The sequence below is a fragment of the Hibiscus syriacus genome, unplaced genomic scaffold, assembly GCF_006381635.1.
Source record: "Hibiscus syriacus cultivar Baekdansim isolate YM2019G1 unplaced genomic scaffold, ASM638163v2 tig00110013_pilon, whole genome shotgun sequence".
NCBI lineage: Eukaryota > Viridiplantae > Streptophyta > Magnoliopsida > Malvales > Malvaceae > Hibiscus > Hibiscus syriacus.
Genome location: NW_024062563.1, coordinates 1,278,983 through 1,423,161, shown reverse-complemented (window position 1 = coordinate 1,423,161; position 144,179 = coordinate 1,278,983). Strand labels below are relative to the sequence as shown.

General features: G+C 33.8%; 3 protein-coding genes, 2 long non-coding RNA genes and 3 pseudogenes across 6 annotated transcripts in view; 5 read left to right on the top strand and 3 right to left on the bottom strand.

The window, feature by feature from the left end:
* LOC120212357 overlaps nucleotides 1–745 on the bottom strand; it is a 1,028-nt gene extending 283 nt beyond the window's left edge. Inside the window, exons 1-3 of the long non-coding RNA XR_005524695.1 lie at nucleotides 659–745; nucleotides 492–567; nucleotides 1–98 (exon numbers count right to left, since the gene is read on the bottom strand). The exon at nucleotides 1–98 is cut by the window's left edge and continues 283 nt beyond it. This is a non-coding gene — a long non-coding RNA (uncharacterized LOC120212357). The remainder of the gene's footprint in view (nucleotides 99–491; nucleotides 568–658) is intronic.
* A 28,010-nt stretch (nucleotides 746–28,755) lies between these two features.
* On the bottom strand, nucleotides 28,756–32,616 carry LOC120212486. 2 transcript variants are annotated; one of them, XM_039210770.1, is made up of 7 exons: nucleotides 32,499–32,602; nucleotides 32,311–32,378; nucleotides 30,963–31,219; nucleotides 30,711–30,801; nucleotides 30,198–30,264; nucleotides 30,021–30,115; nucleotides 28,756–28,918 (listed from the first exon to the last, which is right to left on the bottom strand). In XM_039210770.1, exons 2-6 carry the CDS (start codon nucleotides 32,313–32,315, stop codon nucleotides 30,062–30,064), a joined length of 474 nt encoding a protein of 157 aa, XP_039066701.1. In that variant the 5' UTR covers nucleotides 32,316–32,378; nucleotides 32,499–32,602; the 3' UTR covers nucleotides 28,756–28,918; nucleotides 30,021–30,061. The 2 variants fall into 2 exon arrangements, with proteins under 2 accessions (XP_039066701.1, XP_039066700.1); XM_039210769.1 differs by lacking the exon at nucleotides 28,756–28,918 and having other exon boundaries at nucleotides 29,822–30,115; nucleotides 30,198–30,306; nucleotides 32,499–32,616.
* Nucleotides 28,756–48,861, bottom strand: LOC120212488. The gene is made up of 3 exons (XR_005524702.1): nucleotides 48,848–48,861; nucleotides 46,136–46,141; nucleotides 28,756–28,909 (listed from the first exon to the last, which is right to left on the bottom strand). It is a non-coding gene; the product is annotated as an uncharacterized LOC120212488 (long non-coding RNA).
* Nucleotides 48,862–59,373: 10,512 nt separating this feature from the next.
* Nucleotides 59,374–62,951, top strand: LOC120212326 (TSET complex member tstD-like). The gene is made up of 5 exons (XM_039210677.1): nucleotides 59,374–59,523; nucleotides 60,467–60,580; nucleotides 61,742–61,821; nucleotides 62,298–62,422; nucleotides 62,653–62,951. Exons 1-5 carry the CDS (start codon nucleotides 59,471–59,473, stop codon nucleotides 62,722–62,724), a joined length of 444 nt encoding a protein of 147 aa, XP_039066608.1. The 5' UTR covers nucleotides 59,374–59,470; the 3' UTR covers nucleotides 62,725–62,951.
* A 20,610-nt stretch (nucleotides 62,952–83,561) lies between these two features.
* On the top strand, nucleotides 83,562–84,400 carry LOC120212359 (annotated as a pseudogene).
* Nucleotides 84,401–85,557: 1,157 nt separating this feature from the next.
* On the top strand, nucleotides 85,558–90,665 carry LOC120212485 (annotated as a pseudogene).
* A 381-nt stretch (nucleotides 90,666–91,046) lies between these two features.
* LOC120212484 lies at nucleotides 91,047–92,189 on the top strand (annotated as a pseudogene).
* Nucleotides 92,190–97,681: 5,492 nt separating this feature from the next.
* LOC120212304 (signal peptidase complex catalytic subunit SEC11A-like) lies at nucleotides 97,682–105,697 on the top strand. The gene is made up of 8 exons (XM_039210663.1): nucleotides 97,682–97,816; nucleotides 98,100–98,212; nucleotides 103,019–103,090; nucleotides 103,214–103,249; nucleotides 104,474–104,519; nucleotides 104,624–104,711; nucleotides 105,257–105,314; nucleotides 105,418–105,697. The coding sequence occupies exons 1-8, from the start codon at nucleotides 97,738–97,740 to the stop codon at nucleotides 105,466–105,468; spliced, it is 543 nt and encodes a 180-aa protein (XP_039066594.1). The 5' UTR covers nucleotides 97,682–97,737; the 3' UTR covers nucleotides 105,469–105,697.
* The last annotated feature ends 38,482 nt before the right edge of the window (nucleotides 105,698–144,179 follow it).

The following is a 144,179-nucleotide window of genomic DNA, read 5'->3' as shown; positions in this document are numbered from 1 at the left end:
CCGCTGCCTATCGTGATTTTCCCGGATTTCGGTTTCGGACGGCGGCGCTACCGCGAAATAGCGGACGCTATTGCATTTTCGTCCCGCTATTTTAAACCCTAATTTTAACCGAATAATAATTTTTCATCTAAATAAAAAAGAATAAATCCCTGATTATCAATTAACTTTTCCAATTTTTCATAGGTTATTCACTAGCACAGTATCACTTTTAGATTTTAAGTTTGATTTGAAATATAATAAAACTATTAAAACTTAATTAAGTTTCATTTACATTAAAAAAACACTCAATAATCGATTCTAACACTTGTTCGAACTCATGCCAAAACTAGAACCGTAACTTTCAAAGAGTAATTAATTAAGAGTTTCAGGCGAACTCAAATAACTCGCAAGTACAATCCGTTTACACAGATAAAGATAACGTGAAGGAGAGAAAGTTGCAAAAGCCATAGAGAGCAGGAGAGAATATCCAGAAATAGAGGGATTAGAAATACCTTTTCAATTTTATAAGAAGAAATTGAAGGAGAGAAAGTTGCAGAAGTCATAGAGAGCATCCACCGATGAAGTTATCTGAAATTCAACGAGATTTTACCAAAAGAAAAAGAGAAGTATCAGTAAAATAGAGGAAAATCTTATAAACCAAATCAAAAAAAATTCTTACCTGATTATTACCACATTCGAACAAGAAAATGAACGAAAGCTTAAGATTTGATAGAACAAATGAGAGTTTAGGGTTTGAGGGGGGGGGGGAGAAAGGAAAAGAAAGCATAAAAGAGATAACCGGCTGGAAAATGGTTTTTGTGTTACAATTAAGAGAAAATGATAAAATCATATAATTGGTGCTTAAATTTCTTAGAATTTATTACTTAAACTACATATTTTACCCTGTATTCAATTTAGTATATACCTTCACTAATATTTAAAATATAAAAAAATTAAACAAACTTATAAACGAGTTTGTTCATGAACATATAAACTAGCTTATAAACGAGCTCAAAAATGGGCTTGTTCGTGAACATAAACAAACCGAACGCACATCTATTCTTCTTCATTCATTTATTAAACGAACATAAACAAATGTTATACGAACTATTCACGAACAGTTCACTGAACACTCTGTTCAACACAACCAACAAGAACAAAACAATAAATGCACCAACCTAATTCAGTTGTATCATGCACTCAATAACCAACTTAGATCAAACAATCAACTACTTGTAACTGGCTAACAACAATATAAGAAGCAGCACGTCACTAAAGTATATTGAACCAGCAGATCCATATTAAACGAGAGGTCGAGATTCAAATCCAACAAATACTTTGTAAACATTTCTTCAATAGACTTCTGCTACTAAAATGGTCAATATTGGAACACAGGCCTTATCAACGAAACTCAACACAAAATGCCATTAATGCACTGTAATCAACACTCACCTATAGTACTATAGTGAAAGAATGAACAATCCAACCAGCACAAACTTTAAACATCTCCTCAATAGACTTATGCTACTAAAATGGCCTGGTCAATATTGGAAACGAAGACATGAAATTGAAAACCTAGAAAAAAATGATCCATGAGAGTGGGGACAAATTGAGAGATGTACCAAATCAGTAAATTGAACAAATCATTCCTTAGCAGCAGTGATGACGTCCAAGCAGGGATAGACTAAGGTAATCTAAAATTATCATATATTTTAGATTTTTTATATGTATTTTCTATTGAAAATTTGTTTTCCCTCTAAAATTTTATAAGTTCAAGTTTGTTCCCTTAAATTTTATAAGTTCAAATTCGCCCCCAACATAAAATCTTGCGTCCATCCTTACTTCCAAGCATCGATTGGGGCGATTGACTTTGGAACAGAAAATCAACAGTAGTGACGACTTGTAAGATATGATGGAGTGGAAGCATCTCCAAGGCTGTCGGAGACAAGCTGGAACACCAAAAAGTTTTCAGCCTTTAAGGGAAGAAGAAAGGCAACAAAAATCAGCAGCGATGAACTAGATCTAAACGAGGTAGATCAAAAAATGGAGCGGCAGACTAAACAAGGTCTCATGCAGTAGCAGTAGATGAAGCAATTGCTGGCACCAATAACGGCAACGACAACAACAAAGGAACACGGTAAAGAAAGACAGCGGCAGAAGAAATTTCGTTAACAAATAATACCATGTGAGCAAGCAACCATGAAGGCCGAAAGTGACGAACGTTTGGTGATCGGAGTTGATAAGCGTGGAAGGAAAGGAGGCAATAAAAAATACTATGAGTTTAGGGTTTAAAGAAATAAAACCGATTGAAATATAAATGATATGAAAAGACAATGTCTTTTTACACATTTCTAGAATTACATATTTATAACAAAGGGTAAACCCCAACAATCAAATTACAAACACTATAAATAACATTTTTTTTAAATTCAACCATTTCACATCACTCAATCTCCTTACAATAACGGATGCTTTATTTTATACTTAAATTCTTAATGTACCATAATATACCTTCTTTCACGTATAACTGACATTCAATCTCCCTAACAATCACAGATGCTTTATTTTATACTTAAATTCTTAATGTACCATAATATACCTTAAATTCTTAATGTACAATCACTACAGCAGAATTGATCTATAGCGGCGGTTTTAGCCTTATATCTACATTTTAAAATGCCGCTAAAAAGGCTTCCGATGAAAAAAAGCGTCGATAGAACAACCACCACAACTGTTAGTGGCGTTTATGAAAACAATATGCCATAAAAGGTTAAGATATTTAGCGGCGTTTTGGGAACAAACAAAGCAAAAGTAAGGTCATTTAGCGGTATTTTGGGAACAAACACAACTAAAGGATAGGTCTTTTAGTGGCATTTTGGGAACAAACACCACTAATTGTCATGACAAATAGCGACATTTTTTATAGTAAAACGTCGCAAAAGGTAGGTAATTTAGTGGCGTTTTTAACTGCAAACGCCACAATTGTGTAGCCCATTAGTGGTGTTTTTCATCTTAAAGCACCGCCAATGAAACATGATTTGCATTTTCTACTATTTGTTACCAAAATATAATTATATCATGTAGCATATCCAATAACAACATCCTTGAAATTTAATCGCGACTAGAATTAAGTAAAAATACTTAACATAAATAAATCAAAGTTTACAAACATTCAAGTGAAATGTAATGTACTTCAACATCATTAACTAGAATAAACAATGGCAAGAATACTTTGAGCAATGCAAATTCTAGCCATTGTTATAGTTAGCAAAGTCATCATGTCACCGCCAGGAAAATACACCATAATAGATACTTAGCATCTTGAAAACAATAATAGAGTTTCACAATGAAGTGACATGGTTTATACAAAAGCCGCAATATGAACAATCTTAGTGGTGTTTATGTTGTAGACGTTAAAAATATCGTTATAAACTCATCTCGTTGTAGTGAATAATACTTTTGTTGTAAGGCGAACCATATATTATTAGGCAACAAAGTCAATTACAAATCATTTAGGCGATAGAATGAATCATATTAGACAACAAAGTTGTTCATATATTAAAATTGAAACAAGTGCAATCAAAACTTGAAACAAACTAAGATTTGATCAAAAAATTTACAATTATAAAAGAATATGACACTTTTATGAATATAAAATATAATTACAGCATTACACAATTACCTAACTATTTTCTCTTCTATACTTTTAACCTTTTTTTTTCTTCTAACTTCCACTCATTGCACTTTTTTCCTTTATTTTTCACTTTACAAGAATGATAAATTTCACTTCTATTTATAGATTTCAGTAGTCATTAGATTGTTGACACACATCAATATCTTAGTCATTAATCTTACAAATATATAAATTCTTCCATATATAATTCTAGATATAATACTAAATATTATAAATATTTAGATTACTTTATGAATATTTTTATATTATTTTAAAATATTTTAAACATATATATATGTAATGATACTTATAAATTTTCTTAGAATTTTTTTAAAGGTGAAATTTTAGAAGGATATATATGTCATGATATTTACTTTAATATTTTTATATTATTTTAAAATATTTTTATATAAATTTTATTAGAAGTTATATTGACTTTTGACAACATCAATAAACCAGACATAAGTTATGGAATGAATGAGGATTGTCTAAGGAAAGACAAACTAATATAAGGCTAAAAACGACACAACTGAAAATTTTAAAAGAGTCTTAATAAAATTAATTTAGCGCAACTGGAAAGGTTGACTTATATGTAATATATTAGGTTTTAACTATTTTAAAATAATATAAAATGGTATAACCGAGAAACTTATCTTATTGGTAAGTATCAATAACAAAATTATTTAAAGCTGGAAATGTAATGAATATCTATAAGAAATCTGGTAATGCCCAAGAATATTATCGCTTGCTAAGAAAGTAAGTTGTGATATGAAATGTTAATTTTCTTTATAATAAAATCGGTTGCACCTAAAATATTATCAGCATTAGACATTCTCACGATAACAAAATAAGTTAAAAGCTGAAAATGTTATGAGTATCTATAAGAAATTCAGTTGCGCCCAAGAATATTAAGGTTCACCAAGAAAGTAGGTTGAGATCTGGAATGTTCATTTTCTTTTTAATAAAATTAGTTGTGCCTAAAATATTACCAGAGTTTCAGTCGACGATGTCATTCTCACAATAACAAAATAAATTAAAATGTTATAAGCATATATAAAAAAATCAGGTTGCACCCAAGAATATTATCAGCCGCTAAAAAAGTAAGTTGAAAATTGAAATGTTAATATTTTGTGTAATAAATTTGGTTGCACCTAAAATGTTACTTCAACTTTGAATAAAATATGTTAAAAGCTAAAAATATTATGAATATCTCTAATAAATTCGATTGCGCCTAAGAATGTTATCGGTGAAAAAGTATTAATATTTATTAAGAGTGAATCAAGATAAAAAAAAATTAAGAAAGCAGTTTTAAATTTTAAATATTGATACCTTAATATATGATGATTGATACATTTAAATATTAAAAAAGTTAAAGATAAAATCGAAAGTTAAAATATCGATATTTATGTGGTAATTATCGATACTTTTAAATATTGAAAAATTTGATAAAAAGATTGAAATCTAAAATATCGTTACTTATGTCTTATGTGATGATGATCGATACTTTTATGTATGGAAAAAGTTGATGAAGATGATCGATAGTTAAAATATTCATATATATATATATATATATATTATGATGTTCGATATTTTTTCATTTATATCGATACTTGTGCTTTGATATTTGCGGAAAAGTTTGATACTTTGCTACATTCTTATTTTCTATTTTTTAAAATTCGAAAGTATTGATACTTTGTAGCCTTCTAATTTAAAAAATATAGAAAATGAGAAGGTTGCAAAGTATCGATACTTTCAAATTTAATATATATATATATATATATATATATATATATATATAGAAAATGAGAAGATTTCAAAGTATCGATACTTTTCCACAAATATCAATACTTTCGAATTTAAAAAAAACATTGAAAATGAGAATGCTGTAAAGTATCAAACTTTTTCACAAATATTTGAGCATAAGTATCGATATAAATGAAAATTTTCGAACATCATTATATATGTATCGATATTTTAACTATCGATCATCTTCATCAATTTTTTTCAAAATAGAAAAGTATCAATCATCAATTTTTTTCAAAATAGAAAAGTATCAATCATCATCGCATAAGTATCAGTATTTCAAATTTCGATCTTTTTATAAACTTTTTCAATATTTAAAAGTATCAATCATTACCACATAAGTATCAATATTTTAAATTTCGATCTTATATTCAATTTTTCCAATATTTAAAAATATCGATCATCATATATTAAGTATCAATATTTAAAATTTTGAATTGTTTTCTTAATTTTTCTATCTCTATTCACTCTGAATAAATATTGATACTTCTTCACTGATAACATTTTTTGGCGCAACCGAATTTATTATAAATATTGATAAAATTTTTAGCTTTTAACATGGAAAATTCTACAGTGTACGTCGCATACCGTAATATATCACTGAAACAGTGTACCGTAACGTACCATTAGCTAAATTATCCTTATTAAGTAAATATTAAAAGGATAAGTTACACATTTTATACCTAAATTATCACATTTTAATCATTCTTGCTCCTAATATGAATCAATCTCGAGTATCTTACATGAGAAACAAAACACTCAACAATTGAATTAAACTAGTCATTTGAATAAATTTCACCACATTTCGTATTTAACTTATATAACGATATCACCACAAAATCAAGATTTTTAGCTTTTAACATCGAAAATTCTACAGTGCACATCGCATACCGTAATATATCACTAAAGCAGCGTACCGAAACATACCATTAGATAAATTATCCTTATTAAGTAAATATTAAAAGGATAAATTACACATTTTGTACCTAAATTAGCACTTTTGTTTTATTTTAGTGTTTAACTTTAATTTTTTTAAAAACATTGACAGTAATGTTTATGTTGCATAACATGTCAATTTTTTTAATCACCACATCACCTTTTTTCATTTTTCATTATTTTTAATTAATTTTATTCAACCAATTAGGTGGTGACACATGTGATAAAAAGATAGAAATCATTGTTGCTCCTAATATAAATATCTTGAGTATCTTACATGAGAAACAAATCACTCAACCATTGAGTTAAACTAGTCATTTGACTAAATTTCACCACATTTTGTATGTAACTTATATAACGATATCACCACAAAATCAATATTTTTATGATTATAAGATTTAAATATGAGACACTTTAAATTAATCACCTTAAAATACTATTATTTTTAAATTATCTATTTAATTTTAAATAATTTAAATTCAGGTTAAATTATATGTTTAGTATCCAATTATCATGTTAGTTCCATATAATATTATTTGAAATTAAATAGATAATTTTAAAGTGATATTATTTCAAATAAATAAATAATATTGTTTCAAATAAATAAATAATATAATTTTAAAAAGTAAACAATTATTTTAATTTTTTCATAATATTATAAATAAAATTTTTAGAATAATTTAATTTAAAATTTATAAATACTATTTAATTATTTTTATTTCCAAATAAAGTGAAAACTATTCTTTAATTTAATAATGATACAAGTAAGTATTAAGTTTGATACAAAGAAAATAGATTTGCTTTATAGTTGAATGACTAAACTTTCAATCATTAATTTAAAGTGTCACATATTTAAATTTTATAATCATCGAAAAATATTGATTTTGTGGTGATATTATTATATAAACTAAATATAAAATATGATAAATTTAACATAAATGACTAGTTTAATCTAATGGTTGAGTGCCTTGCATTTTATGTAAGAAGCTTAGGTTTAATTCATGCTAAGAGTAAGAATACATGGTAAGAGTAAGAATACATGCTTTTATTTTATCCTCATAGTTGGTGACACATGTTACCATTTAATTGGTATAATAAAATTGATTAAAAATATTAATAGAGAAATAAAAAAATGATGTGGAAATTAAAAAACAAAAAAAATTGACATGTCATTGCCACAACATTGTAGTTAATGGTTTTGAAAAAAAATAGGTACTTAAATGAAATAAAAATGATAGTGTAAATACTAAATGTATAATTAACCTTTTTAATATTTACTTAATAAAAACATTTTAGTGGTGTGTTTCGGCTCGTCGCTTTAGTAATACGTTGTGGTATGTGACGTGCATTGTAGACTCATCTTTTAAATTTTGTTTAAAGTTAAAGTAACATTTTAGGGTCAATCAAAATTATTACATAAAATATTAAAAGTTCATACTTCAACCTCTTTTTTAGCGACAGATAATATTCTTGGGCGCAACCTAATTTTTTTATAAATATTTATAACATTTTAACTTTTAACTTATTTTGTTACCGTGAGAATGTCTAAGACCTCATCAGCTTAAAATCTGATAACATTTTAAGCGCATTACAAAGAAAATTAACATTTGAGGTTACAACTTACTTTCTTAGTGAATCATAACACTCTTGGGCGCAACTGGATTTCTTATATATATTCATGATATTTTTAGCTTTTAACTTATTTTGTTATCGTGTGAATGTCTACGTTCTTATCAGTTTAAACTCTGAGAACATTTTAGATGCAACCTAAAATGTTAATAATATTCATAAACCGTTTATAATTTATTTTTTTAACCGTTTATAACATTTTAGGTGCAACATTTTATGTTACTACAATTGATAACTTTTCGATTTTGATCTATAACATTTTGTATTTCGTTTCTAACTTGTTACATTTTTAACCGGGCACGTAATTTATTAATCTTATTTTATCCACCTCATAACATAATTGCCCCGAAGGAATGAGACTAAAAAGTTATTCGAAACGGAATAAGAGCGATTATCTTGAATTTAAGTAACCGATAAGAATTACTGGCAACTTCTATAGTGCAGCTTTAATATCCAGCGAATGGAACTTGATGAACTGTGTACAGCAAAGGGATTGGCTTATCTCCATGAAGAATGCGAATTCAAGATCGTGCACTGTGACATAAGGGTAGATTGATGAACTGTAACCAGAACTGCACAATTCTACACTTCTAAGTTTGTTTACATTATGTTTCAAGTACAGATTGATTTACCCTTATTTTCACTGTGGCCAGAAGTCTCTGCCGTTGATAGCTCCCACGTTGAGCTGAACATCCTCTGGTTAAAAAGTACCAAGTATACAGGCATGATAAAGGAGATTGCAGGTGAAAAAGTATCCAAGATGAGGGTCACAGGTGGAATGAACTGAAGGAGGCTAACGGGACAGCCATCGCTCTAAAAAATTTTAAATATTTTCTATTGCTAATCTTTATTCATTATCATAAAATTTTATAATTTCTTCCTCTTATACAAAATCATGTGACACAAATCCGTAACAAAGATACAGAATTCTAGCATCACATATATCTGTCTAATCAAAGATGGATTGGGGTGATTAAGAACAATCGTTCTTCTAAAAAAATCAAATTATCACATATTTTAAATTTTTTAATATATTTTTTATCGATATTCTATTTTCGTTCCTTAAAAAATTTATAAATTCGCAATCTATAACACAAAATTTTGCATTCACCTCTTTATATGATGTCACCATTTTCAGCAATTCTGGCAGACATTATAATTTACTTTCTCCATTGACTATTACAATTACACTGGTCTGAAATCTCACTTTCATCTTCCTCTTCAAGGGAAAAGAAATAACCTTGAAATTGATTCATTGATTCGCTTAGATATTACAATAAAATGTTTCCCTGCAAGAACAAAAAATAAAGGCAATAACAAGTACACGTTCTTTATCTAGAGATTTGATTATTCTACATGTATATCTAGTACTAATCTATCTCTCAAATTTATATACAGAATCAAATTTATTACTAGCTCATCTTCCAAAATCGAGATCCTTCATTAGGTTTACCAGAATTCCTCCCGTCCCATGCAGAGTACCGGAAGAACAGAGACATCCAGAAAAGAACAGCAAAGAAGATCCGCGCACGATCCTGAAATCTAGTCATCTTTCCCACTAACCCTGTTCCACGGGAAAAGAACCATAAGAACACCACAAATGGTTGCCTCGACGGTAAATGAGTCAAAACAGATCATAAGGTACTCATGTTATACTCAATCAACACTCAATTGGAATAGACTCGACTCGAGTTATTAGCGAGCCGGAACAATTTACTTAATACTCGAATTTGAGTTCAAACTCCAACTGAGCTAAATCTGAAAATGTTGAGTCCAAGATTTTTCAAGCTCAATTTAATCTGAGTTGAGCATAATAATTTTAAGCTGATGAACTTGACTCTGCTTTGAACTTTTCCAATAGAATCGAACCCAATAATAGTCATATTTTGGGTTATAAATGAGACGAGACAGATTGCGAGCTACTCGAGATCGATTCGATCAAAGCTCGATAAATACTCGGATCGAATGGACTCGACTTGAGCTCGAGCTCGACTCGAGTTCTTAACAAGCCGAAACGAACTACTCAATATTTGACTCGAAAAGCTCGTGAGCAGCTTGAAAAGATGTTATATTATAATTTTAGGTTTTTTAAAATTACATTATAAAAAATTTATTAAAAATAAATTATTGATAATTATAAAATTTCAAAAATATATTAAAAATTCTATAATACAACTACCCTCAATTTTTAATTTTTTAATTAAGCAACCCAAGTCCAATTGTTACATTGTATATTACTAAAAGAAAAATAAAAGCCCATTTAATTAAGCACATGTTAGATTAAATCCTAAACTCTAAACCTTAAATCCAAACCTCTTGACTATAAACCCTAAGCCTTAAACCCTAAATCCTTAATCCGATTATACAATAGGATACTAAAAGAAAAATAAAAGCCCATTTAATTAAGCACATATTAATTACACCTTAAATTTTAAACCTAAACCCTAAACTATAAACCATAACCCCTAAATTCCAAACCCTAAACTATAAACCCTAAAACTATGCAAAAAATTAAGAAATTAACAAGGGTTATATGTAAATAAACTAATAAATCACACTTGGTCAAATCAATCAATAGGTCCATTATCAAAACAAACGGTGATCAAAACATAAAATAAAAATAAATTAACAACCCAAATCATAAAAACGTAAATCTTGATTAATGACGAAATCAAAAATTACAAATATAACAGGTCCTAAAATGCTAATACTCATTTCTAAAACACGTGCTACCCCTAGTCGGCCGAGGACTTTCTACAGGCAAGCCCTCATTGCACTCTTCCACCGTCTGGAGGTCAGAATTCTCTTTCAATGTCCTATTAGAAGGCTCCCCCACAGTAGGTGTAATATTTCCAGCAACACGCCCATCTTCCCTATATTGCATGTTTGAAACTGAATGCTTCTGCACATCTGAGGTAACACTTGCAACTGCATTTTCAGTCAAGTTCTCACCATCAAAGTGAATTTCTTGGCTCAAATCAACATTTTCCCTACTAAACTGTCAACATTTTCATCAACAGTATCATTTTTCAAATGTGTGGTATCTTGGCTCCCTAAAAAAACACTACTTGCACAAATGTTTTGCACAGAAGAAATCGTGTTTAATCTGAAAAACAGTGGAGTCGAAAGAATAAATAGCCATGGGGTGTAAGCCATGACTTCGTATTGTTACCCCCCAAGCTCGTCGTTAAGACCAGACAGACTGACATTTATGAAATTCCCTTCTTGATAGTTTGATTGAGAATACTTTCATCCTGTCTGACAGATTTTAATAGCATTTCAACAGATTCAGAAGAGACTGCCTCAGACCAGACATTGTTGCACCTAGAAATTGAACAAGGTTCAGCTGCACTCGAACTAAATGCAATCCCAGTACTACCCCGTGAAAAATCTTCAATCCACTGGTTATCTTCGCTACTTTCAATGCCAAGAAAAACAACAGTGATAAAGCATGTTTTGTTTCAGTAGACAGTTGAAGTGTGATCAAAACCAGAAGCCAAAGAAGGTTTTCACCTTCAAATTTTTATATAATAATATAGGGGCTTTTTTGATTAATTTTGAGTGGATAATAAGAGGATTTTTTTATGATCTGACGTGGGTTCTTTTTTGTAGAAATTTGGAAGTGTTTCATATTTTGCAGGGGCTGAGAAGAAAGACGAGAGGGTTCTTGTGCCTGATTTGGGTTTTTGCAGAAATTTGGAAGTGTTTCCTTTTGTGTTTCATATCCCACATAGTCATGATACTATAAGATGACAGGATAAGTTACATATAAAACAAGTGGACGGGGGACGATTGAGATACTACGTGGCGGGCGCGTGGTGGTATTGGAATGGAAGCGGAAGGGGAGGGAGTGGCGGAGGGGATGAAACTTCGGGGGAGAGATAGAAGCTTGAAGTGAATCTGAAATCAAACTTTTGGAAATGAAAAGACTAAAGAAATGATGGTGGGAGCAAATCGTGAGCATTTCCATTTCTGGTTTCTATTTCACCAAAACACACAAACTGAGAAAAATATCACTTATATAGCAGTGGGCTTCCATTATTTCTTTTTTTGGGCCTCTTTCATTTTTCACATCTAAATTTGGCCCTAGCAACTTTTGTCAAATGAATTGATTTTCTCTCACCTATTTGTCAAAAAACAAATCTTTAAATGGTTTTTTTTATCCTAGTATAAGATTTCTATGTTTTTTTTTTACTTTCATATTTGAGGGGTTTTACATTTTTTTCGATAATTCTAATGGTAAAACTCTATTTTTAGAAAACAAATAGTATACCTTAAAGTAAGTTTTATTGGACATCATAGAAGGTAATCAAAGTATTAGTACGTTGATTTTTAGATGAATTTTTATTAATTTTGAGTGGATTTTGAAGAAAACTAATCCGATGAGAAGATGGAGAAGCTAAATGTAAACATTGTGATAATGATCTTGCTATGAAGAGAGATCATGACAGGTAACGATTGACTGCCAACAACGATCGAAAATGTTTAATGTCAAAAATTGAATTGTTTAAAAAATTAGTGGCAAAATTGATAATACCTTAAAGTTCAATGCCTAAAGCTACGTCATTTTTAACATCAATACTTGTGTCAAAACGATGTTGTTTTGTCCACATCATCACAATGAAAAAAATACTTGTTAACGTCATTGTGCCATTAAAATATAACGACTCGATGGTATAATTGAAGTCAAAATCAAATTATGTTATAATTGAAACAATTGAATATTTTGTTATACAAACGATACACCGCTTAAAATTTAGAAGTATTTGATATAGTTTACCCTTTTAAATATAATAAAATTTGATATGATTATTATATATATTTTTTCATAAAGAGCATACTGCAGTTCACAAACAACAAATTTAACAGATAGATGCATTGTATATAAACCCATAATTTAAAATCCAATGAACTCCGCTGACATACAATATACCAGAGATAGCGAATAGCATTTACAAGAACTAAAAGATTATCTTAGTATATGCAGCACTAGTACTATATATGTATAGGGTTAAATATGTTATAGTAGTATATATTTAACTTGAAAGAGCTGTGTGTGGTGACCATGCATGCGATCAAGGTTGAAAGAGCTTGTCCCCACATTTGCATTTTTCACTCCAGGAGATAATAGCTACTATATTCATCGCCACGATTCGTTGCCTTTTCGAAGCTATTCTTCTTCCATTTGTGGGAAGGAATGACAGGAGTAGCCATGCAAGGCCTGCAACTCGAGCACTAGTTCACACAACCGGGAGGCTTTGACCCCAACACCATGTTACTTTGCCGCAACCCACCTGGGTTTACTGCCCCATTTGCAAAACCTAGACTACACAGTAAAATACGAATCAAAAACAAAAATAGCTCAAACATAACCCAAGTAGCTTTTGGATTGTTATTACCTGATGGAATCAGAAATACTGTAATGGACAAAATGAAAGCCACAGTGATGGCAAGTTTGAGGCCATTGGGGCAGATTCTTGATGAAGCAGTCATCACTGTTTGCTTAACGTGAACACTTTGTTGTTGTTTTGTGAGGAAAGGTACAAGTTGTGAAGAGGATGGAGGGATATATATATATATTGTAGACACTAATTTTTCAAGTTTGCTTATTATTATTATTATTATTATTAAAATTATTATTATTATTAATTATATATTATTATTATTATTAGATAAATAAATAATTACAAATTACAATAATTTCGGAGCCCAAGAGGAAGCCCAACAGTGACCCAAATACATTTACAACCTGAAGCCCAATAATGATTGGCCCAGATCCAGATGGCCTAGTAAGACACAACCTGTTTAGGGTTATTGCTAAGGTTTCTAAACCCTAGCTCCAGCCGCCTCTACCATGTCACTGCCGACGTTCCCAGTGCCAGGTGACCCAATTCGCTGCAACCACGAAGTCGCCGCCTCGATGAAACCTCCAGAAGAGCCAGCTGCCCCCCATATCGAGCTCTATGCGAGTCACCACCATAGCTATGGCGACTCACCGAGAAACCCTTCTGTGACCGATCCGAGAGCAGCATCGGTGGTGGCTATAAAAGCCACCTATCCTACCAATTAAAAAGAACGGAGAAGACAGAAGAACCCGAGGACAACACAATACACAGAGCAAGCAAAGATACGGGAATAACAACGCACAACCACGACAACAGCAACAATAAGACAGCAAACCAAAGGAAAAAGAAAAGAAAGAGAAGGAACTTACCCCAACCGTCGACTCTCCATTTTCGAGAGTTGAATCACCGAAAATACGACCTCAGATCTAGGACGATCGGAGAGTTTTTAAGGTAAACAACTCTCAGTTTTGGCTTTAGGGGAGGCTAAGCTTCGATTTAGGCTATTTTCCAATTTTCGGCCACCGTGCGGTGGCTATTGTCGGTGGCCGGCTCTCTATCCGTTTAGAGAGTTTAGAGAGAGGCGAGAGGGTTCTCCCATAATGAAAAATGAGGATAATGGCCCTTAGGGCCGGTTATAAAGGGGTTTATATACCCTCTCCCAAACAACGTCGTTTGGGAGGAGGGTGTATGTGTAATTTCGGAAAGGATAAACCCTTTCCACAAACCTTATAGTTATGTAATTTTCCAATTCAGTCACTAAAAGCAATTCCTGATTATTTCAATTCAGCCATCTAATTTTATTTAAATTATAATTTAGTCACTGCACATACTTATAAATATTTAGGATAAATAACCTATTTAGCCCCTATTAATTTTAATAAATTTTATTTATATCCCAAAATTAATTAACATAGGTCAAATTACACTGTTAATAATTAGTTTTCATAATATTTTGAACTAGAGCCTTTAATTTTACATTGTTATAATCTAATCACTCATTTTAATAATTTTCATTGTTTTACCATAAGTTTGTTATTTTTTTATTTTAATCCTATTATTTTAATTTCATTTGTTTTAGAAAATGTTTAGTTATATTTAATTTTATTTATTATTAATTTGATATGTTTAAATTATTACTTTAATATTATATATATTATTATATATATATATATATATTATATATATATATATATTTGTTTACATTTTAATATTTATTATTTTTTAATATTAAGAAATGGGATGTCTTAAAGCACCTAGAAGTCCTTTTCTGATATTCTTAAATAAATAAATATAATATTTTTATAAATTATATATATTAATTTATTTTAATTATTTTTTTATAGAAATGTTTTATTAATATTTATTTATTTTTTTATATTAAGAAATGAGCTGTCTTAAAGCACCTAGAAGTCTTTTTCTGATATTTTTAAGTAAATAAATATCTTATTTATAAAAATAAAATATATATATATATATTAATATATTTTCTTAAAACTATATTAATAAATTTGAAATAACAGGATTATGAATCAAATATATTTTTGAATTTTTAAATTTCCAATAATAGAGAAAATTTATAATTAATAAGTACCAATTGGGCGTTGTGAGGGTGCTAATTCTTCCCCAAACATAATCGACCACGAATCCCTTTTTATTATTAAAAAGAACGAATTTTTGGTTAAAACGTAGACCTGTTTATCTTTTAACTGATGTTTTCTTAAAAACTCTTTTAAAAGATAATTTTTAGGTATTCGACCTACCTAACCCAAAAAGGTCGATGGCGACTCCAAAATATTTTTTAAATCAAAATCATTTTTGATCCACATCATTTTTCCTGCCAAGTAAAAAATTCGTGCCCGGACGAAAACCGGTTACGACAGCTTGGCGACTCCGCTGGGGACTGGTCAAGCTTTAAAATCAATTATAAATTGTCTCTATTAATTAGAAATTAAAAATTCATATATTTAATTTATAATTCTTGCTTTTCAAAATTTTTATATATACTTATTATTTTCATAATATTTATATGTATATTGTTTTTAATATTTTTATTTTATTTTCAAGTATTAAATTTCATTATTATTTGTTTGTCAGAGGTTTGAACATTTCTCCTCACACATAACACATGCATTGCATAACATAAGCTTTTTAATCAAGCTTGTCCATTTTAAGTGGAAGTGAAAGCGACGTCTTCGAGAGAATTTATTCTCCGTGTCAGACCTAGCAAGTAACTTTCGGGGTTCATATGCTCTATGTCTTCGTGAGAATTTATTCTCCGTGTCAAGCATAGAGAAATGTGTCCCCTCGAATTGAACTTAATCCGCTTAAGTCTGTGATGGACTAGGATTGAGGGTTTGGCAGCCCAAGGGGGCACCAAAAAGGACAATTCGAGTACCTTTACTCCTAGAACTGAAACTCTGCATATAATAAACCCTGGAAATTCTCCTGATCTAAGACAGTACTGAACCTCTGTCCGTAGGTGTACACAAAGGAGAAATAAGCTCTAGCTTTTAATTTATTTTATTTTCTTTTCTTTTTCCTGAATAAATGCATGCGAACTAGAAATCATGCAGTTAGGTTAATTTTTCCAAACAAAGCATGGAACTAGAAAGCATGAGGTTAGGATTTATACCTTGATAGATAGGATCTTTTCTTTCCATTAATTGATACTAACCAATTTATTTTTTCCTTTCTCATTTTTATTTTTTATACATTTTTTTTGCTCTAACTTGTTTATATTGATTTCTTTTGTTTGCATTGTATGATCATGGCATAACCAAAAGGTGTTGACTTGAAAGACTGTTCATCAAATTGGAAAGAATTCATAAATGGACAAAAAGTTTTATGATCGAACAAAATATGACGCAACCATGGAATGGCATCCTAAGGGAACTCCGAGGATAGAAGAGAACTATGAACCCAAAGATCGTATGCCCATTGAAGAGCAAAAGGAGATACAATAAATAAGAGAGCAGATGTCCAAGATGATGGATATAATATCTGTTTTGGCCAAAGGAAAAGAGACTCATGCACAAAAAGAGAGAGAGAGATCAATGAACATAACCCTGCAATCTCAGATATACAAGGAACTTCTGATCTTAATCAATTTGAGAAATTACAGACAGTCATCATTCGTATTCATAAATTGTCCGGAGATACCAAAGAAATGGTAGCAACTATAAAACCTCCCAGAGATGAGAAAAAATCATGTAATATGAAATCGTCGAAGTTTATTCTAATCCCGACGTCTAAAACTCAGGTTCAATCCAAGGACAAAAGGCGGTTCTCATTTTGATGCTATCCCTATATTATATAAAGAGTTATATGAGAAGCTACTTGAAACACGAGAAGTGGCTACATAAACCGTTCCAACCTCCGTATCCGAATTGGTACGACATCAATGTTTACTGTGAATATCATGCCGGAGCTCAAGGACATACCATCGAGAATTGTCTTGTCTTCAAACGACGAGTCCAAAGTCTTTTGGATCATGGAACCTTACAATTTTTTATAAACGATCGACCTAGTTTGGTAACTGAAGGTCCTGCTAGATTAATACCAAAAGTGGTCAAAGGTAAGAACATCAGTAGGGGCACCCAGAAAGAAGAAGATTTGCTGAGGTCTGAGGCTCAAATACGTCATTTAAAGATTGAAAATGATAAATTGAGCACCAAAATGGAAACCATGCATGAAGACTTCCAGAAGGGCAGTCAAGCCTTTCAAAATACTAGCATAGGAAATACCCCAGAAGAGTGGATACCATGGGTCACCAAGCTGAAAAATAACTGCAACATATATGAAGATCTTATCCAAGAACTTCTAAAACACAAAGGTTCTCTTACAAAGGAAAAAGAGCAGCTCCGATAATTAACACAAGAAGATGAAGGAAAAAGAGAATGTCATGGAAGAAGCTGTAGTCCAGACAAGCAATATAGCCCATGAGCTGATAGCTAACTTGGCTTTAGAGAAGAAAATGGTAAAGTTATCCCCTATATGTAAAAATTTTGTTTGATGCACGGAAACTTTTGTGTTCAATGAAATCTGTTCTAAGATGATCACTCTTGAGTAACACCTTTTCATACATGCATTTGCATTTCACATCTTTGCATTTTCATTTTGTATTCATACTTTTATGTCTACATATTTGCATTGCACAATTTGCATTTTTTCATTTTCGCATTTATATTACATTTTTTATTTAAGTATTGTTATATATATTAATTATAAAAACATGTAAATAATTCATGAAATTTTTTTGTAACAGTAAGATCATTCATTCATATTACTTTACCATCATCATGAAAATAATGGAGCAATCTTATGAAGGACTACAAGATCACTGGCCAGAACAATTGACAGGGTTACCTCATGATACAAGGAAAGAAGTACCAGATTGACCAAATCAAATTATTCAGGGCATGTCATCTGATAAAGAAGAGATATCTGATAAAGAGAAACCCTGCTATCAGATTGAAGAGTCGAGAATGATAACATACCCTGGGACATCCCAATCGAACCCAAAGAATAGCCTCATTAATTATTCACAATATGAGGAGAGATTCAAGAGGATGGATGAAGAAATCAGAAATATGAAAGGTGTTAATACTTCCCACAAAGAACTAGAAGCACGAGAGCTCAGCTTGGTTCCAGACTTGGTTATTCCCCATGAATTCAAGATGCCTGATTTTGAGAAATATGATGGCAACAGTTGTCCCATAATCCACCTGAGAATATTTTGCAAAAAAATGGAAGGATATTTAAGTTTTGATGATCTGTTAATTCACTCTTTCCATGATAGCCTTGTTGGACAAGTAGTAGTATGGTACAATCATTTGACCCAAGAACATATCAAGGGATGGGTTAATCTAGCCGATGCATTTTTGGGATAATATCGATATGTTAAAGGCTTAGCTCCAACATGTATGGATCTTCAAGGAGTAAAAATAGAAGCCAATGAAGGGTTTCAGAAGTATGCCTTAAGATGGAGAGATTGGCAGCACAAGTTCAACCTCTCATGTTAGAAGAAGAGATATCACATATGTTTCGTGATTCCCTTCCCGCTCCTTTCTTTGAGTTAATATTGTTAAATCCGACAAAGGAATTCGAGAATCTTATGACAAATGGAGAATTAATTAAAAATGTAATCAGTGAAGGAAACTCAAAAGTCACATCCAAAAGACCGACAGATCAAAAAGAGAAAGCTGCTGATGTGAATGAATGTAGCATCCAGAGTCCCTGTAACTACAAAAGAAAAAGAGCAAGTAATTGTTCTGATCGACCAAAGAAAGTCACACGATCAAGAAATACTTTGGAGGTGTTCCAAACTACTATTTCAGACTTGTACCCTCATTTGATTAAAGGTCAATGCATCACACCAAGACCAACGAAAGTAATACCAAACCCTTCTGCTCATAGCTATGATCAAGGTAGTGTTTGTGATTTCCACTTCGGGGTATCTGGGCACTCTACGGGCAATTGTAGGCCATTGTTAAAAGAAATAAAGATGCTTATTGACAAAAGAGTCTTGACACAAGAAATGATCAAGAAATGGGGAGAAAATAAAGCTGAAAATCCTGGGCCAAGTACATACCCAACATTCGAGGAATGATGGAGCAAGCTAAACAAAATAAGTGGAAGTTGTTATCTACCACTGTAGTACCTTTCTATTTTCAGCATCTTGTTTGCACATGTTTTTTGTTCCTTTCTCCGCCTTTTGTGAAATAAATAAATTTATGTTGCTTGTAAGATTATGAGCATTGAATCAATTTTGCAATCTTGCAGTTCTTTGAATATCAATTGGATTAAAAAATCTTAATGATTGGAGTTATAATCTTTGACAAAATATCAGGATTAAAAACCAAAAAAACAAGGACCCTTGACCTTACCTCAGAAGAAATACACCCAAACACTACCCTTTCCACAAAAATGAGATAGCTTTCTCCTATTGAAAGGAATTACAAAAAGGCTTGGTATTTATATATAGAAGCGTACAACATGGGGCATCGTTGGGTATTACATTACAAAACCGACTAGATTATTTTTCTATTGATGACGTTCGATGATGAATATAATTTTTACAAATAGGTAAATCTAGTTTAAGTCAGTTGCTTGAGAATTGAACTCTAACAAAGAGATTTTCTGAATTCCACCAAAACACCTAGACTATAATAGGTTCTTCTTAACAAGCTTAAGAAATTGGATTTGGATACCCATGTTATATTATTATATATACACTAAAGCTTGAGTTATCCCTCTAAAGCAATTGGTTAATAGCCCCGACTTTATGGATAATATTCAGCTAATCTGTTATGCTCGAGTTATCCCCATAAAGCAATTGGTTAATCACCCCAGCTTTATGGATAATATTCAACTAACCTATTATACTATTATATGCAATAAAACTGTCCCTCTAGAGCAATTGGTTAATCGCCCCGGCTTTATGGATAAATTTCAACTAGCCTGATAAAGGTGATTATATTATTATATATATAATAAAACTGAACTCAGCTAGCCAAAATGGCAAATGTGTTAAGAAATGGACTAAGGGAGTTGCGAAACACTTGTTATAGTCAACTTCACACAAGCACTCAGAAATTTCATTTGTAGACCGATATTTTCGCACTACTTTGGTTAGATGAGTCTAAATGAAAGATTCCAGAGAATTGAAATGGAAGTATTCTAGAAAGTCTAGTAACCGTTATGCTAGATTGTGTCATTTTTTTCGCATCCGGTTAAAATACCAAGTCCTTAAATTAAGCAATGTGACAAAGTTCACAAAGAGAGATAGAGGAGTGACATCTTAAATAGATGTAACCATAGAAAATAGGAAAGCTATCCTGAAACTAAACCAAATTTTGATACTTGTCAAAGAGCTATAATTCTCAAACATTACAGAGTTGTTGATTCTTTTGATATTCATTGAATTCATGCTTATGATTTGATTTTATTGTGAACCTGTGATAGACAACATTTTACAAATTTTTTTTTCGTTCTTCGATAAAGAAAAAACATTTTCAAATAGGACAGACTCAAATGAGGAATGTCCTTGAAGCAAGTTGTTTATTCTACCTCTATTGAAGAAAAAGAATGAACAAGGCCAGAATGATGAAACATTTCACTTTCTTGAAAATAAGTGGTCCAAGAAGTCAGAAAGTTTGGAGAATTGAATTTATGACGCTCTCATGTGACATTATTAGCAACTCATCAAGAAAGATTATCACTTATCTCATGCTGAGGGCGATAAGCATCACCAGATAAATTACTTTCCCCACCATTAATCCATGGTCTTTAGAAGATTACATCACAGAGCTATAAGTCCCATTATGTGTATTATGGGAATGAACAAGTCCACCATCTGCACTCTGGTTATACCGTGATGCTAGCTCAAATCTTGATACATCATTGCTGCTTATTTCATGTCGATCACTTTCCTTGTCAGGATTATATTCATTATGTCCTTCAGAAGATTGCTGAACTTAAATTTGACATCGGAACAGATTCTACAGTTGTATGCCTTTCATATGGAGTAACAGTGGTTACAGGATTCCAAAAGAAGAAATAACCAGTTTTATTATCAACTAAACTTTTCCATGGTTCAGGAAGAATGGGATATGTAGGTGTGTATCTTGAAGCAGCAGAAGAAGTAGTCACTGTAACAGTCATTGCAAGAAAATGCACTAACAAAAATCTTCTAGTTCATCCTGATGATGTTTATTTCTTCCGGTGAGGTTGTTACACGGAATGCCACCAACAACAAGGTCGAATTCACCAAATATACTCATTAATTGTTCCAACCGATCACCATTCAGTTCTTACGCATCTGTTTTCAAAGGTATGCCAAGACAGTAGAAGGCAACCTCTGCATTACTGATCCCAGAGAAAAGAGAGAAGACATTGATACCACCGGGGAACATATCTCTAGCAAATCCTCGTGTATGGTTTTTAGGGAAACCTAGAAGCATTTCCACCTCATCAGGTTTAAATGGAACAACTTTATTCCTTCCAACCCATACCAGATTCCATTTTTGGCACTCATCAATAACATACTTATGGACACTCGAAGGTAGCTTATCGTCATAAGTTTCAAGAGCCTTATGGATATTTTCTGTCAATTTGGCACTTCCTGTACATGTTTATAAACAGTTCAAATTTGTTTTTAGATCCCAGGAAGGCCACCATTTTTTTTCAATGGAAAAGCATCATGTATGGTGCATGGAGGAAGTTGAATAAGAGGAAATCTGTTCTCAATTGGCAGATTATGAATATAGCCCCTTTTCCGTGTAGCAACACAAAAATACTTCGAATCTACAAATTCTGGATCTACATCTTATAAGTACCGTGACATTTCGGTCCAAACACCAACTGGAGCAAGTGCCACGTTCTCGTAGTAGAAATAAGGAGGCCCAATAGCATCTTATGGAAGTGTTATTTGAATTACCTGATCTGGTTCGATAAGAACCCCAAAACCAATCATTAGATTTAGAAGATGAACTACATGATCATCTTCATTAAGAAGCTTCCTCTGCTTCTTCATTTTTCAAAAATCATAGCCCGAGTTTCGCATTTTCTTGTAATTGGGGTAATTGCATAATAGCTTCCTATCTTCTACCGAAAGAAGTGCATCAACAGCCTTAGCCATTTGAGCAACACATATAATATCTGTCAACTCTGCAATTGATAAATCCGAACCACATCTCTCCATGACTATTGAAGCCTCAGCCTCTAAGTACCCAATTTTTGTCAAGTATAACAGTTTATTCTCCTCATCAGCATCAGAATTCAGGATTTTCTCAGTATCAGAAGAACTATCAATATCTGTAAAATCATCCTGAAAGATCGCTTCATAATCAGATGAGTAGTTATCAGAATCAACATGTTGCATGAGTGTGGACTTTTCAAGAGCCTGTACCACTGTATATGTAGTCTTTCTATTGCATCAAAATAAGATTACTGTTCACATAAATTTGTTTATCTCCCACAGAAAAGTATATTCCATAAATAACCTTTACTAAAAACAAGGTTCAATGTGTCGGCCTGGAATAAATTACCAAGTGATTTATACCACTCTGTCCGACTAGATCCCTCCAGATCCAAAAAATGGGTACCTCATTCATAAGAGACATATATCTCAGGCATTTCCGTTAGAATGATTTATTACTTCTTACGTTTGTGACAACATGAAGAGAATTCCTCAAGTTACTTAACAACTACTGTTTAGTGACATCAGAATGAGAGTATTCAAGATAAACAGATTTGGGGCACGAATAAAGCCATAACTACCCACAATAGTACATTGTCAAAATTGGACCTCGTGGGGATCATGATATTGAAATCAAACAAACATTGAAAGTAAACCTTACAGTTTAGAAGGTTGGGGACATTTTGAAGGCCCAATTCAGACAGATCCATGCGGGATATCTTGAAAGCCCATTTCAACCAGAAATAGAATGGTGGGGCATTTTGAGGGCTCATAGTAATATGAATATTTGGGTATTCTTAGAGGCTCATCACAGCAAGAAGTAATGTTGAGCACACTTTTAACATCTTTATCAGCAAATGTTGAGGCATTTTAAAGGTTACTTCAAACAGATCCATGTGGGGCATTTTGAAGGCTCAGATTAACAAGAAGCAAATGATGGAGCATGCAGAAAGCCCCTTTCAATCAGAATCATGAATATTGATATTTGAACGTTTGTATTAGCCAATGTTGAGGTATGCTGAAGATCCATATCATCTTATGGAAAAATCATTAACTTGAGCAAATATTTTCAATGAGACAGAAAGGTATGAAGAATAAAAAAATAGTGACAGTGGAGCTGACTATACATAATTGCTTCATTCATCAGGCAGTTACATTAGGGTCCTGTTGTTGAACAAATATCTACTCAGCAAGTATAGTTTCAAATACCCAATCTTCTTAACCATGTGTCATATGACAATGTGTTCTTTGTCAAGCTACATCACGGTTGCATGGATAAAGATGGTCCTCAGGCAGACTATTCGATCCAGGATTCAGTTCCTCAAAATCTTGGCTTTGAATTTTGTATTCTGTGTGTCGGTGGTGATTGGAAATATTTCTTTGAGATTCATGGCAATTAGTTTCAATCATGTTGTTAAGGCTACAAAATCGTTTTTCACATCAGTTTTGCTTACTTGATGACATTGAAGAGGGAGGCTTGACTTATGTATATTACCCTTATTCCCATTGTTACTAGGGGTTATCATTACCAATCAAGGTGAACTGAGTTTTCATCTATTTGGTTTGTCAGCAAGAATTCCATGAACTCCCTTCTGTACATGGCTCCTATAGCTGATGTGTTTCTACTTCCTACAACACTCATTATGGAAGAAAACGTGATCAATATCACACTTGTCCTTGCCAGAGATGGTATCAAAAGCAGTTGGTATCTCTTATTCAATTCAACACTAGCATATTTTGTGAATTTGACCAACATTTTGGTCATGAAACACACCAACATTTCACTTCTATTCCCACTGAGTTTTGTTCTCAAGTGGTCTTGTGACATCATACAAAAGCTTTGAATACTGTGCAAAGAGCTTCATTGATCAGAAATATGTGCAGAAATCATAGAGAAATGATGAATGTATTATCACATGTTTTACAAACCAGTGATTATGGTGCTGAACCAATGTTGCTATCATATGGTGTTTTCATTTATTGATATGAAATAAAGTTTGACTTCTTCAACCACAAGGTCAGAAGTGAGATATGATGAAGATTTCTTTCCACAGAAGGGAAGCAAAAATTTTAACAACAAGAAACTAGTGGAACCAACTAATGTTGAACGACAGGTTATTGTTAAACATCTCGGCATGATATGGTCCAAATTGCCTTGTTCAATATTTGATTAGATGTGGAGACATGAAAGGAATTAGGATAAAATCCTCCTTGTGATATGTTTCAAGAGTCAAATCAGAACAGACTCTACTCTCTTAATTAATCTCTGCTAAGCTTAGCATATCTACATTCTTCAAAGATGATATATTCTCTCTTCAAAGATGATAGATTCTCTTTTCAAAGATGAAAGCTTTATTAGATTTCTACACAAGTCCAGACTAAGAAAGCCGATGTTATCAAAGACAAAATGGGGCATCAAGGTCATAGTTTTGACTACGACAAGAGTTCCATAAATGAAACATTTCTTCTAAGACTTAAATGAAGAAAAGAAGACACAAAGATACCAGTTGATCAAATGGTTCTTCAGAAATATAGCATAAGTTGCTACACTGATATCTGAAGGTAACACTGGCAATAAATGATCAAGTGAAGGAAGACCGAGTTCGCCACTTTGAAGTCAAATGAAGATTGCATCAACATGCATGTATTCATAAGAACATCATTTGCACAATAGACAATGCATTACTTTGATACATTTCATTGCATTCAAACATGAAGTTTTCGTATGAAAAAGAAGATTCGTGATGAAAAATACCTTACAAAAAGAAGGTAGAATTCAAAACCTCAAATGCATGAATCACGCAAACATCTGAGGAATAGATGACCGCAATCCACAAAAGAAGTATTATTTTGGGGCATGTTACCCAATCAACAAATTATTTCAATGAGAAAACAATTTCCAAAGTTTCTCATTTAATCTTTTCTGAAAATGAAATTGTTGAATAGTAAGAAAACGATTTCCATAGTTTCTTACTTAGTAAACTATTTCCCACAACTGTAAGCCCTTCAGTGCATGATGTTTTTAAAACCTTCGGGTCATCTGTAAGCCCTTCAGTGCATGATGTTTGCAAAGCCTTTGGGTCATCTGTAAGCCCTTCAGTGTATGATGTTTTCAAAACCTTCGGGTCATCTGTAAGCCCTTCAGTGCATGATGTTTTCAAAGCCTTCGGGTCATCTGTAAGCCCTTCAATGTATGATGTTTTCAAAACCTTCGGGTCATCTGTAAGCCCTTCAGTGCATGATTTTTTCAAAACCTTCAGGTCATCTGTAAGCCCTTCAGTGCATGATGTTTTCAAAACCTTCAGGTCATCTGTAAGCCCTTCAGTGCATGATGTTTTCAAAACCTTCGGGTCATCCATAAGACCTGCAGTGCATGATGTTTTCAAAACCTTCGAGTCATCTATAAGACCTTTAGTGCATGATGTTTCGGGTCATCTGTAAGACCTACAGTACAAGATGATAGGACCTCTGAACAAAATATTTTCAACCTTTCCATCCTACTCGAAAGAAGCCAAATGAAAAATTATTGTTTCGTCTTTGCTCTATTCTTGTTAACACAAGAATGAGCAAATAGGGGCAGCTGTAGACACTACTTTTTCAAGTTTTCTTTTTATTATTATTATTATTATTATTATTATTATTAAAATTATTATTATTATATATATTATTATTATTAATTATATATTATTATTATTATTAGATAAATAAATAATTACAAATTACAATAATCCTGAAGCCCAAGAGGAAGCCCAACAGTGACCCAAATACATTTACAACCTGAAGCCCAATAATGACTGGCCCAGATCCAGATGGCCTAGTAAGACATAACTCATTTAGGGTTACTACTAAGGTTTTTAAACCCTAGCTCACAACCACCGCCTTGGACCAAAGGAGCTTCAAGCCACCGCTGTCATGTCACTGCCGACGTTCCCACTTCCAGGTGACCTAATCCGCTGCAACCACGACGTCGCCGCCTCGATGAAACCTCCAGAAGAGCCAACTGCCCCCCATGTCGAGCTCTATGGTGAGTCACCACCATAGCTATGGAGACTCACCGAGAAACCCTTCTGTGACCGGTCCGAGAGCAGCGTCGGTGGTGGCTATAAAAGCCACCGATCCTGCCAATTAAAAAGAACGGAGAAGACAGAAGAACCCGAGGACAACATCAATACACAGAGCAATCAAAGATACGGGAACAACAACGCACAACCACGACAACAGTAACAATAGGACAGCAAACCAAAGGAAAAAGAAAAGAAAGAGAAGGAACTTACCCCAACCGTCGGACTCTCCATTTTCGAGAGTTGAATCGCCGAAAATACAACCTCAAATCTAGGACGATCGAAGAGTTTTTAAGGTAAACAACTCTCGGTTTCGACTTTAGGGGAGGCTAAACTTCAATTTAGGCTATTTTCCAAGTTCCGGCCACCGCGGTGGCTATTGTCGATGGCCGGCTCTCTCTCCGTTGAGAGAGTTTAGAGAGAGGCGAGAGGGTTCTCTCTTTAAAGAGAGAACCCATAATGAAAAATGAGGATAATGGCCCTTAGGGCCAGTTATAAAGGGGTTTATATACCCTCTCCCAAACGACGCCGTTTTGGGGGAGGCGTGTATGTGTAATTTCGGAAAGGATAAACTCTTTTCGCAACCCTTATAGTTATATAATTTTCCAATTCAGTCACTAAAAGCAATTCCTAATTATTTCAATTCAGCCTTCTAATTTTATTTAAATTATAATTTAGTCACTGCATATACTTATAAATATTTAGGATAAATAACCTATTTAGCCTTTATTAATTTTAATAAATTTTATTTATATCCCGAAATTAATTAACATAGGTCAAATTACACTGTTAATAATTAGTTTTCATAATATTTTGAACTAGAGACTTTAATTTTAAATTGTTATAATTTAATCACTCATTTTTAATAATTTTCATTGTTTTACCATAAGTTTTGTTATTTTTTTATTTTAATCCTATTATTTTAATTTCATTTGTTTTAGTAAATGTTTAGTTATATTTAATTTTATTTTATTACTTTTGATATGTTTAAATTATTACTTTAATTATTTATATAAATATATATATATATATATATATATTTTTTTTTAAATTTTATTTATTTTTTAATATTAAGAAATGATTGTCTTAAAACACCTAGAAGTCTTTTTTAATATTCTTAAATAAATAAATATCCTATTTTTATAAATTATATATATTAATTTATTTTAATTATTTTTTTATAGAAATGTTTTATTAATATTTATTTATTTATTTATATTAAGAAATGAGTTGTCTTAAAGCACCTAGAAGTCATTTTCTGGTATTTCTAAGTAAATAAATATCTTATTTATAAAAATAAAATATATTAATATTAATATATTTTCTTAAAAGTATATTAATAAATTTGAAATAACAGGATTATGAATCAAATATATTTTTGAATTTTTAAATTTTCAATAATAGAGACAATTTATAATTAATGAGTACCAATTTTGGGCTTTGTGAGAGTGTTAATCCTTCCCCAAACGTAATCGACCACAAATCCCTTTTTATTATTAAAAAGAACGAATTTTTGATTAAAACGCAGGCCAGTTTATCTTTTAACTTATGTTTTCTTAAAAACTCTTTTAAAAAAATAATTTTTAGGTATTCGACCTACCTAACCTAAAAAGGTCGATGGCGACTCCCAAAATATTTTTTAAATCAAAATCATTTTTGATTCACATCATTTTTCCCGCCAAGTAAAAAATTTATTCCCGGACTAAATCTGGTTACGATATATATATATATATATATATATATATATATATATATATGTTTGAAATAAGCTCAAAGTTTTCTGCCTGCGGAAAAGGAGACATGTCGATGGGCAGATGGCTTGTTCACCAATTAAAAGCTCTTCTTCATTGAAAAAAAGCAGGAAATTGTTTGTTGTTGGTCCTTTTGGGAGACTGGTGCCCTTGACTTCAAACGCTTCAACAACTTGGATCATTGTTTTTGGTGACTTGACCCTCCATTATTTGTGTGGGGGGAAATAATATATATATATATATGTTACTGATATTACCCAGCTAAGCATTTTTTTTCTTTCAATTGAAAAAAATGCATAATTAGATTGTATTAAAACACATGGAATTGTATAATCATGCACAGACAACAACACGTTTGATACAGCCAAAACACTTTTTCCTGTTGTTTTAATTGTGACAGCAACCGGACAGGATTGAGGAAGCTGCTTTAATCTGGGAACTTGCCTTTATTTGTTTTGTTAAGGGAACTCTGAGCTTCAGAAATATCCTGTTTGTACTTGAAAACCAGCATCACCCTTGCCTTCTCTCAAACCCTTTTTTTCAGAAAAAAAGTGAAAAAGGATCACCTTAAAAATATCACTCAGTTGATGAAAATCATGTCAACAAACTAAACACTCTAAAATAGAGACTTACCCTAAAATGAAATATCGAGGGTAAAAAAAATATAAGAGTTGTAGTAATTATTTAGTTAAATGTTAAAGGTCTTTTAGTCCTAAATAAAATGTTAGGTCAAAATATCTAGAAAAATATAAAAACTAAAATAACTATTTAATCAATGTTAGGAGCATTTTTTGACATTATGTCTGTAATAATTAAATCAATGTATGCCAACAGTGTTTCCGCTCAGCTAAACAAAAACAAATGGCATAGTGGATATCAAAAATAAAGAACAATAGTATATATGAAGATATTGATGCTGCAATTTAGCTCCATACCACAACCATATATAAAATCTGAAGTACTGTACTTGTAGGAAAATCTGATCCCTTAGGAAAGATGACTCCTTTCTCTAATCTGAGATCAGTTACCTGATTATTGCAGAAAAAGTGAGCTCTACATTTACAATGTGCGTATATCTATACATGTTTTTGGGGAAACGCCAACTGCATGTGTTATTAAAACCATGCATGCAGTGTCTGTGTGGACAGTGAATTTTGAAGCTTTGCAAGCTTGGTTAACAGCAAGATAAACAAATGTGTTAGGTCTCCCTCTTTCAGTTTCAGATTTTAGTTTTGCCTTTTGGATTTTTCCTCGCTTCAGGCAAGGAAAATGCCAGATCATTTTCTCTCTGTTTTTTCTTTATGAAAAGAAAACAATATCAGTTCATTTACTCAACGCAATAATTTTGTCATTACATAATCAAATGAATGAAAGCAAACAACACATATATAAGGTAGAAGCAACCTATGCACGAAAATGTGCAAAAAATAAAGAAGATTTTGCTGCCTTGAAAACCAGAGGGTGTTAGTATTTTTCTATTCCGGATTTTCATTCCAGAGAAAATAAAATAGTATTGTCCAAAAAGCCAGTTGAATTGGGAAGGAAAATTAAAACATTAGCAGGCAAGACCATGAATTTTTACAGTTGTTATGCACGCCAGGCTATGGTCTAATGCATTTCACCTATTAAAGCAATTACAAATGTTACCACATATCATATGGATATTGCACTTGTGCTGTTGTTGCTCAGTCATACAACCCTTCCTGCTCCCACACATCCACGAGGAAATCTATCATTTCCTGTCATTTTTTTCACGAGAAACACAGAATCAAGCAAGAAAACAATTCGGGATTCCATGAGCTTGCTGGTGCTGGGACTTACAGAGAGAGGAATAGGCTGAGGGAACGGCTTGTTGCTTCCGAGTAAACTTTCGTAAGTTGCATTCAAACTGCAAAGCCAGAATTGTTTAACCATGCACAGACAATGAGTGCTGACAAGATAACGAAAAGCTTCATAAATGATCAAAGGGTCATATACTTATACACCGGAAGTTGTTTTCCCTGAGTCGACAATATGCCATTTCAAATTTAAGTACCTAAGATTGAGGTTCTATAATGTCTTGAGCCTCTGTATAGCCCCGATGAAAGAAATTAAACGTGATTATAAAATGAATGTCCCCGCTTAACTTAGTTAAGTGGGAATTTTTTCATATCTAGTAATTCCAGACAAAATGCAGTTGTAGATGACTTCTAAAATTTAAAAAATACATAGAAGAAAATAAACAAATCTGAGCGCAGATCATTTTGCAAGTGGATGAGAATTCTTAGGAAGAGCGGTACTTGAAACTAAGACATAATAAAAGCACTAAATCAATATTTTCTGACAATAACTCACTTTAGTTTAGGTTCTAGAACATCTCGCTTCCGATTTTCAGACTTCCTGTTTCCCACCCAGCGCTGCCGGATTTGATTCCACATAAGAAGGCCTGCAACCAAGTGCAGTTATGAGTTGGTGCATAGACAGACTCGTCTTATTTTAGCACCGAAAGAGATCCAAAGATAGCTATCCAGACAGGAAGATAAGTTCATAGAACTGTCGCATACAAATGTTAATCCAAACTAAGTAACAAAAGAACTAAGAACTTGCCATGATTCACAAATTCAGCAGGGGCATTAGCAGCTGCAACACTGCCATGCGGATCAAGCGTCTGGTTTCTTATACTGATCGATGAGATGCTTCCCCGTGATTGCATTGCACTGTTATCCATATCACAAGTGCTAGTGGTCCAGAAATTTTCTGATATGCTGGCTTTCTTTCCTGTCTGACCTTGAACTTTTAGTCGTTTTGATGACTCATTCACCAAGGGATTGAAAGTCGGCCTTTCATAGCATCCTAGACAACCACTGCTCTATTACAAATCACACACAATCATACCAGCTGCCAAAAACTCTAGCTGAGGCTACTACCCCGGTAATAAGTTCATCAGGAAGATATCAAATGATAATTTCATAGATACCAAAACCACATAAAGCAGAATTTACATGTTATTTACCAAGTATCATAAACAACAGCACAACCATATTTGCAACAGAAAGCATACATCAAGATACAGTACTGATGCACCTAATAGGTTCATCTATTATTAGCAAAACAAGGGGATTAGGAATCAAAGCTTATCCTCCATAAAAGCCTATTACTAAGCAGAACTATTTGCAAAAATGGAACATCATAACACTTGAATCCAAAGCTTCAACCTGTTATAACAAAGCTAACTGGTATAAATTTTACAACTTACAAGAAGGCCCCCCCCGAAAAGAAGTAAAATTCCTTCAAGGGGATGTGCAGGCAATTTTATTTGAAAAACTCAAACAATGAAATCTATGATTGAAACCATGCATTGACCTTGCATGGGTATTCGATTTTGAAACTGAAACAGTCATGAAGTATTTGAAGTCCTTATGTAGACATATCAATCTCAACAAAAAAATCATTGGTCGCCACTTAACAAAAAAAAAGTTATCTACCACACCAAACCACTAGACAACATCCAAAAATTTCGCATTTTCTAATCTAACATTAATACCAAGGCATAAACTATCCTATAGACTAAACCAGTAACTTATAATCATATGATTGTTTGGAAGGTGAGAAAACTTGTCCTTGTATAGATCTTTTCTTTTTCTTTCTCAAACACAGCCATAGCATGTGCAAGGACACCAGATGAAAAGAAAGTAACAATCAACATAATAAATCTTATACAATCATATCATTAAAGTTAAAGAACCATGCTGAGTATGTCAATCACTAAAGAATAAAAGGGTGCATGATGAAAACAGATAATAACTATAAAGTGTAATATTTTTGCCTCTTTTTCATCTATTAAACCACAAACAAAGAGAAATCCAAATACAAACACATCCAACCAAAAAATCAATCTTGTCAATAAAAATCCATAAATTAGCAAAACCATAAAACCCCCAAGAACAAAACTTACCCCATATATACAAAACAAATACTAACAGAAGCAAAAACAGATCTGCAAATGAATGGGAAGCTGATTTCCTGAAATGAAGCGTCAAGACAAATTGTTGAAGAAACACAAAAAAGTAATGAAATTTACAGGAATGAAGCAAAATTCCAATATGGACATAGCAACTAAAAAATATTAAAAAAACAATTTACCTGGTTGTTCTTGTTCTAATTTGGTTGATTATGCCTTTTAGGTGAGATTTTCGCCTTTAGGACTTTGGAGTCGAAAAAGGAAGATAAAATGCTACAGATTATTATTATTATTTATTTTGAACAGAGAAAAGTAGTGTAGATTAGAGAGGTTAGTTTAAGCTACCTGAGCTGTTCCGTTTAACCTCTAATTGTTTATCCATAGCCAAACTCTTCATTTTGTTTTGTATACTACTAACCAGTACAGAATGTACTTCTCTGCTCTATTTAATATTACAGGATCAAATATATTGTTCAGTATTATTCAAGGACTTTCACTAATTTAAACCAATCCGTGTTCTCTGTAACCTAGAGATTTTTAGGTTAAATATTCAAGTAGGGCCTAATCTATTAGAGGTTGTTCAGATACAGGTAATTTAAAATAAGAGCTCAGATATTCAAAACATGCTCAAATAAGGGTTTATAGTTTATGCTTATTTTGTAACATGTGTATAACACACATAAAAATATTAAGAATTATCTTAAATTTATCTCCAATTCTTTTAATTATCTGAAATGCTTTTAAAGTAATATTCATTCAGAATTTTATTGGTTTACTGATAATACATACTCACTGTACAAACGCAACTATTAGAACACAATCTTTTAGATAGAAAAATATTTACTTTTACTAGTGAGATCACTTAATATGTTTTTAATATCTAATATGTTATCAATTTTGTTAGTCAAACTACTTAATTATTGTGTAGCTAATTAAGCTACTTTTCGTTAACATTTAATGGTGGAGGTGACATAGTTGTTAAAATCTGATATAATTACACATTTGATTTTTAATATTTACATGTTTTATCAATTTAATTATAAAATAATGAGTAAAGCGATAGGATGTGTAAATATTAAAGATCAAATATGCAATTATAACAATTTTAATGGCTGGCAACATTTAATTATTATGAAGTATTGATAAAAAAAAATCAATAGTCAAAATAAGAGAGCATAGTTAAAAATAATTTACCCATCAAGATATTATATTTGGCATTCCCAAGGAAACTGCTTGTCAGGTCTAGCAGAGTCCAGTGGAAAAGGAATCTATTTCGTTTAAGACTAATAGGCCCGGCCCATCTTATACTGTATATTATTAGCCCTTCCAAATTAATTTTCTTTTCGCTTAGGCCGTCCTTCAAATAACATAATATTGAAGATTATTGCATAAATATTAATTATTCATTTAATATTTTGCATAAATGTAATGATTTAATATCATCGTAATCATAGAGTTTTTATATATAAAAAAATAGAAAGCATAATAGCCACCGACTTGCAATATAATACTTAACGGCAATATTGATGGGTTTATATATACAGCGTAGCCATGTTTAACCTTGAATTTCTCTTTATATAGAAAGCATCAATATTGATGGGTTTAGATTTACTACGATATTTTAATAAAGAAATAATATACTCATTATACGTTGTATCTATGAAACCGGATCAAACTTGGAGAAGGATCGGCAACAGATGAATGGGGGCAAATGCTTATTATCAGCGATGTAAATGAATAGAGTGTTTGATAGATTATTTGTGAATCGTTCGTATAATTTTATTTATGTTTGTTTATTAAGTTAAATAAATAAATATGAACAAAATTTTCATATTAATTTAATAAACGAACAAACACAAATAGAGGCGTGTTCGGTTCATTTTTATTCACGAACAACCTCATTTAGAAGCTAGTTTATTTTTTATATTTTGAATATTAGATAAGGTACATACTAAATTGAATGTATGATGAAATTTGGAGTTTAAACTATGGATCCTAAGAAGTTTAAGCACTAATTGTGTAGTTTTACCATTTCCCTTATTATAACACAAAAAGAAACTTTTCTCGTCTCTCTTTTACCTTTTATCCTAAGCTAACATGTTCATTAACAATAAACGAACACTAAACGAATATATTCACAAAAGATAAACGAACTCTAAATAAACACATTCACAAACATTTAAACGAACACGTTCGCGAACATTTTATAAAAGAATACGAGTACCTTCAAAAATTAATAAATAAATACAAACATGTTACTAAAAAATTAAACAAACACGAACCGAATAAGAACACTTTAAAAAATAAACAAACAAACACGAACACAATTTTATTCATTCAATCTTGTTACATTTACACCCCTACTTATTTCCTTAGTGAAGTTTGTTGATAATTATGAAACATAGAACTATTGGTTTACTCATTGAAAGTTCAATCTCGAATTGATTTTTTTTTTGTTTAAAAGTACGTCATATTAGATGTGCTTTTTAGAAGACGTTTTGGGCATGAAATACTTTATGCCAATGTTAATAGAAAATAGTCAAAATTTCTAAAAATTACATCAAAATAAGTAAAATCACTATGAAGAATTATACATATATATTTATGATAACAGTAATAACAAAGTATATAAGTTTGGTTTTTATCACTCAATAATATTATACTTCAAATGTTATATTTAAATACTTAAAAATTTTCATATTTAAATATGAGAGACTTGTCAACAATTTTTAAAGTAATGGCTAAAAGCTTTTTGACATCTCATTCTCTTTTAGATTATGGATTCAATACTAAATTTCATTCCTCTTCCCTTAAAATTGTTACAAAAAATGAGAGACTTTGAAATTCATGACCAAACATATTAATCTGAAACCGTCAAATACATGTTTTAAACTTGAGTACATTCATGTCAATACAAAAGTCACAAAACTTTTTTTATATTGGGATTACACGTTTCAAAAGGTAACAGTTGTCAGAGTTCAAGACTTAGGTTTGATCAAGTTTATTATTTATCTTTACCGGCTCAAAATCAACAACTTTAGTCATGAACTCAAATCTCACATTATTTAGATATAAACGTTTTCTTCATCTACGTGTGTAAATATAATACTTTAAACATGCACACATTGAGTGATCATAGACAATACTAATACATGTGTCACTTCTGTTGTTCGACTTGTACAAATTTATATATTTTATATGTATTGCACGCATTTCTTTTTTGACAAAATATATATATAATTTTTTCATATCTTTCATTTTGACTTAATCTATTACTAGACTCTTATAATCATATCGTTACATAGTTAAAAAAAACACCACTTATAGAAAACGCTTTAGAATAATAAATACATATTGACATAATATATTTTATCTCAAGTGACATAAAAATTATCAGTCTATAATTAATCTAAAATGGTTGTTAACACCAAAAAAATAATTCTCAAAGGAATGCTATTTAAATAAAAAAACTATAAAATGAACACAAAAAATTTGTTCTAATATAATGACCTCTGTAGGCACATGATTTCGTCATACCCCACTATTATAATTTTTATATTTTATACATATGATATTATTAATTTCGTTTTTTACATTTACATGCCCCAACAAACGTTACAAAACATGTGGCCCAGTAGTCCATTTGGCATACCCAAACTACAAGTGACCCGAGCAGCCCACACCACGCTGCCCCAACACGCGACCCAAATCCAGAACCCGCTCCAAGTCCTCAACCAAGAAGAGTCCCCGTACCTCACGCAACCGTTGCTGTTTTTCACGACAACACTCCAACAACCCGGATCCTCCGGCGCAAGGAAGGCTCGTCCACCACAAGAGCAACCAACAAACATCAGAATTCTAGTTCAAATAGGATGCTAAATATAGTTTTTTTTTTCACTATAAATAAAGATGTAACACAATATCAGAGGATTACACAAAGAATTTGCACACAAGATACCACGGTTGTATACGATTTTCACAGAGAATACTTACACAAAATTTACAAGAGATTATCGAGAGAAACTTCGAGGAAATCAAGAAAATCTGTAAAATTTTGGAACTTTATTCGAAATAAAGGTACCTTTTTTGTTTTCTCTCTCGTGTTATTCGACTTGCATGTGGCTATTTTTGGGTTTGGTCTCGTTGTTTTGATTCGAAAAACACCAAAGGACGGGGTTTAAGCCGATGAACAGGGGGTGTTTTCAAGATCTACTTTCGTAGATCTAGCCCCTGAGGCTTGTTTGTTTTGAAAAACTATCTGGATTTTTAAAACAGGGATGGGAAGAACTTTTAAAAAATCAATTTTTTTTAGTTTTGCCGCCGATGAACGGCGACCGGCGAGGTGGCAACGGTGGCCGGAATCTGGAATAAGTGACGGTGTTCATGTGTTCTTCAAGAACACAAGAACACCCAGAGACAAAAGATAAAAAAAGGGAGGGGTGTTTTGGCGAGAAGGAAGAGAAATGAAGAATTAAAAAAATTTAACTTTTATACTAGACCCGATTCGACCCGCTGACCCGACCCAATAAGCCTAGGATTCGCGTGTTTTTGTTTCAAAATGGGTAAACTACGTTTTGCCCCCTATTATTTCTTACATATTTTATTTTGCCCCAACATTTGATTTTTCACTAATTTTTCTTATAAATTCGACCCCTAATTCTCGTTTTTCGTATTTTTTTTCTTATTTAAATATTTTATTATATATATATTTTTATTATTTTTATTTGATTATTTTTTATTTAAGCACTATATTTTATCATTATATATATATATATATATCCTTTAATATGTTATTTACGTTTATTATTATTATTATATATATTTTAGTTATTTGATTATTTTTTTATTTGTATTATATTATATATATATATATATGTTTTTTTTTACTTTGTTTATTTATTTTTAATTTTTTTATTCTTATTATTCTCTTTATTTTTACTTTATTTTTATTCCCTTGATGTTCATGTTATTTTTTTATTGTAGTCATTGTTTTTTATTTATTTATGATTGTATATAGATTGTTACCATTTTCTTTATTTATTATTTATTCCTTTTTCTCTATTTTTATGTTTATCCTTTTTTTATTTTCTTTATCTTTTTATCTTTATGTTATTTTCTTTATTTCCTTTGTCTTTCTTTCTTTAATTTATTTTCATTTTTTTTCTTTAACATTTTTTTTTTGATTTCTTAGGGGTTCACTTTTAAATCAATCAGTGGTAAGTTTTGGATCGTTATTTTACCTTTTAATTAAATTTACAACTTTCTTAATTAAAGACAACTGGAAATTACGTAGTACCGAAAGGACAGTTCAAGGGTGCTAACCCTTCCTTGACTGTAACCGACTCCCGAATCCAACACATCTTTGGTAAGACGCAGATCAGGTAAGAAATAAGGTATCCGATCAACCCATTTGCTTTCAAATAAATGATCGGTGGCGACTCCAAATCATATTTCCTAAGTTGAAGTCCAAATCCGGGACCCACCCGAAAGACGGCCGCGACAGCTTGGTGACTCCGCTGGAGACACATGTAAATGAGTCAGGCTAAGGTAATTTCCAGTTGTCTTTTTAACAAAAATGGTAAGTTTAAATTTTAAGGAAACATTTTGATCCTTATTGCTTACTTTTGATTATATTTTTGAGTAAATAGTTGTACTAATCGATTTCTAATGATTTCAGCTTTTCAAACTTGTTTTTCATCTAAGGCTATATACCCGAGATCCGAACCCTATTTAAGTGAGGATGAAAGTGATGCCTTCGTGCGAATTTATTCACCGCACAAGCCTAGCAAGTAGCCTTCGGGATTCATATACCTTATGTCTTCATGTGAATTTATTCACCGCACAGACATAAGAGAATATGTCCTCTCGAGTTTAACTTAGTCCACCAAGCCTATGATGGGTTTAGGACTAAGGGTCAGGTAAGCCCAAGGGAGCACCGACAAGGAGAACTCGGTACTTTTTTAGAACCTAAACCGGGAGACTATGGAGAATTAGAGCCTACCCCGAAACCTCATTTCAAAACCTATTATATTTTTTTACCCTAACCATGCTGTTTGTTTGTCGTTTACCTTTCGTTCTTTCTTTCATCATTTTTTATTTTTTATTATACTTTTTTTTACTAACTTTTTACCTTTGCGTTGATTTTTAGCATTGCTCATAACAAGAGGCTATTGATCCCTAAAAAGGTGTTTGTACACACAAAATAATCTGAATTAATGGACAAAGGTGTTGTAAGCAAGAGATAAAAATGCCGAGGTACGATTATAGTCGAGAAGACTCAGAAGGAAAAGGGAGACAGTCTTCAAGGAAGCTATGTGTCAGAGCTGGTTAGCTACGCCTCTATCAGCCTCAAGCAGAATGATGTGCAAGAGCTTCGAGACATCTGGGACAGTTGGAAGAGTGACCAGAAATAGAAGTTCAGCCAGCGGTACGGTGACATTGCACTTTTGCTTTGTGTCAAGACTGATGAGCCCTTAATCAGAGCCTTGGTTTAATTCTGGAACCTAAGATACAGTTGCTTCACTTTTAACCAGGAAGACATGGTGCCCACTATTGAAGCGTATACTACATCTCTGCACTTCTGGCGGAAAACCTGGCGGAGGAAGATTCATTGGGTGTGCTCAGCTTATTCAAGTATGGATTCACAACCACTTTTGGAAGACTAACGAGGTTGCCTACCGCCGTTTCAGCACCACCTATTCACCTTTGGGAGAGTTCATCACTATGAAATGGCATGAAGGCACATCAAAGGAAAAGTGGATGAAAGTCTTCACTCATCTTCAAGACCGAGACATTTCCTGGATATCCCCCTGGTTGTTCTAAAACGATATTCTTTTTCGGTGTGGGGATTCTGACACTATAACCCTAATTAGACTATGGGGCAGAGTTAAATATTCTCCGCTATTGGCACTTCGACAGTATGGGGCACATCAGTTTGTCCCGATCACATACAGATTATCTACATCAGAGTTTGTGTACCATGGTGATAACTATAAGAAGATGATCAAAGAGTGGCCGAACATGGAAGAAAGTGTTCCACATGGATGTCGTGGCTGCCAAAACATACTTACTCTGGATTATTTGGAGTGGCTAAGATTAAAGAAAAATGATAACATCCCGGTGCCAGACGTTGAGGACACCCAGACCATGGAGAAACATCTCAGACATGTCCCTTCCGAACTTGAGATAGAAAAGACAGAGTTTGAAGCTGTGAATAATGAGCTGAAGCAGAGGATAAGGGAACTTGAAGCTGAACGCTATCAGTGGAAACTAGATGCCGACACTCAGAAAGATCGAGCAGACAAACTGGAGAAAGAACAGAAGAAAGTCCGTTTCAAGCTCGAAGACTTGAGAAAGGGGTATTAAGATAAAGTCAAGGATAACTCCAAGTTGAAAGTGACATCTGAATACTGGAGAGACGAAGCTCACAGACTGAAAAGGAAGTTCGAGGGGCCTGATGATAGAGCTTGGAAGGAACAACTGAAGACTGCTTAGAGGCATTTAGCAGACAGTCGACATCAGAACCAACGCTTCAGAATCTGGGTGGCTGATCTAGAGAAACAACAAGGTAAGAAACTAACAAATGATAATTTCAACTCCATCAAAACATTAAGCACACCAAGATAAAAAGACAATATATCAAACAACAAATTTCTTTTCGAAATGCATTTTTTCCTCTTTGTTGTTGTGTTGTTTTCCATTTTCACGTCTTTTTTCCTTTTTTTCTGAACAACTCTTTTTTTATTCTTTTTCTTTTCGAAATGTTGATGTTGTTTTCCTTTTTTTGGAGCATACATCGGATAATTGCTCACTTGCCCTGAAAAAGGTAGAAAAGAGGGATAAAACAAAAAGGCTGGGGTTTATAAATATGGTAAAAACAAAGAAATGGAAATGGCTCAAAAGTGGTTAACTAGGGAAAATAGCATGGGTAGGCAATTTAGTGGGGAAACGGAAAGGTTAATCCTAAGGTGCCCAAATCATTTTTAAGCATCATGTTCATGTGTAATCTCGACAGTATTTAACATGCAGGTTCTAGAATACCAATGTCAAATTCAACACACTCAATCCAACAAAATGAGAGCGAAAATTATATGCTCGTAAAGGCTCAAATCTCACCAAATTGATTCATGCATTGAGCTAATCACATTTCAACCAATAAAATCATGGAATATCACAAAATTACCAACTTGATCACAATTTATGCTATTCTATATCAAGAATATCCTAACCTAAACAATCATGTGTTCCTAAACAAGCATAGCATAAAATTTTTCCACAAGACAAATACAATCAATGAAATTTCCAACAAATCCAACCAACACATATAGCATCAAAACATAAAGATAAGCAAAAGGGAAATTCAATAATACAATCCACTCCCCCTCACTTAAAGCGTTTTGCCTCAAAACGGAAAATTAAAGTGCAAAAGAAGGAATAAAGTACTCCCCAATTTTAATGTCGAGCACGGACTCTGCCACGGTGAAAGACACAAGGACGGTGAAGTGGGCTGCCCAATTTGATGTCGTGAGCTGAAAACATTATCAAGCGGCGTCTTCGATGGAAAACCATCATCTAATCTCCTGTAAAACCATAAACGGGATAGTACATTAGTAATGGATTAATCAAAATAGAATCAAAATCTACTTCAGGAGTATTTTCGGATGCTGCCGAACTCATCGAACATGATGAGAAAGTTAACTGTTGTGGATGAGAGGAAGTAGTGACTATGGTTGGTGTGGACTAGAAGGATAGTGATGGGGAGCAGCGAAGAGGAACGATGAACAATGCTTAGTCCGGGGTGGAGGAGTGGCAGCGCCGTCCGATTGATTCCTTGTACGTACCATCGTGGAGCGAGCATTGGTGTTGTCGGGTCGGTTTTGCATGCGTACCATATCGGATTAGGGAAGAACGAGTGGCGTGAACACGTTGAAGCGAATAGATTTTTTTTCGTTGAAGTTGTCGGCGGTGAGAAGGATGATGAGCGACAGGAGGCGTGTGTTTCGGCTGGTGGTCGAGTTGGAGAAGATGAAGGGAAGAAGTTTGAATGGGGTTTAATTGGGTAATGCCGTGCGTGGGAGGGGAAATGAGTTTGAATAGGAGTCAAAATGGGTTTTGGGTTTAATGATAAAGTGTTTGGAAAATTGAAAAAGGTAAATGAAAGGTGATAGGGTGGGGTGCACAGCATAGTAAAATAAAAGAGGAAGAGAAGGGATTGGGGTGTTGTGCGGTAGGAAGATAACGAAAAGGGGTAAGAGAAAAAATAGGGTTTGCTAACATACGCCAACCCCTCTATGGGTTTTGCTAATGTGCGTCGTTTAGTTAAACGGTGCGCACAGCTGAAGACTTTTTTTTCTGCTTAATTTGATCGTGTACTGCTCAATGGACTCTGAAATTAACACAGTTTGAATCATAATTCCGTAATTTCTCGCCGTTTAAGTTTGAATAAAAATATTCGGTTCCTGCAAAATAAAAATAGAAATTAAATTAAACATGCTTGACGAAACAAAAACAAAAGGTAAAAATAAAATTAAATAAATAAAATAAAAATATAGCGGTGTCGAAAACAATGGGTTGCCTCCCATGAAGCGCTTTTGTTTAATGTCGTTAGCTCGACGACCTGATTCAGACTATAGGTTTCGTGACAAACACTTCCACTTCATTCGCTTTTTCCAACTAAGAAATTTCTTATGAGAAATTCGAAAATTCTCACAAAGATTTCTTCGAATATTTCCCAAATTAAAAATCATGTCGAAAAGAATGGTCGTCAAAACAACTTTTTTACCAAAAATTGATTTCTTCAAAAGATTTCTCGATGGCTTCGACTTAATTTTTGGTACCTGCAAAAGAGAAAGTAAATCTTTAGTTTTTAAAGGAGTTAAGATCAAATCTGAATCAACAACTGGAATATTTTCTAACTCCCTTATGTCGTCTTTTTTATCATCCGATTTCTGGCATAAATCATCAACAAAGTTAGATTCATCATCAACAAGTTCAATAATGCCAACAAAATTAATACTATGCACGTTATCTGGATATCTCATTGCTTTATAAACATCAAATTTTAAGATCTCACCGTCGAACTCCATAGTAAAAATACTGCTTCAAACGTCAATTTTTGTATTTGTCGTGCTCAGAAAGGGACGACCGAGGAGGATTTCAGAACCAATTTTGCTATGATCATTTTCCATATTAATCACATAAAAATCAACAGGGAAAATTAAGTCTTCTACCTCTACTAGAACATTTTCTATCAGTACTTCAGGATAAATAATTGATTTGTCGGCTAGCTGAAGTGTAACTATCATCTCTTTCAAAGGCTCGATGGAAATTAAATTATAAACGAAGAGAGGATTAAGTTGATAGAGGCACCTAGATCGCACATAGCTCGCTTGATTTTAACCTCACCAATTTTACATGGTATTGAAAACATACCTTGGTCTTTATATTTCGGTACAAGCGGTCGTTGGAAAACTGCTGAGACATGCGCACCTAAATCCACTTTCTCGACCCTGGTAAGCTTTCTTTTAGTCGTACAGAGATCCTTCAAAAACCGACAATACCTTGGAACTTTCGAGATAACCTCAAGAAGAGGTATATTAACTTCCACCTTCCGAAGTACGTCTAATATTTCCTTTTCCATGGTTTTTTTATCATTTTTAACTAACATTGATGGAAAAGGTGGTGGAACGTCATAGGGAGATGGTGTTGGATCGTCCATTTGTTCTTCATCATTCTCTTTCTGGGATCCTGCGTCAACTGCTTCTTCTTCCCTTTTGGAGTTCGAAGATTCTTCTTTGGGTATGCTTCATCATTTTCTTTTTGGGATCATGCGTCAACTTCCTTTGGGTCTGATTATTCAACAATTGTACCGCTTCAGAGGGTGATGGCGCTAACATTTTCTATTGGATTCGGCTCAGTTTTTTATGATAACCTCCTTTATGACTCTAATCTCCCTACGACTTGAGTCAGTTGGCTTATCTGTTTGTCATTCTCTTGGAAGTGGGCTTCAGTTTGAGTCTGGAATTTTTCTTGTGATAGTGCTAACTTCTCGACTATCGATTCTAATGATGACTTCTACGGTTGTTGCGGTGGTGGAGGTCTCGCTTGATAGCCTTGATTCGATCTCAGGTTCTGAGCATAACTGAAGTTCGAATGATCCCTCCATCATGGGTTGTATGTATTACCGTAAGGATTATAAGCTCTTTGGGGAAGTCCCGTAAAGTTTTCGACTGCGTTGACTTGAGCTACTGCGTCGTCTTGAATCAGTGGACAACCGGCTATTGGATGATAAGGTAATACACATATTCCACATAATCAGTTTTGTCCTGTCTTTCCTGCAACAAGAAAGTTTACGACTTCAGTTAACTTGTCTATTTTATTTTCTAAGGAATATGAACTTATCTCATGAACCCTTCGAGAAGGTTCATTGTTTGTGCGAAAGTTTTGAGAATTTGTGGCCATCGTCGATATTAGGTCTCTAGCCTCAGTAAGAGTCATATTCACCAAGGCTCCACCGTTTGGCAACATCGATCATCTTCGTTTCCAAGGAGATAATCCTTCATAAAAGTATTGAAGGAGTGTTTGTTCAGTTAACCCATGTTGTAGGCAACTATAACATATCTTCTTAAACCTCTCTCAGTAGTCGTAAAGTGACTCTCCATCAAGCTGCTTGATTCCAAGTATTCTCCTTCATAGTTTACTTACTTTCGCCGCAGGAAAAAACCTGTCAAGAAAAAGACGAGTCAATTGAGCCCATGTAGTAATAGAATTAGGAGGAAGATAAAATAACCACTCCTTAGCCGAATCAACTAAGGAAAAAGGAAAAGCTCTAAGTTTTATTTGGTCATCGGTTACTCCCTGTGGTCTCATGCTGGAGCAGACCATATGAAATTCCTTGAGATGTTTGTATGGATCCTCGTTTGGCAATCCGCGGAATATAGGGAGGAGATGAATAAGGTCAGTTTTCAACTAGTACGGAGTTTCCCCTTAGGGAAAATCAATGCACATAGGCCCTTGCTCAGTAGGAGCCGTGGCTAACTCCCGGATAGTAAGATCGGCTATCGGATTTATATTACCTGAATTTGAATATTCTTCTGGATTTGTTTGTTGTCTCATTCTTTCCCGAAGTGTTTGTGCATGGAGTCTCCTAGCTTTGGCTTCAATCTCTAGGTCGTACTCCACTAATGCTCCCGGATTAGACCTGGTCATAAATACAAAACAAACAAAAATAGTAACTTTGGCGAAGTCCCCGGTAACAGCGCCAATTTGACAACTGTCGTTTTCGATGTCAAAATAATTCATTTTTTCTCAATTAATCAATAAGGAAATACATAGTATAGAGAAATAAGGGTCGAATCCTCAGGGACTTAAAAAATCACAAATTTATGTTTGGATGGTTTTAGCCAGGCGTGAATGGAAAATGGGGGGTTTATAGTATGAGATTTAAATTGTAATAAAAAATGATTAAATAAAATAAAAGCAATTAAAGTAAAAATAAGATGATAGAGATTGTGAATAAATACTGTAAAAATAGCCTCAAGCCTTGCTTTGACTCAATTTCCTTTAGATCATTGAATAAGATTTTCCCTCCGGGATTCACGTCGGTTATTTTGTCTACAAGGGCTATCCCCGTGACTCTATCTTGTTTACCGAATACCCAAGGCAATCTTTGATTCCAGCTTCGGTAATTGATTCTAACAATATCAATTGTTGCAGATCAATTACCGTTTAAGTTTGTGGCGTCCGACTCGGATTATTGCTTAAATAATCGTCAATTCCGATCTCAATTCCCTCTTGGCGAAGCCATCTCGCCAAGTATGTTCCCAGGAAGTCGAATTGTTTTCTATAAGCCGAATCTTCCTCCCACACATTTAATCGCAATAACCTCTTGACCAAAGTTGATCTTTGATTTTGAAAACTGTTTTGATTTTGAAAAATAAGCGCAGAGATTGAGAGAGATATTCCGAAGATATTAAGGGCCTGTTTCAATTCTCCCGATGGAATTGAGTCATCACGATAGCTCTCGGCTTATGAAAAGTTTAGCTAAGCATGACAAAAGTCATACTTAGCATTTGAAAACAAAGCTTGGAAAATAAAAGAAAAATGAAAAGAACTTGAAAAGTAAAAAGAGAAAGCTTTTATAAAAACTAGAGAGAAAAGAATATTGTAATACGAATGATGAGTTTAGACTTACCCGAAGTAGGTATTTATAGCCTCTCAAAGCCCTAGGATAAACAAGAAAATAAAATAATCCTAAGATAATGTTTTTCAAATTTAAATTCAAACTTAAATTAGTCTCCTAATGCAACTCTGCTCGTCCATTTCCAGAAGGCGTGCAGAGAAAGTCTTATAGAAACCGTCGCTGAATGGACCTTCTAGAAACCACCACGTCAGCCCGCGTCGTGCCCAGAGTTGTGCCCATGTCTCTAGCCGCGACCAAATAATAAACAAAATGGAGAATGTGCCTATTTTGTCATTAATTCTGGAAAGTAAGGATCTTCACAAAATCAAGTGTAACACAACCAATTCAACAGCAACAATTCCATAAAATCGAAGAAATAATGAGCAAAGATTAACGATTTTGAACACTCATCAGCTGAAGATATGAATAGATCTGAAATCTACCCACTGCCACCTGGGTTCGTGCCTAGCAAAACTGGTCGGTGGAAGAACTACATGTGGTTTACAAGAGTCTTTCAGAATAATATTTGAATTATCCCTATTTGTCTATACCCGGGGAATAGGTGATCTTTTGTAAGGGTGAATAAACATTTTTGTTTAATTTCAATAAAAGATGCATTTTTCTCTTTTCATGACAAACAGTTTTCTTGTTTCATTTCTTTTGAATTCAGTTATTTTTCCCTTTTCTTCATTTCAATACTCCATTTCCATTTTCTTTCGACTTTAATTCTTAACTGTTCCATGTGGGATATTTTTCTCTCACGCATACACATTTTCTTTTCCTTCAGGTCCCCAGATAACGATAATCTAGGCACTGATGATCCTGATCCGGAGGTGGATTTTGAATCGACCATTTGTCTTGGGGAATTTGATGAAAGCGACAATGAAGAGGAGTGCAACTTACCTACCGAATTGCTGAGAATAGTAGAAAGAGAAGAAAAGCAAATACTGCCACATGAGGAGAAGATTGAAATCTTGAATCTAGGCACTGAAGATGACAGAAAGGAGGCTAAAATGGGCACAACTCTTTCGACTGAAGCAAGACAAAGCTTGATAACCTTGCTTCTAGACTACAGAGATGTGTTCTCCTGGTCGTACCAAGACATGTCGGGGTTAGACAAACATATGATAGTCCACAAACTGTTAATCAAACCAGAATGTAAACCTGTGCAGCAAAAGCTAAGAAGAATGCGACCAAAAATGCTCTTTAAGATCAAAGAAGAGGTCAAGAAGAAATTTGATGCCGATTTTCTTCAATTGGACAAGTATACGGAGTTAGTGCCCAACATAGTGTCGGTTCCAAACAAAAACGGGAAAGTACGCATGTGTTTTGATTACCGAGACCTTTAATAAGGTAAACCCTAAAGATAACTTTCCTCTATCTCATATTGACATATTGATGGATAACACGGCCGTAAATACTTTCTTTTCATTTATGGATGGATTCTTGGGATACATTCAGATCAAGATGTATCCCGAAGACATAGAGAAGACCACGTTCGTCACAATGTAGGGAACTTTCTGCTATAAGGTGATGCCATTCGGATTGAAAAATACTGGGGAAACATATCAGAGAGCTATGGTGACCCTATTCTATGACATGATATACAAAAAAATCGAGGTTTATGTCGACGACATGATTATCAAGGCACAAACCGAGAATGAACATGTCGAGAACTTGAGAAACTTCTTCCAGAGATTGAGGAAGTTCCAGCTGCGATTGAACCCTAGAAAGTGTACCTTCGGGGTAACACCCGGGAAGCTATTAGGCTTCATGGTCAGCAGAAAAGGCATCGAGGTCGATCCCGATAAAGTTAAGTCTATCCAGAGTCTACCTTCATCGTGAACACAAAAAAAGATCAGAGGTTTTCTAGGCAGATTGAACTACATAGCACGATTTATATCTTAGTTAACCGACAAATTTGACCCAATCTTCCGTCTTCTACGAAAGAACAACCCAGTAGCATGGGATGAAAACTGCCATATTGCATTCGAAAAAGTAAAGAAGTATTTATCTCGCACTCCTATCTTGATATCCCCTATCCCAGGCAAACCTCTGTTCTTGTATCTATCCATATTCGAGAACTCAATAGGGTGTGTCCTGGTTAACATGACGAATCTAGAAGAAAGGAAAGAGCCATCTATTATCTGCAAGAAGTTCACCGATTGAGAGGTCAGATATTCTTCTATCAAGAAGGTTTGATGTGCTTTAGTCTGGGCTACAAAAATACTTAGACAATGCATGTTGTATCACACCACTTGGCTAATTTCCAAGTTAGACCCTTTAAAGTACATGATGGGTGTACCTGTTCTATCTGGAAGGTTAGCCCGATGGCAGATGCTATTGTCTAAATTTGACATCGAGTATGTGAGCCAGAAAGCCATAAAAGGAAGCGTCATATCGGATTTCTTGGCAAGCAAAAACTGATGAAAATTACGAACCTTTGGACTTTGACTTCCCAGACGAGGACCTGATGGCTATCACCTTAGAAGAGGCAAGTACTTCCACCAACGGTTCCTGAAGAATGCATTTCGATGGTGCATCAAACGCATTAGGACATGGTATCGGGGCAATCCTGATCTCTCCAGAAATAAATCACTACCCATTTACCAGCAAACTGAACTTTGATTACACCAATAACATGGTAGATTATGAAGCCTGTGTCTTGGGAATTCGAGCTGCACTGGGGAAAAACATAAAGACCTTGCGGATATACGGAGATTCAACATTAGTAATCTATCAGCTCCGTGGAGAATGGGAAACCAAAGATGTGAAGCTGATGGAATACCGAAAACTAATATTGGATCTGCTCGAAGAGTTCGATGAAGTCACATTCCACTTTGTACCAAGAGAAGAAAATCAAATGACTGATGCTTTAACTACCTTGGCAGCCGCATTCAAGGCTGGCGGGGAGTCTGAAATAATGCCAATTGACATGCAGTCATATGAGTACCCGGCTCATTGCTACCAAATTGAGGAAGTGAAAAACACTAAGCCTTGGTACTACGAATTCTATAATACATCAAGCATCGAAGTTATCCGGAAAAAGCCACTGAAACCGATAAAAGAACTATTAGATGGATGGCAGTTGGATATATCCTTGACAGGGATGTTTTATACAAGAAAAGCCATGATCAAGTCCTGTTAAGGTGCGTCGATGTAGATGAAGCTAAGATGATAGTGGAAGAAGTACATGATACATATGATGTCGAGGCAGATCATGAGATGCAGATATTTTTTTGTCCACACTAGAAAGTGATTGCTTCAACTGCACTAGAATATGTCATAAGTGTCATATTTACGGAGATAAAATAAATGTTCCACCTCATCCACTTCATGTCATGACATCACCATGACCTTTCTCAATATAGGGCATGGATGTTATCAGGAAAATACATCCGAAGGCTTCGAACGGTCATCGATTCATCCTTGTGGCAATCGATTACTTCATGAAATAGGAAGAGGCTGCGTCATATGCCAGTATCACTCAATCCATTATTTGTAAGTTTCTGAAGAAAGAAATCATATGTCGGTATGGTCTACTTAAAAGGATCATTACCGATAATGCTACAAACTTGAACAACAAAAAGATGGATGCTGCTTGTGACCAATTCAACATAAAACATCACAATTCTACTGCTTAGATACCAAAGATGAACGGAGCAGTAGAAGCAGCAAACAAAAACATTAAGAAGATATTGGAGAAAACAACCGAGACTTACAAAGACTGGCATGAGAAGTTGTCTTTTGCTTTGTTCGCTTACCGAACCTCAGTACGAACCTCGACTGGGGCAACTCCATTTGAACTAACTTATGGAATGGAAGCAGTGCTACCCATTGAAGTAGAGATTTCGTTACTCCGGGTCTTGACAGGAGTCAAACTGGATGATGCAGAATGGGTGCAATCCAGATATGATCAGCTTTAATCTGATAGATGAAAAGAGACTGAAAGCCATTCACCATGGTCAAATCTATCAGAAATGAATGATTCGAGCACATGAAAAAAAGGTGCGCCCGAGAATATTCCGTGAAGGAGATCTAGTGCTAAAGAGAGTTTGGCCAATCCAGAAATATTTTCGAGGAAAATGAATGCCAAATTGGGAAGGACCTTATGTCGTGAAAAAGACCTTTTTCGGAGGACCATTGTCTTGGCTGAAATGGCCGGACCTGAACTGCCATATCCCATCAATTCGGATGCAGTCAAGAAATACTTCGCTTAGGATGAAAACCCGAGAGGGCATCCTAAGTCGAAAAAAGAACAAAACAGAGAAAAATGTTTAGGGTGAAAACCCGAAAGGGCGCCCTAAATTGAAAAAAGGGCATCTTACAACCAAGGATGGGCCTAAGTTGAAAACCCGAAAGGGAGATTTGGATATTGACAGTGGAAACATCCCGACATCTGAATCTTCTACAGACTCAACAAGTCGAAGAAAGGTTGTACTCTTCAGAACGTTGTCGCTTTAAAGATTCCTTGACAAAGGCTGCATTCAAGGTCACCTAACGACTTTTCAGCTCAGAAGTGCCCACATTATCGAAATCTAAGACATTAATTCACACTTCATCATGTATTCATTTTCCAAAATGTTTGTCATGTATCATTTGTCCTTTTTTCCTTATGAATAAAGACAATCTTTTTCTCTAAATCAATTTCTTTTGAGCATATTGGAATGAACTTAAACCTAATGATTTATTTACTTTTGCAAAAGATGATTACATATTACTGTACAAAGATTCATTGAAAAGTACAGGTACCCATAAATCGATCAAGGCTCATGCACATACTTGAGATGGTCGAGAAACATTTCCCAAATCAAGGAACAAAGAATACCATATTTACACATTTGAAGAATTCAAGATCGGGAATCAGAACTTCAAGATTCCATAATCAAGAGTCAACAAGACAGGAAACCGGAGATCGAGATTTCTCTCCAGAGCCCAAAAATAACATATGTTTCATATGCATTTTAGGCATACCTAAGAGCATGGCATCCATAGCATCACATATATGCATAACTTTGCAAGTTTTAACTAGAGCCAATTTCAACTTTACAGCGAAGGATATTGGACTTGAAGCGATACAATTTGCTCGAGAGTAGATTTCAACTTCACGACGAAGGATATCTAACTCGAAGCCAAACTTCACAACGAATGGGCCATCCACTGATTCAACTTCACGACGAAGAGAATCGTGTCCACCCACAACATACAATACTTGGATTTCAACTTCACGATGAAGGATATTTAAGTCAAGGCTCAACTTCGCAACAAAGGGACCATCCACGATTTCAACTCCACGACGGAGGATATCGTACCCACAAAGCCATGATTTCAACTCCACGACGGAGGATATCGTGGACACATCCACGATTTTAACTTCACGGTGAAGGATATCGTGTCAACTCTACATTGGATTTCAACTTCACGATAAAGGATATCCAATTCAAAGCTCAACTTCATGATGAAAGGGCTTCCTAGTTTCATTTAGAGCCAATTTTAACTTCACGGCGAATGATATTGGACTTGAAACAGTACAAGCTTGGATTTCAACTTCACGACGAAGGATATTCAAGTCAAGGCTCAACTTCACAACGAAGGGGCCACCCACAGTTTCAACTTCACGATGAAGGGAATCATGCACACAAGCAACATCCATCTCTAGATTGGATTTCAACTTCACGATGAAGGATATCCAACTCAAAAGAATGAGTGTTTGTCAATAAACTTTCCAGTTTCAGAGTCAATTTCAACTTCACAGCGAATGATATTGGCCTCGAAACAGCACGACTTACATTGGATTTCAACTTCACGACGAATGATATCCAATTCTCAGGCTCAACTTCATGACGAAGGGGCCATATATGATTCCAACTTCACAACGAAGGGTATCGTACTCCAACAGATTGACCCAACTTCACGATGAAGAAGTCATCTGTAACACAACAACACCGAAGCCTTCAAGAAAAGTTTCACCTTCACGACGAAGTATCTTGGGCTAGAAGACGATCCAGGAGCTACTTCCTAATACTCTGAGTTCGATTTCAACTTCACAACGAAGGATTTCGTGCTCAGAATTTTCCAGTCCAACTCAACCTCATGACGAGGAAGTCATTTCATATTTCAGTTCAAATTGACAAACCAGTCAAACATCGAATTTTAACTCTACGACAGAAGATATTAGATATGGACGAAATCTGTGCCTTTTAATCTTTGCTCTATTTTTGTTACACGATAATAAGCAAAGAGGGGAAGCTGTAGACACATGATTTCGTCATACCCCACTATTATAATATTTATATTATATACATATGATATTATTAATTTCATTTTTTACATTTATAGGCCCCAACAAACGTTACAAAACATGTGGCCCAGTAGCTCATTTGGCAGACCCAAACTACACGTGACCCGAGCAACCCACACCACGCTACTCCAACACGCAACCCAAATCCAGAACCCGCTCCAAGTCCTCAACCTGAATTAGAGCTAGGGTTTCCAGAACACCAGCATGTCCCTCCTCAGCGCCGCAAGCTTCAACCAAGAAGAGTCTATGTACCTCACGCAACCGTTGCCGTTTTTCATGACAATACTCCAATAACCCGAATCCTCCGACGCAAAAAAGGCTCGTCCACCACAAGAACAACCAACAAATATCAGAATTCTAGTTCAAATAAGATGATAAATATAGTTTTTTTCACTATAAATAAATATGTAACACAATATCAGACGATTACACAAAGAATTTGCACACAAGATACCACGGTTGTACACGATTTTCACAGAGAATACTTACACAAAATATACAAGAGATTATCGAGAGAAACTTCGAGGAAATCAAGAGCAAAATCTGTAAAATTTCGAAACTTTATTCAAAATAAGGGTACATTTTTTGTTCTCTCTCGCGTGTTATTCGACTTCAATGTGGCTATTTTTGGGTTTGGTCTCGTTGTTTTGATTCGAAAAACACCAAAGGACGGGGTTTAAGCCGATGAACAGGGGGCGTTTTCAAGATCTACTTTCGTAGATCTAGCCCCCGAGCCTTTTTTTTTGAAAAACTATTTGAATTTTTAAAACGGGAAGGGGAAGAACTTTTAAAAAAATCAATTTTTTTTAGTTTCACCGTTGATGAACGGTGACCAGCGTCGTTCAATGGAGGCTGACGAGACGGCAATGGTGGCCGGAATCTGGAATAAGCTGTGGTGTTCATGTGTTCTTCAAGAACACAAGAACACCCAAAGAGAAATGATAAAAAGGGGGAGGGATGTTTTGGCGAGAAGGAAGAGAAATGAAGAATTAAAAATAATTAACTTTTATACTAGACCCGATTCGGCCCTCTGACCCGACCCAAGAAGCCTAGGATCCGCGTGTTTTTGTTTCAAAATGGGTAAACTACGTTTTGGCCCCCTTGTTTCTTACATATTTTATTTTGCCCCAACATTTGATTTTTTCACCAATTTTTCTTATAAATTTGACCCCTAATTCTTGTTTCTTACAATTTAGTCCCTTCATATTTTTTTTCTTATTTAAATATTTTATTATATATATATTTTTATTATTTTTATTTGATTATTTTTATTTAAGCACTATATTTTATCTTTATATATATATATATCCTTTTAATATGTTATTTATACGTTTATTATTATTATTATTATTATATATTTTAGTTATTTGATTATTTTTTTATTTGCATTATATTATATATATATATGTATATGTTTTCTTTTTTCTTTTTACTTTGTGTATTTATTTTTAATTTTTTATTATTCTCTTTATTTTTACTTTATTTTTATTCCCTTGATGTTCATGTTATTTTATATTTTTATTGTAGTCATTATTTTTATTTATTTACTAATTGTATATAGATTGTTGCTATTTTCTTTATTTATTATTTTTTCTTTTTTTTCTATTTTTATCCCTTTTTTATTTTCTTTATCTTTTTATCTTTATGTTATTTTTTTATTTCTTTTGTCTTTCTTTATTTTATTTATTTTCATTTTTTTCTTTTACACATTTCTTGATTTCTTAATGGTTTACTTTTAAATCAATCGGTGGTAAGTTTTAGATCGTTATTTTACCTTTTAATTTAAATTTACAACTTTCTTAATTAAAAATAACTGGAAATTACGTAGTACCGAAAGGACAGTTTAAGGGTGCTAACCCTTCCTTGACTGTAACCGACTCTCGAATTAAATACATCTTTGGTAAGACGCAGATTAGGTAAGAAATAAGGTATCCGATCAACCCATATTCTTTCAAATAAATGATCGGTGGTGACTCCAAATCATTTTTCCTAAGTCGAAGCCCAACTCCGGGGCCTATCCGAAAGACGAACGCGACAACCTTCAAAATATATCCATCAAACAAAATTAAAAAAAATGTATTAATAGTAGATTAAAGAGGATTGATTGAAATAGTAAATAACTTGATATTTTTTAAATACAATTTAAGTTTGAGTTATTATGTATGTAAAAATGTTCCACTAAAGAATATACACACTAAAATCAAATGTACAACACAAATCAATTTAAATTTATGAAGAAAAAATTTCAAAAAATCTGAAAAACAATAAATAAATAAATATATATATATATATATATATATATATATATAATTAATAGAATGCGCGCATCATGTGAATGTCGATGAAATCTATAAAATCTTGATGGTTCAAATGTGTCGTGCATCCATAGAAAAGAAGTCGTGCAAGCAACTTGGGTACAACCATACAATACTGGTTTTTGTTATACCATATTTCTTATATGGGTAAATAGTTTACGTGATAATCATTTCTTATAAATAATTTAATTTAAAATAATTATCACTTTGTTTTGTTGAATTCTGAATTTTCATTTAATTTTAAATTGAGAATCGCCATCGATCTTTACGTTAGGAATGTCGAATACTTAAAAATGTCTTTTAAAATAATTTTAAAGAAAATCATTTCAAACAAAATTCGCTTGCATTTAACTAGAAATTCATTTTTAAGGATTCAACAATCGGTTACGCGTGGGGAAGGGTGAACACCCCCACAACACCCAAAATTGGCATCTCTCGATTATATGTTGTCTAAGTAGTTGAATTTTATATATTCTAATCTAGAATTTAAAGTACGATTCTTTTATTTCGATGAATTTTAAAATGAGTGAATTTCTTAAAATATAGTCAATTCAATGAAAAATATTTAATTCACCCGATTTTATTTTAAAAATGATGTCTCCTTTACTATGTAAATTAATAGAAATTAAAATCTAGTCATGTTGGAGCAATTACATTAACTTACGACGTAAAATAACATTGATTTTAATGAATTTAGAAAACGAGAAAACAAATGTATGATTCATGAATGTAACAATATTAAATGTCTTTCACTCCTACGTCTTAAAGAAAATAACTCCAAGTATTTGAAAGTTTTCCAACAGATCACTCTTCATTTGAGACATTTTCCACAAATATAATTTAATTCTATTAAAGTAATTTGTTTACTAGGATAAAAAGCGATATCTTATTGTGTAAGTAACCCTCAAAATGATACTCTAGGTATTTGGAGGAATTTTGTTAGTCACACAAAAAAGGTAGTGCTTTAATTTAAATTGGATAAAATAAAAAATATTTAAATATTTAAAAATATATATATACATAAATGCATCTGAACCAAAACATATTAAATAAATAAATATATATATGTATATATGTATGTATGTAAATTGGACGTCAATAAATAACAATACATATAAAATAAATATAGACATGTAAATATAGACATATATAACAAAATACAATATATGTGTTATGTATAACGTCCTGAATCCCAGGTTAGAAGTTTTAGGCTAATACGAGAGAAAATTGCATAAACCTATTTAGCTTGGGAGAAACACGTGTCCATGAATGAAGTGTTTTGGGCTTGGCTTAGAGCCCACTATGGTTTAAAAAGGAGTATTTTTGAGTTGGGGTAAATCTAAGAAGGACCAAAACAACAATTAACCCCTCCCTTATACCAAAGGCTGATTTTCACTCAATTTTGGGTGATGTCACCAGGTAAGGAAGAAGGGGAAAAGCTAGTCATTTCTCATAACTCATTTTCCTCATCAACCTTGTATTCTTTCTCTATTCAAAATTCATTCTCTCATCTTCTTCATCTTAAGTAAATTAAGGTGGAAACTTGTTAACTATCATTCCTATTTTGGTTTTTTGAAGGTAAGTTTTGAAATAACCTCCTTTAGAGCTTTAAATTAAGCTCTGAACTTTTGAGTTTGGTCATGGTAGCCATGGTTAGGTTTTAGGAGGGACTAATGTTATAGAGCTTGTAGAAGACTCTAAACCATTCCTAAGTTTTAGGAATCTCTTTATTACCTTTCTTAATCTCGGAGGTGAGTTAATAACTCAATTTCTTTTGTTGTTCTAGTGAGAGAAGTAGGTGAAGGCTCCATGAGCAAAGGCAAGGAGAAAGAACTCCTTGGGCGAGCTTGAGGTTGTTTTACAAATCCTAGCTGTAAGGTAACACACTTTTAACCTCCCTCTACTGCTTGTAAGTCAGCATGTGTTGTTTGTTGCTTGTTTTTGGTGTATGAGCTTTTGTGTGCACTTGGGGGTTTAAATGCATGAAAACGAAATTTGTTGTTATTCACGTGTAAAATAATGAACTTTCATGTTCCTTAAGTATGAAATAAGATTTAAACACAATTTGGGGGTCTTGGGGACACTTTAGGAATGAATTGGTAGAATAGTTTCGATACTGCCCATCGAGTGAAGATAAAATTCAAAGGAATCGTGAGAGTAGTATCGATATCCCATCAAGGAGCATCGATTTTGACCAAGTGGTATCAATACTTGGGGTCTGGTATCAATAGTCAGGGCCTTGATCAAAAACATCAATGTTAATTTTGGTTTATGTACTCGAATGAGTATCGATACCAACGATAGAGTATCGATACCAACGATAGAGTATCGATACTCCCTATAGGAATATAGATACTGGGGTATTTTTCAAAACATTGAAGGTAAATTTAGTATTGATACTCAGTCGAAAGATAGATACTAGGGTATTTTTCAAAACATCGAAAGATAATAAAGTCCATATAATAATATGATTATTATTAAAGATCCTTAGTCGAGTATTATTATGGATATGGACAATAATAATACGTTCAAAGCTAACATGGAGTTGATTGATGACAATGAGTTGTCATTGACAGAGATGTCAAAATTGATACATGAGTGTGTTGCTAGTGAACAACATATTAGATTGACTCGCTGTGAGCATATGTCTTGGATTATTGTATGATGGCCACAATATTTCTCATGGTAATGACTATATGTATAATCCTCAAACTTGAGATCATTACTATCTCAACATATATTGTTGTATGTTTTGATACAGTTAAACATGCTTTGTAACTGGTTGCACTATAAAGATTGATGTTGAACATATCACGATATATGTGGTGGGGTGTGAATGATCAAGAAATGATTTGTCCTTCCTACATAATAGGAACAATATCACATGTCGCTTGATTGAGTGAGACTAGAAATGTATGGTCATGCTCGAATAAGTTGATATGAGATATCACAAGTTATTCGTTCATTATAGTCCACTCTATATATCAAGAAATAATAGATGGTCTATACAAGTGTGATTATTCCAAGACTTGTGCATATTCTAGATATGAAAGACAAAAGGATATAATACATAAAAAGAGTTAATCATGAAGATTTTATGTCGAATCATGACTTCTTGTAACTTAGATAATAATGATGTATTACTAGATGTCACTCATTGTTTGTAATTTTAGAATGGTTTTATTAATTACCACTAATGTTACAGGAACATATAGGGTCACACCCTAAGGTTGAAATGAGCAAATATTAAACGAATTTTAACTGTACAATTTATTGTACATGATTGAAGAATATAATTAAAGTTAATATATATATATATAATTTTATTTATCCATATAATAAACGAATATTAAAGAATGTAATTATGATTATAATTTTTTTAATGAATAACTAAATTTGAAATTATTAATATTTGGAATAAAAACCCCCCTAAAGGTTAGGGTAACTCGTATATAAAGTAAAGAATGGTATAGTAGTCGTTTCCCCCCTTAGACGAAATTCTCAAAAATATTGTTTTTGAGAAAAGAAAACATTTGCTCTCAATCGAGTGAACTGCGTATAGACCGAGATGGTTTTGTTATTTTTTAGAAAAACAAATATTTGCTCTCAACCGAGTGAACTGCATAGAGACCGAGATGATTTCGTGGAGGCTTAAGATTCGAATCGATCGTGACTTCACTGTTGAACTACTATTTTTCCAGGAACCCAAGGTAAATCACACATCCCTTCCTCATGAATTCGAGTTTTCATACATGGATTACTAGTGAGATCGTCGGATAATTTTTTCCCTGCGTCATGGGGTGTACTGACGATCCCAACAATTATTCCTAGTATCACAGGTAAACTTACTATCATATTCATATATTTATATCCCAAATATTTTCCTTGCAGATACGAGAACTGGTGAAATTATTTTGATGACTAAATGATTTATTAAGGTATAGAGGCACTTTTTGTATATCTATCACATTTTTCAGTTTCAGTTGTGCAACTTGCTTTTATTGCAGTTGTATTTCGTTGCCTTCTCCTAGCATATTCTGGACAAGCAACCTACCTTATGAGTAACAGGGACCATGTTATCGACGCATTTTATCGCTCTATCCCAGGTTTGTTCTTATATCTATTTTATGTCATTATAATCTTGTCTTATATCTATTTGTTGTTTATAATTATTCGTTTATAATGCATATAGCATATATTGACATGTTTTTGTTATTGCTACTGCTGCTGCTATAGTTGCAAGTCAAGCTACCATAACGACGACCTTTTCAATTATCAAACAAGCCCTTGCACTTGGTTGTTTTCTACGAGTGAATGTTGTACATATGTCCAATAAATTCCTTGATCAGATATATGTTTCGGATATTAATTATATCCTTGTGATTCTTTGCAGTGTCGTTACGGCTGGATTTAAGAACCAAAGCCAAATTGGAAATGCTTATGGTAAGGTATCATCCCTTCCTACTTTTTATCGAAGTTTCTTAATGCATCTTCTGTTTTATTGGAAATTTGTCTAGTAGAAAAACTCACATCTTATAATGTCTAAATTTATACGAGATTTTTGTGTAGAAAATTTTAATGTGTTTGCTGAGAGCCTGAGTTTTTCACCATCGTCAAGGTTTTTTGTTGTGAACTCATGGTATCATTTCGATCGATACAAGTACTTAAGAATTACACTTAATTATATCGTAATCTATGTAAACGCATGAACGACTGTGGTGATCGTCATGTTGGTAACGACGTTGCTTATGACTTTAATCATGCATTTGTATGGGAAAGTGAAACAGAGAGAGAAATAGTCAAATAAACTGTTGGATCGTTTTAATTGTGGAAGATTGCGTTCTTTTTTCACTTGTTTTGTCGAAGAAGAAGAAGACACATGATTTTTTTATTATTTTTAAAGTGTCACGTAAAACTTCTGTCAAGGAGTTACGGAAGTTAACAATGAAGGGATTTAAACGAGATAGATTGATAACGTAAGAGATCATTTACCTTTAATTTTTAAATTGGTGACCAAAGTCGGTTATACCGAAAACAAATAAGATCATTCGCATAGTTTATCAAAAGTTAAAAATATCACGCTAGCGGTTTTGTTAATTTTTAATGGTGGGTATCAAATTGAAACCTAAACTAAAAGTTAAATATAATTTTAAAAAATAAATAAAGTTTTGGTATAAAAATAGACCAAACGTAATAATTTAGTTATTGAACGTGTAGTTTATCCAAACAAGAAACAAAAAGGTCGAACGTCGGACACATCAACTCACCTGACCTCCGTCTCCTTACACCCCTAATATAGAAAAGAAAAAAGAAAAAAAGAGACGGAAGTATTTGATAGACGCGGATAATCTCATCGTGATGATTCTCGCAGTGTTATTCGCTAACTCTGAAGGTAATATCCTAGTTGAACGGTACGTCTCCCCCAGGTTATTTCCTCATATCGTTTCTGCATTTAGCTCTTTTGTTGATTTTTTCTAATATGCTATTTATGTGTTGTAGTTTGATGAATTAGTTTGTAATACTTGAATCTGATTTATATATATGTGGTTCTTTAATGGATCTTTGGATTTTGTTACGAAAACCGAATATTTTTAGTTTACTTTTTGGATGGGATTTGATTTGATAGAAATTGGAAATGGGTGAGATTGGGGGAAGCTCGTGATCTGTTGTGGCTGTTCACAAGGTATAAATCCTGCTTTACAGGTAGAAGTAGAAACAAACAAGAATGATGGTAATTTGAGATGGATTCATGCATATGGTGTTTCCTTTGAGTTGATCAAATGATCATTCCACCAATTGCCGATGAAATCCTACTTTTTCTTCTCATCTCTTTTAATCTTTCCTGGGAAAGAGATTTGGGGATTTGAACCTAGATTAAGCCTCTGATATATACTTAATAAACAAGTTAAGAGAATACTATCTATTCCAAGTTCAACCAGTTCCTAAATCAAACCAACATCATATAAGGAACATATAATTTCAAAGGTCTTGAAGGACTGATCACAACTTTTCTTATCATCCATATATCAATAAGAGAGGCGCGTGCTTAAGAAGAGTAGCTAAGGCACATAACCCAAATATGTTTAACAGAAAAAGAGGCATTTGATTACACTTCCACTTTGAGTGGTTTCTCTTTGGACATTATCCACGACTTTCTGTTTCCTATTCGCAAGAATCCTACCACTAACAATGGTCTCAGTCCTGTGAGATTGAAGTAGCCTGTACTTGTATAAATATTGGTCTGTCCTTTTGAGGAATATGCAGTCGAACTTCCAAATTTGTGTTCAGCTTGATATCTTACCTCTTCTTGATAACATAGTTGAGCATTACCTCGGGGATTATGTTTTATTGCAGCTTTAATGGTGTTCCTGTTGAGGAACGGCTGCACTGGAGAACTTTTCTAGTTAAACTGGGAGCGGAAAATCTTAAAGGTGTTAAGAATGAAGAGCTTCTTGTTGCTTCTCACAAGTATGAATATCCTTAATCCTTCGTCCATTTTCTACTTTTGTATCTATCTTGTAGCTATAATGCATGTTTTCCATCTCGAAAATGCCTACAAGAATTATTCAATGGGGGAATGAATTCTGGGATGGTTGGAAGGTCTAAATCTGTAGTAAATGATGTTTGCTACAACCAGAAGGCTTTATTGAACCACGTGAAACGCTTGCATGAGTGCATCTGCCATTAGCACAGAATTGCTATGATTTTAGAAGTTTTATGGGTTTGCACCCAAACTTACCAACAAGGATGTTGCCCGCTGCGAGCATACTATTTTGTTTTAGTTCTGATGTAGAGGTGTTACACATGTAGCTAAAGTTAACTAAGTTGTAGATAGCATTATCAGCTGATCAACAGTTCTGATTTACTGGATTTCTTTCCCAAACTTCCATCTTTATTCAGGAAGCCTTGTAACTTTAACTTGAGGAAAACCTGTTCTCAGAGTAAAACAAAACATACAGTCTCTACTCTGGAGTTAGGATGTGTTATTGACGGCAAATGAGTCCTAATTCAAAATACATTTTTCAAGCAGTAGCATTAGTTTTTTGCTACTGTCTTTTTTTCTGTCCTGAAATTAAGTTAATCCCTGAAGTTAACTGACCAGGGGCACAGGGTTCTTGTCTTTGTTGGTTATCTATAGATCGGTGTCGAAAACTTAAACTTGATTATGCAATAAAAGTTACCTTATAATCATAAGTTTGACCGGGGGGAGCAGTCTACTAATGGTATTACTGTGTGAAATATATACCGTGATACATGACCTCAATTTCCCAGTTATTGCATCATCAAAAAAGCAATATAATGTTTTATCTTCAAGACCTAAAATATTGTAAGAGATTCATAATATACACATTTAAAACTATAAATGAAAATAAAAATGTTATTAATTTTTGTGGCTTAGGATAAAATTTGGGAGTTCTTGCATCATCCATTGGATAAAAATATTATCTTTTGACTAAGAGATATCAGTTTAAAGAACTTAACAATCGTGTTCTTTTATCAGGTCATGTTATTAATTTTTGTGGCTTAGGATAAAATTTGGGAGTTCTTGCATCATCATTGGATAAAAATATTATCTTTTGACTAAGAGATATCAGTTTAAAGAACTTAACAATCGTGTTCTTTTATCAGGTCTGTTTACATTGTTTACACAGTGCTCGGAGGTGTCAGTGTCTATGTAGTTGGCAAAGATGAGTATGATGAACTTGCATGTAAGTATATCTTGCGCTCTTTACACATACAACCAAAGTTTGTGAGAGGTGAAGAAGTTACAAACTTGAAACTCCTCAACTCTAAATATGTAGTTTTCGTGCTGTTTGATGTGAGAGAACTTGATTGGGTCATGGGTTCTTTACTTCTTGGATGATTTGCATTTTGAAAAGCAGTGGATTTTCTCTACATTGACTTGAATAAATCTCTATGCTCTTAGTTGGATAAGCTTCTCTTTTACGTTTAACATAGCATCCTTTTAACCCATAGTGTGGTCCATTCTTATGGTCTGTAACATAAGTGAATATTGCATTTTTATGAAATGTAATTTAGTACTTTGCAAAATTAAAGAAAGTTAACACTTCGGTACTTGTAGTGAATTGAAAAGGGTATCAAATATATCGTCTAGCATGGTGCATTAGGTTACACAATACACACTTGAACTCATTACTGATTTACCACAATTGTTTTGCTCTAGTGGCAGAGGTGATCTTTGTTATAACCTCAGCTGTAAAGGATGTATGTGGAAAGCTACCGACGGAGCGCCTTTTTTTGGATAAGTACGGGAGGATATGCTTGACTTTAGATGAAATTATTTGGCAGGTGAGGTCACAAATTGGTATTCTATCAATAAATAATTTTGGCATTCTTCCTTTGATCAGAAGATGTTGCTACTATTTGTTTATAATTGGAATACACACCTAAGCACCTGTTATATCTCTGAGTCAAGAAACTGTTCCTTTTCGTCTGATTCTTAATCATCATCCAATTGCATTTTCCTTGTTGACTGCTGCTACTGACTTTTTTCCAATTCTTTTTTAAATATTCTCAAGGGATATCTGGAGAACACAGATAAAGACAGGATCAGGAGGTTAGTACGTTTAAAACCTCCGACCGAGTTCTAGGCCAAGAACGGTCTGCGGTCACTGCCTATTCGGAGACAGTAAAATCAGGTCTTGTACCCTTTTGAAAGGCATGGTATATCATATGTCATAGTATGTATTTACCGTGTGAGTGCTGTGTAATATCATGGTTCCTATTCTGACTTACAGATATTTTCAGTTCTCTGGGTTTTGGAGCTTATGGAACTTTTCCATGGATTTTCTGATATTCTCATATTGATTGGAAACCAGCGAAATGTTTTTTTGAGTTGAAGTTTATGACTGTCTGAAAACATTATTGTTCTTTAATACTAAAGTCATTAACTTAGGTCCCGTTTGGCGTGGTTTTTTAAAAGCACTTTTAGGTAAATAGTTTATTTTGTCTGTAAAATCAATGTCAAGCGGGTAAAAAATAAAAAAAAAATTACGGTGAAAATTATGGTTTCAAAACAACAGCAAAAGTTAGGATTTTTAGTTTTTTTTAGTTTCAATTTTGCGTTTGAAAATAAATTATAATTTTACTTTTAGTAATGTATGGGTTGTATTCAATTATGTATTTACATTTTATTTTAATAATTTATACTAGCATCCTTAAAAAATAATATATTACTTAATAATTTATTTTAATTACTAATGCTTTTTTGTAAATTTTTTTTCTGTCAAAACAAGTATTTGAATTATTATTTCATAATAATTTTATATCCACATGTTAAAAAGTATTAATATATTTTTTAATGAAATATTTCATATATAAAAATATTATTAATGAATTATTGTAAAATAATTTTTATATTTGTATCATAGTTTAAGTTAATATATTTTATATATCATAATATTAATAAGTGTAAATATAATTTAAATGTTATATTTTTAATATATAATATAACGTCTATAATGAACATTTTATCTTTTCAAACTCATATTTTAACAATAATCTTAAATTTTAAAATGTACTTCTATATAAAACTTTTAAAAATTCATTTTTACAATACTTTTAAAAATTCATTTTTACAATACTTTTAAAAACATTTTTCAAAATCCACATAAAAGTAATCCTTAATTAAGATTATGAATTTGGTATATTGCGCTTTTTCTGTATCTCATGTTCATAATTGCTTTACGTGTCTCAACTGGATTGTTGGTATCATATTGTATTTGCATATATATATATATATATATATATATATATATATATATATATATATATATATATATAGGGATAGGATCTAATTATACCTAATGTAATTATACTTTTTTATGATAGCTGGATGAGAAAAATCAAATACTAAGATTAATAGTAGAAAATGTGGAGATATTCAACTGGAAAAAAAACAATAAGTTCAACTTTTGATTTCCTTTATCCAACGGTCATAAAAAGACATAAAACTAAAAGTTTTACAATAGGTGTTAGTGGATCATAACCTTAAATATAAAATTGCTTTATTAAATCAAAGAAAACCTTGGAGAAACATGCAATGAAAACCATAAATTGATACCTATTTTTCCACTTATGAGTGTTAATGAATAGAGCATTTGATGAATTATTCGTGAATCATTTATAATGTTTGTTTATTGTTGAAAACATTTTGATGTTTCGATATAATAAATTAGGGCTATTGAATTTTAAGATTTCACAATATTTTTTAAAGTATATTCGACTCAATTATTTGAATATCAAAACATTACTCCAAGTTTTTCAAAGATCAATTTCAATCCTTACTAAAGTGTAAAATTGTGTTTTAAACTTAAAATATTTTTGAAACAATTTTACAAAGTATTTCAAACCAAAATCGAGCCAAAAATCAATTCTATGAAGGGATGTACCGATGCACTCCATGATGCATCGATGCACACCCATTTCGAATGCATTTTGTGTATCGATGCACAAACCATGCATCGATGCACTCTTGAATATTTTGAAACATTGAACACATTTTGTGTACCGATGCACAGACCATGCATCGATGCACTCCTGACTCTTTTGAAACATCGAATGTAATTAGTGTACCGATGCACTAAGTCTTATAACGGTCGAAATATTTGAATTTTACACATAGTGTACCGATGCACCTTGAGTATGCATCGATGCATACACGCTCCCAAATGTTTTGTTTAATTATTTTTCACACAATAACGTCTCTATTGACTTCACCAATGATCCCCAACGTTCAGAATTGGTTCAAGGTGTATTTAAACAAGCTTAGGAGCCATTGATCAACAACAATTGTGAGAGAAACAAAGAGAAAGCTTTAAACATCAAGTTTGAGCAATTCAAGTCAATTTTCATTCAATATTCATTTTTTCTTTCAAGAACATCATTTGTACTCAATTGTATTCATTCTTGAGTGTTATTTCTTTGTTCTAGAATTGTGAAAACATATTGCCTTGTGAGGTTTTTCTGTAAGTTTGCAAATTTGTGTATTTCTCTTTGGGAGAGAGTGTTCTCAAGAATTTGAGGTATAATTCTTGAGGGAGTTGTAAGGTTACTCTTTGTCCTCAAAAGAAAGAAAATATTAGTGAATTTGTTGGAAAATCCTTAGTGTGGATAGCTAAGGTAGTGGACGTAGACTTTGGTTGAGAAAGTCGAACTACTCTAAATCGCTGTGCAAATATTTTCAATTTTCTACAAAAGCTTCCACCAAAATTTTATTGTCAATTCACCCCCTCTTGCCTATTTCGTCGATCGATTAACTCAACAATTGGTATCAGAGCCTCACTCATTTGAAGGTTTAATCACCTCTCGAGTCGATTTGGGAAGAGTTATATCGATATTCAAGTCATCAATGGCCTCCACTTCAAACTTCGACCTTGGTCTTGATTTAATGCCCGTCAACAAGCCTCATTTCTTCAATGGAGCTAATTATGCCTATTGGAAGAATAGAATGAGGTACTTCATTCAAGCAAGTGACATGGGAGCATGTAATATCATAGAAGACGTATACTTTATTCCTTCCACTCATTCAAGATTGTGGAGTTAAGCAGAGACAATAATGTTCTAGCTCAACTTAAAGGCTATCCATATTATTTTTTGTGCTCTTGGAACAGATGAATACGAGAGAGTTTCATCTTGTACAACCGCCAAGGAGATATGGGATAAACTACAAGTCACTCATGAAGACACAGATAAGGTAAAAAAATCTAAAATTAGTCTTTTAACTCATAGCTATGAAAATTTCAGGATGAAACCGGAAGAAGATATCAAAGTTATGACGGATAGATTTTCCACGATTGTCAATGGTCTCAAATCATATGGAGAAATCATTCCAAACGAAAAGCTTGTGAGGAAGCTAGTTTACTCTCTTCCAAAACCCTGGCAATCAAAGAAGATGACAATCATCGAGACTAAAAACTTAAAATATTTAACTCTCGAAGAGTTAATTGGTTCTCTTCTCACTCATGAAATGATGCTTCAATATGAGGTAGACATCGAGAAGATTGACGAGACAAAGAAGGAGAAGGAGAAAAAGAACGTGAGAGTTGCTCTCAAATCTACAAGAGATGAGAGTTATTCGGATGAAGATGACGATGACGAGAAAATGACATTATTTGCCAAACGATTCAGAAAACTAATGAAGCCCAACCGAGGAAGAAAATTCAAACGAAATGAAGGCTTCAAAACTAAATCGAAGGAAAAAGACCCAATCATTTGCTACGAATGCAAAAAATCGGGTCATGTCAAATACGATTGCCCACAGTTGAAGAAGAAGGGTAAATCGAAGAAAAAACACAAGGCTCATGTGGCTACATGGAGCGATGATGAAGGTTTCGATGAAGAGGAACAAAAAGTAGCAAACTTGTACTTGATGACCATCAGGGAAAGCTCTCAGGTAACCTCTAGCTCATTTAATTTAGAAGATTATTCTTTTGATGAGCTGTTAGAGGAATATACTAGGTTGGCTTCGGATTATGAGAAATTATTTTTAAAATACAAAAATGATATTTCAAAATTGAAAAATGAAAATATTCTCATATCCAAGACCAACAATGATCTTGAAAGTAAATTCAAAGATTTGTAAATCAAACTAGATGAGTTTGAAAAGAAAAATATTGATTTGCATAATTTACTTTCAAGAGTAAATGATGATCATCAAAAGAAAATTAATGATCTTAAAGCTTCTTTTGATAAAGTTAGAACAAAACGTTTTGAAAATGGAAAAAGTTCAAAATCCAACTTTGTTAGAAAAAGTTTTAAAAACTACAATCATAGAGGTCCCCGAAGAACCTCTAATGGAAAAATCATTAGAAGTATATGGGTTCCTAAAGAACTCATTACTACTAAAGATATGAATATCCTTCACAAAGGGTACCCAAGGGGACTAGAATTTTGGAGACTAATGAATATGAACCCAAAAGAAATTGGGTACCAAAAATAAAAAAGTAATCTATGTTTGTAGGGAAAGGAGCATTGCTACAAGGGAAACAAGTTCAAACTCATGGTACCTTGATAGTGGATGCTCAAGACACATGACCGGAGACAAGAGCCGGTTCATCGAGCTTAACGACAAAAATGGACGAGAGGTGGCTTTTGGTGATAATTCAAAAGGTCACATTGAAGGTATAACTACAATAGGAAATACCTCTTCCATACAAATTAAAAATGTTTTATATGTGAATGGGTTAAAGTATAATCTATTGAGTATTAGTCAATTTTGCGATAAAGGATACAATGTCTTATTTGAAACAAATAGTTGTAAAGTCATTGACATTGCATCTAATCGGATTATGCTTGTTGGTCATAGAATAGGAAACATTTACATGGCGCATTTAGATTCTATTAATATGACTAATTTATGCATAGTTGCTAAGGATGAGCATGATAGTTGGTTATGGCATAGGAGACTAGGGCATACTAGCATGAGTGTTTTACAAAGACTAATTCAAGGAGAATTAGTAAGAGTGTTGCCAAAGCTAAAATTTGATAATGATAAAATCTGTTATTCATATTCTAAAGGAAAACATAGAAGAACTTCCTTTAAGTTCATTAATGATGTATCAACTAGTAGAGTATTACAATTGATCCATACAGATCTTTTTGGGCCAATTAGGACTGTTAGCTTGGGTGGAAAACAATATTGCTTTGTATTGGTGGATGACTATTCTAGATATACTTGGGTTCTATTCTTAAGTACTAAAGATGAAGCATTAGAAAAGTTCATCACGTTTTCAAAAGTAATCCAAAATGAAAAAGGTTACTCCATAACTAGCGTTAGAAGTGATCATGGTATTGAATTTAAAAATCTTGGATTTACTGATTTTTGTAATCCAAATGGTATTAGCCATAATTTTTTAGCACCAAGAACCCCTCAACAAAATGGAGTTGTTGAGCGGAAAAATCAAACTTTAAAAGAAATGGTTAGAACCATGTTTTGTGAAAACAATTTGCCAAAATATTTTTGGGCGGAAGCCACAAATACCGCTTGTTATGTTATAAACCGTGTAATGATTAGGCCAATTTTGAAGAAAACTCCATATGAAATTTTCAAAAATAAAAAGCCTAACATTAGCTATTTTCATCATTTTGGATGTAAATGTTTTGTTTTAAATAACGGTAAAGAAAATCTTGGCAAATTTGATGCTAAAAGTGATGAATGAATTTTTCTGGGTTATTCCTTAAATTATAAAGCTTATCAGGTATTTAATAAAAGAACTTTAGTTGTAGAAGAGTCTATACATGTTGTTTTCGATGATAATTCCTTTCCAATGAAGGATTCTTGTGTGAATGATGATATAGGTATTGTAAACACAAATGACATTAGACATGACGTTGGATCATTAAAGGAAGAAACAAAAGATGAGGAAACTCATTATGTTCTCGAGAATCCAACCATTGAAGAAAGAGAAGTCTCTTACCCAAGAGAATACAACTATGTCAAGGATGGTGAGATAATAGGTGATCCATCCAAAGGGGTAACAACTCGATCTTCTCTTAGAAATATATGTAATTATGTTGCATTTATCTCATGCATAGAGCCTAAGAATATTAAAGAAGCATTAAATGATGAACATTGGATTATGGCTATGCAATAAGAGTTAAATCATTTTGAGAGAAGTAAAGTATGGACATTAGTTGAAAGGCCTAGTAATAAATCTACTGTAGGTACTAGATGGGTATTTAGGAATAAGCTTGATGAAAGTGGTAATATAGTAAGAAACAAGGGTAGATTTTTTGCTCAAGGCTATACTCAAGAAGAGGGCATGGACTATGATGAAACATACGCTCCCATAGCTAGGATGGAAGCAATTAGAATGTTATTAGCATTTGCATGTTTCAATGAATTTAAATTATATCAAATGGATTTAAAAGTGCATTTTTAAATGGTTTTATAAAAGAAGAAGTGTATGTGGAACAACCTCCTAGTTTTGAAGATTCAAAATTTTCAGATCATGTTTTTAAATTGACAAAAGCCCTTTATGGTTTAAAATAAAATCCTAGAGCTTGGTATGAGAGATTGTCAAAAATTTTAATCAAAAAACATTTTTCAAAAGGGAAGGTTGACACTACATTGTTTTTAAAGCGAAAAGGAAAAGATTTATTAGTAATACAAATTTATGTTGATGATATAATATTTGGTTCTACTAATGATGCTCTTTGCCAAGAATTTTCTAAGCTAATGCAGAGTGCATTCGAGATGAGCATGATGGGGAGCTCTCATTTTTCTTGGGACTCCAAATCAAGCAAATAAAAGATGTCATCTTCATCAATCAAGCAAAATACGTCAAAGATATGCTCAAGAAATTTGGATTGGAAAATGAGAAACCTCATGCCACTCCAATGAGCTCATCAACAAAGCTTGACAAAGATGAATGAGGTAAATGTGTGGATGTTAAATTATATAGATCCATGATTGGCTCATTGCTTTATCTAACCACAAGTAGACTTGGCATTATGTTTAGTGTTTGCTTATGTGCTAGATTTCAACCATGCTCTAAGGAATCACATTTACTAGCTGTTAAGAGAATCTTTAGATACCTTAAGGGCACTCCTAGTTTAGGACTTTGGTATCCTAGAGACTCTAGCTTTAGCTTGCATGCCTTCTCTGATGCGGATTATGGAGGATGCAAAATAGATAGGAAAAGCATCTCCGATACTTGTCAATTCCTAGGAAATATGTTGATTTCATGGTTTTCAAAGAAACAAAATTGTGTTGCATTATCTACCACTGAAGTGGAATACATTTCAGCCGGTAGCTGTTGTGCACAAGTTTTATGGATGAAACAACAACTTTTAGATTATGGAATTGAAGTAAGTACCATACCTATCAAGTGTGACAATACTAGTGCTATTTGTCTCCCTAAAAATCCCATCCAACACTCTAGAACTAAGAACATTGAAATTAGACATCATTTCATTAGAGATCATGTCACTAAAGAAGATGTAGTTCTAGAATTTGTTGATACTTTGCATCAATTAGCGAATAATTTTACAAAACCTTTAGATAAAGAAAGATTTTGGACACTTAGGACAGAATTAGGTTTAATTGACCTATCTTCACTTAGTGTTTAAAATGATTTTAGCACTTTTTATTATAAATGAAAAATGCTTATAAAAATAACATTTTTGATTGTATTCTTTGCTAATAGTTAGGGGGAGTTTATGATCTTTAGTGAAAATTAATTATATGTTCAAATAATGTTTAAGGATAGATTTGATTGATTGAACATTGTTAATTTTTGATATATGAGTTGCCAATACCACTAGAGCTGATTAATTTAGCATTTTGAGTGTTTAAAAATTGATTTTTTGACATTTTTGTACACTATGCATTGATACACTAGACAATGCATCGATGCATCCCTTGAATATTCATCGATACACCATGAATGTGCATCGATGCACAATGATATGCATTGATACACCCATCGGGTTTTTGGGTTTAAATGCCTAATTTCTTCTTTATTTCAAAACCCCTAACCTAAACCACTCACACCATACGCCTCTCTCTATCACCCTACTCTCAAAAATTGCTCAAATCCAACGTTTTAAGTAGGAATTCAACAAGCTTTCATCTCACAAACCTGCTAGCAATCATTAAATCGTGCAAAACATCACTACATTCCACTCAATCCAAAATTTCAAGGTAATATTTTTTCTAAAAACCTCTGTTTTATTGATTTTTGAACTTAGGACTAGTTTTTTATTAGTTCTAGGTTGAACTAAGTATCGGGCATTAATTATATAATGTTTATAAACTAGATTCTACAACTAATTTCATCAAAAACATAAGATTTTTCAAAAATGTTAAAAAATTATTATTTTAAAAAAGTATTGTTTTAATTGATGTTTTTGATTCAATTATGTTGTTTTCACGAAAACTATACAAACATTATTTTCCAAATAATTTTTAAAACTTTGCCCATTAGGATTCGGTTTAGAGAACTTTTACTATTGCGGACTCATATTGAGTTTTGGGATTGATTATATTGCATACATGTGTTTCAAATTTGCAGGTTATCTATCGTATTTTGATTTCTTAAACCATGTCTAATCCTAAACTCCTTATGTCATCATCGAGTCATTCGAGTCAAAACTGACCTCTCATTCCTCCTCTACCACAAAATCCAAATCTAAACTAACCATAAAATCCAAATCCAAACTAACCCGAATTAATCATTCTTAATTCTTTCTTCAATCAACCCGGTCGTCGTCAAGATGAATTATATCATAGGTTCGTTAATTCTTTCCAATCATACAAAATTCGGGAAGAACGTATCCCCTCCATTCAAGCAATGGTGGATATGAACTTCGAATATCTTCCTATCCTTCGTTCTTGGAAGTTTGATAAACTTTGTCAAATTCAGCCCATCGTTATCACCAATTTGTCCGCATTTTCTACTCTAATGCGGTCTGTGTCCAAAATGAGCGTCAAAGTGCAACTGTAGGAATTCGATCCTATCTCTTAGGTGAATTCATCTTTATCGACTCGGACACAATAATTAATGCCTTTGGTTTAGACAACGCGGGTCTTGATAATAAAAAAGAGATTATGCCTACACCCTATCAAGCTAAGGGTGGTGTTAGTACCTTAAGAACTTATCACGAGCGATTCCTTCACTTGATTATCTTTTGGTGGTTTAGACCATCTGGAGGTAGGTACTCCTCTCTTAGGGTTATAGATTTATGGTGGATACATTGTATCCAACATAACAAGAAAATAAATTTGCCACAGATTATTTTTGGTGAACTAGTAGATACCGTAAACGTTGTCACATCCAAAAATATAGAAACTTTAGTTTACATTTGTCTCTTCAGTAATCTATTTATCAAACTCAGGCTTAAGGTTTTAGATGATATTCCCATCCCTCTATAGAACCAAATAAATCTCACATCCTTAAAGAAATCGGGATGGAAAAAGAAAGGTGACCAATGGGTTCGAACCTCTGAGAAAACACCGGGAGTTAGCTCCTCATGAGCTTCACCTCCTCTGGCACCGGTAGTGGACGATGATCCAGTGCTTCAACAACTTATGCAATATATCAACGATATTGACGATGAAGCACCCGAGGACGAGCCGGCACAACAAGAGGATCAAATGCCTTCATATTTTCTATCATTTTTGGAGTCATTTGATCTAAGGTTTGCATCTATAGAGTCTAATCTAACTGTTTTGGGGGCTCTATAACGGGAGATGAACGAACGTTTAGATGCGCTCACACTCGAGATGTAAGCACGTTATCCTCCTCCTCCTCCCAATCCACCTTTGGATGACTAGACCTATCTTACTTTAGCTTTCTTGGATTTAGGACTTATTGTTAAAACATTTTGAATGTTTTTGGATTGATATGTTTGGATGTTTGGTTGTTTAAATGTTTGAATTTGTTTTGGATGTTAGATGTTTAACTTTAATACTTAGTTTGGTTGAAATTTTAATTTGAACTTAATGTTTATTAATTCTTGCATCATTTACATCATTTAGAATATGACCAATTTACCATTACACATTGTTCATGAATATTGAATTACTAAACTAATGACTAACTTTTTTCTTAATTGTGATCTTAGCAGCTTAAGCTATATTTTTTAAATCATGTTGAAAACATTTTGATGTTTCGATATAACAAATTAAGTATAAATGAATTTTAAGATTTTACAAATCATTTCCCAAGTATATTCGATTCAATTATTTGAATATCAAAATATTACTCCAAGTTTTTCAAATGTCAAAATCAATCCTTACTTAAAGTGTAAAATTATGTTTTAATCTCAAAATATTTTTAAAACAAATATTACAATGTATTTCGAGCCTAAATCGAGCCAAAAATAATTTTTAAATAGAAGGGCTTCAAGAAAAACCATATTGCCCAGATGGTACCGGTACCCCCCCAGATGGTATCGATACCCCATGCCAATTTTGGCTCTAAGAAAACACAGAATGCTCGGATGGTACCGATATCCCCCGATAGTACCGATACCCCTAGTCACTTAACGGTCGAAATATTTGAATTTTACACTACTGGTACAAATACCCTACAAAGGGGTATCGATACCACCCACGTTCCTCAACTGTTTCATTAATTGTTTTCACACAATAACGGCTCTATTGACTCCACTAATGATCCTAACGTTCAGAAGTGATCCAATGAGTATTTAAACACGCTTAGGAGCCATTGATCAACAATAATCAACAAGAATTAAGATAGAATCAAAGAGAAAGCATCAAACCCCAAGTTTGATCATTTTCAAGCCTATTTCATTCAATATTCATTTTTGCTTTCAAGAACACTTATTGTGCTCAATTGTATTATTCTTGAGTGTTTTTTCTTTGTTCTAGAATTTTGCAAACATCTTGCCTTGTGAGATTTTTTTCTGTAAGTTTGTGAAATTTGTATTATTCTCTTTGGAAGAGAGTATTCTCAAGAATTTGGGGTATAATTCTTGAGGGATTTATAAGGTTACTTTTTGTCCTCAAAAGAAAGACAAATTAGTGAATTTGTGAAAAATCCTTAGTGTGGATAGCTAAGGTATTAGACATAGACTTTTGTTAAGAAAGTCGAACCACTCTAAATCGTTGTGCAATTATTTTATATTTTCTACAAAAGCTTCCACCAAAATTTTTATTGCCAATTCACCCCTTCTTTACCGATTCGTCAATCGATTAACTCAACAATTGGTATCAGAGCCTCACTCATTTAAAGGTTTAATTTCCCCTTGAGTCGATTCGGGAAGAGCTATATCGATATTCAAGTCATCAATGACCTCCACTTCAAACTCCGACTTCGGTCTTGATTCAATGCCTATCAACAAGCCTCATTTCTTCAATGGAGCTAATTATGTTTATTGGAAGAATATAATGAGGTACTTCATTCAATCAGGTGACATGGGAGCATGGAATATCATAGAAGATGGATACTTCATTCCTTCCACTCATTCAAGATTGTGGAGTGAAGCAGAGACAAGAATGTTTCAGCTCAACTCAAAGACCATCCATATCATATTTTGTGCTCTTGGACTGGATGAATACGGGAGAGTTTCTTCTTGTACAACCGCTAAGGAAATATGGGATAAACTACAAGTCACTCATGAAGGCACAGACGAGGTAAAAGAATCTAAAATTAGTCTCCTAACTCATAGCTACGAAAATTTCAAGATGAAACCGGATTAAGATATCGAAGCTATGACGGATAGATTTTCAATGATTGTTAATGGTCTCAAATCATATGGAGAGATCATTCCGAATGAGAAGCTTGTGAGGAAGTTAGTTTACTCTCTTCTGAAAGCTTGGCAATCAAAGAAAACAACAATCATCGAGGCCAAGAACTTAAAGTCTTTAACTCTCGAAGAGTTAATTGGTTCACTCCTCACTCATGAAATTATGCTTCAAGATGAGGTAGACCTCGAGAAGATTAACGACCCAAAGAAGGAGACGGAGAAAAAAAAAGAACGTGGTAGTCGCTCTCAAATCCACAAGAGATGAGAGTGATTCGGATGAAGATTACGATGACGAGAATATGGTATTATTTGCCAAACGGTTCAGAAAATTGATTAAGCCCAACCGAGAAAGAAAATTCAAACGAAACGAAGGCTTTAAAAATGAACCAAATGAGAAAGACCCTATTATTTGCTACGAATGCAAAAAGTCAGGTCATGTCAAATACGATTGTCCGCAATTAAAGAAAAAGGGTCAATCCAAGAAGAAGCACAAGGCTCATGTGGCTACATGGAGCGATAATGAAGGTTCCGATGAAGAGGAACAAGAAGTGGTAAACTTGTGCTAGATAGCCATTGGGGAAAACTCTAGGTAACCTCTAACTCATCTAATTTTGAGGATTATTCTTTTGATGAGTTAGTAGAGGAATATACTGAGTTGGCTTCGGATTATGAGAAATTATTTTTAAAATACAAAAATGATATTTCAAAATTGAAAAATGAAAATAATCTCATATCCAAAACAAACAATGATTTTGAAAGTAAGATCAAAGAATTGCAAATCAAATTAGATGAATTTAAAAAGAAAAATATAAATTTGCATAACTTACTTTCAAGAGTAAATGACGATCATCAAAAGAAAATTGATGATCTTAAAACTTCTTTTGATAAAGTTGGAACAAAACGTTTTGAAAATGGAGAAAGTTCAAAATCCAACTTTGTTAGAAAAAGTTTTAAAAACTACAATCATAGAGGTCCCTGAAGAACCTCTAATGGAAAACTCGTTAGAAGTATATGGGTTCCTAAAGAACTCATTACTACTAAAGATAAGGATATCCTACACAAATGGATACCCAATGGGACTAGAATTTTGGAGACTAATGAATATAGACCCAAAAGAAATTGGGTACCAAAAATAAAAAAAAAATCTATGTTTGTAGAGAAATGAGCATTGCTACAAGGCACGAGAAACAAGTTCAAACTCATGGTACCTTGATAGGGGACAAGAGTTGGTTCATTGAGCTTAATAACAAAAATGGAGGAGAAGTGACTTTTGGTGATAATTCAAAATGTCACATTGAATGTATAGGTACTATAGGTAATACCTCTTCTATACAAATTAAAAATGTTTTATATGTGAATGGATTAAAGCATAATCTAATGAGTATTAGTCAATTATGCGATAAGGGATACAATGGATTAAAGTTTATCGGGTATTTAATAAAAGAACTTTAGTGTTAGAAGAGTCTATACATGTTGTTTTCGATGATAATCCCCTTCCAATGAAGGATTCTTGTGTGAATGATGATGTAGGTATTGTAAACATAAATGACGTTATATATAACATTGAAGAACCATCATCAAAGGAAGAAACGAAAGATGAGGAAACTCATGATGTTCTCAAGAATCCAACCATTGAAGAAAGGGAAGTCTCTTACCCAAGAGAGTACAACTATGTAAGGATGGTGAAATTATAGGTGATCCATCCAAAGGGGTAATAATTCGATATTCTCTTAGAAATATATATAATTATGTTGCATTGATCTCATGCATAGAGACTAAAAATATTAAAGAAGCATTAAATGATGAACATTGGATTATGGCTATGCAAGAAGAGTTAAATCAATTTGAGAGAAGTAAAGTATGGACATTAGTTGAAAGGCCTAGTAATAAATCTATTGTAGGTACTAGATGGGTATTTAGGAATAAGCTTGATGAAAGTGGTAATATAGTGAGGAATAAGGCTATACTTGTTGCTCAAGGCTACACTCAAGAAGAGGGCACAGACTATGATGAAACATACGCTCCTGTAGCTAGGATGGAAGCAATTAGAATGTTATTAGCATTTACATGTTTCAATGAATTTAAATTATATCAAATGGATGTTAAAAGTGCATTTTTAAATGGTTTTATAAAAGAAGAATAGTTTGTGGAACAACCTCCTGGTTTTGAAGATTCAAAATTTCCAGATCATGTTTTCAAATTGACAAAAGCACTTTATGGTTAAAAACAAGCTTCTATAGCTTGGTATGAGAGATTGTCAAAATTTTTAATCAAAAAACATTTTTCGAAAGGGAATGTTGACACTACATTGTTTTTAAAGAGAAAAGGAAAAGATTTATTAGTAATACAAATTTATGTTGATGATATAATATTTGGTTCTACTAATGATGCTCTTTGCCAAGAATTTTCTAAGCTAATGCAGAGTGAATTCGAGATGAGCATGATGGGGGAACTCTCATTTTTCTTAGGACTCCAAATCAAGCAAAGAAAAGATGACATCTTCATCAATCAAGCAAAATACGTTAAGGATATGCTCAAGAAATTTGGATTGGAAATGGGAAACCTCATGCCACTCCAATGAGCTCATCAACAAAGCTTGACAAAGATGAATGAGGTAAATGTGTGGATGTTAAAATGTATAGGTCAATGATTGGCTCTTTGCTTTATCTAACCGCAAGTAGACCGAACATTATGTTTAGTGTTTGCTTATGTTCTAGATTTCAATCATGCCCTAAGGAATCACATTTACTAGTTGTTAAGAGAATCTTTAGATACCTTAAGGACACTTCTAGTTTAGGACTTTGGTATCCTAGAGACTCTAGCTTTAGCTTGCATGCCTTCTCTAATGCGGATTATGGAGGATGCAAAATAGATAGGAAAAGTACCTCCGGCACTTGCCAATTCCTAGGAAATATGTTGATTTCATGGTTTTCAAAGAAACAAAATTGTGTTGCATTATCTTCCTCTGAAGCGGAATACATTTCAGCCGATAGTTATTGTGCACAAGTTTTATGAATGAAACAACTTTTAGATTATGGAATTGAAGTTAGTACCATACCTTTCAAGTGTGACAATACTAGTGTTATTTGTCTCATTAAAAATCCCATCCAACACTCTAGAACTAAGCATATTGAAATTAGACATCATTTCATTAGAGATCATGTCGCTAAAGAATATATAGTTCTAGAATATGTTGATACTTTGTATCAATTAGCGGATATTTTTACAAAACCTTTAGATAAAGAAAGATTTTATACACTTATGAGAGAATTAGGTTTAACTAACATATCTTCACTTAGTGTTTAAAATAAGTTTAGCATTTTTAATTAGAAATGAAAAATGCTTATAAAAATAATATTTTTGATTACATTCTTTGCTATTAGTTAGGGTGAGTTAATGATTCTTAGAGAAAATTAATTATATGTTCAAATTATGATAGATTTGACTGATCGATCATAGTTAATTTTCGTTATATGAGTTGCCAATACCATTATAGCAAATTAATTTAGCATTTTGAGTGTTTAAATACATATTTTGTTTTTAATTTTTTGCGAGCTAGGTATCGATACCCCCTTTGAATGGGTACCGATACCATCCTTGAATGGGTACCGATACCCCCCATGAGGGTACTGATACCCTCCACGGGTTCTGGTTACAAAAACCCCCAAAATCCCATTTGTACCCAAACTCTCTCTTCTTCTCTCTTTCACTGTGCATCTCTCTCTCTCAAACGCAACACTTATATTTGCTTTAAAACAACCGTTTCAAGTCGGATTTCACTCAGATTTCAACTCCTAAACCTGCTAGCATCATTAATTTTGTGCAAACAACATCACATTCTTACTCAATCTTCCAATTTCAAGGTAACTTTTCTAAAAACTCTATTTTATTGATTTTTGAACTTATGACTAGTTTTGATTAGTTCTAGGATGAAATAGTGATCGGGCATTACTTAGCTTTTGGTTTAGAACAAGAATCTACAACTAATTTCATAAAAAACACAAGATTTGATTAATTTTTTTAAAATTTTTGAAATAATTTTTTTTTGATTTTAAAATTATTGTTTTTGATTTAATTATATTGTTTTGAAAACTGCACATTGATTTTCAAACATTGTTTTCAAACATAGTTTTCAAAATTTGCCCATTAGAATTATTAGAGAGCCTTGAAATATTGAGGACTCATTTGAGTTTTGGGAATTGATTGTATTGCATACACATGTTTTAAATTTGCAAGTACCTATTTCGATTTCTTAAACCATGTCCCATAAATGCCCTAGGACATCCTCTAGTCATTCAAACCGACCACCAAGTCCACCTCAAAACCCATCTCCTATTCAACAAATTCCTAATCCCGATGAACCCGAAATGACTATTCGCAATTCGTGCTTTAACGAACCTGGTCATAGATAAGATATATTCTTTAAGTATTCTCAGTATTTTGAGTCATACAAAATTCGGGAAGAACGTATTCCTTCTCTTCGAGCTATGGATGCAATAAACTTTAGATATATTCCTACTCTTCAAGAATGGAAATTTGATAAACTTTTTCATCTTGAACCAGTAGTTTACCAACAACTCGTTCGAATTTTCTATTCAAATGTCGTTTGTATTCAAAACCGAGCTAAAACTGAGACAATAGGAATTCGATCCTATCTTCTATGTAGATTCATCCATATTGACTCGGCCTACAATGCTAACACATTTGGATTAGATAATGACGGCTTATATAATGAAAAGGAAACAATAGGTTATCCTTACAAGGTTAGGTCTAGCGTGAGTGTATTAGATCACCAAGATCGTTTTCTTCATCTGATGATCTCTTGGTGGTTTAGACCATCCGGAGGCAAATACTCCACTTTTCGAGCCTTAGACCTTTAGTGGATACATTGTATCCAAAATAATAGGAAAATTAACCTACCTCATATTATATTTTTCGAACTCGTTGAAACCATAAACCTTGTCCCTAATAAAAAGCTTTGTGAAACTCTTGTTTACAATTATCTTCTGAGTAACTTGTTTATCAAAGCCGAGCTTAGAGTACAGCTTGATGTAGACATCCCTCTCAAAAACCAAATAAATTTGACATCTTTAAAGAAATCGAGATGGAAAAAGGATACGGAAACAAACCAATGGGTTCGATCCCCTGAGAAAACACCGGGAGCTAGCTCCTCACAAGCTCCACCTCCTCCGGCACTGGCAGTAGACGATGATTCAGAGCTTCAGCAACTTATGCAAGATATCGACAATATTGACGATGAAGCACCCGAGGACGCGCCAGCACAGCAAGAGGATCAAGTGCCTCCATATTTTTAATCATTTATGGAGACATTTGATCTGAGGTTCGCATCCATTGAGTCCTATTTGACTGCTATGGGGGCTCAACAACGGGAGATGAACGAATGTTTATACGTACTCACACTTGAGATGCGAGCACGTGAGCACGTTATCCTCATCCGCATCCCGATCCTTCAATGGATTAGACCTTGCCTTGCTTTGCTTTTGCTTGGATTGAACTTAGGATTTATATGTTGGATTGTTAAAACCTTTTGATATGTTTTTGGATTGTTATGTTTAAATTTATTTGTTATGGATTATGTTGGATGCTTTGGATATTTGAACTTACTTGCTTATATATATATTTGGTTTGGTTTGAATTTTCATTTTGAGCTTCATGTTTATTAATTTTTGCATTATCTACATTTTAGATTAATATGACCAATTTACCATTGCACATTATTTATGAATATTGATTTATGGCACTCATGGTTAACATTTCTCTTGATTGTGTTCTTAGCAGCTTAAGCTTTAAATTTCTAAATATCAATTGGCTAATTTTTTTTTTTCAAAAACAAACCTTGTTTAAAAACGTTTATAGAGTCTTTTTGATTTAACAATAAGAGGGAGAAGTGTTATAGTAAGGGGGAGTAATTTTACTAAATTGATTTCAAAAATGATTTTCTTGAAAATCTTAAAATTACTCAAATGTTTTGTTAAATCAAAAAGGGGGAGATTGTTGAAAATATTTTGATGTTTCGATATAACAAATTAAGTATAAATAAATTTTAAGATTTTACAAATAATTTCCTAAGTATATTTGATTCAATTATTCGAATATCAAAATATTACTCCAAGTTTTTCAAATGTCAAAATCAATCCTTACTTAAAGTGTAAAATTATGTTTTAATCTCAAAATATTTTTAAAATAAATATTATAAAGTATTTTGAGCCTAAATCGAGCCAAAAATAATTTTTAAATATAAGGGCTTCAAGAAAAACCAGATTGCCCATATGGTATTGGTACCCCCCCAGATGGTACTGATACCCCCATGCCAATTTTGGCTCCGAGAAAAACAGAATGCTCGGATGGTACCGATACCCCTAGTCACTTACCGGTCAAAATATTTGAATTTTACACTGCTGGTACAAATACCCTATGAAGGGGTATCGATACCGCTCATGCTCCTCAACTGTTTTATTAATTGTTTTCACATAATAATGGCTCTATTGACTCCACTAATGATCCCCAACGTTCAGAAGTGATCCAATGAGTATTTAAACAAGCTTAGGAGCCATTGATCAACAACAATCAAAAAGAATTAAGAGAGAATCAAAGAGAAAGCATCAAACCCCAAGTTTGAGCATTTTCAAGCCTATTTCATTCAATATTCATTTTTGCTTTCAAGAACACTTATTGTGCTCAATTGTATTATTCTTGAGTATTCTTTCTTTGTTCTAGAATTGTACAAACATCTTTCCTTGTGAGGTTTTTTATGTAAGTTTACGAAATTTGTATTGTTCTCTTTGGGAGAGAGTATTCTCAATAATTTGGGGTATAATTCTTGAGGGATTTGTAAGGTTACTCTTTGTCCTCAAAAGTAAGACAAATTAGTGAATTTGTGGAAAATCCTTAGTGTGGATAGCTAAGGTAGTGGACGTAGACTTTGGTTGAGAAAGTTGAACCACTCTAAATTGCTGTGCAATTATTTTCTATTTTCTGCAAAAGCTTCCACCAAATTTTTTTTTGCCAATTCACCCACCCTCTTGGCCGATTCGTCGATCGATTAACTCAACAAATCAATTGGCTAATATTACAAATTCTTGTTTAAATTGTTTTATAGAGTCTTTTTGATTTAACAAAAATGGGGAGAATATAGTAAGGGGAAGTAATTTTTACTTTTTACAAATTTGGTTTCAAAAATGATTTTCAATGAAAATCTTAAAATTTTCTTAAATGTTTTGTTATATCAAAAAGGGGGAGATTGTTGAAAACATTTTAATGTTTCGATATAACAAATTAAGGGCTATTGAATTTTAAGATTTCACAATCTTTTTTAAAGTATATTCGACTCAATTATTCGAATATCAAAATATTACTCCAAGTTTTTCAAAGATCAATTTCAATCCTTACTAAAGTGTAAAATTGTGTTTTAAATTTAAAATATTTTTGAAACAATTTTACAAAGTATTTCGAACCAAAATCGAGCCAAATATCAATTCTATGAAGGGATGTACTGATGCACTCCATGATGCATCGATGCACACCCATTTCGAATGCATTTTGTGTATCGATGCACAAGTCATGCATCGATGCACTCTTGAATATTTTGAAACATCAAATGCATTTTGTGTATCGATGCACATACCATGCATCGATGCACTTCTGGCTCTTTTGAAACATCGAATGTAATTAGTGTACCGATGCACCCCTAGTGTACCGATTCACCTAGTCTTATAACGGTCAAATATTTGAATTTTACACATAGTGTACCGATGCACCTTGAGTATGCATCTATGCACACACGCTCCCAAATGTTTTATTTAATTATTTTCACACAATAACGACTCTACTGACTTCACCAATGATTCCCAACATTCAGAATTGATTCAAGATGTATTTAAACAAGCTTAGAAGCCATTGATCAACAACAATTGTGAGAGAAACAAAGAGAAAGCTTTAAACATCAAGTTTGAGCAATTCAAGTCAATTTTCATTCAATATTCATTTTTGCTTTCAAGAACACCATTTGTACTCAATTGTATTCATTCTTGAGTGTTCTTTCTTTGTTCTAGAATTGTGCAAACATATTGTCTTGTGAGGTTTTTCTGTAAGTTTGCAAATTTGTGTATTCTCCTTGGGAGAGAGTGTTCTCAAGAATTTGGGGTATAATTCTTGAGGGAGTTGTAAGGTTACTCTTTGTCCTCAAAAGAAAGAACAAATTAGTGAATTTGTTGGAAAATCCTTAGTGTTGTTAGCTAAGGTAGTGGACGTAGACTTTGGTTGAGAAAATCGAACCACTCTAAATCGCTGTGCAAATATTTTTAATTTTCTACAAAAGCTTCCACCAAAATTTTTATTGCCAATTCACCCCCCTTTTGGCTATTTCGTCGATCGATTAACTCAACATTTATTAAATTAAATAAATGAATATGAATAAAATTTTATATTCAGTTAATAAATGAACATGAACAATGTGTGTTGATTTGTTTATGTTTACTAACAAGCTCATTTATTGAATTGTTTATAAGATTTTTTTTCCTTTTATATTTTTATATTTTAAATATTGATGAAAGTAGGAATTAAATTGAGCACATTTTAGAGTTCAAATTATGAAGTTTAGAAAATTTAAGGACTAATGATGTAATTTTACTAGTTTTTAGTTCGCAAATAAAAGGATAAAAAAAAGGTGTTATTGCATACCGTCAAACAAATATGTTGGTGGATATTTTTTCGAGCCGGGTTCATTTATATCCTTTAAATGATCCCGAAATGCAAAAAGACAATCCCATTGGAGATTTTGTATTTATGGGTACAATGCCTTGGCGAAGAATTTGGAAGCAGTCAACCAGGTGATTCACATCAAAGGATAATGCCGCATATTCTCTTGTATTTATCGCTACAATCCTTCGAATGGTGCCCGACACATACAGTTTAATTTGTCAGATTGACAAAACATCTACCTGCCTAACCTCAATCTCATGCCCTTCCAATACATTAGAGGATGCCGTTTTACTCTATAAAGTATGAGTCCTACAAAACCATTGGCTGCAGTATTCGAGTCAATTCATATTCTGCAACACCGTATAACAGAATATACTTGTTTTCCGCTGCCATCAACGAATATCCCACAATCTACCTCATGATTATCTTCCTGCTCTCACCAATATATATATATACACACACATGCAATTGCGGATTAGTTTTGACCGGAAGAGGAGAAATGAAACATGGAAAAAGACACAGAGCTGAAGTTGCAAGAAGCTTGCCCCAATGGGAACGCGAGTTCTTGGCATACAAGGCACTGAAGAGGAAACTGAAACTGACAAACCCTAATTCAAATGGAAGAAACAGGGCAAGATCGGGGAATCCCACACAGGACATGGGCTTCAAACAATCATTGAACAGGGAACTCGATAAAGTCAACACCTTTTATCTGGACAAAGAGGAAGACTATGTCATCATGTTCAGGATAAAAACATTGTACTGTGCGTCATTGATCAACGTTGCATTTGTTTCTGGTTCAACGAAACTGTTAATCCTTGTGGTGTTATTCAGGAGCTCGAAAGCAGGGCTGAAAACCTAAATGGCACCGAAGAAATGTTGGAATTATGGAGGGAACTCTGGATTTTTACTCGGAGATGGTGATGCTACTCCATTACAGTGTCAACTTTACAGGTACATACATGTGCACTTAATCATGTTTATCCAAGTTTCGTATTCGTTCGAATCTCAACATCTGCGACGAACGAACACGAACAAATGTAAAAAAAAAGTGCTTCTGACCAGAAAGAGCTTGAAACAAAGCAGGGTTGATGAAGATTGTGAAGAAGCACAACAAACGTGCAGGTGGAGCTGTTCAGCCATCGTACATGCCTAGGGTTTTGCAGCAGCCGTTCTTCTCCACTGAGTTGCTTTACAATCTTATTAGGGGGTGTGAAGCCATACTTGAGCGCCTCTCCCCCCCGAATGATTCTTGATGAAGCTCAATATTCTGCTTCAGCTCCTCTTGTTTATACTGTGTTTCTAATGGTGTATAATTGGGTTTGTTCTTGATGGCATGGCTTAATACATTATTATAGAGGAGAGGAATTGATGCTTTGTTGTTCTACTATACGTCTCAATTTCATGTATGCTTGAATTTGAACTGCATGACTACTTAATTTGTTATATAAATCATATGGGATTTTCTCCTCAATCTTGGAGTTTGAAGAGTATGTGATATGGCATGACTACGATTTTTTTAAATAATTATTGATATGAATTTGAGTATCGTAGAAATTTATTTTAAAGATTATTCTTTTAATTTAATTATTGATGAGAATAAATGAGTCACATCGATTATAATTAATTCATATAATTTGATTTGAACAAAGATTAAACGACCATTAATCGGTATCAATAACTTCAATCTCCACAAAAGTAGAAGAAAAGTTATTAAAAAAGAGGATTCAATTCTCATTTCTTAGTTTTAGAAGAACTTTTTTTATAGTTATATTTAATGTTGGTGTTAAATGTAAGACTATGATCGATATTCATATATGAAGGCATAATGGATAGACTCATTTAATGTAATTAATTGTTAATCAATTTCGATTATGACATATCATGTGTGTCTTGTTAGAAATTACATCAAATGATTTATGATTTTTCGAGAAGGGCAAGATTCTAGAAACTTTATATCTACCTCTTCTTTTAGAATCTTAGATGTGATCACCACAAGAATTTTCTTCAAAATTTTTAATATGTTGAACGGAAATTCAAGAACATTCAAAAAAATTATAAAATTAATAAATGTAACTAAAATAAATAATTTATTATTATATTGTTGTAAAATATTCAGAATATTATTCAAACATTGAATGAATATTTTTACATTTAAATGAGTTTTATAAATAATTAACATGAAACATCATGTCCAACATGATATTAAAAAAAATCAAACGAAATTTAAAATTTCTTTATTAATTTAAAATAATTAGAATGATAATATATGTTTTAATATTTTTTAATTATTTAATAATAAATACTTAAATATTATATAATTATTGATCTTCAAATCTGAAATATCTAAAACTAACATTCATTCTTCTAATTTTTAACCATTGAAACAATTTGATTGTTGTTAAAAAGTTAAAAAGTAATTATATAAAAATCTTCATAATTTCCAACATAGTTTGATAGTAACAAGGGTAATTCCGTCCTTCAACAATTTATATTCCTTTCTCTGTCCTCAAACCCTAGATCTAGGGTTTTATCTTTATCTTCTCCTTCCCTGTTTTCGTTTCTTCCTTCCTGTTTCTCGACATCAATACTATAAGAGAAAAGAAAGCCGTACCTTTTATCGGAGCTGAAAGGTATACGTTATACTTTTGTTTCTCTCTCTTACTAATTCGAATTTTGCAAAATTTCAAAAACCCAAACTATGAATTTGGAGATAAAGTGGATTTTTTAATAGGATGGGTGAGATAAAGGACAACGACGCCTATGAGGAAGAACTTCTCGACTATGAAGAAGAAGATGAAAAAGCCCCCGACTCTGTCTCCACTAAAGCTGCTGATTCTGCTAAAAAGTTAGTCTTTTTACTTTACATATTTTTCAGAATAAAATTTATTACGCTATGTCATTTTAGAGTTAAGTTCTGTTGAATTGCATGTGTCTATATTTCATTTGTTAAATGGGTACTTATTATCTCTTGAAGTAGATGAGGTAGTTTAAAATTGAATGCTTAGCTGAAAACTGAATTTTACTTTTTAATTCTTGGTGCCATTTCATACGGATGTAATGTAAATAATTAGGTTGTGATCTTGTTGGGTTGGCATTAATTTTTATTTTACGTGGTGTAGGGGGTATGTTGGAATTCACAGTTCGGGATTCAGAGACTTCCTGCTGAAACCAGAGCTGCTTCGAGCTATCGTGGATTCCGGATTTGAACATCCTTCAGAAGGCAAAGTTCGAAAACTCATGTCTGATTTTAATATATGTGAATTGCATGAATTAAGTCATTTTGTTTTTCTTGGTTTAAGTTATTTACATTGGTGGATGTATAAAAGCTTGATGCTTTATTATTTTTATTTACGGTTTTGGATGACACATTTTTCGTCACTGTATATAATTTGTAATAATCTTTGAAATGGTTTGTCTTGAAATTGTATTTTTAACCTAATTATCCAGGCATGCTAGTATTCAGTATCATCATTGCATTTATCTTCTTTTATGTTACTTTGTATTATCTGTTTAAACTCTTTTTACTATTTTTGTATCATTCTTAATAATCTGTTTAAGCTAAGTTTGCTGGACTTGCATATGGCTGAGTATACAATTCCATTTTTTGTGTTTCACAAGTAAAGCTTCATCTTTATTGTCTGATCTATTCAATCTTGTTTGCTTGTTCTTTTTCTAACTTTCTCAAGATTTTGTTATCCAGGTAGTCACTGCTTCTATATTCATCATTTCAACAAGAAAACTGGTTTGGTAACCTTCCCGTTAAAAGATCGGGAAAAACATTTATGATTTACTGAGGGTTCGCCTACTGCAATTTTATTTTCTTATTCATTAGTGCAACATGAGTGCATCCCTCAAGCTATTCTGGGAATGGATGTGATCTGCCAAGCAAAATCTGGCATGGGAAAAGCAGCTGTTTTTGTTCTATCAACTCTTCAGCAAATTGAACCAGTTGCTGGTCAAGTTGCTGCACTTGTTCTGTGTCATACAAGAGAATTAGCTTACCAGGTGTGTTTCAGAGATTTCAATTTGTTGTTTGGAGTAAGCATGGAAGTTGGGGGTTGTAGCGTCATTTCATCTTTGGTTTCTTCTTAACGAGTGCCACTTCATCTATGGTTTGACAGATTTGCCATGAATTTGAGAGGTTCAGTACTTATCTGCCAGATATTAAAGTTGCTGTCTTCTATGGTGGTGTCAATATCAAGGTACACAAGGATTTACTAAAGAACGAGCGTCCTCATGTTGTTGGAACACCTGGAAGGATTTTGGCTCTTACCAGGGATAAAGATCTTAGTTTGAAGAATGTGAGGCATGCCATTCTTGATGAATGTGACAAGATGCTTGAGTCGCTTGGTATGCCTTCTAATTTCCTTTTATCTGCTGTAGATATACTACTTCTTAGGTGCCTTTTGTTTTATTATATCCATCAGTCGTCATTTTTATTTTTCAAATTGTACAGACATGAGGAGAGATGTGCAAGAGATCTTCAAGATGACTCCACATGATAAACAAGTTATGATGTTTCAGCGACACTTAGCAAGGAAATTAGACCTGTGTGCAAGAAATTTATGCAAGATGTAATTACACTTCTTTTTAATCTCTATGCTATTTTGTCAATACTACTACTTTATGTGGGTAATATGTAGTTTTTGTATGTACCATTCTTTAATGACAGGATACGTACTTTTAGAAATTTGAATTGCAATATAAATATATACCTCCTTTGATGGTCTTTTTGATGTTTTGGCTGCAGCCCATGAAAATTTATGTTGATGATGAGGCCAAGTTGACTCTTCACGGTCTGGTACAGGTATGCATAGAGCTAACCACTTCACTTTATAGGTTTTGTTTGAATTTGAAGGAAGGAAAGGTAAAGGGTATAGAGGTGTCTCTTTTTTTTGTTTCAATAATTTTTGGTCGGATAGAGATCTGGATATAACTCTTCGTTTCTTTCAAATTAGGAAGATTTGTGAATGAAGATTCCTCGTCGGAAAATTCTGATTGGCCAGAAAAAAATTGTCCATTTTTTAACATTTCCAGTTCAGATGGTATATTAGATTAATGACTTGGTCCTTTTGTATACGTAAGTACATAACCAAATAAGGTTGGCAACACCGCACCCCTTTCATTTTCTTTTCTTAGCATCCAAACAAGGGAGTCTTGTCCTTCCCTTTTCTTTCTCTTTCCTGGTCCTTGCAGTTTTCTTATAGACACATTGCTAATGCCTAGATAATTGTTTTTCTACCCATGCAGCATTACATTAAACTGAGACATTAAATTGAGCGAGCTAGAGAAAAATCGCAAGTTGAATGATCTCCTTGATGCCTTAGATTTCAACCAAGTAGTTATTTTTGTCAAAAGTGTGAACAGAGCAGCTGAGCTCAACAAGTTACTTGTGGAGTGCAATTTCCCCTCTATCTGCATCCATTCTGGAATGTCCCAGGAAGAAAGGTATGCATGCATTCCGTAGTATTTTGTGGGCATGATGGCTGAAGTATCCATTTATCTATGATCTATACCTTACGTATTACTTTATCAACTTTCTTTTTGGTGTCAATGTGGTGAATTGAGAAGAGCTAGATATTTCAAGATTGTTTTGGCTATTTTGTTTCCTCTTATGGATTTTCGTCTTACTGTATTCGTAGGGTTGGAAAAATAACCTAAGCCTGTTGGGTTCTGACTTGATCCAGTAGGACTTTTTTCTGTTTATTTTGTTTCTGTCTGAAAATATGGTTCAGGAATGGGCAGGTCTGATTTTCTTATTAAAATATTTCGAGGCGGTTTTAGATAAAATCTTTTTTACCCTACTTTCGATTATTTGCTTAATATCCTCTTATGACTGTAGTGTTTGTGTCGATTAATTTTTTTTTGTGTATCTGAAATGTATTTTTCATAGACATAAACATTCAGCGGTTTTCTCTTAGTATGAAATTTTGTTTTGGAACGGGCTTCTGTTTTGTGCCTCTATTGTGTGAATATATTTATGCAACTTTTCCATTGAATGTAACCTGATGTTAGCTGATTATTTGTTTATCATCTTTTAAGGTTGACACGATACAAGAGTGTCAAGGAAGGTCACAAAAGAATTCTCGTGGCCACAGATTTAGTTGGAAGGGGAATCGATATTGAGCGTGTTAACATTGTTATCAACTATGATATGCCAGACTCTGCTGATACCTACCTGCATAGGGTAAATTCTGTTATTCCTTTTATTGCAGTTGAACTGTAGTCAGGCTGACCTCGACTTTCTATTATCTTTCTCTGGGTTCTGTTATTGCAGGTGGGTAGAGCTGGTAGGTTTGGCACCAAGGGGCTTGCAATTACATGTGTCTCATCAGCATCTGACTCTGATGTCCTTAATCAGGTTATAGATAATTTATGTTTCATATACTCTCTGTACTTTATATATATATATATATATATATATATATATATTAATAGAACTGATTAGTCATTTTTGTTTAATAACTTTTGTTAATTTGGTTTCAGGTTTAGGAAAGGTTTGAGGTCGATATAAAGTATATATATATATATTAATAGAACTGATTAGTCATTTTTGTTTAATAACTTTTGTTAATTTGGTTTCAGGTTTAGGAAAGGCTTGAGGTCGATATAAAGGAGCTTCCTGAGCAAATTGATACTTCAACATACAGTAAGATAATTTGCTTCATATGTCGAATCGTAATGGATATGGACTGTAATTACCGTCTCTAGTGTACATATGATTTGGTCCAATATATTTGCATATTGTTATAAGTGGTTCTATGAAGTAGGTTGTGGGTATTAGAGTATTCTAATAGGGAATCAGATGAATATTAGAATACTGTTGCTTTAAGGCTTCTCTAACCGTATTGGGTTAGTTAGACTGACTGTTGAATCTGTTAGAGCTCAAGTGATCTCTATTGGGCTATATATATCTGTTTCCATTCTACTTGGGCCATTCGTGTACTCTCTCTTTTCATAAATGAATAATGTGATGGTTGTTCTTTACTTTTCTCTTTTCTTACTATCGTTCTTCAATTGTTTGTTTCTCTATTATATTCTTTACTCTATCAACCGTCTATGGCTACTCCGATCATCTACACTGCTCGTCTAACAGTGGGCATATCTGTTTCTAATCTGTGCAACTAACTATTCAATTACTTGTTGGATGTATGATATGACCATAAAAAATTGCCAAATTTGTTTTAATATGCTGTGTTTCCTCTTTTTACTGTTTGTTTAATCATTTTGGGATCCAAGCTAACCGTATTTCTTTATCATGTAGTGCCTTCGTGATCGAAGTTCTTGATGCTAGACATCGAAGCACGTGGGTTGATTTGGATATGGAGTTGTAGCATGAAAGGACATGCCAGAGCTGAGAATTGTTGTAAAACTATAGGTGGGATGGAAACATATTATCAGTTTTGCTTTCATGTACTACTTTTGATCGATTAGATTGTTACCATTAAGACTGAATCTGTAGTTTACCCGGTGGAGTGGGTGGGATCTTCTAATTTTGGGATTTTTAGCCAATTGTGATGCTCTTCTTGGGTGTCTGTTTCTTTGTATAAACTACGTTATCTTGGAATGGGCTATACAATCCGGGCTATCATAATAAAAGTATAATGACCTGCGATAAGAGGACGGCCCTGTGTTCAAGAACTTGAGCAATAGAATTGGCTGTTTGTGGCACATAGACGACTTTGAATGCGAGCATCGGCAGCATCTGTTTTGCTTTGACGAGGTGGAAGCACGCCATGGATAGATCAATATTGATTAAGATGTATTTATTTAAATTCTACCTACATAAATGTTATCGAAATGATTCAAAATGTCGTGCTAAACATGATGCCAAAGAAACATCTGATTTGGAGTTTGGGCACATCTTTGACTTTTCTAACATGGATTTATTAAAATAAAACATAAAAAAGATATTATTCATGTTAGAAAAGTTTTCCCATCAACGTCATTTCACTTGTGGCAATATATGATGGAGGAGTCATCCGATTCATAAAAACAAAAGCCCTAATTCTATCTATTCAGCTCAGGCCTCCGACTGGTACCTCTCGGGTACTCCCAGTTTCTTATCGTCTTCCTTTCAGTTTCTATTTTTGGGAATTTGATTGGTTGGTGAATCCCTCAATCAATCTGAATTCAAATGGTGAGGTGATTATAATCTGGAGAGTTTAATGTCGGAGAGCTGCAATTCTCGGCACTTCTCATGGCTAATGAAGTCTTGTTTCCCAAACCAAAATCACAAATCTTTGATAGTTACTCCCCAACAACTCAACCCAACTGTTTCTCTAACCCTCTGTTCTCTCCCCGATGACCTCCTCTTGGAATGTCTTTCCAGGGTTCCTTCTTCTTCCCTACCTTCCCTTTCGCTCGTCTGCCGCCGTTGGTTATACCTCATTCTCTCCCCCTCTTTCCTCCTCCTCCGCCACAAACTCCGCCTCCTCCGCCCTTCAGTCTTACCCTTCTCCGCCACCGACTCCGGTGTCTTTGCGGCCAGCCTTTCTCTATACCCAACCATTGTCAGGCAGCTACTTGGGACCTCCCTTTATGTCTACCGATGAACACCGCTTCGCTTCATAGTATCTCGAGGCTCGTTTCGATCGGACCCAGGATTTACATGATCGGTAGGAACTCCATGCTCAGGTAAAACGTTTGGACCCAACACGTTACTGCGAAATCCCCCATGCTTTTCTCTCGCAAAAAGTACGCCGCCGCGGTTGTTTCCAACAAGATTTACGTCGCTGGCGGCGTCGGTTCTAGGATTGCCTCCGCCCTGGAGGAGTACGACCCGGAAAACGATACTTGGCTCGTTGTTGCTTACTCGCAAAGGAGGCGTTATGGGTGCATTGGGGCGGCTGTGGATGGAGTCTTTTACGTTATCGGTGGATTGAAAATGGGTCGCGCGTGTGGGGACGGAGTGTGGCGTGTTAATCGGCTTAGTTGAGCTTTTTGGAGTCATGTGTAGACAAAATGATGTTTGTAACGTGGACGGAAGAAAAAGGGCCAAGAAGTAGGGGAATTTGAGTGCTTGGTGTTAATATATTCAAATTTTCATTGTGTTTGAACCCAAGTGTTGCAAACATGATTCTTTTGAATAAAACGTAACAAGCTAGATCGTTTTAATCAATAACGGTAACATCTCAAAAATCAGGTTAGTGATCAAATTGTAAGATTTTGAAACTTTGTGTGTAATTTAGAAAAGTTGGAAAAAGTTTAAGGAATTAAGTGGTAATTTTACCAAAAAGAATTTTATTTCATAAATGGATTTAATGAGTGATCATGTTATAAATTTGGTGACTAAAGTATAAACTTTAAAAAATTTAGGGACTAAAATATAATTTTAAAAAGTTATAAATAGGTCACGAAAATGATAAAATAAATATATTATTTTCACATTTTTAAATGTTGGAAAATAATATTTAAGGTTTTAATTTCATGGTTAATTTGGATTGCTTGATTAAAGTGACTGAATTGTAATTTTTGGAAATTGTAAGGGCAAAATGGTAAAGTGAAAAAATATTTTGTTCATCTTTGACTATTAAAATATGATAAGGTTACTGTAACTTGATATTAATGTAAATATCAAGTTCATTAAGAGTAAATTAGTATGGATATTTTAATTTCAATGATAAATTAGTAATTTAGTATTTAATGAATTTTTAATTCATTAAATATTAAAATAAGATGATGAATTATCAAAGCTTCATCATCTTCTCCAGCATCTTTACGTGAACTCTTTCAAGGTAGGAAAAATATTTCTTTTCAATTTTTGAGTTAATTTCTTTGGAATTCAAGTTATGTCGTGAATTAGAAAAGTGATCTACGCAAAAACGCTATCATTTGGTACTAATATTTCTTTCTAATCTTGCTGGATTTCAAAGATCCCAAATCTAAGGGTTTATGTTCATGATAGGATTCATGAAATTGATGATGAATTTTGATGTTTTTGAGGTTGTAGATTCATATTCAAGCTTGATTGATGGTTATAACATGTTCAATCTTCCTAGAATTAATTTTTAAAAATTCGGCCAAATTATAAGTTGGAAAACTTTGTGTTATGATGAGAGTTGATTAGAAATCTGATTGTAAAGATATTATAAGGTTGATTGAAAGTTGATTTCATGCTTGAATCGAATCAAAATCGAGCAAAATCATGGAAAACCTAGGTTTTGATCTTTAAATCATTAGGCTTTGGTCTTAAAGGATGAGAAAAATTATGGAAAAATTATATAAGGTCCGGAAATGATGTATAAAGTATTTTACAAGCTTTAGAAAAATTTAGGGACCATTTTGTAATTTTCGAAAAGTTGAGGGACCAATTCGTAATTTTGGAAAAAGTTGGGAATGTTGTATAATTGTTTAATAGTTGATGTACTACACTGGAAAATATTGTTTTGGAATTGAAATGAGTGCTTAGATGTGAAATATGATTATTTTGGAAGTTTGAAAAGATTAGTGATTTAAGTACAACATTCGCATAGTTGGGGTACTTAAATGTAATTATGCTTTTGTAAAATCATTTGAATGGTAATAATTTCAATGCTGGAATTTTGGTATTAAGAATCTAAGTGATGGAATGGTGAAGGACCATTTTATATAAATTGAAAAAGTTAGTGCCAATATTAAAAGGAATTATTAAGTGTTAAGTATTTTTATAGAAAATGTGTTTCAAGTATATTATTGATTTGTTTTGGAGAAGTGTTTATGTTAGTACAATACTAATATATGTATTGTTATGAAATTGTGATTTGTACAGATCGTGATTGATTTATGACTAAGACAAGTCAAATATAAAAGGGTTGTCATGGATTATAATGAACATCTTTTTGATATATAAAGTGTCAATGTGAGTGCAATTTAATTTGTACTTATATTATCGAACAAACATTGGCTTGCGATGAGCCAGTGATGGAGTTACTATGGTAAGAAGTGACTTCTAAAATATTATTTGATTGATGATCGATGTGATTATTATGTGTGCATGAGTACATGAAAATGAGTATATGCAATATGTAAACATTTTATATGATATGAGATAGATGTTTACACATACATATGGTATGTGACAGAAGAAAAGAAATATGTGATCATAAGAGCAATAATAATAAATTATGAGATTACATGTTTATATGATACAAGTGAGTTGAACTGCTATAAATGATAATGTCCATGTTATGTGATATGAGAGCTAGTGGTATAGTTTGCATGCCAATATTCGAGGGTTACATATGTCCTACGAGACATATGATAGGTCCTTCAGGACACAGATTACATCCTTCGGGATGATAGGTCATTCGGGACACAGATGACATCCTTCGGGATGATAGGTCATTCGAGACATAGTTTATACGAGCTGTGGTGACAACATATGTGTGCACAACCTCATAGTACTCACATACCTTAAGTTCTCAGTAATGTTCATGGGCCTACAAAAGATATCAAAAGTATATATGGGCTAATACATGAGTTAATAAAATAATAGTATAAATTACATACAATGTAATGCATATACTTTGTTATATGAAATGTTTTATGTTTATATTATATTCTTTATATGCCTCACTAAGTCAAAGACTTAGCGTGTGATTGTTTCACACGTAGGATCAAAGAAGTCGGAAGAGCAAGGATAGACATCTGAGACATCATAGCTTTATCCGATATCATATTAGAAGATATTTTATAGTAGGTTTTCTTTCTTATATTAAATAGTGTTGACATGTAACTAAAGTTTTAAACCGTTTATGCGCTAATAAGTTTTATAAACTGTTTTGAGATAATTTATGTAAATTATTCAGTTGTATGTAGAAAAGTTTAAAATTATTCAATATTTTATACAAGTAAATGTTTTGATACGTCAATGTGACACATCGAACTTGTATCTGGATCGGGTACGGGTTAGAGGTGTTACAATAGCACAAGACCAACTACCGCTAAAACAACCCTTGTCGCCTAATAGAATAAGAATCAACATCAAGTTTAATCGCACTACTTCACTTACCTAATGTATTGTGGAACCAACTCCTCCTCCTGAGGTACCGTCCGTGTCTGTAAACACCATGCATCAGCCAACAAAATCAAGTTTTATTTACATTTTTTTCAAGAAACTTAGGGTCTAATTTTTTTTAAAAAAATTTAAGAGTTTTAATGAGTTTTTAAAAGTTACAGGAGAAATTTAATTAAGAACATTAAAAAATTAAATATTAATCTAAATTTTTAAAATTTTAAAATTTTGTGATTGTCAAGTAATATTTTATAAAAATTTCAAAGGTTTAAATTATAATTTTTAATTTGTTTGAGGCTATGGCCCTCGTACATACTGTTAGAGATGGTAATGGGTCAGGTTAGGGTCGGGCTTTTGGTCAACTCGATCCGACTCGAAAATAGGTATACTCTACCCAAAGCCAACACGATTCGAAAATTTTATATCCAACATCTGTCCCAATCTGAAAAATATTATCTTTTATCCGACTCTGACATGACCTAATTTTTTAGAGTATAAATCCCGACTCGATCCGATATAAATTAAAGATTTAATTTAAAAATAATATTTAAAAAAATTACATTATTATCCTAAGATTAGGTTGGGTCGAAGTTTTTTCAAACAAACCCAACCCAACTGATCCAAACCCAATTTTTCAAAAAAAAAAATATAGCCCTATCAGGTCGGATCATGTCGAAACCTAAAAAATTCGGGTTAAATTACCATCCTAGTCCCCGTTGTGTTAGGCCTCTGCCCCCAGCCGTATCTCACCACAAGTGATAGGTCTATAAATATCTTTAAGGATATATATATATATATAATAAATTTTTATATAAAATATATATAAATAAAATTTTAAAATTTACACTTCAATAATAATAACAAATAATATAAAAAAAAATCAGATTTCAATCATTTCATTATAGATATTTACCCATCTAAACCCTATTTAATCCGCTAGTGCTATCCTCCCTGTGGACAACACTCTTGCTTACCACCCAACCCTAATCCTCTAGCCCATCTCATAAATGCCCGCCTAAGCCTAAACCAAATGGCCCATCGGATTCACCCTACTCACTTAATCCACATTTCAACACACCTACTTTAAAACCCGTTGGGATTTAATAAACTTGGGTGCACAAATACAAATGATTTTGGGTGGTTTTGCGATGGAGTTATAAACTAATCGGTTTTGTGAATGGCTGATTATTCGACAGTGGCAGAAATAGCGGTGAAGTGTTTGAAGTTAGCCATTTTAAATTTTTAAGGGATTTTTATGATTTTAGGGAAAAAAATGAAATTTCATTTTGTAAATGCTTTTAAATAAATTTTTGGAACAAAAATACACAAATGGTTCCTCAACTATGTGGCAGTGCTTTTTAAGTCATTCGACTATTAAAAATTACAAAATAGTCCTCTGACTATAGAATATTGCTTTATTAAGTTTCTCGACTATTAAAAGTTACAAAATGATCGCCCAACTATTTATTATGTTCCAAACTCATCATTTTCCATTAAAATAATTGACGATTGTGTAAACTATATATTAATATGATGACTGGAATACGATAGTTGTTTTCATATTCTGTGATTAGATTTCATCATATCATAGTCAACATATTAACGTTCAACTCAGAATATCGTCAATTTTTACGAAAAATGATGAGTTTGAAACATAAAATAGTCAGTTGAATATTTTGTAATTTTAATAGTTGATGGACTCAATAAAGTGTTATAATTGGAGGATCATTTTGTAACTTTTAATAGTTGAAGGATTTAATAAAGCAATACCCTATAGTTAGGGGATCATTTGTGCACTTTACCCTAATGTTTTTAGAAAATATATAAACTTACATTTTGAATAGTCAATGAGTTTTTTTTACGATCATAACGACTAAATACCTAAAATAACAACAATGAAAATGTTAGGCAATCTCAAATAAAATATACTTTAAATACCTAACGTGAAAAAAGTGGATAAAATATAACAATGATCTCTTGACTATAGAGTGTTGTTTTATTGAGTCTCCCAACTATTAAAAATTACAAAATAATCACTCAATTATAGGGCATTGTTTTGTTGAATCAATGGACTATTAAAAGTTAGAAAATTTTCAATCGATTGTTCATATATTCCAAACTCATATTTTTTCGTTAAAAAATCGATTACCTTCTGAGCTGGACGTTAATATAATGAATTAGACGTGATAAGATGTATTCTCAAAACTGTTTGAGCTATATTTTATAGATCGAGTCTCTATTTACATTAAGCCGTCGAGTCAATACTTGAAATGTTATGTCGTCGAGCTAGTGCTTGAAAACAACGACGGTGCTAGTAGATATAATTAAAATATGATTTCATCATATTTCAATTAATAATTCAATGTCCAACTCAATCGATCAATAATTTTTTTAATAAAAAAATAAATTTAAAACATATGAATAATTATATGATAATTTCTTAATTTTTAATATTTGAAGTACTCAACGGATCAATATTAGTCGAAAGACCATTTATATAGAAAAGTATAATTTTTTTCCCTAAGCCAAATATATATAATAGGAATTATAAATTATCAGAATTTATATAAATATATAATATATCGCAGCTGCACTGCGTCTTTATTTGGTACACTGCGACTGCAAAGAGGAAGAAAAACAACGAAACCGAAACAGATCGAATAGAGAAAAAATGGGTTGGATTGGAGAAACCGTAGACTCCGTCAAATCAATCCAGATCCGCCAGCTCCTCACCCAGGCTGTCAGCCTCGGTACGTTTCTAACTAAACACCCAAGATTGTTTAATTTCCCCTGGTTTTTTTCAGAGTAACTCATCCATTCTCAACCTTTTTTTGAGTCCAAAATGCGACTTTTTTTTATTCTTTTGAGAAACCCATCTCAAATTGCGTTACACTTTTAAGAAACGAGAACATGGTTTTACCTTCTTATTTTCAGATAGATCCAGAGGGTGTGTGGATTTGTTTAGTAGGCCTTTGGGGGTTAAATAAGTAGTACTTCACTTTTTTGCTCATATAGAAAGATGTAGTGTTTCAGGTATGATTGTTACATCGGCCCTCATAATATGGAAAGGATTGATGTGTGTCACTGGCAGTGAATCTCCTGTTGTCGTCGTTCTTTCAGGAAGTATGGAACCTGGCTTCAAGAGGGTAAGTCAACTTAACACCAGAATGTTTGAATGATTTTGATTGGTGAACTTATAAAATTCTAGTAGGTGAAAACATGTTATCAATAGAAAATACAAAGAAAATGCCTAAGTTATGGAGTATGAGAATTTGAAATTTTCAGGGCCCCCAGCCCCCCTTGGCTCATCCCTGTGTACGATTAATTGAAGATTTAATGGCTTTGAAATTTTAGATTTACAGATAAAGGATATGGAGGTGGCTGAATCTGCCATATAACACCTTACAGTGAGTACCATTGCCCCCCCCCCCCCCAAATATGTTCTGAGCTGTATATATGTTACTTAAAGCTTTGACTAATAACACGAATCTCATCTTTTTTATTAGGAATTTCCCCCCTTGAAATTGATATCATTTTATTCCTACCTTGCATGTTGTCATTACCCATTGTCATGAATCAGGACAATGCTGCTCCAGTACCCGCTTTGTCTGACATTAAATTAGGGAAAACTTAAGTATTTGGTTTGTCTTGACTGTTCTTTCACTGTTTGATGCAAGATCTAGATCTGGATCTGGGTTTTCTTCGTTATACATATTCTATTTCTTATTTGAGACTTTGATCATCTCATACACGCCAGCATCAACGCTGGGAAGAAAGAAAAATTTCATCTTTTTAGGAGGCAAGAAAAGAAGCGAAAGAGTCTGATTTAATACTGGACAGGCCCATCTCCTGCGTTTTTCCGATTTGATTTCTCCTCTCTAAACTCAAATATTCTCAGCTTTAAAACTGTTGAAAATTCCTTTAACTCCTCTTCGGTTCACGCAAAATAAATTTAATAATTCTTTTGCTCTCTTTCTTTGCTTTTAGCTCTGCAAATCCCCAGATCTACTCTCTCAGCCATTTGATTTCCGTTCCTCAGTGCGTTTCTTTCCTCTTGTCTTCTCCTTTCTAATTTTCAAAAAGTTTTCGAATCTCTATAATCTTTAGTTAATTTTAATTTGGCTGTTATTTTTTTTTTCAGAAACAAAAAGCTTATTTTTACGAAAATCAACTTACCACCGGCGACTTTGACTCGTAATTGAAGGTTCTTTGTTCTGTTTTTTCTCCATTTCTATTTTGTTCCATTAGAAAAGCGAATCCTATTAAGTAACCAACTAGGCTTTTTAGTACCTCAATTCTCTAGCGTTTTATTGGTGCATCTTATTTCTTCTTGGATTCTTTTTCATAGTCCCTCATAGCTTCGATTATAGATGATTACTTGAGGTCATGTCATTCTTTTAGATCCCATAGGGTAGGGGAGGGCTCAACGGAGTGGTGTCAAGGAGACTAGACTTAGAGTTTGTTCGTTAAATGTAGGCACATTAAATGCTAGGCTACTGGAGCTGACCGACGTACTTAGTAATAGGAAAATAGATTTTGCATGTATTCAGGAGACTAGGTGGAAAGGGATCGCGCCAGAGAGTGTAATGGGTACAAGTTGTGGTATTCAGGAGTAGATAACGCTAGAAATGGGGTGGGTATCTTGGTATCCTATAGTCTCAAGGAAAATGTAGTTGAAGTTTGTAGATACCGGGATAGGATCATGATGATTAAAGTTATTATAGAAGCGGAAGTGGTGAATGTCCTTTCAGTGTACGCTCCACACGTTGGCCTAGGGGAGGGGGAGAAACGTTGCTTCTGGGATCAGTTAGATATTGTACTTAGGAGCATTCCGGGGACCAAAGAGTTTTCATAGGGGAGACTTCAATGGCCATATAGGTAGTGCAATCGACGGGTATGACGGTGTTCATGGGGGTTTCGGTTATGGTAGCAGGAATGATGAGGGGCGTACGTTGCTTGATTTTGCTACTGCTCACGATTTGGTGATCACTAACTTCTTATTTAATAAAAGAGATGCGAACTTGATTACATTTCACAGCGGGGGACATTGTACCCAAATCGACTACATCTTGGTTAGAAATCGGGAACGATGGGCTTGTATTGACTGTAAGGTGTTCCCTGAAGAGGCATGTGCATCACAACACAATTGTTGGTTTTGGTGTTCCGCGTACCCACGGGCGGAGCACTCATAGGAGGCTAAACTGGGTAAACCTAGGCCCTGGAAGAACTTACATGGAGCGACAACTGATGACTTAGGAGTAAGCTTTTGTCTAATACATGTTTTGAAACTACAAACTCAAAAACGCAGATATGTTATGGAAAAATATGGCAAATTCCATCAGAGAGGTGGGCAAAAACCCTTGGGTTGTCGACGGGGAAGGCCAAGGAACATAAAGAATCGTGGTGGTGGAACGACGAAGTCCAAACTAAGGTGAAGACAAAACAAACTTGCTTCAAGGAGTTTCTTCAATGCAATGACGACGAAGAAGGTCGGGAGCTAAACAAAGATACCAGGAGGCAAAGCGGGAAGCCAAGAAAACGGTAGCTAAAGCAAAGGATAAGGCATATGAGGAAATGTACAAGAGATTAGACACTAAAGGACAAATGGCATCTTCAGACTTGCAAAATCTAGGGAGATTAGGAAAAAGGATCTAGGTAACATTAGGTTATTAAGGACAACAATGGTGTTCTTTTAACGAAAGAACAGGATATTAAGAGGGTTTGGGGTAGTTACTTCTTTGGCTTATTTAATGACGGTGCCTCTCCATGTAGAGATAATATCGTTGTTGGTCAGCCGACCATCATACTACGGCCAATGATGCCCTACAAGTAGGATTGGGTTTGAGGAAGTCAAAATGGCTCTTAAAGATGGGAAGGGAGAAAGCTGTCGGTCCTGATCAAATTCCTATCACTGTGTGGTTAGCCCTAGGAGATGAGAGAGTTAAGTGGTTGACCAACATCTTTATATTATTTTAGAGACTGCCAAGATGCCAGAGGAGTGAGAGAGTCTACGGTGATACCAATTTATAAAATAAAGGAGATCCCCAACGTTGTGGTAACTACAGAGGTATTAAACTCAGCCATACCATGAAGCTATGGGAAAGGGTGATAGAGGCTAGGTTGAGACAAGTCACTAGGGTTTCGGAAAACCAATTTGGCTTTATGCCAAACAGGTCTACCACGGAGGCGATTCATCTACTTCGACGGCTTATGGAGAAATATAGGGAAAGTCTAGAGATCTTCACATGGCGTTCATTGACCTTGAGAAGGCTTATGATAGCGTTCCTCGTGATACGATCTGGAAGACTTGGAAACGAGGATACCAACTACTTATATCCGGGCGATTCGTGATATGTATGTAGATCTACTTACGTCAGGACTACAGTTGGCGACACCGGCATTCCGTGGAAATCGGACTCCACCAGGGGTCGGCTCTTAGCCCTACATCTTCGCCTTGATTATGGACGACATCTATGTGCGACACCAGACGGTGTACCTTGGTGTATGCTTTTCGCTGACGACATTGTCTTAGTGGCTGAAATAAAATCTGAGTTGAATAGCAGACTGGCTACCTGGAAGACTGCTTTGGAAGAAAAAGGTTTAAGGATCAATATTGAAAAGACAGAGTATTTATGTTCAAACTTCAGTGGGAACCAAAATGATGAAGATGTAGAAGTATGCATAGAAGGACACGTTCTTCCCTCAAAGGATTGTTTCAAGTACTTAGGGTCTATGATACATAAAGATGGGTGTAGATGATGACGTTACACCGTATAAAGGCGGGATGGCTAAAGTGGAGGGCCGCTACTAGTTTCGTGCGACAAGAAGGTACCTCTAAAACTTAAGGGAAATTTATAGAATGCAATAAGACCAGCGCTATGTATGGATCAGAATGTTGGGCACCCAAGAAGGATCACGTAAGGAGGATAGAGGCCGCAGAAATGAGAATGCTTCGATGGACATGGTAGACTCTGTGGATATGACGACAACTGCTATTAGGATGTCCTTAGGGGTGGTGTCTGTTTCCGAAAAAATAAGGGAGGGAAGACTACGGTGGTTTGGGCACGTCCTTAGGCGACTACCGTCGGATGCGGTCAGGAGGGTAGAGTCGATTACAGTCGACGGTGCCAGAAGGAAAGGACGACCAAGGGGAGTGGGATGACTCTTGAGATCTGATTTGATGGATTTAGGCCTTACGAAGACATGACCTATGATAGGAAATTATGGAGGCTTAAGACTAGGGTAGTCGAGTAGTGTGGGTCACATCTATAGGGTGTATCATCTTTGTCTTCTTTTAAATGCATTGTAGTAATTTCCATGACTTTTACTTTTTATACTTTTCTGTTTTGGTATTTATGAAAGATTAGAACTGGGCTTGCTATCGTTGTCTCATGTGTATCATTCTATCATGTTTCCTCTGTTAATTTTAGCCGGGTCTTAGGTTTCTGTCTATATGCAGAGATTCTTCGCAGGGATTATTTTGCAGGGATTACTCCCCATTACAGAAGCACATGATATTAATGACTGCATATGAATACTGTTTAGCTATGTATTATGTAATTATTTATACATGCATTGCATTTTATCTATATTTTAATTTTCTGACTGCCGGAGGTCTTTCACGGAAGCTATTCTCAACCTGGCGTTGGGGGCAGCCTACTACCCTACCTCCCCCTTACCCCATACATATGGGAATTGGGTTTTGTTGTTGTTGTTGTTGTTTAAGTATTTGGTTGGTGGTGACTGCACGCTGCTAGTTATTGTTAGTAATCTGTCAATAATCACTGATTTGAATTTTTTGAATGACGTAGTTTTTTGGTAGTAAGATCAGAATGAAAGTAATTGTCATTTAATCTTAAATGGACCTACTTGACATGTTTGTTTGGTGTTGTTTATTTGGATTCCGATATCTGTTGCTGTTGCTTAATTAATTTGGATTATGTCATATGCAGGGGGATATTTTATTCTTACACATGAGTAAGGATCCTATCCGAGCAGGGGAGATTGTGGTTTTTAACATTGATGTAAGTGCCTTCGTTTATTTCCTTCTTTTTTAATTTTATTCTGTATTGTTTCCAATGTTGTTACAGCTGTTCTGGCCTTCATGTCCTTTTGCTAATTCAATTCTCAAACTGTGAATTCCTCAGGGCCGTGAAATCCCAATTGTGCATCGTGTAATTAAGGTAACTTCTTAAATATGTAATGCTTGTTTTTATTGATCTTGAACTGAGCTGTATGTATTCTGAGTTTACGACTGCAAAAAAACAATTTTCAAATGATATGAAGCATTGCTATTGCCATGTCCATATGGACATTCGTACATATGAGCAACAGATATTTTACTTGTAGAATAGTAGCAACAAATTAATTGACTTGATTTGCAAATTTGTAAAAATGTTTCCATGTAGGAGTCAGTGTTTGGGGAACATATATTTGCTTGAGCAATTATACATGATTGATCATTTGATTAGTCATAGATGCTTAGGGACTGATTTTTGTAGCTACTTATTTGGTCTGAGGATTATTTAAGAAGCTGATCTTCATAGCTAACTTAAAGGGACATTGACTGCTGGATATCATGAACACCCAAGCTTCTATATGATTTCTATTTGCAGCTGCAGAAGGGCTGAGTTAGAAAATAATTATTTAAGCTCACATGCTATTTATGCGAGGGGAAAATTGCAGCAATTTTTATACTAAAATACTGAAGTCATTGTGTTTGTTGAACTGTGATTTGTGTGTTTTGTTTAGTAGGCTTCTTTGTTTATTTCTTTGGGATTCATATCTTTTTGAACAATTTGTAAAGTATATTTTTTTTCTTGTTTCCCTCATGGAATTATACTAATGTCCACCCATCTCAACCCCCTTCCCCTGCGCAACCTTGTTATGTGTATCACCAAGACATATCACTCCCAGAATTACATTTCTATTAGGAGAATTATGTTTTGTTCGAACTGTGATGGTTTGAGATTTTTCTTCCTGCTATAACTGGCCACAAGAAAATAATACTTGGGTTGATTGCTTTCATTTTGGAACTTTGCGTTGGAGCTAGCTGGCCTATGCAGTTGCTATTCTTGACTTACATGATCCAATTATTTCTTGAGACTCAGTTTCTCGAATCTATTTTAACTGGAAACACTTCTACCTATTGTAATTGAAACTGTAAAGTGGGAAGAAGAAAACCTGTTTTTTAACAGATTCATCAAGAAATCTTTTTGATTTGATTTTTTGGTATTTCTGTAGATCCAATTATTTCTTGAGACTCAGTTTCTCGAATCTATTTTAACCTGGAAACACTTCTACACTATTTGTAATTTGAACCTGTAAAGTGGGAAGAAGAAACCTGTTTTTTTAACAGATTCATCAATGAACATCTTTTTGGCATTTGATTTTTGGTATTTCTGTAGGTCCATGAAAGGCAAGATACTGGAGAAGTTGATGTACTCACCAAAGGTGACAACTAATCTGGATTCTGGATGAATATTAAATTTGTTAGAAATTGCCAGAATTGCATTGTCTGGTATTTAAAACTTCTTCCTTTATCTGGGAATTTTCAGGAGACAACAATTACGGGGATGACAGGCTATTATATGCTCAAGGTCAGCTCTATCTTCAACGGCATCATATCATGGGCAGAGCTGTTGGGTAAAGCCTTTAGCCTTTGACCTTTCTTTTTGTGCGTAACAGTTTATTTTATTGGTCATTCCCTGTATTCCTCTTCAAAATCATAGAATATTTTAAGAATCCAACACTCATACACACACATATCTATATGCGTGCGTTTTATGGAGATAGGGCATATTGGGACATATCTTCGTTAACTACTTTTGTTTGAAATTTGTATCTTAATGTTTTGATGTTATACCACCCTCAAAGTTTGACATCTCTCACATGTTTTAATTTGGAAAGCATTCTAGTGAGTAGAGAATGATGACCGATGTTTTATATGCTGGGAAAGACTTGCATTATGTTTCAGTTTCAGTACGCGTCAATTGTCCTGTCCGTCCTTAAAAGGTTTTGGTGTTGCTGTGCCTTTATATAAACTCTTGAGATATACTGAAAAGATCTTGCATTTCTTAGTTTTGGGTTTGAAAACTGCTCAATTACTGAAAACATGTTTCAAGCAAAAGGGTGGTGGTGCACTTTTCAGTGTAAAAAACATGTTCTAATCACGTACTTCAAAATTGCAGGTTCTTGCCGTATGTTGGTTGGGTGACTATAATCATGACCGAAAAGCCAATTATCAAGGTTTGTTTTTTATATGACATGGATTAGTTGAAGTAGAAAGCCATTAATGATCATGTTAGGGAATATCGTAGTCGTAATGGAATGGACGTCGTTTCCGTTGCAGTATATTCTAATCGGAGCATTGGGGTTGCTTGTCATAACTTCCAAAGACTGACAGTTGAAGCAAATGGAAGGTGCGACCAAATTCGAAGGAGGATCAGTCTCAACAATTGCCAACTTCTACCCTCTCCTTTGTACTGATCTCTCCTAACTTTTGTATACTGAGAATGGAATAGCTGGTGTTTTGATAAATTTAAGACGGTTAGAAAGATGGTGAGTGAAGCAGGCTTCAGCAAGCCCTGGTTTTGCTCCATATATTTAAAATATTGGGATTTCATTTCTAACTTTACAATTTCATTTGAAAAAGCTTTTCAATCTTCTCGTCTTTTCATTTACAAACTTGATATTAACATTTCTATCGTCTTCCATGTATGCCTTAATTTTTCTTCTTACACAGGCTGAGAGTGGCCCTTTGATGTGATCGTATTTAGTGGTAGCTACGGGTGTTCATGATCGGTTAATCGGGCAGTTAACCGTTATAATAGTTATTAAATTTTGTTAATTATAATTTAACAATAAAGAAACGGTTAATCGTTAACGATTAATCATTATTGACTGTTTGGTTATAAGTTAATATGTGATTAATCTATTATAATTTTTTAAAATATAACATAATATGAAAGTTTCAAAATTTCATAGAAATTAGATTATATATGGTGTAAGATATGTTTACACCATATAAAATTAATAAGTTTTGTATTATTTATAACTGTTGGATTTAAATAAATAAATAACTCAGATTTAATTAAAATTTATAACTCATAAATAAATATATTTTAATTCACAGTAAAATAATCTCTTTTTACCTTAATCCTAAATTTTAAATCATAAACCCTAAAATCTTTACACTAAATCTTAAACTCTAAACAAAGATTTTTATTATAGTTTGGATATTTATTTTGGTATTAAGCTAAAATAAAAATATTATTAAAAAACCCAAACGACCAAACCCCCAATATGCCCCTTTTTCCCTCCTTCCATGGACAAATGACCAAAGGTTAAATGATCGATCAAATGGCTGGCTGCCACGGTCGATAATCATGATTTAATTTGAAGGATTGAGTATTTGAGATTTTAGAGATTGAGTATTTAAGATTTTAGGGATTAAAAATTTTAAATTTAGGGATTTGAGAATTTTGGGTTTTGAGATGATAGTAAGAGTTGTGACCGGTCATTGGGTGGTCGGCAATGTATGGGTGGTGGTCGTCGACGAATGGGTGGTCGGAGATGATCGACGGTTGGAGTAAATGAGACTAGAATAAAATATTTTAAGAGTTTGAGTTTTTTTTGATATTTTAAAAAAAATTGGGCTTTTTCAAAAATAAAATATTTTTTTAAAGTTTTTTTAAAAACAAATTTCTAAAATTATAACATTACACTTCTTACCTAACGAGCTTTTTTAATTGCTGTTAGAATCGAGGTACTTAAAGTGATAAAATTTATAATGTTAAGCACTTAAAGTGACAACATTTGTAACATTAGACAACGGGATAAGTCAAAAAATAATTTAGACACTTATTCAAAAAAATTAGTATAGTTTGAGATTATTTTGATATTAAGTTTTGAATTAACGACTAGGTCCATTTATCCAAGTTCTAAATTTAAACTAAAAATATTTTTCAATGAAGTATCAAACACGTCCTAAGTTCTAAATTTAAAATAAAAAGTTATATAATAAATTGATTTTTGTCAAATTAGATGAAAATCAAATAAGTTTTTGAGCGAAATATTATCACAATTGATCCTTATTTAAAAATTCACGATCAAATTCGTTTTAAAAATTCAAAAGATGTATTAATTGAGTCATTATTTAAAATATATATGATCAAATTTTAGGAACTTATTTGATCACAATTTTAAATAGGATGATTATGTCACGCTCGACGAGCACAAATGAGCATCATTAATTTAATTTATAAAACTTTAAAATTATAAATTACTCAACGTGTAATTATAAACGTAAAATCCTAATCTCATCCGACATGAAGTCCGGATGATTAGAATGTCACAAGGAACCACCTAAGTGGCTAACCATTTTTTTAAAACATTTGACCAAATTAACATTGAGCTATAATATAAAATACCAATAACATAATACATTTAAGAAATATTAGTATTTCTAAATACAGGGAGCTCCTAACACCAGTCTCCAAAAATACAAAAGTACAAAATAGAGTTTATGACTCAAGTAATAATAAGGGTCTATGATAGTATATGCCCACTAAATACTCGAGACGTAATATGATGGATGATCAAGTCTGGAAATCTCAAATCTGGCAACGTGCTCCTTGAATTCTCACATAAGGACCTGTGCACGAAAACACATTCCATACGATGAGCTCACAAGCTTAGTGTCGCACAAATAACCCTACTATACTACATGCATTCAACATATAATCATACTGCAAGTATGGCCATGAACAATTGTATACACTACTATAACAATCAAGTAAGCATCATGGTGTAACTCGGGGTTACTTAGTATCACAAAACTCACACCCCTATTTAATTACTAAAGAACCTTAGGCGAGACTTGGGTCACACAACATCGGTGTCTCCCTGAACCTCAAGCTGAGTCTGGGTCAAATAGCATCGGAACTCACTCGGCTAGTCTACTCCTTTAGAGTACTCAAGATATGGTCGGGTCACTTAGCATCGACACTTCATTCCACTAGCAATTTAAAGTGCACAACACTCATTTGGATATATCCTAATAATCCTCATTTTACCATACGATCGTCATACAAGTGGCTCAGGTGTCTCGTCATTTCTCGAGCATCATACAAAGGCACAAGTCTTATGGCATCTTATCTCATTAATATCTTATATTATCACGCAAATAATTAAGGTGTTCTGCTTGTGAGTTTATTAGAAGGTTTCCCGCACTAAACCCCTTGTTTAGCCTCTCTAGCCTCACTAGGCTTATAGCTAAACAATCATGATGGTACCGATACTCTTCTTTAGGTATCAGCACTCCCCTATTATGGTATCGATACTTCCCCGAGTATCGTTACCAAAATGTATTTGATGTTCTGGAAATCATCTTAGTATCGATACACACATTCTTAGTTATCGATACTCCATTGAGTGCCAATACCAAAATTACTTTTGATGTTTTGAAAAATACCACGGTATCGATACCCCTGTGGGGAGTATCGATACTTTACTCTCGATATGAATACTCTTATGAGTATCGATACCAAAATTGTCTTCGATATTTTTGATCAAGACCCTGAGTATCGATATTAGGCCCTGAGTATCGATACTAGGTCTTAGTATCGATATACTTGAGTAGTATTGATACTCTCCTCACAAACCTTTTGAATTTTTCCCTTACACGACCGACAATATCAGTATTGTTCTTACATTACCGATACCCTCTGCCTAGAAAACTCAGTTTCACTCGTCTAAAATCCTCCAATTCATTCCTAAAATGTTCCAAGACCCTTAAATACTGTTTAAAGCTTATGTAGTACTTAAGGAACGTGAAAGGCTTCTACTTTACACAAGAATAACAATAAATCCACGTTTTCATGTTTAAACCCCCCAAGTGCACACAAATGGTTCATACACCCAAACATGCATCGAAACTACACATGCTGATCTACAAATAGTAAAGAAAGGTTAGAAGGGTGTTACCTTACACCTAGAGGTTGATGAAACAACTCAAGGCTCAACCAAGTACCTCTTTTGCTTTGCTTTTCACTTTAGAGTTGTAACACCCCCAACCCGTATCCAATCCAGATCCGAGTCTGAGGTGTCACATTGACTTTTCAAAACGCTTTTCTTTACAAATCAACAAAATATTAAATTCATCATTTAAGAAAATGAATACTTTACTTTAATTAAGATCAATTAGTTTTACAAAACATATCAGAGCATATTCAACTCAAATCTCATAGTACATACCAACTATATTCAAAAGAACAAAATACATATTAATCATTACTTTTCTGATCTGAACTTCGTAAGGAAGACTCTGACTTGTCTTGCTCCTCTTAGCTTCTCTTCTCGATTTCCAAACTTACGTGTGAAACATTCACACGCTAAGTCGATGACTTAGTGAGGCATATAAAACTTATAATGCACTTTATAATATTTAACAATGCATGCATGTTTTATTCTATCATGTTAAACAAAATCACTTCATTTCATCATATCATGAAAAATCATATCAATTACATAGCAAGAAATACATACATACACATAAATCATCATTAACAGTCTTATATTTTAATCACATACTTTTATACTTAACCTTTTTAATCAAATAATATACACACACCATCATATCATTTCTATAACATTTTTCATATCGCAAACATATATTTGTTATTCTCTTTATTAACCTATGTACACATGTGAGAACTAAAGATATGTGAGTACATAGAGGTTGTGCACATATGTTGTCACCACAGCTCGTATAATTCCCACTAGGGGCGCGTAGAATTTGACCCGAATGACCACTTTGTCCCGAATGACCACTCCTTAAGAACCATATAAAAAATACAATTGATCAAATAAGTGTACCGAAGTACCACATATATGTTCCACATAATTACATATATGTCCCGAAAGACCACGTAGAACCCACGACTATTGGCATGCCAACTATACCTCTAGCTCTCAGGATACATAACATGGACATTGTCTTTCATATTTATCACATATTCACATAGTCCCATAGTTCACTTACACATAGATCATTTCCATATAATTCACATGTCACATAACATGGCTTAACATTTGCTTGTATTCTTTTTCACATAATCACATATACATCTTCTCATATATATCATGTAACCATATATATATTATTTCATAACATCTATCATATATACATACCTTAACTTATCTCATATCATATAATTTAGGTTTTGTCCTCTTATGTTCATATGACATATAATGCATACAAGTCATATTCACCCAATATCAATCTTAATCATTATTCTACTTATACAATCATATATATATAACATTTTTATCTCATAGTTATATATCATATTACATATACTTGTATTCACATAGTTTATATTCTTATTTTCATAATCACATATATCCGGTTTAATAACATATATCATATATGTATATAATAACTTATATCATATCTTATACTTTATGTTTCACTCTCTTATATTTACATAATTCACGTAACCTATGTCATACTTATACACATATATCACTTATATTATTTCATTTATAGACTAATTTAATCTATTTATTTAATTCAATTCCATATAGTTCCTATAAACTTCTCATATGACTCTCTATATATATATATATATAGTCCATATGTCACAATTTTATTAAGCACATAAATTTTCCCAAATATAGTTTATCTTATATGTTCATATCATTACTTATGTTCAATTCTCCTAATTGATATACTGTTCTCATATTATCCTATAGGTCACTCTTATTTAGCTTATCTCATTTCTTATTTAATCATTTAATTCTATTATACTAGTTTACATAAATGATCACACAATCATATATTTTCTAGCTCATATTCCTATTATTTATATAACTTTTACACATGTTTACCTAGCTCATATCATTTCTCATCAACTCACTTCTATCATATTCTCATATTATTACATAATTTGTCTTAAAATTCATTATCATATGGTTTATATTTTGTTCTCTTATGATCACATATCTCATGTAGCACATCGATCACACAACCCACACAATAGCATGCCAACACATCTTGTAACACCCCCAACCCGTATCCGACCCGGATCCGAGTCCGAGGTGTCACATCAACTTTTAAACCTTTACTTGTTCAAAATAATAAAAAAATCCCCATTAAATAAAACTTCATATTATTTTAAAATAAAAGGTTTCACACTTATCAGAGCATATACAATTCAAATCGTTTATATTACATGCCAACTACATCTAAAAGAATAAAATACATATCAAACATTTCTTTTCTGATCTGAACTTTGTAAGGAAGATGTTGACCTGTCTTGCTCCTCTTAACTTCCCTTCGCGCTTTCCGAAACCTACGTGTGAGACACTCACACGCTAAGTCGAAGACTTAGTGAGGCATATAAAACTCAGAATTGAAACTCTAATTCCTAAACATGCATGAACATATCATACAATAATATCATACAAATCAATATAACATTCCATATAATCACATGCATACAAATAGATAAATCTTATCTTAATTATCAATAGCCTCATTTCATAATCAATATTCCATCCATTATATCTTTTAGTTATCTAAAAACTCAGAATTGAAACTTAATTCCTAAACATGCATGAACATATCATACAATAATATCATACAAATCAATATAATTCCATATAATCACATGCATACAAATAGATAAATCTTATCTTAATCAATAGCCTCATTTCATAATCAATATTCCATCCATTTATATTTTAGTTATCTATTTATACTTAAACTTCTTAACAATCATATCATTCATTTAAAAATTAATATATTCGACATACTATAACAATTACATTTCACATAGCAAAACAGGTACATTACATATCATGTATTTGTTTGTATTTCTTTATTAGCCCATGTACACCTATGAGAACTATAGATATGTGAGTCTATAGAGGTTGTGCACTAATGCTGTCACCACAGCTCGTATAAATGCACCGAAGTTCCATGTAGAATTGGACCGTAGTGCCGCGTAGAAATGCACCGAAGTGCCATATAATATGTTCCTAAGGACCACGTAGAAATTCTTTAAGAATCATATACATATACCAAGGATCAAGTATGTGTCTCAAAAGACCTCACACATGTTCCAAAGAATACATATATGTCCCAAAATACCGCGTAGACCCTTGACTCTTGGCATGCCAACTATACCTCTAGCTCTCAATTTACATAACATGGACATTATCTTTTATCTTATTTCACATCACATACATATTCTATAGTTCTTATCACATCATGTGATCATATCACTTATAAGCGCATAGCTCATATTCACATATCTTATCTACATGTATACACATGAATCAAATGGCATATACCAAATCATATAAATATATATATATGAATATATATATATATATCTTATGCAGTCACATTACTTATACTCACATGGATCAATATCATAGAACTTAGTTCACTTTTTCATGTTATCACACCGACATATAATCTTATATAAATCCTATAGGTAAAAGCTATTTATCTTTATCTCATTTTCCCTTTGTACCGACTTACATGATTTATTATACTAATCTATACAATAACATATAACCCTTATCACTTATCTCACCTTACTTAATTAGAGTTACTATATCCATTTAATTTAGTTCTACATAACTCCTATACCTCCTCATAAAGTTTTTATAGTCTTCATGTTATAACTCCTATAACATAGTTTCCTTTTAAATATATTACTCTTTCTTATAGTGCTTAGCCTATAGGTTCGTATCATCGTTATGTTCGTGTCCCCTAATTTATATACCATTTTCAAAGAGTCTCTTAACTTATTATCTTGTGATTTATGTTTTATTCTCTTAAATATTCTCATAGTCACATATAGCTTCATGGCTTATCACTTATGTAATTTACATTGCATTCTTATATTTATGTATCACAATAAACCTTAGCTTAATTATTCTATTAGTAACCTATACTTACATGGCTTGTCTCTTACAATAATATCTTTACACATCTTATTTTATTATCTCTCGTTATCTTATAATAATGTTTTACTTACATCCTATATCATATACAAAACATATCAACATACAACACATATACTCCTATCAAAACATGCTTATATTCATTAATTTATGCATTCTAATATAGGAAATAGACTCGTCGCAAGTCATATTTCCATTACACATCATATAACTAGAATGCACTCACCTGGCCTCACTAGTCAAAATCGATTTCTAAACTTTCCCCTTGATCGATCTTACTTGTCAATGATTCCGGAACTTGTTTAGGCTCTGTATCTATATAATTATACATTTAAGGCAATTATCAGATACCTACACCTTGTAATCTGATACTAACAACTTAAATGAACTTAATAAACTATTCACTTTTCCTTTAGGGTGTACCGATGCACTATAGGTGCATCGGTACCCAAAATAGCTTCGAAATATTCATGCATCGATACACCCCTTAATGCATCGATGCACCTTCAAAATTTGTCTTGGTGCATCAGTGCATACTCATAGTGCATCTGATGCATTCCTGACATTCGATGTTTCTTCTTTTAAGAATGCATCGGTGCATATTGAATGTGTACCGATGCATCTTGCCCAGAAATTGATCTTTTAGGCACGAAAATCCATTTAATTCAACTCAAAGCTTCATATTTCATCCCCTTTCAAATTCCTAACTTATATATATGTTTAAACTCATTTTATTCATTTACCTCTTCTTGAACCTTAATATCTCTCTTTATTAGCTTCAAGAATCATACCAGATTTTCAACATGTTTTAAAACTCATTTTATCACTTCATATCTCTTAATTTAACCCTTGACAAGTCAAATTAAACTTCAAAATCTATTAACTCCTTCTATTTCACTATTTCACTTAAAAACTCTTCATATTTAATCCTTCATAACTCATCCATTTTGAAGTTTCAACATACTTTAATCTCTAAATAATCTTTCGTAGCACCCCAATAATCAAAACTAAGCTTAAAACTTAAGAATTAAGCAACTGAAATTAAGCTTACCTTTGCCATGGAGCTTACGGGAAGAGAAGAGGAAGGAGACAACCCAAGCTCTAGACTTTTCTTTCCTTTCTCACTCTTTCCACGTGTTTTATAAGCTCAAAAGAAAGATAAAAAAATCTTTCTGGTCAAATGACCATTTTACCCTTTATTTCCTTTAATAATTACCAATAACCATCCACTAAGTATTCCAATTTAACCACTAAACTTTTAAATCTTTCAAAATCAGACTTCAAAATTTCAAAATTTCTATTTTAGTCACTAACCCTGATTTTGGGATATTACACATCTATTTATGCACACATACAAATCATAACAAACACATGCTTGTATTCATGAATTCATACACTTTAATATGGAAATAGACTCATCGCAAGTCTTATTTCCATAAAACTTCGTATACCTAGTAGTAAGCACTCACATGGCCTCACTAGTCAATACCAATATCTTATCTTTTCCTCGATGACTATTACTTGTCAACTTGTTCGGACTTTGCTCTCGATCGATATCTACATGAATACGAAATTTAATGAATGTCAAGATTCAAATTACTTGATATGATTCATATCAATACAAACTAAATAAAACTCCAATTCAACTTTCCAACTTAAGTAGTATCAGTACTACCCTCACAGTATCGATACCCCTATGCTAGGGTACCGATACCCTACCCCGATATCGATACCAAAATTAGCTTCGATGTTCCCTGGTATCGATACCCTCCACTTAGGCATCGATACCTCTTCCATATGGTATCGATACTGTTCATACATATGTAAACCCTTTTTAAACTCTATTACACTTCATTATCTTCAATATCTCACTATAACTCTTGAATCAAAGAATTTCATCAAACTTTACATGCGTTCTAAATTCATTTCTAATGCTTTAAACTTCTTAATCCTTCTAATGACAAGTCAAATTCATCAATAGAACTTCAAAAATCTCTTTATATCAATAATTCATTTCTACACCCTTAATAAAATTTCCTTTCTATATCTTCATTCTTGATGTTTTAAGCTTATATAAGCTCTCCCTAAGTTTATATAACACTCAATGAATAAACCCAACTTAAAAATCCAAGAATTAACCAGCTGAAATTAAACTCACCTTTTGCCATGAAGCTTACAGGAAGAAGAAAGCAAGAGGAGAAAGGTTTCCAGAAATCTCCCCCAATCCCACGTGTTTCACTCTTAATAAAGGAAACAAAAATATCCTTTAAGCTGAAAAGACCAAATTACCCCTTTAATTCATCCATCTTTCATATTTAATCCAACATTGAAATTCTTTGCTTAAGTCCCTGAACTTTTAACTTATTTCAAAATTGAGTATAAAGTTTTAAAATTTATATTTTAGTCACTAGCTCTGATTTTGGGATGTTACAAGAGCTTTCTCCCAATTCTCTCACTAACAAAGAGCAAATGAAAGGATTATTAACTTGCTTGAAGGCTTAAAAAGAGTAAAAATGTGATTATAAACTCTTTGGAACTCCTAAAAGTCCTAGAATCCAAAACCCTTCAAAAACCCCCAATATGGTCACCATGATCAAACTTTGAGATTAAGAGTTCAAAAGAAAGCTCTAGGGAAGGAGATTTTTAATCTTACCTTAGATTTTCATAAAAGGGAAGGAAGAATCCACAAAGTTATCACATTTAAAACTTGCAAGAGTGGAGAATGAGAGCTTTTGAATGAAGGAAGAAAACAAGAAGAAATTGGATGATTCCCACACTGACATAAGCTTCATAAAGAGGAATTCAACTTTTAAAAGAGTTTAAGGTCTAATTGCTCATTTGTTCCTCTTTCTTTCTTACACAATTCAAAAACACCCTTTCTAGGCCTTAATGGGCTCAAGCCCAACTATAACAAGTCACATTTTAACCTAATACTTCTAAATAGTCTCTTGGCCTAAATTAAACTCACTCGGGTTTACCCGAAACTACTAACCTGAAAATCGGGACGTTACAATAAATTAGTTAAAAATCTAAATGTAAATTATTTAAAATAAAATATTAATTACATTATTTTTTATAATTTTATTTTAAATAATAATTAGATCAAATATTTAACCCTAAATTAAAAAATCCTAAAAAATATTTTTTTTACTTTGAAGTCACTATCGCTGCTACCGTTGTCGTCATTGTTCCATCGTCACAACCGTTGCTACCGTCGTTATCGTTGATGCCACGTCATTGTCACTACTATCGCTGACGCTATTGCTATCGTTATCGCCATTGCTGCTACTACTGCTACCGTTGTCGTTGCTACTGCCACCACTGATGCTACTATCGTCGATGTTGTTGTTGCCGTTGACGTGTCAAAGCAAGAAAAAATTAGGAGTTAATATCTAATCTAATCATTATTTAAAATAAGATTATAAAAAAATAATGTAATTAATATTTTATTTTAAATAATTTACGTTAAATCTTTAACTATTTTATAATTACACATTGAGTACTTTATAATTTTAAAGTTTTTATAAATTAAATTAATAATATTTATCGATACTCGTCGAGCATTGTATAGTTTTCATTTTAAATAAGAGTTGAATTGAGACAATATCCACACAATAATTTTCTTAGTTATCATATAATTCAACAAGGATCAATATATTTTACCAACTTATATAAAAAAATAATTTTTTTAAATTAATTATAAATAGTCTCATAGAAGAGTTAGTGAAAATTGAGACCATGATAATGTTTAGCACTTATATTCTATTCTTGTGTAAATTATATTTTTTAACAATATAAGATGATTATAAGATAATATTTATTTAAAATTTTATTATTCTCTTAATGCATATACTTTGTCTATATAATTGCTTGCACCCATGACCAGTAGAAAGAATAATATTGTGTTTTTATTTTAATTTTATCTTATTATAAATATAAAAACATATTTTAATTAAACACTAAATATAATTATAGTTTATATTAATTAATTATATTCTCGATCTATGGTTAAAAAAATACAGTGAACTCCTTCAACTACCAACTTATGGTAAAATATAGGCAAATTACATTTAGTACTTAAACTATTAGTTTTGATCTATTTTAGTATCTATACTTTCAAATTTTCAAAGACATATTTAGTATTTAATTTTTTTGTTTCATCTTAATATCTCACTATTAAAAACTTAACACATTTAGTATCTAAACTATTAATTTTATTCCATTTTAGTACCTAAACTTTTAATTTTTTCAAAACTTAACATTAAATTTTGAGCATGGTACTAAAATGAAATAAAAACTAAATTTCAGGTATGATTTTAAAAAATCAAAAGTTTAAGTTACTAAAATGGATCAAAATTAATAGTTTAGGTACTAAATGCATAATGTACCCAAAATATTAATGCTTTGTGTCATGCGCTCCACTCTGTAACCGTCCAAAATTGCAAAAAGTTGAATTAGAATATAAGTCAAATGTTGATAATTAAACCTTCTATTTATTAAATTATTAGTTTTTTTATTCATGTGATGTGATGTGTTTGTGTGGGGACATTATACAAGTATAGATTAAAATATTTTAAATTATTTTAGTATTTAGATCTAAAATTTTAATTAGAATAAACACCATGTTTACTCATTAAATTATAGATTTGATTTTATTATGTTTATTGATAAAAGAAAATTATCAATTAAATCATTAAGTTGTTCTTATAAAATGAAAATTTTAAAAAATAAAAAATATTTAAAAATAAAAGATAATAAAAATAGTATGTCGATTTAAATCAAACTCATCTTTTGATTGAAGAAACTTGGGATGGTAATTTAACTAGAATCTAACGGATTATGATCCGATATAAGACAATAGGGGTGGATTTATTTTAAAAAGTTCGAGTTCGAGTCGGGTTGAATCGGATTTTTTAGAGTGAGGTCGGGTCGAGTTGAACAGAATTTTTAAGGTGTGAGGTTAGGTCGGATTCAGGTGGGGGTGAAAAATTCTGACTCAAGTCAAGCCGAGCCGAGGATAATATTATAATTTTGTTAAAAGGTTCATTATTTTTTAATTAAATTCTTATTTTATACCTAATCGGGTCGGATAGAATTTATACTCTAAAAATCAAGTCGGAGTCGGGCGAATGATATATATTTTCCAAGTCGAATTATGATGTATATAAAATATAAAATTTTCAAATCAATAATATTCAGATAAAAAATATATATTTTCAAATCAAATTGACAAAAAATTCGACCCTAATCAAATGGGTTGGCATCCCAGAAGTAACATCTAATTTTGGTCGTGCATCTCCGTCAGCATGGACTAATGAAAGAAAAACTTTGCACAGTAGGAAGTAAAGAAAATAATGTGATTAGGCTACTGTTGATAATGACCTATAAATTAATTTAATCCTAACCAACAAAAGTATTAAAGTGCCAATGGATAGGAAAGTTTATTTCTCAAAATGATGCACTCAGTCGATTAATTCCTCATCTATGATATTTTCTATTGTGTTGTATGGCTGCATGGGATATCTTGGCGTCTTCAAGGGAAAATTTTCCCATGCAAACCATCCTTTAAAAATCAGTTGGAAATCTCGGCGTCTGGTAAAAATCCCAGCGTCTTTAGGATTTTAATGTTGAAAAAAAAATTGGCATATTTACACAAATATCACCTTAACAGAATTTAATTACTTGCTAGATCCGTAAAATTTTCTGAAAAAGTGCCTAACAAATAATTAATTTCTTTTATAAAGATATTTGTGTAAAAACGCCAATTTTTTTCCTTCATTAAAATCTTTAAATATGTTTTTACAAATTATTTTATAACTCGACAAATTTTAGTTTTTGCATGAAATTACACAATACAATTATATATACATGTAGATGCTCGATTTCGTCTGGGGACTTCGTTCGAGTTCTAGATCCAGTACGAGTTACAGTGTGGATCAGTGAGAGCCCAAATGAGTCCAAACCAGTTGGAGGCCCATCTCAAGCCCAATGGAAAAACTAAATGAGGGAATTAACCATGGGAATCTATCAACTAAGGAGGGGAAACACATAACAGAAGAGAGGACGGAGCCAAAGAAAAAAGGAAAGAAAAGAGGGAACCAGCCGAGAGACATCAATAATTAATCGAGAGAACTAGAAGAACCGGAGATTAAAGACCAGAAACAAAGAAAGCAACATTTAGAGATTACCAATCAAAACTCTATTAGTCATCAACAGTTCCACATTGTAGAGGAATACAAAGAGAGACAACAGTGTAACCTCATAATTCAAAACCAGATAAAGCAATAAAATACGAGGAATTTCGAGGTACTTTTATTGGGTGTCATTTTTGGTTTTTCTATATATATATATTTTGTGTGTTCGTGTTATTTTACAATTAGAGGAAATTAAGCAATACCCTTTCAAAAAACAGAATCCATGTGAAGCAGTGCAAACATTAAAAGTTTCCTAAATTTCTTTATTTTCTTTTGAACCACAAGTAGTTTTCTTTGAAACCCAGGCAGTGATAGAGAATATGAGTTAGTTTATATACCTTGCTCGGTCTTGTTTTTTACTCGTATCGGAGATACCTTAGGACAGTTAGTTGGGCGTCGGCGAGAAGTTGTTTTCGTGGACCATTCATAAGAGTAGAAGTGAGGTCTTGAGAATTTTAAAAATAAAATAAAAAGGAAAAGAGAACTTACCTTAAATTTAGAGCACCATGTCATCGTCGACGGGCTGAGTTTAGCGTTGAATGGGAGGCTCGGTTTTGGGTTCGACTGAAGCAGTGAAAAGCCGTGGAGAAGCCATGGAGAAACCTTGGGTTCTGTGAGAGGGAGTTTGAGTGTGAGGCGAGAAAGAGAGAGAGATTTGGGTAATTGATATCAGGTTTAGTTTTTTTACCCTACATATAAATTCATTAAAACGACAGTGTTTAGCCTTAATATGTGTGTAGTGAGTTGAATAATTACCTGTGAATTCCATTAACTTTGAACCTTTGTGTTAGATTATTTTAAAATTTCTTCAAATATTATATATATATGCGTGTGTGTAAGTCTATATTTCATGAATGCGTGTTGTATGCATGGCTTTCTATATTCTACCTATATATACGTGTGATGTATAAAATAATATCGATATATATATATATATATATATATACGTACTGACATGTAAGTAGTTATTTTGCATCTCGTGTATGTCATATGAGTATCTTTCATAATAGGTAATAGTCATTTGTACATAATGTGTGTATGTCCTCTAATTACATTGATTGATTTAATATGTGTAAAATATAGTGAATTTATTTGATTGTTAACACGTAGATTTAATTACATGTATCTTTAATTTCTAATGTATGGCATTTTTTTTGCACAATTTGCATGGTAACCTCATTTGCATAACTCGACATATTACATAATTGGATTAAGGGTAATACACTTTTAATTTAAAATTATTTTAAGTGGGCTGTCATAACGCATATGAGGTCCATTTTTAATGATTTTAAAATAAAAGTGTATCCCATTAGTGATGCCTAAAAATTGATCCATCACTTTAAAATTTGGGAATGGAAGAAAAAGAAATGTTCGGCAATTTAAATTTATCGAGAAAAGGTTGTTATAGCTTTTAAGATATGGTCTCGATATTTGTAAATAATCGAACATTCTTTATCTTTCTAAAACGACTTAGTAATTTTAATTTAATTTATTTGAGTGCTTTTGAATGTTTTTAAATTTACATCTTTGTTTTATGGGATCAAAAATCAAATTAAGTTCGAATTTGTAAAGTTCATTCCAAAGACGTTAATTAATCGACTAGGTATCGATTTAGGGCGTTATGGGGGTGTTAATCCTTCCCAACACGTAACTGACTCCCGAACTCATTTTTTTGTAACGCATACCTCAATTTGTTGTTTTAATTAAAATTAATTTTTATTTAAAATGACAAAGCATTTTTGGGTGCCCAATCACATCCTAATCAAAGATTGGTGACGACTCTTCAAACCGTATTTTTTTATCGTAAAGGAAATCCAAAATTTTTCGACGAGAGGTCTTTTAAATCGCATTTGTTTTTGAATTAAGAAGAGGATAATTAAGAATAAATGTGGTTTTCAAAATCTCGCTTTTTCACCTTTAAAAAAATCGTTTCGACTGCTTGGCGACTTTGCTGGGGATTTTTTTTAGAGAGTCAGGCCGATAGTCGATTAATTAATTGTCTTTGCAATTGAAAATTATAAATTCATTTTAATTTGGTTTTTGATCCCTTGTTTGGTTTTTTATAAGTTTTGTTTGTATTTTGATTTTTTTAATTTAATTTGATTAACTAATAAATAGTTGTACTGATTTGTTTGCTAATGGTTTCATATTAATTGTGTGAATTTAGGAAATTTTGAGTGTCTTTATTGTGTGTTTTTTCGCTTTTCCTCACATACTACACAGCTGCATTTTCATGACATGAGCTAAAACCCCGCTCCGTCCAATTTAAGTAGGAGTGAGAGACTATGCCCTCGTGTGGTTTTCACCTCCGCATGGGATAGTGGATCGCTCCTGGAGCTCACGCCTTATGGTCCTCGTGATGGTAATCACCTCCGCATGGACATAAGGAGGTGTGTTCCCTCGAAATTGAACTCAATCCCCTAAAGTCTATGATGGGCCAGGATTGAGGGTTCGGTAGCCCAAGGGGGCACCAACAAGGACAATTCGAGAAGAACCTATTACTTTAGAACCGAACCCAACATATAGTGAATATAAAGCCTGAACTTAGGTTGAGTCTAACCCGAACCTTAAGAATCCCAAGAGGAGGGTACATAAGAAAAAGCTTTTTTGAGTCATTTATTTTTGTTTTTCGAATAAATGGCTGCGAACTAGATATCATGCAGTTAGGATTTCTTTTTGTGAATAACAAAGCATGGGGGTAAATATCATGTTGGGTAGGATCTGATAAAGCATGATTGGGTAGCCAACATGTGGGTAGGATTCTTTAACAAATTATTATCCCGACTTAATTACTTTATGTTTACTAACCGATATTTTGTTGTTTTTGCCTTGTTTATTTTCTGTTTTGCATTGCACTATACATTACATGGTGTTGATTTGGGATCGATGTCCATATAGAAGGCCAGTAATATGGAACGAATGGTTCAGAAAGTGGTTGAGGACAATGCAGATGTTCTGAGGTGGTTAGAACAATCCTAACTGACCAACGGGGACAGTGTGATGCCTGGATACGTGTCGGAGTTATTTGGTTACACTCACATCAATGTATGTCAGAATGATCTAAATGAGCTAAAGGAGATATGGGGAAGATGGGCAGCAGCCCGATAAGGAGATGTTTTATCAGTTGTACGGTGATATTCCTTATCTTCTGGATGTTCCTATTGACCGAAATCTGTTTAGAGCATTGGCGCAGTTCTGGAATCCAGCTTATAGCTGTTTCACATTTGGTAGGGTGGATCTGACACCAACAATAGAGGAGTATCAAGATTTGGTCCGTTTTCCGAGGTCCCAAATGGATAGAGTATATACCAAGCTGCCATTCACTTCTTCATTTAAGCAAAAATTACTATTGATGACCGGAATGAGTGAAGATTGGGTAGTTAGAAACATTAAGAAGAAGGGAGACAATGAGTGTGTCTCTTGGGTTGCTTTGAAAGAAGTAATTGCTCATCACCCTGATAAGAGAAAGAAGCTTGACTTGTTTGCTTTAGGGATTTATGGGCTCGTTATTTTTTCTAAAGGTGCTAGGATATGTAGACGTATCAGTCGTTGACCTGTTTAAAAGATTAGACAAGCGCGTGGATCCTTTTCCAACCATTCTAGCTAAGACGTTCTGGTCTTTGAGTTCTTGTAGGCACGGGGGAGAAGGACACTTTATATGGTGTCTGCTATTGTTGCTACTGTGGATTCTAAGTCATTTTAAACATGCTGAAAGGGCACCAAGACGAGTATTTCTAGATGGATTTTCGCCTTTGAAGGATTTTTTTTCTAAAGAATGGCCTGACGGCTTCAACGAAGAAAAATGGATGGTCATCTTTAAGGATATCAAGGATGGTGATATTTTATGGCGAGCTTCGTGGAATGTCTATTCGGATATACTTTACAGATGTGGATAGCGAGATTGGGTTCCTTTGCCAGGTATATGGGGTTCTGTCGGGTATGCACCGCTACTAGTTTCCAGACAGTATGGGTCAAGATAGTTCATTCCAGCCACATGGGACTTGGTAGGGTCAGATTTTACATTCAGAGGAGATCAGCATAAGGGTAAAGTTAAAGGGTTACTGAGGCCTGAAAGCAAACTCGTCATGTGAATCTGTTCACTTATGATCTCGAGTTATCTCAAGAGTACGAGCAGTGGAGAAGCGGTCGAGTAAATGATAACATCCGATAGTGAATCCTGAAAACATTCACCTATGGAAGAACAGTTGAGAATGGTGCCATCTCCATTAGAGTAAGCTAAGCATGATTTCGAAGCAGAACAGAGACAATGGAGAATGACTTTGCAGAAGCTAGAAGATGAAGTATATCAAAAGGGATTGGAGATTGACATTCAGAAGAGTAGAGCATATCGAATTGAAAAAGTGGAGAAGAAACTTCGGCTAGACTTTGACGATCTTCAGTCAACTTATCAACGAATGGTAAAAGCTCAGACAGGTTCTAGCTCGAGTAAGTCATCTGTCAAATGGAGGCAAGAAGTGGCGAGCCTCAAGAGAGTAGCCCGAAGAGAGTCAAGAAGAGCTCAAACAAAGCAAGCACCAAGTGAAGATTTTATCGAAAGAAAAAGATTCTTTAGAGCAGCGGTTACAAGAGACTCAGGCCCAGAAGGAGAAGTTGAAGGGGAATATTTACAGTTTAGAGACTGCATTACGACGATACCAAAGCAGGGAAGGTAGCTCGAGCCATGGGGAGGTTGAGAGTTTGAAAAAACAAGTGAGTGAGCTTGAAGCCATGGTTCAAGATTTTCATATGTGAGCAAGTGAGCTATCGATAATTCCTTATGAGGGGGATGTACAGTGGCATTTTCGATGGGAGCAAGCTCAGGCGATAGTTAAGCAAAGAGAGGACCTTATTGCATGTTATCTAGGACACGCGCGGAGAATAACTCAATATTTTTTCATTTTATATGAGGAAACTACTGATGTGACTGAAAAACTAGATCCCGAGGCTGAAGAAAACCAGAAGATTGTGGAGTTGCTAGCACATGTACAACAAATAGGAGAGATGGTGAAGATTTATTTGTGATATGTTCCAACTTTGTAATTGAACGTCGTTCTAATATAAAGAGTTGTTCTAAGGATTCGTTCCAGGATCAACACCCTACATTTTGCATATACATTTTTTAATCCATTTAAATGTTTGCATCGCATTTTATTCATTCATAATCATATATTTCAATATTCATTAATAAACATCAACATTAATAAAAGGACTGTGTGAGAAAGTAATACTGGGAACTTTCAACCATCCCTATAATACCCGGAAGAAGGTCATGGATGATAAAATTGCTCAACTTGAGAAAACTCAGCTGGAGTTACAAGAGAATATGAAGAAAATGCAAGAATATATGATGAATTCCTAAAAGGAGATGTTTGCCAAGTTTGCGAGTCTGTTGGAAGGAAGAAACCAGGAACATGGGAAAAACCCTGTGCCAGGAGTAACTGAGGACCCACTTTATCCTCTAGGGTTCACCCGAGAACAATCTCAGAACGTTCAAGTGACTCCTGTTCATGTCGGGAAGGTGCACATTAATCCAGTTGGTGCTTCTATTAACGTACAGCCTGGATCTAGTTTGTATCAAGAAGAACATCAATATCATCAAGTTCTTGACCTTGATGAAGAAGCCAAGAAGAACAAAAACAATCCGTTGGAAGAGAAATGGAAATAGTTAGAAAGAGAAGTCAGAGCCATGAAGGAAGATACCAGTGTCTATAGATTCGACGCAAAGGAATTAAGTCTAGTTCCTGATTTGGTTTTGTCTCCAAAGTTCAAGGTTCCCGACTTTGAGAAGTTTGATGATACCAGGTGTCCCTCTGCACATATCACGATGTTTTGTAGGAAGATGACCGGATACATAGGGGACGATCAATTATTGATACACTGCTTTCAGGAAAGCTTAATTGGTTCAGCAATCCAGTGGTATAACCAGCTGAGTAGAGCTAATATTAAATCATGGAAAGACTTGGCTAAGTCCTTTCTTGAGCAATACAACATGTAAAAGATGTTAGGCCCAACAGGATGATGTTGCAAGGAATGGAAAAGAAGTCTAACGAGAGTTTTAGACAATATGCTCAAAGATAGAGAGATATAGCGGTGCAAGTCCATCCACCATTGGAAGATGAGGAAACAAATATACTTTTTGTCAATACCTTAAGGGTTCTTTTTTTCTCGCATCTTATCGGTAATCCTTATCGAAGTTTTTCTGATGTAGTTACAGTGAGGGAAATGATTGAAATAGCGGTTAAGAGTGGAAAGCTCGAGGGGGAGAGTCTAGTAAGAGGCCACCAACGAGGAAAAAGGAAAACGAAGTCAGTAACGTGAGGTAATATGATTATAATAATATCACTGTTTCCCGACCTCAAGGAGTAGGGTCGTCAACACAAAATGACAATAGACAAGGGGCAAGGGACCAGAGGAGAGAGAGGCCTCAATTTGACCCTATCCCGATGACTTATAAGGACTTGTTTCAGATTTTGTATGATCGGCATGTGGTTTCGCCGTATCACCTGACACCAATGCAACCTCTTTTTCCCAAATGGCATGATGCTAGTACTCAGTGTGACTACCATACGAGGAATCCCAAGCATTCCATTGATAATTGTACTGCGTTTAAGAAGGTTTTTCAAGCTTTGAGAACGAGGAATGTCATCAACTTTGGTGACAGTGAACAACCGAATATAGCTCAGAATCCGTTGCCGAGCCATGCAGGGGTAGGACTTAACACAATTACTGAAGAAAAAAGAAAGATAATTATAAGGAAGGTTAGTGAGGTGGTATCACCCATGAGTTGGGTGTGGTGTCAAATGGTTAAGGTAGGATTGTTGAAGCCCAGTTTGATGGGTGAACAGGTTAACAGTGGAGAGGTTTGCCAGTATCATAACAGTGAAGAACACACAGTATTAAGCAATGTCCTGACTTCCTATCTTTGGTACAAGACATGATGGACAGTAAAGAAATTGAGTTCTTTAAAGATATTGCTGAAGAAGAGGAAGCGGAAGTTTATGCTTCAGAAGGATCGTCTAAAGGGGTTTACAATGCTAGTTGTCCCCTACTCATTACTCCCAATAATCGATTGCCTGAAAAGGTAGCTCCGAAAGTGGTTATTACACCTCCATCTCCATTCCCATATCAGGATAATAAACAGGTACCTTGGAAATATGATTGCCAGATAGGAAATGTAACAAAAGAGAATAAGGAAGTAGATGAGTTGGGACACTTTACCAGAAATTGTAGGTGTTATTCTCTTAATACACCTAAAGAGTCTGAGAAGAACGTTGCGGTTGATAAGGGTGAAAAAGTTGATGTGCAGATAGAAGAAGATAAGCATGTTATCAACGAACCTATAACTGAGAGTGAAGCAAAGGAATTTTTGAAGTTTCTGAAGATCAGTGAGTACAGTGTTGTTGAACAGTTACACAAGTTGTCTACCCGTATTTCTGATTTATCATTACTTTTGAGTTCAGAGGCCCATAAGAATACTCTGTTAAAGGTTTTGAACCAGACTTTTGTTCCGAAAGAGTTGCCCATTGAAAAGTTGGACCGGTTAGTTTCCAATATACAAGTTGATAATTTTTGATCTTTTTCTGAATATGAGATCCCTTCTGGGATGATTGGTAGTCAGAAGGCTTTGCATATCACAGTTAAGTGTAAAGGGCATGTGTTGTCCCGGGTTTTGGTTGATAATGGTTCGGCTTTGAATGTGATGCCCTTAGTGACTCTGAAGAAGCTTCCATTAGTAGTACACGTATGAGAACCTACTAAAATATGGTTCGAGCTTTTGATGGGACTAAAAGAGAAGTATTGGGCAAGATTGATGTTCCTCTGACTATTGGTCCAGCAACTTATGAAGTGTAATTTCTCGTAATGAACATTATGCCTACGTACAATTGTTTGTTGGGAAGGCCTTGGATTCATCAGGCCGGTGCAGTTCCGTCCACATTGCACCAGAGACTGAAATTTTTGATTGATTGAAGGTTGGTATGATTTCACACTGAAGAGGACATTTTGCTTTGTTTCTACTACTGCTCTGTATATTGAAGTTGATGAGCAAGCAGTCGAGTGTTCTTTCAGATCGCTGGAGTTTGCCAATACCACGTTTATGGCTGAAGGCATGAAGATACCAAAGCCTTAATTGTTAAACTGACTAAGATGGGGCTTAAATTGACTCTTGGAAGAGGAGCGAAAGTTGGAAAAGGGTTAGGTCGACAGTTGCAATGACCGATGAATCCAATATGCCCTGTTACTAAAAGAGATCGATTTGGTTTGAGGTATCATCTACCTTTAAGGGATAAGCTAAGAGGAATTAAGAAGGGTTAGGAAATGAGAAAGGCCAGATTGGCTGGTGAAGACCTTAGCTGGGAACCCATGACCTTCCCGCCGTTGAGCAGCATTTTCATATCTAGGGGGCATATATTTCAAGGGAATTCAAGGAATAATGAAGTGATGGTTGAGAAGTCCTTAGAAGATATAGGCATTAATGTTATAACTAATAGTGAGTTTGAGGAAATGAGAGCTATGGGCATTTATCCTGCACCGTCGGGCTTCGTGTTGAACAATTGAACCGCGTAATAACTGCCTGTAGTTTACAAATATTTTACAGAGTAATGCATTGGAACTTTCTCCCTGTTGTTCATACCCTAGGGCAATAGATGATTTTATGTAAAGGGTTAAGCTGTTTGTTTTTGCTCGCTTTCAATAAAAGATGCATTCTGTTAGTTCAAAATGGCAAACATTCTCCTATGCATTTTTTCATTATTTGTTGTATATATCTATGTGTTATTTCTTTCTATTTATTTATATGGGAAAAGATCCTCCTATATGTATATATGTATATATATCTTATCTTTCGTTTTTCTTTCAGGAGCTCAGATATCAATAATATGAATGCTATGACTCTGACCCGAATATTGATTTTGAGAAGCCTTTATGTCAAGGGGAAATCGAGGACTGTGATGATGATGAGGGATGTGAACTACCTTCTGAATTGCTAAAAATGGTGGAGAATGAAGATAAGCAGATTTTGCCTCATAAAGAGTCTATTGAGATTTTGAATTTGGGGACAGATGAGGATAAGAGAGAAGTAAAGATTGGTACCCCTCTGTCAGTTGGAGGTCAATAAGATTTGATAGAATTTCTTCGAGAATACAAGGATGTGTTTGCTTGGTCATACGAAGATATGCCGGGTTTAGATACAGAGTTGGTTGTCCACAAACTACCAATAAAGCCTGAATATAAGCCGGTACAACAAAAACTGAGAAGAATGAGACTTGATATGCTGCTCAAGATTAAAGAGGAAGTAAAGAAACAATTTGATGTCGAGTTTCTTAAAGTGGCTAAATATCCTGAATGGGTGGCAAATATCATCCCAGTACCGAAGAAGGATGGGAAATTTCGAATGTGTGTCGACTATAGAGATCTCAACCGAGCTAGTCCAAAAGATAATTTTCCTTTGCCACATATAAACACTCTAGTGGATAATACTGCTAGAAATTCTTTGTTCTCTTTTATGAATGGTTTCTATGGCTATAATCAAATTAAGATGAACCCTGAAGATATGGAAAAAAACATTCACTACCATGTGGGGAACATTTTTTTATAAAGTAATGCCGTTTGGATTGAAGAAGGCAGGGGCAACATATCAAAGGGCCATGGTGACGTTATTTCACGACATGATGCAAAAAGAAATAGAAGTTTATGTCGATGATATGATTGTCAAAGCCAAGACAGAGGAAGAACATATTGGGAATTTGAGAAAACTCTTTAAAAGACTAAGAAGATACCAGCTAAAATTCAACCCAAATAAATGTACTTTTGGGGTAACATCTGGGCAGCTGTTGGAATTTGTAGTAAGCCAAAAACAAATTGAAATAGACCCAAATAAAGTAAAAGTTATTCAAGACTTGCCAGCCCTACGAACACAAAAAGAAGTCAGAGGATTTTTGGGGAGATTGAATTATATAGCTCGGTTTATTTCACAGCTGATGAAAAAGTGTGATCCCATATTCCGCCTTCTTCGCAAGAATAACTCAGGGGAATTGAGTGAGGATTGTCAAGGAGCTTTTGAAGAAGTGAAAAGATATTTGTCGAGCACTCCAATCTTGGTGCCACCCATCTCAGGCAAACCATTGATTATGTATTTGTCAGTTTATGAAATTTAAATGGGGTGTGTGCTGGGGCAACGTGACCAAACTGAGAAGAAAGAAAGGGCTATCTATTATCTCAGCAAGAAGTTCACTGAATGTGAGACTAGATACTCACCCATTGAAAAGTTGTGCTGCGCTTTAGTATGGGCTACCCGAAGGCTTAGGCAATATATGTTGTATCATACTACTTGGCTTATATCCAAGCTTGATCCCTTGAATATGAGTCATTGATCTTTGATTTCCCAGATGAGGATTTAATGTCTATTTTGGTAGAAGAAGCAGTGGCATCCACTAGTAAATATTGGAAGTTGAACTTCGATGGTGCTTCAAATGCTATGGGACATAGAATCGACGCAATTTTGGTGTCACTAGAGGGAGAACATTATCCTTTCACCAGTCGGCTTAATTTTGAGTATACAAACAATATGACAGAGTATGAAGCTTGTGTTATGGGTCTTAGAGCTTCTGTTGAACGCAAAGTAAAAATGCTCAAGGTGTATGAGGATTCAGCTTTGGTAATTTACCAGCTCAGAGGAGAATGGGAGACAAAAGATCCTAAGCTTGTAGAATACCGTAAGTTGGTTATGGAACTTGTTGAAGAATTTGAAGAAGTAACTTTCAATTATCTCCCCAGAGAAGAGAATCAAATGGCAGATGCCTTGGCCACACTGACAGCGGCATTTAAGATGAACGAGCATTCAAATATGATGCCCATTAAAATGAAAGCTTATGAGTATCAAACCCATTGTTTTAATATTGAAGAGGAAGAAGATGGAAACCCCTGGTATTATGATATCTTGCAATATATAAGGTATCAGAGTTATCCGGAACAAGCCATTGAGAATGATAAAAGAACTATTAGAAGAATGTCATCAGGGTATGTGCTTGATGGTGAGACTCTATACAAGAAAAGTTTGGATCAGGTCTTGTTAAGGTGTGTTGACACGAAAGAAGCCAAGTTGATTCTTGAAGAAGTGCATGAGGGAATATGTGGTACCCATGCTAATGGGAATGCTATGACTAGGCAGATTATGAGCTTTGGGTATTATTGGTCAACTATGGAAACATATTGTATCAATTATGCCCGAAAATGTCACAAATGTCATATTTATGGAGATAAGATATATACTCCTCCTCATCCGTTGCATGTAATGACAAACGCCGTGACCATTCTCAATGTGGGGGCATGGATGTTATTGGATAAATTTCACCCAAAGCTTCAAATGGTCATCGCTTCATCCTGGTAGCCATAGATTACTTCACCAAGTGGGTAGAAGCAACTTCTTATGCAAATGTTACCCAGTTGACAATATGCAAATTCTTAAAGAAATAGATTATTTGTAGATACGGTTTGCCAGAGAGGATTATCTCTGATAATGCATTGAATTTAAACAATAAGATGATGGATTCAGTCTGTAAGCAGTTCAAAATAAAGCATCATAATTCCACCACTTATTGTTCAAAGATGAATGGGGCAGTAGAGGCGGCTAATAAGAACATCAAAAGGCTCATAGAGAAGGTGACTGAGACCTATAAGGATTGGCATGAGAAGTTGCCATTTTATCTGTTTGCCTATCGAACTGCAGTACGGACGTCAACTGGGGCAACTCCATTTTCTCAGGTATATGGGATGGAAGTTGTCTTACCTATTGAGGTGGAAATTCCCTTACTTCGGATTTTGTCAGACGTGAAGCTCAATGAGGCATAATGGTACAGGCTAGGTATGACCAGTTGAACTTGATTGAAGAAAAGAGATTAAAAGTAATTTGTCACGGTCAGATGTACCAAAAATGTATGATACAGGCACATGGTAAGAAAGTTCGCCTTCGAGAATTCCATGAGGGAGATTTGGTGCTTAAAAGGATGATGCCTACTCAGAAAGATTTTCGAGGAAAGTGGATGCCCAACTGGGAAGGACTGTATGTTGTCAAGAAAGCCTTTTCTGGGAGAGCTCTAGTCTTAACCGAAATGGACGGATCGGAATTACCCTATCCAATGAATTTGATGCTGTTAAAAGATATTTCGCTTGAAGAAGAAATAAAAAAAATGAAAAAATGAAAAGGAAAAATGAGAAAAAATGAAAAATGGTGAAAGAAAAAAATGAAAAAAAGAAGAAAAAATAAAAGAGAAAATGAAAATGAAAAAATAAAAAAAAAAGAAAAAAGAAAGAGAAAAATGAAAAATGAAAAAATAGAGAAAAATAAAAGGGGATTCAAGATGAAAACCCGAAAAATGCGTCTTGAAACCAAATGAGGTCTCAAGTTGAAAACCCGCAAAGAGCGACTTGAGTTTTGTTTAAATTCAGAATTCGTGCATGGTGGAGGTTCTGAATTGATTTTGGAAGTGGAAAAAGCTCCTGATATAGATAGTAACAATGACAGTTGGTGATCAGGGTTGAGACTAAAGATTAATGAGTCTCGATTGAAACAACCAAGAGAGAAATTAAATGCACATGAGATTCAATATTGGTTTAGGGCATCCAATGATGGAGATTTGGGAGTTTAGAAGTAGCTTCACACTCTTAAGCATCATCACAATTTTGGAGATCCTTTCGACAGAAGCTACACTCGAGTCATTCTTACGGCGTTCCAGTTCAAAAGCATTTGAATTATTGATATTTGAAGATGCCTACTCTTTTGTTCTTTTGATTTTCCCAGTTAAAAATTTTCCATGTAGTTACCTAAAAACTCTCTGCATTATATAAATAAAGAGATGTCTTTTCTTGTTAATTTCCCTTTTGCAAACATCTTATTTTGAAAAGTTAAAACATATAGCTTAACTTGAAGTACATAAGATCATCTTGTATTATTATGCAAAAGGTTTTAGAAAATGCAGGTATTCTAAAGCTGACAATGGTTTAAACATGTAAACTTGTGTGGCTACGGCAAACTAAAATCTTGAAATTCGGAGAAAATCTCAGCCATTAGAAGATGATCCAAAGAGATTGTCATTGATCAAGAAGTTGGTCATGAGTACTGGTGGGTTTCAAAAAAGAAAGGAGTCAAGGTCCTGGTAAGTCGAGAGATATGAATTGAGATTGTTAGCTGGGGTGAACTAGTCAAATGTTCTGTGCCCAAGATGAAACCGAGTTCCATTGAGATCAAGAGAGATTGTGTTCCTTCGAAGAAGAAAATGCATTAAATTGTATAATTGCATGCATTTTAGGCATGAATAGATCATGGCATCCATAATTGCATGATGACTTAAATATCTACAGGTTTCACAGGGATAGTTGAAGATTAAGATATTGAAGTATCGAGATGAAGATAATTGGTTTTGAGATCTTGACAAGAATGATGTTTATACGAAAACTGAGCCAAAGCAGATTCACGTATCCAATGGCTTCCAGACAAGTTTTCACGATGGAGATGGATTTTTAGAAATTTTCTCAAATTCTAAATTTTTGAATATAATTTTTTCAAGTATATGTTCATGATTGATAATGTTTGATTTTGAGGTTTGACATTCGAAACAATTTAATCTTAAGCCTTCGCGGAAGAGTAGTGAAGCAAATCATATATAAGCCTTCACGGAATAGTAGTGAAGCAAACTCATTTTATGAAGATCGAGTCCTATACTCTCAGATAGAATAGGGAGCGGATCCGTTTGTTGAAGATTGTTTGAGTTCTATACTCTCTGATAGAATAGGGTGCGAACCCATTTATTGAAGATTTTTTGAGTTCTATACTCTCTGATAGAATAGGGAGCGGGCCCGTTTGTTGAAGATTGTTCGAGTTCTATACTCTCTGAAGGAATAGAGAGCGGACCCGTTTTATAAAGATTTTTCGAGTTCTATACTCCCTGAATGAATAGGGAGTAGACCCGTTTGTTGAAGATTGTTCGAGTTCTATACTCTCTGAAGGAATAGAGAGAAGACCGTTTGTTGAAGATTGTTCGAGTTCTATACTCTTTGAAGAAATAGAGAGCGGACTCGTTTTATGAAGATTGTTCGAGTTCTATACTCCTTGAATAAATAGGGAGCGAACCTATTTTATGAAGATTGTTCGAGTCTTATACACCCTGAACAAATAGGGAGCAGACACGTTTACTGAAGATTGTTCGAATCTTATACTACCTAAAGGAATAGGGAGCTGACCCATCATTTGAAGATATTTCAAGTTTTATTTATCCTGAAATAACAGTGGGGTACTTTAATCTTTTGAAGTTCTTAGCATTAGACAAACTCGATCATCTTTTGATCTTTGCTCTATTCTCGTTATACGAAAATAAGCAAAGAGGGGCTGTTGTAGATGCTCGGTTTTGTCTGGGGACTTCATTCGAGTTCTAGATCCAGTACGAGTTACAGTGTGGATCAGTGAGAGCCCAAATGAGTCCAAACCAGTTGGAGGCCCATCTCAAGCCCAATGGACAGCAGCTGCATGCAGAAAAAAAGAGAGATTGATGTTGGTTTTTAGCAGTTAAAATAATCAAATAGTGGGGGATTAACTACTGAAAACTAAATGAGGGAATTAACCACGGGAATCTATCAACTAAGGAGGGGAAACACATAACAGAAGAGAGGACGGAGCCAAAGAAAAGAGGAAAGAAAAGAGGGAACCAGCCGAGAGACATCAACAATTAACCGAGAGAACCATAAGAACCGGAGATTAAAGACCAGAAACAAAGAAAGCAATAATTAGAGATTACCAATCAAAACTCTATTAGTCATCAACAATTCCACATTGTAGAGGAACACAAAGAGAGACAATAGTGTAACCTCATAATTCAAAACCAGATAAAGCAATAAAATAGGAGGAATTTTGAGGTACTTTTCTTGGGTGTCATTTTCGGTTTTTCTATATATAAATATAAATATATATATATATATATTGTGTGTGTGTTCGTGTTATTTTACAATTAGAGGAAATTAAGCAATACCCTTTCAAAAAACAGAATCCATGTGAAGTAGTGCAAACATTAAAAGTTTCCTAAATTCTTTCTTTTCTTTTGAACAATAGTTTCTTTGAAACCCAGGCAGTGATAGAAGATGAGTTAGTTTATATACCTTGCTCGGTCTCGTTTTTTACTCGTGTCGGAGATACCTTAGGACAGTTAGTTGGGCGTCGGCGAGTAGCTGTTTTCGTGGACCATTCGTAAGAGTAGAAGTGAGGTCTTGAGAATTTTAAAAATAGAATCAAAAGGAAAAGAGAACTTACCTTAACTTTAGAGCACCATGTCATCGTCGACGGGTTGAGTTTAGCGTTGAATGGGAGGCTCGATTTTAGGTTCAACTGAAGCAGTGAGAAGCCGAGGAGAAGCCATGGGTTCTGTGAGAGGGAGTTTGAGTGTGAGGCGAGAGAGAGCTGGGTAATTGATATCAGGTTTAGTTTTTTTTACCCTACATATAAATTCATTAAAACTACAGTGTTTAGCCTTAATATGCGTGTAGTGAGTTGATTAATTACATGTGAACTCCATTAACTTTGAACCTTTGTGTTAGATTATTTTAAAATTTCTTCAATATTATATATATATATATTCATGTGTGTGTAAGTCTATATTTCATGAATGTGTGTTGATATATATATATATATATATATATATATATGCATGGCTTTCTATATTCTACCTATATATGTGTGTTATTTTACATCTCGTGTATGTCATATGAGTATCTTTCATAATAGGTAATAGTCATTTGTACATAATGTGTTTATGTCCTCTAATTACATTGGCTGATTTAATATGTGTAAAATATAGTGAATTTATTTAATTGTTAACACGTAGATTTAATTACATGTAACTTTAATTTTTAATGTATGACATTTTTTTTGCACAATTTGCATGTAACCTCACTTGCATAACCCAAAATTATATCATGTAACCCTTGGAATTAAATCAAACAACTCATGTAACTCATGATATTAATAGCTTGTCTCCTCTGTACAAAGCTGGAAATCAGTCCAGATACATCTTAACGTTCTTCGATTTAATTTAGGAAAAAACTGTTTAATTTCTAATAACTCACAAATCAGCTATTATCATTTTGAATTTAAACAGTCCTCAGCAGCCTATAAATATCAGTTGAAATCTTTCACATTTTCCATTTGTTTCTTTCAAAGAAATATCCCTCAAGAATTTTCTCTAAAAAGATAGTATCCACGCGGATGTGTCGAAGACATGTATTACCACGACCACGAGCCGAGCCGAGACGGACGGCGGCGGCGGTGGTGCGCGAGAGTCCCCTTGTTCTCTATCACTCAACAAGGAAGTGGGAAATCCAAACCTTAAATACCCATTCCCAATAGTGTTTCCAATACTATGTGGGATTGAGCATTACCAACATTCCCCCACTAATGCGAAAGAATTCTTCTGAAACTCAAAAACAAACTTTCCAGAAGAGCAATAGCGATATTAGTTGCTTAGGAACTAGTGAATGTATCTGGAACTAATACATAGCGATGATGAGCAATCCTTCTCTTAGATAAGTGAAACTAGTCTGGAACTTTCTAAGATGGGGGTAAACTCATAACACACAACTAACCTCTTCATCCGCCTGAGTCTCGATGTGTAAGTATATATATATATATATATAAAAGTATATATTTGGCCATCTTACCTCAGGATTCTAGTAAGTGTGCTAGAAAAATGGCCCAACATTTTTCATAGAAGGCAGTTAACCCTTCTCACTTACATATGTTATTTCATCAAGTTTATCTCAACATAAACCACCCTTTAAAAAGGGATATGAAATAATTAAGAGCTTTTATAATAGCTCAACCTCACAAAGGGTATGGTGACTTTCTTCAAGTTCATTATTAATGAACCACCCAAACTCTGGGCTAAGAAGTCATTAAGAATAAATATTCAACCTCATTTATCGATAAATTCAATAAGTCATTCTCACTAGAACCATCCAAATACTTGGATTTGAATTTATTAAGAGTATAACAAACCCAATCTTTCTGTCGGTAAGTTCATCATTTCCTACCTATTCACTCTGGGTTATGAACTTATTAAGAATATATATTTAGCCAAAATCGGTAAATTCATCAAGTCTTTCTCACTAAGACCACCCAAAGCCTGGGCTATGAATTTATTAAGAGCAATTAAGCTTATCCTGGGCATGCACATTATTCATCATAGGGATAGGCAGTAGAATGTGCACTATGAGTCTTTTCATGGTTTCGTTTGACCACATGGAAACTTAGATAACTAAGTTGGGTATCCACCATGAATTCCTCAACCAATGGGCTTTAGACCCATCCCCCTCGACGAATCTAGGACCAGCTTCCGACTTAAACCTTTGGTAAGTGGATCTGCTAGGTTCCTTTCCGACTTCACATACTCTAAAGAGAGCACTCCATTCTTTATTAAGTATCTAACAGATTCATATCTTATGTGAATGTGTCTTTTCTTACCATTGTAAGCTTGGTTCTTAGCCACACATATCACAGCTTGTGAATCACACAATAATGAAACCGGAGGAGTCGATCTTCCCCACAACGGAATATCTTCTAACAAGCTTCTGAGCCACTTGGCTTCTTGCCCAGCTAGGTCAAGAGCTATAAACTCTAACTCCATGGTAGAACGAGCAATACAAGTCTTCTTTAATGATTTCCACGAGATTGCTGCTCCACCCAAAGTAAAAACATACTCGCTCGTAGAGCTTACCTCATCATTATCAGAAACCCAGTTGACATCACAATATCCTTCTAGTAACGCAGGAAAGCCAACAAACTCAAGTTTCCAATCCAAAGTACCCTTAAGATACTTCAGTAAGCGTTTAAGAGCAATCCAGTGCTCACTACTCGGATTATGAGTATATCTACTCGGTCTACTCACAGTATAAGCAATATCAGGCCGAGTATAGTTCATTAAGAACATTAAGCTCCCAATTAATTTAGCATATTCAATTTGGGAAACGCTACTTTCTTTATTCTTAACTAGATGTATGCTAGGGTCATAAGGAGTTCGAACAGGGACGAATCAAAACTGTCAAATTTCTTTAGCACTTTCTCTATATAATGTGCTTGACATAAAGGAAATCCCTTATTAGTTTTGGAAACTTTGACTCCTAATATTATATCTACTTCTCCCAAATCTGTCATCTCAAACTTAGTGGACAAGAAATTTTTAACTTGTTAATTGACTCAATGTTAGAACTGAAAATCAACATAAAGGCTTATAATAACACATTCAGTGTCAAACATCTTTGAATACACATAAGCATCCGAACCATTCATAACAAAACCAAAACTAAGAATAGTTTTATGAAATTTCTCATACCACTGTTTAGGAGCCTGCTTAAGTCCATAGAGTGACTTTTTGAGTCTACAGACTTTTCCTTCCACACCAGGTGCTTCAAAACCTAGTGGTTGCTCCATGTAAATCTCCTCATCTAGATCTCCATTCAAAAAGCAGTCTTAACATCCATTTGATGTACCTGCAACTTATGAATAGAGGCTAGTGCAAATAATGCACGAATCGTTGAGATTTTTATAACGGGAGAGTATGTATCAAAGTAGTCTAAACCAAACCTTTGAGTGAACCCTTTGATGACTAACCTTGCCTTGTACCACTGAATCAAACCATCTGGCCTTAGTTTCTTCCGAAAGACCCATTTGTTGGAGATTGGTTTGAATCCCTTAGGCAAGTCAACTAATTCCCAAGTATGATTAGATATTATCGATTCTAGTTCATCATTAACAACGCTTTTCTAAAAACTAGCATCAATAGATCTTATAGATTCTTCAAAAGTTTAGGATCCTCATCTAATAGAAAAATTTGAGCTATAGGATCTGAAATGGAGTCTAAATAATTTATCTCAGAAATAAAGGAAGTAATAAAGTCTGGTCCAAAAGAGGTTTCAACTCTTTGCCTTTTACTTCTTCTAGGCTCAAAATCAAATTTTTCAGAAGACCTAGCAGGATTACTAGAAGAAGTTGATGAAGTATATTCTATTTGTGTTTCAATATTTATTCTCGGTTCCTTTAAAGGAAAAGTATTTTCAAAGAAAACAACATCCCTTGACTCACAAATAGAATAATCTTGTAAAAGCATGAATATGTATGCATCATTATTCGTAGCATACCCTATAAACACTGCATCAATGGTTTTAGGTCCAATGGTGGACTTCTTAAAGTCTGGAAAACCCATTTTAGCCAGACACCCCCACACTTTCAGGTATTGTAAATTAGGAGCGTATCCTTTCCATAATTCATATGGGGTAGAATCTAATTTATTATGAGAACTCGGTTCAATATATGAGTTGACGATAGAATGGCTTCCCCCCACATGTTATCAGATAACCCTTTTAAAGTTCTATTTTTCGTTCGGCTATACCAGTCTGTTGAGGAAAATAAGGGCTGAAGTTTCATGAATTATGCCATTCTTTTCACATATATCTTTTAAGAAATTAGATCCATATTCACCACCTCTATCAGATCTAACCCGTTTGATTCTCATATCTAACTGATTTTCAACTTCTGCCTTATAAATAAGAAAGAAGTTTTCAGCTTCATCTTTAGTCCTTAGGAGATAAACTTTTGTATATCTTGAATAATCATCTACAAAAGTTATGTAGTAGTGTTTTCCTCCTTTACTTTCAGTGTTTCTAAAACCTGCTAGATCAGTATGAATAAGTTCTAACAGCTCAGTCTTTCTATTAGAAACAATCTTAAAGTGAGGTCTAGTATGCTTAGCTTCTACACAAATTTCACATTTGTTAAAGCTAGTTGTGTCTAGTTTAGGCAGAACATTCATATTTATCAATTTCTTTAAAGCATGAATATTCACGTATCCTAATCTAGCATGCCACATATCAATGGATTCAACAATATAAGCAGAAGTGGTAGCTTTATTTTCATTAAATTGAGTTTATATGACAAATAAACCATTGCTTAAAAACCCTTTCCCAACATAATAACTATTTCAGGAAAGTACAAGTTTATCTACCTCAAAAACTAACTTAATGCCTGCCTTATTTAGAAGCCCATCAATTATCAAATTTCTATGCAAGGCAAGTATATACATAACATTATTTAAAGTCAGAGTTTTACCAGAGGTTAGCTTGAGTAAAACTTTGCCTTTGCCTAGCACTTCAGAGCTGCTAGAGTTCCCCATGTACACACGTTCACCTACGTTCCCATCCTTGAATTCGGTGAAAAACTCATTCCTTATGCAGAAATGCTTTGAAGCGCCAGTGTCAACAACCTATTCCGAACTGTTTTCCACCAGATTGACTTCTGAGACCACCGCAGCAATGATCTTTTCATCTTCTTCTACAACGTGCATCTGTGGCTTGTTGTCATTCTGGTGGTCTGAGCGGTGTTGACATTGGTAAGCTTTGTGGCCAGGTAAACCGTAGACATAACACTTGAGCGTCTTCCCTTCAGGTTTGGCCTTTCCTGACTTCTTGAAGTTGGTAGCCTTCTGAGGTTTCGTCTTCTGGTCTTGATTCCCACGTTTCATGATCTTCTTAAATTTAGACTCAACCAAGTTAGCTCTAAAAGATAAATTACTCATAGAATTAGTAAGCTTATCTTCTAAACGGTTGGCTTCTTTAATCTTTATATGGCCCACGAGCTCTTCAAGCGAAATTTCTCTCTTCTTATGCTTAAGAAAGTTGCGATAGTCAGGCCAGGACTTGGGCAGCTTCTCAATGAGAACATTGGCTTGCAGTACCTCACACATTTGCATCCCTTCGGCGATGATGTCAGCGACTAGGTTCTCATAGTCATGGACTTGATCCATTATCTGCTTGTCATCAGTCATCTGGAATTTGAGTCATTCGCCGACATCGTACTTCTTGATGCCAGCATCATTCGCACCATACTTTTTATCGAGAGTATCCCATATTTCCTTGGCACTCCTTTCTCTAAGGAACATATCAAATAATTTATTTGACATGAGACTAAGCAGATGTCCTCGCACCGTTTTGTTGCCTTTCTCATACTTCTCGTAGGTAGGGAGTACAACAGCAATAGTTGCTAAGGCATCATCATTGAGGACCGTATCAGCATCATTACTGGAAGTTGGGGTTGGCGGCATGGTAGGTGGTGGCTTGAGAAGCACGTAGTCAAGATCAAGTTGCTCGAATAATATCAGGATTCTTTGGGACCACCTTCTATAATTCTTTCCATCAAGTGCATCGAGCTTGGAAAGATATGTTATCAGTTTTCTCAAAGGTGTTGACATGATTGCAATATATTTGAATTCGTTTCTAAATTGTTGGATATATGAACTGTAAAACTACACCGTTAGCACTGACTGAAAATATAAACAGTAATTAAAAGAAACATATTCGTAAACCGTGTCGTGATAAAAACCACTACCTTAGAAACGAATTCGCCCCGATATGTGTAATCGCTGCAGTAAGCAGACCATCCCTCGAGGTTAACACGGTCGCTCCGAATTCCGTACACCTGAAATCAGAGTGGACTGCTGGCAGTATTGTTTTTCTGTTCGGAAAACACACACAGAGAATATTTAGAAAACACTTGGAGAGTGAATTCTGAATGTTGAGAGTGAGTTGAGAAGCTGAATATAACTCTCTATTTATAGGCTAGAAATAGGGTTAAAATCGTCCATAAAATTTCAGGATTAAATCTCTTCTTTTATAACAGTTGAAACGTCTAGATGAACCTGACTAAAAAATAGTTCAGGTTCATTGCATCATTATTCAGTTGTTATAACTCTCGAAATTATATCATGTAACCCCTGGAATTAAATCAAATAACTCATGTAACTCCTGATATTAACAGCTTGTCTCCTCTATACAAAGCTGGAAATCAATCCAGATACATCTTAATGTTCTTTGATTTAATTTAGGAAAAAAACTGTTTAATTTTTGATAACTCATAAATCAGCTGTTATCATTTTGAATTTAAACAGTCCTCAGCAGCCTATATATATCATTTGAAATCTTTCACATTTTCCATTTGTTTCTTTCAAAGAAAAAATCCTCAATAATTTTCTCTAAAAAGATAGTATTCGTGCAGACGTGTCGAAGACACGTATTACCACGAGCCGAAGCAAGATAGACGGCGGCGGCGGCGGTGCGCAAGAGTCCCCCTTGTTCTCTATCACTCAACAAGGAAGTGGGAAATCCAAACCTTAAATACCTATTCCCAAAAGTGTTTCCAATACTATGTAGGATTGAGCATTACCAACAATTATAAGTATGGATGTATATATTCTTTTACATTATTTCAACCCTCCATTTCATCTATATATAACAGAGAAGAATACACAAGCAAATGAAAAAATGGGGAGAGTATTAGGTGGAACCACTAGCCAATATTTTCTCGTAGTTTTCAATGGATTTAAGCCTCTGGAGCATAAGCTGATGCTTGAACTTTTGTATAAAAGCCTCTGCACTCTCGTTTATGTCCACCGATGGCTTTTTCTCCAGGGCACCACCGCCTGCCTTTCTCTCGGTCTCATTGCCCTTATTGTCTTTAAACTTATCAGTGTTGGAAATATGGACTGCAAAACCACACCGTTAGCACTGACAGGAAAGATAAACAATAACTTAAAAGGAACATATTCGTAAACTGTGTCGTGGTAAAACCACTGCCTTAGAAACAAATTCGCCCCAATGTGTGTAATTGCTGCAGTAGGCAGACCGTCCCCCAGGTTAACATGGTCGCTCCGAATTCCGTACACCCAAAAACCGGAGTGGACTGTTGATGGTATTGCACTTCTGATCGGAAAGCACACAGAGAGAACTTTAAAAAACACTTGGAGAGTGAATTCTGAATGTTCAGAGTGAGTTGAGAAGCTGAATTCAGCTATCTATTTATAGGCTAGAAATAGGGTTAAAATCGTCCATATAAAATCAGGATTAAAACCCTTCTTTGTAACAGCTGAAACGTCAAGATGAATTGACTAAGACATAGTCCAGGTTCATTGCATCATTATTCAGCTGTTATAACTCCTGAAATTATATCATGTAACTCCTGATATTAAATCATGTAACTCTCGTAACTCCTGATATTAACAGCTTGTCTCATCTGTACAAAACTGGAAATCAGTCCAGATATATCTTAACGTTTTTGATTTAATTTAGGAAAAAACTATTTTATTTCTGATAACTCATAAATCAGTTGTTATCATTCGAATTTAAGCAGTCCTTAGCAGCCTATAAATATCAATTGAAATCTTTCACATTTTCCATTTGTTTCTTTCAAAGAGAAATTCCTCAAGAATTTTCTCTAAAAAGATAGTATATGCGCGGACGTGTCGAAGACACGTATTACCACGACCACGAGTCGAGCCGAACTGAGTCGAGCCAAACGGCGGCGGCGGCAGTGCGTGAGAATTCCCCTTGTTGTCTATCACTCAACAAGGAAGTGGGAAATCCAAACCTTAAATACCCATTCCCAATAGTGTTTCCAATACTATGTAGGATTGAGCATTACCAACATTCCCCCACTAATGCGAAAGAATTCTTCTGAAACTCGAAAACAAACTTTCTAGAAGAGCAATAGCGAGATTAGTTGCTTAAGCACTAGTGAATGTATCTAGAACTAGTACATAGTGATAATGAGTAATCATTCTCTTAGATAAGTGAAAATAGCCTGGAACTTTCTAAGATGGGGGTAAACTGATAACACACAACTAACTCCTTCATCCACTTGAGTCCTCGATGCGATATATATATATATATATATATATATATATAACACACACACAAGTATATATTTGGCCATCTTACCTCACAATTCTAGTAAGTGTGATAGAAAAATGGCCCAACATTTTTCATAGAAGACGGCTAACCCTTCTCACTTACATAGGTTATTTCATCAAGTTTATCTCAATGTAAACCACCCTTAAAAAGGGATATGAAACAATTAAGATCTTGTATAATAGCTCAACCTCACAAAGGGTATGGTGACTTTCTTCAAGTTCATTATTAATGAATCACCCAAACTCTGGGCTAAGAAGTCATTAAGAATTAATATTCAACCTCATTTATCGGTAAATTCAATAAGTCCTTCTCACTAGAACCATCCAAATACTTGGATTTGAATTTATTAAGAGTTTAAAAAACTCAACCTTTCTGTCGGTAAGTTCATTATTTCCTTCTCATTTAGGAATACCCAATCACATTGGGTTATGAACTTATTAAGAATATATATTCAACCAAAATCAGTAAATTCATCAAGTCTTTCTCACTAAGACCACCCAAAGCCTGGGCTATGAATTTATTGAGAGCAATTAAGCTCATCATGGGCATGCACATTATTCATCATAGGATAGGCAATATGGATGTGCACTATGAGTCTTTCCATGGTTTCGTTTGACCACATGGAACTTAGATAACTAAGTTGGGTATCCACCATGAATTCCTCAACCAATGGGAATTAGACCCATCCCCCTCGACGAGTCTAGGACCAGCTTCTGACTTAACCCTTTGGTAAGTGGATCTGCTAGGTTCCTTTCCGACTTCACATACTCTAAAGAGAGCACTTCATTCTTTATTAAGTGTCTAACTGATTCATGTCTTATGCGAATATGTCTTTTCTTACCATTGTAAGCTTGGTTCTTAGCCACACATATCGTAGCTTGTGAATCACACAACAATGAAACTGGAGAAGTCAGTCTTCCCCAACACGGAATATCTTCTAACAAGCTTCTAAGCCACTCAATTTTTTACCCAGCTAGGTCAAGAGCTATAAACTCTGACTCCATGGTAGAGCTTACCTCATCATTATTAGAAACCCAATTAGCATTACAATATCCTTCCAGTACCGCAGGAAAGCTAACAAACTAAAGTTTCCAATCCAAAGTACCCTTAAGATACTTCAGTACGTTCCAATGTTCACCACTCGGATTATGAGTATATCTACTCAGTC

Bases quoted from the DNA above. Each gene is read 5' to 3' on its own strand.
- LOC120212304 (XM_039210663.1), top strand. From the start codon at position 97,738: ATGGGTTGGATTGGAGAAACCGTAGACTCCGTCAAATCAATCCAGATC. The intron at 98,213-103,018 runs GTAAGTCAACTT...TGTCATATGCAG, and splicing joins TGGAACCTGGCTTCAAGAGG to GGGGATATTTTATTCTTACA. The intron at 105,315-105,417 runs GTTTGTTTTTTA...TTTCCGTTGCAG, and splicing joins CCGAAAAGCCAATTATCAAG to TATATTCTAATCGGAGCATT.
- LOC120212486 (XM_039210769.1), bottom strand. The intron at 30,802-30,962 runs GCAAGTTCTTAG...ACTTGGTTGCAG, and splicing joins TGCTGAATTTGTGAATCATG to GCCTTCTTATGTGGAATCAA. The intron at 30,116-30,197 runs GTAAGTCCCAGC...AAAAAATGACAG, and splicing joins CTCAGCCTATTCCTCTCTCT to GAAATGATAGATTTCCTCGT.
- LOC120212326 (XM_039210677.1), top strand. From the start codon at position 59,471: ATGATTCTCGCAGTGTTATTCGCTAACTCTGAAGGTAATATCCTAGTT. The intron at 60,581-61,741 runs GTATGAATATCC...TTCTTTTATCAG, and splicing joins CTTCTTGTTGCTTCTCACAA to GTCTGTTTACATTGTTTACA. The intron at 61,822-62,297 runs GTAAGTATATCT...GTTTTGCTCTAG, and splicing joins TGAGTATGATGAACTTGCAT to TGGCAGAGGTGATCTTTGTT.